Raw genomic sequence first — 144,179 nt, 5'->3', positions numbered from 1 at the left:
AGGTATATTCTTGTACATAGGGGGCAGTATTATAGTAGTTATATTCTTGTACATAGGGGGCAGTGTTATAGTAGTTATATTCTTGTACATAAGGGCGGTATTATAGTAGGTATATTCTTGTACATAAGGGCGGTATTATAGTAGTTATATTCTTGTACATAGGAGGCAGTATTATAGTAGGTATATTTTTGTATACAGGGGGCAGTATTATAGTAGTTATATTCTTGTACATCTTGTATACAGGGGACAGTATTATAGTAGTAATCTTGTACATAGGGGGCAGTATTATAGTATTTATATTCTTGTACATAGGAGCAGTATTATAGTAGTTATATTCTTGTACATCTTGTACACAGGGGGCAGTATTATAGTAGTTATATTCTTGTACATAGGAGCAGTATTATAGTAGTTATATTCTTGTACTTAGGGGCAGTATTATAGTAGGTATATTCTTGTACATAGGAGCAGTATTATAGTAGTTATATTCTTGTACATAGGAGCAGTATTAATGTAGTTATATTCTTGTATATAGGGTAATTTTATAGTAAAAATGTAATCTTTGTGATGGGGCAGGATGTGAATGTATATATGCCTCTAGCACTGAAGCTGCAGTCAGGCCTCCTATACTTTAATGGTGACTTCTTACTGAAGGTTGCCGAAATCTCCTCCTAACCAGGTTTTGATGCCTCTGACTGACCTATTAACCGCTCGCTCCATCATTGACTGAACTTCTTGCACTCATAGGATTGTGATCAGTCTGTATTTTATTATTTTCGGTACATTTGATAGAAGCCGGTAATTCAGTCATGAAGCTTTTGTTCATCTCAAATTCTAATGAGCGAGACCTACATTTATGAGTTAATCTGCTTTTACACACATGAGTGCCCAGGCGATGGTGCAGAAACTGGCACACATGCTACATTGTCCCCCAGGACTGTTTTGCCATTATCACTGATGCTCCGGGAATCATCTTTGTGATATGGATCCTTTTATCAGACCTACAGCAAGCCTTCCATAATGTATCATACAAGCTGAGGTCCCCGAAACTTCATGTTCCTTTATAGGCACAGACTCTATATTTTTATTTGGGAAGTGTTAGTTGTGTAATTGCTCATTACAGTATAAAAGATAATTGCACAATTTACTAATTTCATAATTAAATTGTTAGAACAAAAGAAAATAATGATCCAACAAGAGGAGAGATGATGGCATCCATGATCTACAGACCGTAGCTGACAGAGCAGCTCTAGGTCAGGTTGGCTGCATCATGTGCAGATTGGAAATATTAAGTATCGTGGGGCTTAGTTTTTTTGTTTTTGGAAAAGTTATGTAACAATTGCACTGTACAGTGGGCAGCACGGTGGCTCAGTGGTTAGCAGTGTACAGTGGGCAGCACGGTGGCTAAGTGGCTAGCTCTGCAGCACTGGAGTCCTGGGTTCACATCTAAGCAAGGAAAACATCTGCAAACAGTTTGTATGTTCTCCCCTTGTTTGCGTGGATTTACTCCAGATTCCCCAGTTTCCTCAAGGCTCCAAAGACATACTGATAGGGAATGTAGATTGTGAGCCCCAATGGGGACAGTGATGATAATGTCTGTAAAGCGCTGTGGAATATAATGTTGTTTTAAAAATAAATTACCATATGGGCTTTATATGCAAAATTGATGCCATCTTCTCACCTCATGCATACACTACACACGTTTCAGAAATGCAGAAATGTTCAAATTCATTCAATCTCGAATCACATCACTGATCCCCAAAATTACCTAAAATGTAAATTTGAAAGTGTTTTCCCTGTTACCCTCTCTCTTCTGGTCCTGCATGTGTGTGAGTCCTCACTGCTGTTCTGGCGTTTTAATCCATGAAACCGGCTGCTCTGTATGTACTATGTTAAAGGGAATTCATCAGCAGGTTTTGTTATGTAATCTGACAGCAGCATGATGAAGGGACCTAGATTCTGATTCCAGCGATGTATCACTTAGATTACTGGATGCAGCAGTTGTGATAGAATCACCCACCACACTGATTGTCAGATATCTGTGTACACTGTATATTGACAGCTGGTAATTAGTATTGGGGGTGGAGATGGACCAGGAGGCACGAGACACCTAGTCCTGTAATGATAATCTGCTGATAAAACACTAATTTTATTGAAACAGTGAAACAGTCCAGTAAGTGACACATTGCTGGAGTCAGTGTCTATGCCCCTACATCATGCTGCTCTCTGGTTATATAGTAAGAACGTGATAACCGATTCCCTTTACTTTAAAAGTGTTTTTTCATAATTGTTTTAGAACTTAAAATAGCACATAAAATATTGGTTGTGATAGTTACAGCACTAAGACCCTTAATTCCTTTTCAAAGCAGTGTTTGTTGATGAAATATTTTATAGAATTTTCTTATTAGGGAACACACTGCTTTGTTGCTGTTCATTTGATGGCTGTAACCTCTAAGTTCACCTAATCTAGAGTGAGTATACATAGATCATATACAGATGCAGGACTGTTACTGATAATTACAAATAGGTTGATGACATAATAAAAATATTTTCTTACAGTAGCTCTGCGGTACCTTCACACGAAACGACTTTGTAACGATATCGCTAGCGATCCGTGACGTTGCAGCGAGCGTCCTCGCTAGCGATATCGTTTAGTTTGACACGCAGCAGCGATCAGGATCCTGCTGTGATGTCGCTGGTCGCTGAATAAAGTCCAGAACTTTATTTGGTCGTCCGATCGCCGTGTATCGTTGTGTTTGAAAGCAAAAGCAACGATACCAGCGATGTTTTACACTGGTAACCAGGGTAAACATCGGGTTACTAAGCGCAGGGCCGCGCTTAGTAACCCGATGTTTACCCTGGTTACCAGCGTAAAAGTAAAAAAAACAAACAGTACATGCTCACCTGCACGTCCCCCAGCGTCTGCTTCCTGACACTACTGAGCGCCGGCCCTAAAGTGAAAGTGAAAGCACAGCGGTGACGTCACCGCTGTGCTGTTAGGGCCGGAGCTCAGTCAGTGTCAGGAAGCAGACGCTGGGGGACGCGCAGGTGAGCATGTACTGTTTGTTTTTTTTACTTTTACGCTGGTAACCAGGGTAAACATCGGGTTACTAAGCGCGGCCCTGCGCTTAGCAACCCGATGTTTACCCTGGTTACCCGGGGACCTCGGCATCGTTGGTCGCTGGAGAGCGGTCTGTGTGACAGCTCTCCAGCGATCAAACAGCGACGCTGCAGCGATCGGCATCGTTGTCGCTATCGCTGCAGCGTCGCTTCGTGTGAAGGTACCTTAAGATTGCAAGTGTATGAATTGATTGTGACAATTGTAGTCCAGATTGACACAGAAACCAGACCGAAGTTAGTGGTTTTATACTCTTGGTCCTAAAAGTGCTTCTTTGATGACCTTTAAGAAAATGTAGCAGCAGCCTCTGAATATATCTTTACTGAACTGCAACCCAGCTTTCCCAGCTTCAGCAGCAGTTTGAGGACGGATCGTCACTGAACTTCAACCTAGCTTTCCCAGCTTCAGCAGCATTCTCAGGACAGATCGCCACTGAGCTGCAATGACTGCAACTCATCTTTCCCAGTATCAACAGCAGTTTAAAAATGCATCATCACGAAGATGTAACCCAACATTCATGTTTTCAGCAGCAGCAATCTCAGGACTTACTATCAGTGAGAAGTAGTCCAGATCTCAGTGTCAGCAACAATTAAAGAAGCACTCCTCTTCCCATCATAGTTTTTATCCTCTTGCATCAATTATCCTCTATCTATCTTAATATTGCAGTCACCATACTATACAGCACTGTATACTTACGATTGCTCATTTTCCATACTCCCAACTTTTAAAGAAGGACAAAGGTAGGGGCGCGTGCAGCGTACGGCGGAAAATTTTAGGCCACGCCCTGACCACACCCATTCCACAACTAGTCATACCCATATCCTTGCCCCAACCACACCCATTTAACGCTGCTGATCACATTGTTTCATAAACAATATAAACAGAAAAAATATGGCCACACAGTGCTCCATACTATATAATGGCCACACATGGTGCTCCATACTGTATAATGGCCACACAGTGCTCCATACTGTATAATGGTCACACAGTGCACCATATACTGTGTAATGGCTACACATTATGCTCAATACTGTATAATGGCCACACAGTGCTTCATACTGTATAATGATCACACAGTGCTCCATACTGTATAATGGCCACACATGATACTCAATACTGTATAATGGCCACACAGTGCTGCATGCTGTATAATGGTCACAAAGTACTCCATACTGTATTATGGTCACACAGTGCTCCATACTGTATAATGGTAACAAACAGTGCTGCATACTGTATAATGGTCACAAAGTGCTCCATACTGTATAATGGCCACACAGTGCTCTATACTGTATAATGGCTTCACATGATGCTCCATACTGTATAATGGCCACACAGTGCTCTATACTGTAATAACCACACATGATGCTCAATACTGCATAATGGCCACACAATGTTGCATACTATATAATGGTCACAAAGTACTCAATAATGTATAATTGCCACACACTGCTCCATACTGAATAATAGCCCCACATGATGCTCAATACTGTATAATGGCCACACATCATGCTCAATACTGTATAATGGCCACACATCATGCTCAATACTGTATAATGGCCACACAGTGCTGCATGCTGTATAATGGTCACAAAGTACTCCATACTGTATTATGGTCACACAGTGCTCCATACTGTGTAATGGTAACAAACAGTGCTGCATACTGTATAATGGTCACAAAGTGCTTCATACTGTATAATGGCCCACAGTGCTCCACATACTGTAATGGCCTCACATGATGCTCCATACTGTATAATGGCCACACATGATGCTCAATACTGTATAAAGGCCACACAGTGCTCTATACTGTATAATGGCCTCACACGATGCTCAATACTGTATAATGGCCACACAGTGTTCCACATACTGTGTAATGGCCACACATGATGCTCAATACTGTATAATGGTCACACAGTGCTCCATACTGTATAATGGCCGCTCAGTGCTCCACATACTGTGTAATGGCCACACATGATGCTCCATACTGTATAATGGCCACACATGATGCTCCATACTGTATAAAGGCCACACAGTGCTCTATACTGTATTATGGCCTCACATGATGCTCAATACTGTATAATGGCCACACAGTGCTCTATACTTTATAATAACCACACATGATGCTCAATACTGTATAATGGCCACACAGTGCTGCATACTATATAATGGTCACAAAGTACTCAATAATGTATAATTGCCACACACTTCTCCATACTGAATAATAGCCCCACATGATGCTCAATACTGTATAATGGCCACACAGTGCTCTATACTGTATAATGGCCACACATCATGCTCAATACTGTATAAAGGCCACACAGTGCTGCATACTGTATAATGGTCACAAAGTGCTCCATAATGTATAATGGCCACACAGTGCTCCATACTATATAATTGCCACACATGGTGCTCCATGCTGTATAATGGCCACACATGATGCTCAATACTGCATAATGGCCACACAGTACTTCATACTGTATAATGGTCACAGTGCACCATACTGTATAATGGCCCCACAGTGCTCCACATACTGTGTAATGGCTACACATTATGCTCAATACTGTATAATGGCCACACAGTGCTCCACACTGTATAAAGGTCACAGAGTACTCCATACTGTATAATGGTCACACAGTGCACCATACTGTATAATGGCCTCACAGTGCTCCATATACTGTGTAATGGCTACACAATATTCTTAATACTGTATAATGGCCACACAGTGCACCATACTGTATAAAGGTCACACAGTGCTCCATACTGTATAATGGCCACACACTGCTCCATACTGTATAATGGCCACACAGTGCTCTATAATGTATAATGGCCACATATGATGCTCCATACTGTATAATGGCCACACACTGCTCCATACTGTATAATGGCCACACAGTGCTCTATACTGTATAATGGCCACACATGATGCTCAATACTGTATAATGGCCACACAGTGCTGCATACTGTATAATGGTCACAAAGTGCTCCATAATGTATAATGGCCACACAGTGCTCCATACTATATAATTGCCACACATGGTGCACCATGCTGTATAACGGCCACACATGATGCTCAATACTGCATAATGGCCACACAGTACTTCATACTGTATAATGATCACAGTACTGTACTGTATAATGGTCACAAAGTGCTCCATAATGTATAATGGCCACATAGTGCTCCATACTGTATAATAGTCACACAATGCTCCATACTGTATAATGGCCACACTTGATGCTCAATATTGTATAATGGCCACACAGTGCTCCATACTGTGTAATGGTCACACAGTGCTCCATGCTGTCTAATGGCCACACAGTGCTCCATAATGTACAATGGCTACACATGATGGTCAGTACTGTATAATGGCCACACAGTGCTCCATACTGTATAATGGTCACTCAGTGCTCTATACTGTATAATGGCCACACATGATGCTCCATACTGTATAATGGCCCCACGTGATGCTCAATACCGTATAAATTCCATACAGTGCTCCACATACTGTATAATGGCAACACATGATGCTCAATACTGTTTAATGGCCACAGAATTCTCTATACTGTATAATGGTCACACAGTGCTCCATACTGTAAAATGCCACACAGTGCTCCATAATGTATAATGGCCACATATGATGCTCCATACTGTATAATGGACACACAGTGCTCCATACTGTATAATGGCCACACATGATGCTCAATACTGTACAATGGCCACTGAGTGCTCCATACTGTATAATGGCCGCACAGTGCTCCACATACTGTGTAATGGCCACACATGATGCTCAATACTGTATAATGGTCACACAGTGCTCCATACTGTATAATGGCCGCACAGTGCTCCACATACTGTGTAATCGCCACACATGATGCTCCATACTGTATAATGGCCACACATGATGCTCCATACTGTATAAAGGCCACACAGTGATCTATACTGTATAATGGCCTCACATGATGCTCAATACTGTATAATGGCCACACAGTGCTCTATACTTTATAATAGCCACACATGATGCTCCATACTGTATAATGGCCACACAGTGATCTATACTGTATAATGGCCTCACATGATGCTCAATACTGTATAATGGCCACACAGTGCTCTATACTTTATAATAGCCACACATGATGCTCCATACTGTATAATGGCCACACAGTGCTCTATACTGTATAATAACCACACATGATGCTCAATACTGTATAATGGCCACACAGTGCTGCATACCATATAATGGTCACAAAGTACTCAATAATGTATAATTGCCACACACTTCTCCATACTGAATAATAGCCCCACATGATGCTCAATACTGTATAATGGCCACACAGTGCTCTATACTGTATAATGGCCACACATCATGCTCAATACTGTATAATGGCCACACAGTGCTGCATACTGTATAATGGTCACAAAGTGCTCCATAATGTATAATGGCCACACAGTGCTCCATACTATATAATTGCCACACATGGTGCTCCATGCTGTATAATGGCCACACATGATGATCAATACTGCATAATGGCCACACAGTACTTCATACTGTATAATGGTCACAGTGGACCATACTGTATAATGGCCCCACAGTGCTCCATATACTGTGTAATGGCTACACATTATGCTCAATACTGTATAATGGCCACACAGTGCTCCACACTGTATAAAGGTCACAGAGTACTCCATACTGTATAATGGTCACACAGTGCACCATACTGTATAATGGCCTCAGTGCTCCATATACTGTGTAATGGCTACACATTATTCTCAATACTGTATAATGGCCACACTGCTCCATACTGTATAAAGGTCACACAGTGCTCCATACTGTATAATGGCCACACACTGCTCCATACTGTATAATGGCCCCGCATGATGCTCCATACTGTATAATGGCCACACAGTGCTCTATAATGTATAATGGCCACACATGATGCTCTATACTGTATAATGGCCACACAGTGCTCTATACTGTATAATGGCCACACATGATGCTCAATACTGTATAATGGCCACACAGTGCTGCATACTGTATAATGGTCACAAAGTGCTCCATACTGTATAATGGCCACACAGTGCTCCATACTATATAATTGCCACACATCTTGCTCCATGCTGTATAACGGCCACACATTATGCTCAATACTGCATAATGGCCACACAGTACTTCATACTGTATAATGATCACAGTACTGTACTGTATAATGGTCACAAAGTGCTCCATAATGTATAATGGCCACACAGTGCTCCATACTGTATAATAGTCACACAATGCTCCATACTGTATAATGGCCCCACATGATACTCAATACTGTATAATGGCCACACTTGATGCTCAATATTGTATAATGGCCACACAGTGCTCCATACTGTGTAATGGTCACACAGTGCTCCATGCTGTCTAATGGCCACACAGTGCTCCATAATGTACAATGGCTACACATGATGGTCAGTACTGTATAATGGCCACCCATTGCTCCATACTGTATAATGGTCACTCAGTGCTCTATACTGTATAATGGCCACACATGATGCTCCATACTGTATAATGGCCCTGCGTGATGCTCAATACCGTATAAATTCCATACAGTGCTCCACATACTGTATAATGGCAACACATGATGCTCAATACTGTTTAAAGAATTCTCTATACTGTATAATGGTCACACAGTGCTCCATACTGTAAAATGCCACACAGTGCTCCATAATATATAATGGCCACATATGATGCTCCATACTGTATAATGGACACACAGTGCTCCATACTGTATAATGGCCACACATGATGCTCAATACTGTACAATGGCCACAGAGTGCTCCATACTGTCTAATGGTCACACAGTGCTCCATACTATATAATGGCCCCACATGATACTCCATACTGTATAATGGACACACAGTGCTCCATATTGTATAATAGCCACACATGATGCTCCATACTGTATAATGGACACACAGTGCTCCATACTCTATAATGGTCACACACTGCTCCATACTGTATAATGGCCACACAGTGCAGTGGACTGCTCTGGCTAACAGGCTGCAGTGGACTGCTCTGGCTGACAGCCTGCAGTGGATTGCTCTGGCTTACAGGCTACAGTGGATTGCTTTGTCTAACACCCTTCAGTGGATTGCTCTGGCTAACAGGCTGCAGTGCATTGCTCTGGCTAACAGGCTGCAATGGATTGCTCTGGCTAACAGGCTGCAGTGGATTGCTCTAGCTATCAGGCTGCACTGGATTTTTCTGGCTAACAGGCTGCAGTGGATTGCTCTGGCTGACAGGCTGCAGTGGATTGCTCTGGCTAACAGGCTGCAGTGGACTGCTCTGGCGAACAGGCTGCACTGGATTGATCTAACACGACACAGTAACCATCTCACACACACATTTCAGAATGTACACACACACACCTCAGAATGTCCCCTCTGCCTCTCTGAACCACTGGAGAAGATATGGAGGGGGCGTGGCCTAACCAAGCTGAGTCTGTGTGGGACTGCGGGGCACAGCCTTACAATTGGACACTCCCGTAGTATGAGGGACGGTTGGGAGCTATGCTTTTTCCCTTTCTACCCAGCTAATTCTTCTCATTTCTCTGTACTACGTGGAAACTGGAAATGTATTGTCCCTGATGAAATCATTTCCCTTTTAAACCCATGACCCAGTTGACCTCCTGTTTCTACATGGAGCTTACAGGGATTCAGTTAGTTTTTTATCACATTATGTCATACACCTAATGAAAAAGAGAAAAATTTGTTGGGTAGAAAGGCAAAATGAGTAATTGTAAGTACACAGTGCTACATAATATAGTAACAGCATAATAATTTTGATGATAGGAGGACAAGTGCTTCTTTAACGAATGTATCATCATGGATCCGTAACTTGAGTTTGCCAGTGTCTACAACAGTCTTAAAAGCTTTCTTAGTGCCAAAAACAATCTGAGAAATACAGATGCTTCTCACAAAATGATATAATCAAAAAGTTAATCATTTCAGTTCTTTAATACAAAAAAGTAAAACTCATATAGAGTTATTACAGAGTGATCTATTTCAAGTGTTTATTTCTGTTAATGTTGATGATTATGGCTTACAGCCAATAAAAGCCCAAAAGTAATTATCTCAGTAAATTAGAATAAGTAACAAAAAACACTTGCAAAGGCTTCCTAAGTGTTTAAAAAGGTCCCTTAGTCTGTTTCAGTAGGCTCCACAATCATGGGGAAGACTCCTGACTTGACAGATATCCAGAAGGCAGTCATTGACACACTCCACAAGGAGGGTAAGCCACAAAAGGTCATTGCTAAAGAAGCTGGCTGTTCACAGATTGCTGCATCCAAGCATATCAATGGAACGTTGTGTGGAAGGAAAAAGGTAGAAAAAGGTGCACAAGTAACTGGGATAACCGCAGCCTTGAAAGGATTGTTAAGAAAAGGTCATTCAAAAATATGGGGGAGATTCACAAGGAGTGGACTGCTGCTGGAGTCATTGCTTCAAGAGCCACCACACACACAGGTATCCAGGACATGGGCTACAAGTGTCGCATTCCTTGTGTCAAGCCACTCATGACCAATAGGCAACGCCAGAAGCGTTTTACCTGGGCCAAGGAGAAAAAGAACTGGACTGTTGTCAGTGGTCCAAGGTGTTGTTTTCCGATGAAAGTAAATTTAGCATTTCATGTGGAAATCAAGGTCCCAGAGTCTGGAGGAAGAGTGGAGAGGCCACAATCCAAGCTGCTGGAGGTCTAGTGTGAAGTGTCCACAATCAGTGATGGTTTGGGGGGCCATGTCATCTGCTGGTGTAGGTCCACTGTGCTTTATCAAGACCAAAGCTCGCGCAGCCGTCTACCAGGAAATTTTAGAGCACTTCATGCTTCCCTCTGCCGACAAGCTTTTGGAGATGGAAATTTAATTCTCCAGCAGGACTTGGCTCCTGTCCACACTGCCAAAAGTACCAATACCTGGCTTACAAACAACAGTATCACTGTGCTTGCTTGGCAGCAAACTGGCCTGACCTTAACCCCATAGAGAATCTATGGGGTATTGTCAAAAGGAGGATGAGACACAGCAGACCCAACAATGCAGACGAGCTGAAGGCTGCTATGAAAGCAATCTGGGCTTCCATAACCCCTCAGCAGTGCCACAGGCTGATCGCCTCCATGCCACGCAGCATTGATGCAGTAATTGATGCCAAAGGAGCCCCTACCAAGTATTGAGTGCATTTGCATTTACTGAACATACATTTCAGTAAGCCAACATTTCAGATTTTAAAATACCGTATTTTCCGGCGTATAAGACGACTGGGCGTATAAGACGACCCCCCAACTTTACCAGTTAAAATATAAAATCTTCTTAAAAGTCGGGGGTCTTCTTATACACCCTATGTCGTCTTATAGGGCCGGTGAATATGTGCCTTTTGGGGGGGGGGGAGTGATCCTGATGCCGAGGGGGCGTCTCACAGGAAAGTGAGTATCCCCCATTACCTTATCGTAGCGGTGCAGCGTGGGGGTCTCAGTGCTGGGAGTGGCGGCGGCGGCTGCTGTGCTCTGGTGCGGCGGCTGCTGTGTTCTGGTGCGGCGGCTCCTCTTCTGTGTGGGGCCTCTGTGCTGTGAGGTGGCGGTGGCGGCGGCATATCTTTATCCAGTTGGGGCTCCTCCGGCATCTCCTTAGCCCTGGAGGCCCCGCCGCAACTCCATCGGTGCAATGCAGCGGCCATTTTCCCGGAGGCAGCTCAATAGGTGCGATGCGGTGGCCTCCGGGAAAATGGCCGCTGCTCAGATTCAGATCTCGTCCCGAAATCTCGGGACACGAGATCTGAATCTGAGCAGCGGCCATTTTCCCGGAGGCCACCACATTGCACCGATGGAGTTGCGGCGGGGCCTCCAGGGCTAAGGAGATGCCGGAGGAGCCCCAACTGGATAAAGATACGCCGCTGCCGCCGCCACCTCACAGCACAGAGGCCCCACACAGAAGAGGAGCCGCCGCACCAGAACACAGCAGCCGCCGCCGCTCCCAGCACTGACACCCCCACGCTGCACCGCTAGGATAAGGTAATGGGGATTACTCACTTTCCTGTGAGACGCCCCCTCGGCATCAGGATCACTCCCCCTCCCCACCCACCATATACACCGGCGTACACGACGATTCCCGGCGTATAAGACGACCCCCGACTTTTAAGAAGATTTTCGGGGGTTAAAAAGTCGTCTTATACGCCGGAAAATACGGTATTTGTAAAGCTGGTGTTATAAAGTATTCTAATTTACTGAGATAATGACTTTTGAGTTTCCATTAGCTGTAAGCCATAATCATCAACATTAACAGAAATAAACACTTGAAATCGATCAATCTGTTTGTAATTACTATATAATATATGAGTTTTACTTTTTGCATTGAAGAAGTGATATAAATTAACTTTTTGATGATATTCTAATTTTGTGAGCAGCACCTGTAGCACTAAGCTGTTACCTTGCTATCTTAGTGGAATACCAGTCTTACAAAATGTCAGCATTGAGCTGATGTTACGGACCTCTCTTGACTCCAGGGTAAGGCTCCGCTCACTTCCCCGATGGCCGCTGCCCTTTGCTGTGTTCCACATTTGGTTTCATATGTTGCTTGCCATATCTCACTGACATTAATCCAACACCTTTTGCAATTGACTTAGACACAAGTGTGTCTGTGAGTAGTCAGTAGGTACGGACTGGGGCTGAAATTCAGTCCTGGCATTTGAAATCACACAGGCCCATGTTGTCCCCGTCTCCATGAACTAGGTGGGATATATTACTACTGTAATATTACCCTGGATGGAGGAAAGAAGATTTACTACAAGACCAATATTTCTAATGATACCCGTGGCCTGCTGGGGTAAGTAATGTAGTCAGCGACTTTGTGCTCCATCACAACTCTTAACAGTATGGGTATCTTGAGAATACCGATTCTGTTAATAACGTAGCAGACAAGGCAGCTCATGACCAGACAGGCCCTTCTGGCTTGTGCCAGAATTGCCAGCTGGCCAGTCCAGCCCTGGTAGTCAGTCAGTATTGTGGTCAACTGCTGTTTGGCTTTGAGTTTGCCACCAACCAGTTGTTTCAGCTACAATTATTTGTGTGAACACCTGTCCTTTGTGCAACTTCGTCTACTGCTTCTCAGACCTGCTGTTCCACCCATGATCTTATTACTATTATTATTATTATTTATTTATATAGCACCATTGATTCCATGGTGCTGTACATGAGAAGGGGTTACATACAAATTGCAGATATCACTAAAGCCCCCTGTCACACTAAGCGAGGTCGCTAGCGAGATCGCTGCTGAGTCACAAGATTTGTGATGCAACAGCGACCTCAGTAGCGATCTCGCTATGTTTGACACGTAGCAGCGACCAGGCCCCTGCTGTGAGATCGCTGGTCGTGTCAGAATGGCCTGGACCTTGTTTTGATCGTTGAGGTCCCGCTGGGTAGCACACATCGCTGTGTTTGACACCTTACCAACGACCTCGTTGACTACAACGTCACACAGGACGTCCCTCATCGAGGTCTGAATCGTCATAATAGCTGCCATGTGACAGGGTCACAACGACCAACGACATCGTTGTACAGGTCGCTACAGGTCGCCGCATCGCTGCTGCGTCGTTGGGAAGATCTCACTGTTTGACATCTCACCAGCGACCACATAGCGACGCAGCAACGATCCCTGACAGGTCGTATCGTTGTCGGGATCGCTTTAGCGTCGCTAAGTGTGACGGGGCCTTTACAGTAAGCAAACTAACAATGACAGACTGATACAGAGGGGCGAGGACCCTGGTCTTGCGGGCTTACATTCTACAAGATGGTGGGGAGGAGACAATAGGTTGAGGGTTGCAGGAGCTCCGGTGTTGGTGAGGCGGTAGCTTCGGGAGTGGTGAGGAGGCAGCAGGGTCAGTGCAGGCTGTAGGCTTTCCTGAAGAGGTGGGTTTTCAGGATCAGAATGTGGTTGATAGTCGGACGTGTTGGGGCAAAGTATTCCAGAGGATGGGGGATATTCGGTAGAAATCTTGGAGGCGGTTGGGTGAGGAGCGAATAAGTGTGGAGGAGAGAAGGAGGTCTTGGGAGGACTGGAGATTACGTGAGGAGGGAAGATATCGGGAGATTAGTTCAGAGATATATAGAGGAGACAGGTTATGGATGGCTTTGTAGGTCAGTATTAGTAATTTGAACTGGATACGCTGAGGGAATGGGAGCCATTGAAGAGATTTGCAGGGGGGGGAAGCGGAGGAGTAGCGAGGAGATAGATGAATTAGACGGGCAGCAGAGTTAAGGATGGACTGGAGAGATGCAAGGGTGTTAGCAGGGAGGCCGCAGAAAAGGATGTTGTAGTAGTCAAGGCAGGAGGTGATGAGGGCATGCACAAGAATTTTAGCAGATGGAAGGTTGAGGAAAGGACGGATTCTGGAGATATTTTTGAGCTGGAGGCGACAGGAGGTGGAAAAAGCTTGGATGTGCAGTTTGAAGGACAGGGCAGAGTCAAGGATTACTCCGAGGCAGCGGACTTCCGGTACGGGGGAAAGCGTGATGTCCTTTACTGCGATAGATATGTCAGGTAAGGAAGATCTATGAGATGGAGGAAAGATGATGAGTTCAGATTTGTCCACATTGAGTTTGAGGAAGACAGAGGAGAAGGAGGATATGGCTGATAGACACTCAGGGATTCTGGACAGCAGGGAGGTGACGTCTGGGCCAGAAAGGTAGATCTGAGTGACATCAGCATAAAGGTGGTACTGGAATCCATGAGACTTTATGAGTTCTCTCAGGCCAAGTGTATAGATTGAGAAGAGTAGGGGTCCTAGAACAGAGCATTGGAGGACTTCAACCGAGAGAGGGTGGGATGAGGAGGCAGTGTGGGAGTGGGAGACGCTCAATATGCGGTTGGAAAGGTATGAGGAGATCCAGGATAGGGCGAGGTCTTTGATGCCAAAGGAGGAGAGGATCTGTAACAGGAGACAGTGGTCAACTGTGTCAAAAGCAGAGGACAGGTTGAGGAGGAAGAGTACAGAGTATTGTCCGTTAGCTTTGGCTGTAAGTAGGTCGTTAGTGATTTTGGTTAGGGTGTCTCAGTTGAGTGATGGGGCGGAAACCAGATTGTAGATTGTCAAAGAGCATGTTAGATGAGAGGTGGGAGGAAAGTTCAGCGTGGATGTGCTGCTCCAGGAGTTTGGAAGTGAATGGGAGCAGCGATATTGGGCGATAGCTGGACATAACTGTTGGATCGAGGGTTGGCTTTTTAAGGATAGGCGTGATTGTGGCATGTTTGAAAGCAGAAGGGAAGGTGCCAGAAGTTAGTGATAGGTTGAAGAGGTGGGTTAGGGATGGGATAAGAGTGGGGGTGAGGTTGAGGAGGAGGTGGGATGGGGTCGAGCGCACAGGTGGTGAGGTGCGATTTGGAGACAATTAAGCCCCCCTTCAGTGATGTTGGATAGGGAGGTTATGGGGTTTGGGCATTGGTCTGGTATGCAAAGGGGTTGTGGTTGAACAATGAAGACTTGCCTTGTTTGGTCGATCTTATTTTTAAAGTGTGTGGCAAAGTCCTCAGCAGAGATGAGGGAGGTTGGAGGGGGGCAGTGGGGGCGGAGGAGGGAGTTAAAGGTTTTGAAGAACTGTTTGGGGTTGTAGGATAGGGAAGATATGAGGGTTGTGAACTAGGCCTGTTTAGCAGAGGTCAGAGCAGATTTAAAAGCGAGTGTTGCCTGTTTGAATGCAGTGAAGTAATCTTGCGAATGTGTTTTCTTCCAACGCCGCTCTGCAACCCTGGACACTTGCTGGAGCTTTTTAGTGGTGTTATTGTGCCAGGGTTGTCTATTGATACGTCGCACTCTGCCATGAACTAGAGGGGCAACCGTGTCAATAGCTGATGCGAGAGTGGCATTGTAGAAAGCAGTGGCACTGTCTGTGTCGTGGAGTGAGGATATGGATGCCAGTGGTAGGATAGAGTCAGAGAGTGTGTGGGTGTCTAGGTGTGCAAGGTTTCTGCGGGGGTGCGCATGTTGCTGGACATGGGTGACTGGTGAAGAGGACAGGAATGAGAAGGTGAACAGATGGTGGTCGGATAGAGGGAGAGGGGAGGTGGTGACGTTAGATAGAGAGCAGAGATGGGTGAAGACCAGGTCTAGTGTATGTCCGTCTGTGTGGGTGACTGCAGAGGACCACTGAGTAAGTCCAAAAAGATGAAGTAAGGGACAGAAGTTTGGAGGCTGTTGACTGAAGGGTATCAGTGGGGATGTTGAAGTCACCCATGATGATGGTGGGAATGTCAACAGAAAGTGAAGAAGCCAGGTGGAGAATTGATCAATAAAGGCAGTGGCCCGGCCCGGAGGTCGGTATATGATGGCCACTTGGAGGTTGGCGGGAGAGTAGATGCAGACAGAGTGGACTTCAAAAGAGGGGAGGATAAGGGAGGGTAGAGGTGGGATTGGGTTAAAGGTGCAGTTTGAAGAAAGGAAAGACCCACTCCTCCACCATGTCTGTTGCCGGGGCGAGGGGTGTGGGTAAAGTGGAGGCCGCCGTAACACAGCGCAGCAGGGGAGGTGGTGTCAGAGGGTGTTAGCCATGTTTCTGTGAGACTGAGGAAGGCAACATTGCGACAGAGAAAAAGGTCATGAATCACATGAAGCTTATTGCAGACTGATCGGGCATTCCAGAGTGCTCCAGAGAGAGGGAGCAGAGGGGTGGGTGTCAGGGGTACGGGTTTTATGTTGGAAAGATTGCAGTAGTTCATATTAGATAGGGAGCGGTAGGAGGGGGTAGTAATGGGAGGTATGAGCTGTGGGTCTCCGGGGTTGGGAGATATGTCGCCAGCAGTGAGGAGTAGCAGAGAAAGGGAGAGAAGGTGGGACAAGGAGAGTGGCCGACTTGTTTTATGTTTTATTAGGACAGATTTGAAGTTGAGGAGCAGCTCAGCAGAGGAGGACAGGTGGGGAGGGAAGGGGAGATGATTATTTGGTTAGAGGGTGCTGGGGTTTGTGGATAGCGAAGAAGAGTGAGGATTAGTGGAGCAAACACTGTAAGGGCATATGTTAATGCAGCGCCCCAGGGTCCTGGTCGTTGCAGTAATGCTGTTCTTCCACCAGGGGGAGTGATGTTACGTCTGAAGGCAATAAAGGAGATCACTTTACCAGGTATCACAAACAACACAACACACTTCACACTCCAGTCCACCAGGGGGAGCTATGCTCCTATTTATTAGGGCACTCTTCACAATTAGGTAAAACTGGTGGTCTGGATAGGAAGTTAGGCAGAAGCGAGCTGGGCTTCGCCCAGTAAGCTGCTATCTGAGCTCCTCTCAGGTAGTGGGTCCCTGACAGGGGTGGGATCCTGTCAGAGGCCTAGACAGAAGGCCACGGAGCTGCGCCTGCCCCACGTGCGGCAGCATCCTAAGAAAGAGACATTGGAAGGGAATTGTATTGTAGCGAGTGAGAAACGAAGTCATAGCAAAAGGAGAGGAAACCAGAAGGAGTTCTGCCCTGTTAAAGGCTGCCTCCTTTCTGAGGCGCAGGATCCGGTAGCCGGAACACCGAGAGTCATCGTCTCCAAGCCTGGCTCCAGAGACCGGCATGACAGCTAGTTCCATATTAGTTGCCCGACCTTATACCCAGGAGGCACGGTGGCAACTGTGGGGGCCGGGGCGTGATAGAGTCCCTGTAAAAAGCCTCAGGCCATCAGTCATACGGGTTTGTCCTATCCTTACCATCAGGGGGACAGAGAGAAAGAGACATAACATCCAGAACATCAACAACAGTTGTGAGGACCTTACCGAGAAGCTCAGCAGGGAGGTACTACAACACACAGGCGCTAGAGGAAGGCTACTGATTTCCACCTGGATAAGGGGACTCTGGATTTGCCTTCAGACCGGCCGGACTTTGCCTACCCTGTGGTCTGTACCCTGGACTGTGGATGCTGAAGCCATCAGTAAAAAGGTAAAGAGACTGCAACCTTGTGTCCTCGTTCTTCACTGCGCCTCACACAATCCACCATCTACACTCTGGGAAGCCCAGGGGACATACTTCACCTGTGGGAAGGTACACCACCTAGCTGCCATCACATCATCCCCAGCGGACCCCTAAGCAGCGTCGGTCATCCTGACCGAATACCACAGGAGGCGTCATGAACATATCCCTTTAAAGACCTACCCCCGTTTGCAACGGACGTCCCTAGGGCTACGGACCGGGTCAGCCACCTTGACATCCCCCTTGAGAACTGAAGGGCCCGGCTTCGAGTACCCCACGGTCCTTGGGGGCGCTCCATTAACATCATGAAGGAGTAAGATAGGTCTAATGTAAGCATTACAAACTTTTAGAGTCTGATCACATTAAGCTGAAATCATCTCTGCAAACTGAATTCGCAAAGCCAATTGTGCAGACAGCACCTTTGAGTGGCAGAGCAATTCTTATAGGCACCTTGGTACATAAAGTCAAATGTATGGATAGCACCTTAGAACAGTAGATTTATGTAGATGGGTACTTGAAACTAAACAGCAACTTGGAACAACAGACCTGAGTCAACAGACTCTTATTGTAGTAGGGCAAATAATCTAACAGCAGCTTGGAACAGAAGAACCAAGACATCAGACATCAGGAAGGCATCTTGTTATAGCAGAACCAAATGTGCAAACAGCACTTTGGAACAGCAGAGCTGAGACAGCAGACAGACACCTTATTTTAAAAATATATGGACTAATATGCGGACTATATCTTGGAACAGCAGAGCTGAGATAGCAGATAAGGACCCTATTGTAATAGAGCCGAATTTGCCAACAGCGGGCAGGCACCTTATTATAGCAGAACCAACTGTGCGTGCAGCACCTTGGAACAGCACTGCTGAGATGTTGTAGAGCCAAATGTGCTGACAGCAAGCAGGCACCCTGTTATAGCAGAACTGTGGATACAGCACTTTGGAACAGCAGAGCTGAGATGTAAGACAGGCAACTTGAAGCAGAGCCAAGTGTTCAGACAACACCTTGGAACAGCAGAGCTGAGTTCAATCACATTTATCCTGTCCCGCAGTCAAAGAATACTGATGTGACTGCAGAACCTGGGTCTGTGAATTTAGTAGTGAGTAACCAAGTGTACCCAGAGCGAAAGGTGACACTGAATGGGAAGTACAGTAGTATATTTCTGGTTACATTTAATCAGATATTGCTTGCTGACATAAAAGAACACAATTTACACAGGTGTGCCCTTAAAGGATATACTAATCTAGAAGCCTTCTGGCCAGGAGGTGTAAACGGAGGGGCGGAAGCTCAAATACTATAGGAAAGGTAATTAGACTGCAATTCCTTTCTAATGTGCTATATACTGACTGAGGGGGTTCCCAAACTTTTGCACAGATCAAATTTTAGATTCCATTTTGTATCTATCCCAATCATTTTATTAAAAAAAGAGCATTAGTAGTTCTTTAAAGTTTTCACTTGCTGCTCACATTTGTCACTCAACAGAGCATTTAATTGGAGAAGGGGCGCCTAAGTTTTGCAAATATCAAAAGATTAATTTATTTTATTTAAGTAACTACATAATAACATAGATGTTTGTATTGCTTTGCATGCAGGAACTCAGAGAAACATAATGTAATTTTATACAGTATTAAGTTAAACTTTGCCCTATCATACCATGACATCCAGTATTTTACTATAATACTCTGCGCTGTGCTGCCCTTATTATACTATATTATGTATTATAGAATACTCAGTCATATATTTAACTCCATATTGATGGATGGATGTCTTCTGTATAAGCTGGAGTCTAATATATTATGTAACATTTGTTATATTGTATGTTTTATTTATCATAATATTTATTATAAATGCATGTTCCACATCTGATATAACCGGACTTCTTGCCATGTTGCACAGGACTTTGTGCACAAACTCATCCAGGGGCAGACATATCATTGGTGCAACACTTGGGGCCCATTTCTACCTCCAAAGCAGGTGCAATTTTGCATTTTTAGAAGATCGGGGGCTGCAAAGGACCCAAATATATTGTTCTTGCACAGGGGCCCTCTTCTGTCTGCGTCCACTAGTGTACTCATCATGTCTGCACCATATCAGTCACCTCCAGGGCTCATCCTGTGTCATTTGCCCAGGTCCTTCGCTTCTTCTTATCTAGAGAGCGCTGGGGAAGTGATCAGAGACTGAATCAATTACTATTTTTCATCTTTGACAAAGTAATTAGGACTGCAGCGGCTTGTTAATTCAGTGTGAATAGCCGGGCCGGTGATGGATGCAGATTTATAGGCAGTGGTGCCGGAGCATTGCAGGAGATTATCACAGCTCACAGGCAGATCATGGACACTACTCCCCAGAGACCGCTGTCCTCCCGAAATATTATAGCCCATCAGTGCCCTGAGACTGAGGCCTCTGGGATAATGGATGAGCCTCCGGAGATGCCCAACCCCTGCTGTGCTGCTGATTTCGGGGACAGGCACTTGCTGGCATCTTCAGTCCTTTTCATTGCAGACTGAAAATTGATATAGCAAACAATAATGGTAACACTACAGGGGGTCCTGGTGTTGCTTCCAATATATGAACCCTAAAATGCGGCTGTATGAAATCGGTTTAATGTTATATTTATGCTGCAGCAACGCTGAGAATGTGTATAATATGCCCTTAATGGGAACCTGTCAATGCATTTTTACATACAGAATTAGTGGTACGGCTGTATAGATGCTTGTTTACTAATAAAAATGATCCGATGTGCCAGTCATGAGAAATCTAGAGTAAAAGTCATATGTAAATCAGGCCGGGAGTGCACTGGGGGCGTGTCTATGCACTGTGATTACTTCTTCCAAATGCATTGACACGCCCCCAGTGCACTTCCAGACTAATTTGCATACAGCTTCTACTCTAGATCTCCCAGGACTGACATATCAAATCTCTACTAAAAATGTTATAATTGGGAGACAATTACTTATGCAGCCAAAACATTGCATCCATTATGTAAAAAACATGCAGTAAGGTTCCCTTTAATTATTAAAGGTCCTGGGAAGCAGCAAGCAGTCTACAAATCAAATATACTAGAAAGGGAACAGCAATCAGAAGAATAAATTTAAAACCTTGATCGACTTTTCATATTATATGAGCGTTAACCTGGTAGCTGGATTCCTGAATGGCGTATTTGATTAAAAGCATCACTTGGATAAAAAGTATGTGCCCCCTCTGCATTCCGACTGCAGGAGTTTTTATAACATTTCATTCTAAATCCACAGGTATTAATATGGAGTTGATCACCATTTTGTGTCTATAACTGCTCCCACTCCTCTGGGAAGATTTTGGAGGATGCCTGTAGAAATCTTTGCCTCGTCATCTGGAACATAATTTGTGATTTCTATCTCATCCCAAAGGTGTTCGATAGGGTGATATCTGCACATCAAGATAGAGAAGTGTGATCCGCCACTGCACAGAACACATCTCCTCCAGAGTCCAGTGGTGGCAGCTTTATACCACTCCATCCGACGCTCGGCATTGTGCTTGGTGATGTACGGCTGCATGCAGCTGCTCGGCCACAAAGCTCCTGATGGGGGCGCAGTGTTTGTACTGATACCAGAGGAGGTCTGGACTCTGCAGTTATGGAGTCAGCAGATCGATGGCGACTTTTCTGCCCTCTCCTCCTCAACACTCGGCCCCCAGCTCTGTAACATTACGGGGTCTCCACTTCGTGGCTGAGTTGCTGCGGTTCCTTCCACTTCTCAATAATATCACTCACAAGTGATGGGGGGGAAGATTTAGGAGGAACAAATGTCATGAACGGACCGGTTACCCCGTGCTCCATATTGGTGGTCACTTTCTCAGGGGGCTGCAGAAAGAAAACTACGCAACCTTTGTTATCTGTAAGGATAGAAACACATACTTCTGCATAGGAGCTGTATACCCAAAACGGTAGATGATTTTTAATCGACATTATTTGCAATTTTTTTGTTATTAACTTGGAAAAGAACAATAAAACATGATTTTGTATAAAATCTCTACACACCGTTTACAGTCTTGAGGCATTGACTCTTATTTCAATACATCACGCGTCCAGTTTATTGATGACGGAGCTGAACTCAACTGATGCAAAGTTGTGACCTTTATGCACCGGTCTAGATCCGGATCAGAAAACACTGTATTTAGGCTGAGTTTCCATATATTATTATTATTATTTATTATTATAGCGCCATTTATTCCATGGCGCTTTACATGTATGTATATTTCTATTATATTAGGATCAGTTTAGTAACTTTGTAGCATCCTGGTGAGAAATAAAAGTGGCCATATGAACAGAAACAAGTTCTTGGGGGGTCTTGGTTCCAACTCTGCTGCGGTGGAAAAATAGGGATTTTTGGGATCAGTTCCATTAGAGGGAGAAAAGGGAATAAATGCACATGGTAAATAGAAAGGAGCCTTTAATATTTTAATTTTCAGGCTCATTCTATGCATTGTTGCTGCTGTTTCCCCTATATTGAAACAAACCAGAAACATGGAAATAATAATAAAAAAAAAACAACTAATCAATCCTTTTTCAAGTGTCCTTCCCTGCCCCCCATAATAGGATTATTACAAGCGCAATCACCTAATGATCATCAGTATTATCTCTATTATTGCACTTTAAGTACTGGTGGGGTTTGGAGATAATCTTCAGGACCCTCCTCAGGGGGTAATTCATTTTACACACTGTCAGTTCATTGTCTCCTGTAAACAGTGATGGACTAAATAGTGTAATTATCTCTGCGCAGTCCCTGCATAGCCAGCCTGTCCTCTGATACTGGAGCACAGTGCTGTTAATAAGCTTCTGTAATACCAGGATTTTAGTTAGACACAGACAGTCTCTAATTACATGATGTAAAGTGATTTTACACCTCCTATTCTGTAGTGATTCATTTCCCAATTTATGCTAAAGACTGTCAGAGCTCCATTTTTCCAAACCAGTGCTCTAAAAAAAAAACAACAAAAAACCTGCAAAGACAGAAATGTATCTTCCTTAATCCACCACTAGAGGGTGCTCAGGAGCTTTCTGAATACTGGTGTGTCCATTGAGCTCCATAATAGGTGCAAAGTAGTGGCCAATTCAGGTGGATTCTTCATTTAAAATCCACAGAACTGATGCAGATCCATGTGTTTCCATGGTTACAGAACACAACAAGCAACCCATGTACAGTCTGATCCTGCAGTTATGTGTTACTAGTACTCTTCCATTCATCTGGAAAAAAAAAGCAGAGGAAGTAATAACTGACTGCAGCATTATGGATCTCTAATTTGGGAGTCACATTGGTCTGCACAGGAGCTGCAGACATTTGTATGTTTTCCTTTTCAAATCAAGACTTTTTGCAAAGTTGTTAATTAAATAATTGTATTTATTTATTTATTTTAGAATGCATGAAAGAAATTAAAATAAAGGTTAGAGCAACACATCACACCCAAATATCTAATTAACGCATTGTTACAGGAAAAACTAACAAACTATTTCATTATATATTATACAGGCTCCATATTCTCCATCAATGAGCAGTAAAATGTCATTTATTCTTTAGCAATTATAATAATTTTCAGACATTGATTTACTTGTCCAGTTACTTCTGTTATAACGCTGCTGCGCTATTATAATATTCTTAGCTTTATTGGCATTTTTTATTCATTTATTGTCTGCAATGTCTCCTTTTTTTCCAAGCCTCCCTCCTCTCCCCCATGTCCTTCCTCCCCTCTCTTGTCCCCCCATATTTCACCCCATCACCCCCTACCCCAATTCTCTGCAGTGCAGCCAGTTACACATTCTCGGTTACAACCTAAAGACCAGAAAAAAAATTCCATGTTTTCCTAATTTATCACTGAAACTCCAAGACCCAGAATGGAGGGAGGGGGTGCAGCTGTCCTCTCCGGCGGTTACGCCTGTGACGTCATTAGCGGCTTGTAATAACGCAGCGTTTATAGTTTATCGTCTTATTAATGTCCCGTTGATAGATATAGAATTGAGTCATTGTGCTGGGGCAGCAGGATCGGAAAAGACGCAAAGCTGCGAGTCAGCAAGAAAAAAACATGTATTAAATACCAGATATAACCCCTTCAGAACCAGCAAGGACCAATACAGGACAGGACCGATCCGACATCCGCCTAGATTTATAGAAATGGTTCTGGAAATTTATTTCATACCTCATCATCTCCTTACTCAAGAACAAAACAATAATAATAATAATAATCATATATATATATATATATATATATATATATATATATATATATATATATATACACACACACATATACATATATACACTCACATATATATATATACACAGACACCCGCATATACATATATACACTCACACCCATGTATATATATATATATATATATATATATATACACTCGTATATTACATACATATATATATACAGTATATATACACTCAAACACACACATAATATATATACATACACACACACACACATATATGTATATACACACACTGAAACACACACACACACACATATATATACACACATATATATTTATACTTATATATGTGTGTGTTACTATTTATGCATGTTAAATTATATATTTTTAAAACAAATGTATCAAACAAGTGAAAACATTCATAATTTAAATGTTAGAATCTAGAAGAATTCAGTTATTATAATTACTTAAATACGTTATTTTCCTATTTTAATTATTATGATTTTATCATTTGTATTTCCTATTATTATTTTGTCTTGCTATTTTATGTATTATTGTTTTGTTTTTTTTTTGGAACATAATGATGCTTATTATACAATTCGATTTTTTTTTATTACTGTTGTATTAATGTTACTATGCTACTCTTTTATTGTTATTACAATTGTTAGCCATCAGTATCTATTGCTGTATGCTTAATAGAAGGGGTAAATTAAACAAATCCGACATCACGTTTCTTCTTCTTTAAAAAAAAAAACAACTCCTCTATATTTTCGGTGTATCAATAGTTTGTCATTTAAAGTAATACAAAAAACAATCTAAGAAATCCCTATATATACATACATATATATATATATACATATATCCAGTATATATATACATATGTATATATGTTATATAACACCATTAATTCCATGGTGCTGTACGTGTGTGTGTGTGTGTGTGTGTGTGTGTGTGTGTGTGTGTGTGTGTGTGTGTGTGTGTGTGTGTGTGTGTGTGTGTGTGTGTCCACATGCATACACGCATATATATAAGTGCACTCACACATATATGCATATATGCACATCCATATATATTACATATATATTTATAATGTTATATATATTTAGCTGCACCAGCTGTCACCAGGTCCTGAGCTGTCAGTCCTATGTACATTCTCTGCAGCTGCAGATGTACTATATCCTTATGTCCTATGCAGATACATTATCTCAAAATAGTCCAAGGCTCTAGAATAAAGACACATCAGCCTTAGGTAAAAGTCCTCTAAATTATTAGGTCAAATGTCCTTTCTCCTTTGCTGTAAAATAAGAACTTGCCTTTAACTCTTTGCAGCTCGGTATAACATCCCACCCTGTTATATAAATGCCCTCTTAAAGCCGCCTCATTGCTAAATCCAGATCCAATTGGATAAACACCTGAATCCCAATAAGGGAAGCAGCGGTCTGCCACTGACTGGGCTCATTGCTGCCTCTGTGTTTAATGTACAGGGACGTGGTCGTGCTAAGCCCCCTCTAATGACTTCCTCCCTGTAGTAATCGCCCCCCTGTGACTCACGTTGTAGACGCAATCCCCCCGGATGACTGACAGCTCACAAGGCACTTGGAGGACGCTGTCCCTTTAAAATCTGAATGCAAGTGTAATGATTTATCAAACTCTTATTATCAAGAAAATGTCAGGCGAAGGGCACCTTGTGCTGCACTGACGCAAAGCCACACTTCTCCAGCAAGGTATACAAGCGTCTCCTCTCACAGGAGCTTCCAGTGTTCCTCACTCTGCAGCAAGTGGCGCCAGGACTCGGGCGGAGATGGTGAGTGCTGGACTCTTCACATCTGGGGGGATTTCTGAGGGTACAGTCCTCATCTCTGTACTGTCTGCGGGGTTTTATCGCTGGGGTGAGATGTCCATGTTGTGCGGAACCTGGGGCACTGTGAGGAGTGTTGGGGGTCGTGCTGTCTGTACTGATACATTTGGAGGGTCTCTCCATAGTGCTAAACTCTGGGAGACCTCTAAATAGGGTTTAACTTAGGGGAGCTATTGATAGTGCTGAACCCACTTTGAGATGTCCATAGTGTTAAAGTTAGAGGTCCTCCCAAATTGCTGGACCCTTGTTGAGGTGATATGTCCACAGTGCAGAACCTAGAGGAGATGTCCACATTGGTGAACCTAGAGGAGATGTCCACAGTGGTGAACCTAGAGATGTCCACATTGCTGAACCTAGAGGCGATTTCCACAGAGTTAAACCTAGAGGACATGTCTACAGTACTGAATTCTCCAGTAGAAGTCCATAGGTTCAACTCTCCAGAAACTGACCATAGTGCAGAGCCCAGGGAAGATGTCTACTATTCTGCATCATCCAGTATGTGTGTTCAGCAAAAACCTATAGCAATGCTGTAGTTGTGGTGCTGTCCACAGTGCTGAACCATCTGAACCTCCAGCTTCTATCCCCCGTGCTGTACCCCCAGGTGCAGTCTACAGTGCTGAACCCCCAGGTGCAGTCTACAGTGCAGAACTCCCAGTTGCTGTCTACAGTGCTGAACCCCCAGCTGCTATCCCCAGTGCTGAACCCCCAGGTGCTGTCTACAGTGCTGAACTCCCAGATGCTGTCCCCAGTGCTGAACCCCCAGATGCTATCCCCAGTGCTGAACCCCCAGATGCTGTCTACATTGCTGAACTCCCAGATGCTGTCTCCAGTGATGAACTCCCAGATGCTGTCCCCAGTGCTGAACCCCCAGGTGCTGTCCCCAGTGCTGAACTACCAGATGCTGTCCCCAGTGCTGAACCCCCAGGTGCTGTCCCCAGTGCTGAACTACCAGATGCTGTCCCCAGTGCTGAACCCCCAGTTGCTGTCTACAGTGCTGAACCCCCAGCTGCTGTCTACAGTGCTGAACCCCCATTTACTGTCCACAGTGCTAAAGCCCCAGATGCTGTCCACTGTGGTGAACCCCCAGTTGCTATCGCCAGTGCTGAACCCCCAGGTGCTGCTCAGAGTGCTTAGCTTCAAGGTGCTGTCTACAGTGTTGAGCCCCAAGTACAGTCTACAGTGCTGATCCCCCAGTTACTGTCCCCAGTGCTGAACCCCCAGGTGCTGCTGAATCCATCCTGCAGAGGACCACAGAGCTGATCTGCTCATTATTTCCTAATGGTGGGTAAGCTACCTGAGATTTCTGCAGTCTCAAAACTTATTCTGCATCTCTGCACTTACAGAAAACAGTCCGCAGTCCTGAACCTGCCAGTTTGGGATTTGTCCATTCTGCTCAACCTGCTCGGGCTTTCTACGTTTTTATTTAAGGACAAATATATACATTTCCTTTTCACTTGAGCATAGATCCGAATTCTAGGTAGAACACACAGCTCCAGTCTATCTATCTATCTATCTATCTATCTATCTATCTATCTATCTATCTATCTATCTATTTTTATTATCTATCTATTATCTATCTATATCAATCTATATATCTTTATCTCTATCTATAAATCTATCTATACATCTATCTAATTCTATATCTATTATCTATCTATCTATATCTATCTCTATCTATCTATCTGTTATCTATCTATTATCTTTTTATCTATCTACCTTTCTTAAATGCATTTATTTATCTTAAATGTGTTCACAACAGACACACACACTGGATAAATTCTGAAACAGATAATCAAACATTGATCTTTTGAAGTTTTGTAGGAAACATTTAGATTTGTCCAATTCTTCCTCCTTTCCGCTAGTTTATTCTCTGTATATATATTTCCGGCCACATTCACATTTACCTGTTATTCTCCTCTGTATATATAGTCCCTTTGTTCTGTGTACTCAGTTCTCCTTCTCTGTGTATACAGTCCCCGTTCTCTGTATATAAAGTCCCTCTTCTCTGTATATACAGCCCCTCCTTCCCTGTACATACAGCCCCCCTTCTCTGTATATAAAGTCCCCCTTCTCTGTATATACAGTCCCCTTCTCTGTGTATACAGTCCCCATCTCTGTATATACAGTCCCCATTCTCTGTATATACAGTCCCCATCTCTGTACATACAGTCCCCCTTCTCTGTACATACAGTCCCCCTTCTCTATATATACAGTCACCCTTCTCTGTACATACAGTCCCCCTTCTCTGTACATACAGTCCCCCTTCTCTGTACATACAGCCCCCCTTCTCTATATATACAGTCCCCCTTCTCTGTACATACAGTCCCCCTTCTCTATATATTCAGTCCCCCTTCTCTGTACATACAGTCCCCCTTCTCTATATATACAGTCCCTCTTCTCTGTACATACAGCCCCCCTTCTCTATATATACAGTCCCCCTTCTCTGTACATACAGCCCCCCTTCTCTATATATACAGTCCCCCTTCTCTGTACATACAGTCCCCCTTCTCTGTACATACAGTCCCCCTTCTCTATATATTCAGTCCCCCTTCTCTGTACATACAGTCCCCCTTCTCTGTACATACAGCCCCCCTTCTCTATATATACTGTCCCCCTTCTCTGTACATACAGTCCCCCTTCTCTATATATTCAGTCCCCCTTCTCTGTACATACAGTCCCCCTTCTCTATATATACAGTCCCTCTTCTCTGTACATACAGCCCCCCTTCTCTATATATACAGTCCCTCTTCTCTGTACATACAGCCCCCCTTCTCTATATATACAGTCCCCCTTCTCTGTACATACAGCCCCCCTTCTCTATATATACAGTCCCCCTTCTCTGTACATACAGTCCCCCTTCTCTATATATTCAGTCCCCCTTCTCTCTACATACAGCCCCCCTTCTCTGTATACAGTCCCCCTTCTCTATATATACAGTCTCCCTTCTCTGTACATACAGTCCCCCTTCTCTGTACATACAGTCCCCCTTCTCTATATATTCAGTCCCCCTTCTCTGTACATACAGCCCCCCCTTCTCTATATATACAGTCCCTCTTCTCTATATATACAGTCCCCCTTCTCTGTACATACAGCCCCCCTTCTCTATATATACAGTCCCCCTTCTCTGTACATACAGTCCCCCTTCTCTGTACATACAGACCCCCTTCTCTATATATTCAGTCCCCCTTCTCTGTACATACAGCCCCCCTTCTCTATATATACAGTCCCTCTTCTCTGTATATACAGTCCCTCTTCTCTGTACATACAGTCCCCCTTCTCTATATATACAGTCCCCCTTCTCTGTACATACAGTGCCCCTTCTCTGTACATACAGTCCCCTTCTCTATATATTCAGTCCCCCTTCTCTGTACATACAGCCCCCTTCTCTATATATACAGTCCCCCTTCTCTGTACATACAGCCCCCCTTCTCTATATATACAGTCCCTCTTCTCTGTATATACAGTCCCTCTTCTCTGTACATACAGTCCCCCTTCTCTATATATACAGTCCCCCTTCTCTGTACATACAGTGCCCCTTCTCTGTACATACAGTCCCCTTCTCTATATATTCAGTCCCCCTTCTCTGTACATACAGCCCCCTTCTCTATATATACAGTCCCCCTTCTCTGTACATACAGCCCCCCTTCTCTATATATACAGTCCCCCTTCTCTGTACATACAGCCCCCCTTCTCTATATATACAGTCCCCCTTCTCTGTACATACAGTCCCCCTTCTCTATATATTCAGTCCCCCTTCTCTGTACATACAGTCCCCCTTCTCTATATATACAGTCCCTCTTCTCTGTACATACAGCCCCCCTTCTCTATATATACAGTCCCCCTTCTCTGTACATACAGCCCCCCTTCTCTATATATACAGTCCCCCTTCTCTGTACATACAGTCCCCCTTCTCTGTACATACAGTCCCCCTTCTCTATATATTCAGTCCCCCTTCTCTCTACATACAGCCCCCCTTCTCTGTATACAGTCCCCCTTCTCTATATATACAGTCCCCCTTCTCTGTACATACAGTCCCCCTTCTCTGTACATACAGTCCCCCTTCTCTATATATTCAGTCCCCCTTCTCTCTACATACAGCCCCCCTTCTCTGTATACAGTCCCCCTTCTCTATATATTCAGTCACCCTTCTCTGTATACAGTCCCCCTTCTCTATATATACAGTCCCTCTTCTCTGTATATATCGCCCCAGCTTCTTATTTCTGTCGGAGTCTGGAACATTGTCCCCTCTTTTCTCCCTGATATAAAGGTAAGTATTTGCCTGTAAGGTCGCAGTGTCGGGACTGAGAGGGGTCGTAGGAAGAGACACGGGGGGATTGTGCGGAGTTTTGTCCCCTCCTGACTCTGCGGCTGCTGAGCGCTGAGTGACACAGAGGAAATGGGGCGGAAAATTAAAGAATCTTTGTACAACAATGAAGGGGCAGGAACCTGATCAGGTCGTGATGTGAAACCCAACCAGGGCCCGGGTCTCTGCCAGCACTGTAGATAATCCCATACACCCCTGGGCTAACAAAAATAATTAACCATTGCAAGGCCAAGAGACATGAATGAGGGCGGCTGAGTGCAGCAGATACAATGTTACCTTGCATCGCAGGTCACAACATCCCCCACAAGTGATATAAGAATCCCCTTATATTCCGCAGGACTACGTGAATCCAATGGATGTGAGGCAGAAGACAGTGAACAGCCCAGAGGGGGCTTCTCCAGGACTGATTGGGGGCGCAGGAGTTACCCAGCACAGCCCGGACAATGATGTCCCCCTACAAGCCTCCTCCAAATTGGCCAGGCTATCCCAATCTACTTCCAATGACAGCAAAGGATTTGAGGAATCCAAAGCCAGTGCCCTGGAGAGGTCTAGAACTGGGGGGTCGTGTAAGATCAGCACCCCAAGTCATGGCAACTTTGTCATAAGGAAAGACTCTGCGGATGGATTCCCACTGAAGGCTTCAAACATGACCGACATCAACGGGCAGAGTAACTCTGTGCACTGCAGGATTGTGCCCCTCCAGAGCGCAGAGGGCGACCCCAGCCAGAGCTATGGCAAGACCACCCTGGAGCAGAACAATGCCAGGGGGGGCTGGGTGCCCATGAACCAGAGCACGGTGGTCCTGGGCACAGACGGCAACACCTCAGTCCTATCCGGCAACCTCAGCGGGGTAAGAACCTCTAAGGACCTTATTATGTGTGCAGTGGGGGTGAGATGGGGAAGTGAGCGGCAAAGAGGCACAAGAGCTGGCACTCAGTGATCGAGGTCCCGGCAGAAAGTCCAGTGTTACATTCCTTGCAATAAATCGGGAGCTGCTTGTTCAAGTTTATAGATCTTTGCATTAAAAAAAATGCCGTAATGAGCAGAAGGGTTTTTGCTTTGAAAATTGTGGAAGCGAATTGTGCAGGAAAGAAGTCATAAAAGTCTATTCTGTATACGTCTGATCCCGGTATAGGCATGTACCGCATGCTGATGTAACCGATGTGTGTGCACTGATATAGCAGAAACCGATTTTAATTTTAAATACTTTCTGCAAAGCGAGAACTGACATTAATAAAAGAAATAGATTCATCTGCAGACCCCGAAAATATACAATGTCACTTATAATACCAAGAGCAATGCAATAAACACACATCCAACTCTGCTACATTTATAGATACTTTGTGTTATTTCATCCATCCATAGCAATGAGAAAACAAATTAAAAGAGTTAATTAATGTTTCTGTAACATCTATCTAATTATTTTCTATTATCTATCTATCTTCTATCTATCTCTTATCTATCTATTATCTATCCATTATCTATTTATCTATCTATTTATTATCTATCCATTATCTATTTATTTTCTATTATCTATTCTATCAATCATCTATTATCTATCCATCTATGTATTATCTGTCTATCTATTATCTATCTATTTTCTATCTATCTATCTATCTATCTATCTATCTATCTATCTATCTATCTATCTATTATCTATCTATTTATTTTCTATTATCTATTCTATCAATCATCTATCTATTATCTATCTATCTATTATCTATCTATTATCTATTTATTTTCTATCTAAATAACTTTTAAATAATTTATTTATTTTCTATTTATTTTATTTCTTTCTATATTTACAAAATTTATCTTCTAATTACTTATTAATTTCACTTATTTTCTATTTAATTATCTATCAATCAATCAATCAATCTATCTATTCTCTATCTATCTATCATTATATAACAAACATTTTGGGTTATATATATATATATATATATATATATATATATATATATATATATATATATATAATATGTATATTTTTAAAATACGTTTATCCCCAATGTAAGAGAAAACATTTTATGAAAAGTTAGGACAGTTGTCAGTGTATAAATCAGTCCTTTTGTTCTGGTTTTGTGAGATGTGTGACCTGATTCTCTTTTCTTAGGAAGATGATGGGGATGAGAATAAAGCAAGAGGGAACTGGTCTAGTAAACTGGATTTTATCCTTTCTATGGTGGGCTATGCTGTGGGCCTGGGCAATGTCTGGAGATTTCCCTACTTGGCATTTAAAAATGGCGGAGGTACAGTACTGATTGCTGTCACGTTGGAGATGATGGAGAATGCAGAGAATGTTCTGTACATGAAAAAATAATACATAAGAGCAAACAAATGGTGGTAATATTATATAAACCTGAACCCCAGAATTAAGGACTGTCCAGAAATATCTGGAGAACCTGGTGCTATTTGCAGCACTTTACTATATATAATATATGAGGCATGTGAGAGTAGGAGAGGCAGGGTGACAGGGGTGACAGTAGAAGAGTCAGGGTGACAGGGGTGACAGTAGGAGAGGCAGGGTGACAGGGGTGACAGTAGGAGAGGCAGGGTGACGGGTGACAGTAGGAGAGGCTGGGTGAAAGGGGTGACAGTAGAAGGCGCAGGGTGACAGGGGTGACAGTAGGAGAGGCAGGGTGACAGGGGTGACAGTAGGAGAGGCTGGGTGACAGGGGTGACAGTAGAAGGGGCAGGGTGACGGGGGTGACAGTAGGAGATGCAGGGTGACAGGGGTGACAGTAGAAGGGGCAGGGTGACGGGGGTGACAGTAGGAGAGGCAGGGTGACAGGGGTGACAGTAGAAGGGGCAGGGTGACGGGGGTGACAGTAGGAGAGGCAGGGTGACAGGGGTGACAGTAGGAGAGGCTGGGTGACAGGGGTGACAGTAGAAGGGGCAGGGTGACGGGGGTGACAGTAGGAGATGCAGGGTGACAGGGGTGACAGTAGAAGGGGCAGGGTGACGGGGGTGACAGTAGGAGAGGCAGGGTGACAGGGGTGACAGTAGGAGAGGCTGGGTGACGGGTGACAGTAGGAGAGGCTGGGTGACAGTAGAAGGGGCAGGGTGACGGGGGTGACAGTAGAAGAGGCAGGGTGACAGTAGGAGAGGCAGGGTGACAGGGGTGACAGTAGAAGGGGCAGGGTGACGGGGGTGACAGTAGGAGATGCAGGGTGACAGGGGTGACAGTAGAAGGGGCAGGGTGACGGGGGTGACAGTAGAAGAGGCAGGGTGACAGTAGGAGAGGCAGGGTGACAGGGGTGACAGTAGGAGATGCAGGGTAACAGGGGTGACAGTAAGAGAGGCAGGGTGACAGTAGAAGGAGCAGGGTGACAGGGGTGACAGTAGGAGAGGCAGGGGTGACGGGTGACAGTAGGAGAATCAGGGTGACAGTAGAAGAGGCAGGGTGACAGGGGTGACAGTAGAAGGAGCAGGGTGACAGGGGTGACAGTAGGAGAGGCAGGGGTGACAGTAGGAGAGGCAGGGTGACAGTAGGAGAGGCAGGGGTGACAGTAGGAGAGGCAGGGGTGACGGGTGACAGTAGGAGAATCAGGGTGACAGTAGAAGAGGCAGGGTGACAGGGGTGACAGTGGTGCACACCTTTTCCCCAATGACAACACCTGGAGCTCTGCACACCATTACAGTACTGCAGTGCAGAGAACAGAGCGGATCTGCAGATTGTCAGGGAAAAGGTTAATGCTTCAAAGAGGGAAATGTCGCTTCAGGGCAGAACATAACACAATGAAACAAATACCCTGCTGTGTATAATATGCTGGTATTACAGTACACAGTAATAGCAACTACAGAACACTGCAGTGTACAACGTGCTATTACAGAGGTATAACAGCACAGCAGCGACCACCATCCTATAATCACTGCAGTGTACAATATACTGCTATTACATCACACGACCTACAGTATACAATATACAGTTTTTACATCACCGGATATACAATAGGCTGCTATGACATCACATATCACTGCAGTATATATCACAGCTCACATCTCAGCAGTGTATACTATAGTATTGCTATATCACAAGTATCATTATTACACCTCATATCAGTGTAAAATATTCTATTATTATATCGCTCATCACTGCTTTGTATAATTTACTGTATAAACAACCTGCAGTGCACAATATACTGTTATTACATCACTCATTACTGCAGTGTATGATATATTATTGTTACATCAGTTCAGTGTATAATATGCTAATATTACATCACACAACCTGCAATATACAGTATACTAATATTACATCACTGCAGTATATAACATACTAATATGACATCATACATCACTGCAGTATATAATATACTAATATGATATCACTGCAGTATATAAGATACTAATATTACATCACCACAGTGTATGATATACTGATATGACATCATACAACACTGCAGTGTGCAATGTACAGCACTACTATTTATCCACAAATGTTACACAGTACCCCATTATAACAACCAACTCCTGCAATATATAATATACTATGATAACTGCATCAGATGGTTATCACTCTGTAGGGCACAATATTGTATTTTCATAGTCCCCGGACTCTGCAGTATATGATATACTAGTATTACACCACACACCGCAGTCTGCAATATGTGATAAGCTTTCATCCCAATTAAACAGCTCAGCAATTAATATTCTAATTTCACATCTCACAAGCCTGAAAATCCATTATCCTATTTCACAGTCAAACAACCTTACAGGATGCAAGTTTTGTGCTATAACATCACACTAGTCACTGTACAATGTCACATAATTGCATCACACAAGAAATTAAACAAAGAAAGATTAATAGATAATATATCGACAGATATGAGATAGATGACAGGCAGACATATATATTCTGAGATGTGTCATGCTGGGAAGTTATATTTCAGTTTCTGCACTCTTAAAGGGTTGTCCCATAAACAAAGTACATTTTATTCAATACATCTTGGAATAATAATTTCCACAATTGGATGTGTTTAAATAAAATGTTCCTGTGCTGAGATAATCTTATAACTGTGTGCCCCTGCTGTGTACTGTGTAATGGCTGTGTCTGACCATACAGGGACATGGTCTGATCATACCACAGCTGCTGGGCATGGGAGGAAGCTAAAGAGTATACATACAGGATTGCAAGGGATCACAAATAATTCTTTCTGTGAGGAAAAACAGTTCACTGCCTGTTTTAAGCAATGTTTTGCCTCAAACAAATAATCATTTGTGATCCCGTGCTCTCCAATATTTAGCTTAAAATGTACTTTGTGGGAAAACCATTGAAGAGTGCAGAAACTGGAATATAACTTCCAAACATAAAACACTAAAAAAAGGCAGTGAAATGTTTTGCCTCACATAAAGAATCAGCTGTGATCCCATGCAGTCCTGTATGTCTACTCTTTTGCTTCCTCCCCTGCCCAGGAGCTGTGGTATGATCAGACCATGTCCCTGTACGGTCAGACACCGCCATTACACAGGACACAGCAGGGGCACAGTTATAAGATTATCTCAGCACAGGAAAAAAAAATTAAAACACATCCAATTGTGGAAAATATTATTCCAAGATGTATTTATTAAAATGTTGATTAGAATTAACTTTGTTAGTAAGAAGCCTTAAAGAGGTTTTCCCATTATCTCATTGCTCTGTCTTCTCTCAGGTGCTTTCCTTATTCCCTACTTGACCATGTTGGCTCTGGCCGGGATCCCTATTTTCCTTTTGGAGGTGTCACTTGGACAATTTGCCAGTCAGGGCCCCATATCTGTGTGGAAAGCCATTCCTGCATTACAAGGTAAGTGACGCTATAGCTTCTCCCACGCACTACGCCATTTCTCCTCTCTGTGATACATTGTATTTGGAGAGATCCAGAGTTTCTTTGTGTTATCTCCTCTTGGTTGTTCTACCATCTTGGCTATGTGAAGATCAGATTTACTTGCTACGAGTTGTAGAATAATGTTCTCAATGACCCATGTTCTACAGAGAAATCAGGGAACACCATAGTAATAATCCAAATGAGGAACCCTCCTAATGTATGTTGACACCATGACATCCCTACAACCACAAAAAAACTAAAAAACGTTCTAGATTCTCCTCTTCTGTTCCTTTTTCATCTTAAGAGAAGAAGCCAAATGTAGTCCACATGGCCTACGGAGCAGAGGACAACTCTACATCCACCTGGAGCTCCTTCCTTCACTGTTCTCCATAGTGGCTCCCTATGCTCTCCATGATATATATGTCCTTGGTATGGTGGGTGTATATGACGTTCTAGATCCCATACTTTGTCACTTCTGTTTGCTAGAAAGGTTATACTAATATTCTGTTCTAGATTGAACATATCATCTCATTGGTATTTGACCTTGGTGGCCATGGTGTTGCACTCTGATGCTTTCAGCCAACATGTCCTCTCCAGTTCTGGGACCGAGGCTTGAAGTGAAGGCTGGATTGTGATGCGGGAAAAGCTTGTATCTGAATATTTTTTGTTGTCCATTTGTTATAATTGATGATCAGCTAAATATAATTGATGGCAGCTAAAGTTTATAGCGTCTATCTACCCCTGACAAACTATGTAAAATGTTCTAGGTGCTTCAAAGCATGGTGGATGTGTTGTGATCTAGATTACCCTGAGGATACATGACATGCCTCCTTAATTTGGAACTTTGTGTATTATTATAGCTTTGTTGGTACTTTGCTTTTTTTATACTTGGAGTACTTGGCCTAGAAACATTGAGGAGCATTTTGTTAGCTGATACAAGAGACTACAGAAAAGCCTTGGCACATACGGTCTGATCAGTCGGAGGTTTCCCTAAACCGTTTGTATAGAAAAAAAAACTATATCTCTTCAAGAATCATCATTTGGGAATCGAGTGTGAATTTACATATTTTGGATCACATGTTCTCGGTCTCATCAGTAATGGGATTATACTTCTTAACTACTTGTTCTCCTTATTAGTATTACTCGTACGACGACCAGCAGTTCTAGATGACAAGCCGTCTCCATTACCTTCATGTGACAACTGTCTCTTCTCATTCCTGATCACCTGGGATTTTCACTCGACTTAATCTTGTGCCCTTTGATCTGTGTTTTATGTTCTAGGTTATTCATGTTTCATCCTTTCTCTTCTTTATCATGTTATTTGTATCTGCTCTCCATATTACATTGAATGTTATATTATCTGAATACATGTTTTGAACTTGTGACTTTTAGGCTCCATATCTCACCATCCACTTCTGCTTCCAACATGAAACTGCCATCGTTTTATAGAGAATCATCTTGGCTATCTCATATATCTATTTGACTTGCAGCTATTTAGCATATGATCAGATTCTTGTCATGTCACTGCATTGTTACTACTTTGCTCATGGTGGTGGAAAAATATTTTTCTTCCTGAATGCTACAAAATACAACCTGTTCTCACATTCTCTAATAGCTCAGTGTATTAGGTTGATTAGGTTGATTATTGATTGTCATTGGTTCAAATCGAGGAGCAGCCATGAAGACTATTTTCCAGGAGAACAAAAACCGCATCATCCAGCTCATAGATAGCGGTCTTGGCCAAGACAATAGGTAAACTGCATCATATAAGTGGCATGACAGTTGGAGAACACGAAATGAAGTCCGTCCATATATTCAAGAAGCCGTATGGTGTACATCCAGGCAAAATATCGGAGTCAACAAGTCGGCTTATCCCAAGGTCTATCAGTGGTGACGTTACAAACACGACAGAGAAGATGGATTGTGTGCTTCATAATAGTGAGATCACACAGACGTGGATGCAAGCACCGTGCAATGCACATTACACAAGTCTGGAATGGTGGCCCAAAAGAAGGTGAAGAAGCCTCAACTTCAATATTATCATAACAAGCGTCTGCTCAAGATTGCAAAAAAGTCTGAAAAAAATGGAAATGGGCGACTTGGAGCGATGACACGAAGGTCAATAGACTAGGCTCTGATAGGAGCAAATAGGTCAGGAAGAAACAAAGGAAAAAGAGGCTAACGGATCGAGAAATTGAAGGAAACATCAAGTTCAGTGAAGGGAGCCAAAGGCTCTGGATACTTGATCAGGATTGATGGTGGTCTCAATGCTGAGATATGTGTGAGTATCCTACAAGATGAGTTGCTTCGTACATTCGAGTACTATGGGTATGAAAAGGACGATATAGTGTTCCAGCAGGACAATGACCCAAAGCATACTGAGAGATTGGTGAAGAAACGGGTCAATGACAATGAAGGAGAGGTCCTGGATTGGCCCCAACAGTCCCCAGACCTCAACCCAATCCAACACTTGTGGGCAGAGTTAAAGAAAAACCTGTATACATACCCAAGTGAGGCGACCAGTATGCACCAACATGGGGAACGTGTAGAAGAGACCTGGGATCAGATCTTGGTGGAGACATGCTTGAATCTGATTAAGAGCATGACCAGAAGGATTAAGCAGTGATGAAAGCCAAAGGTGGATTTACAAAATGCTAACAACATAATTAAAATTTTGGATCAAAACAGTAACAATTAGTGACATGACAAGAATCCGCATACCTAATCATATGCTAAATAGTTGCAAGTCTCATTTATGTATGAGATAGCCAAGATGATTGTCTATAAAATGATGGTGGTCTCATGTTGGAAGCAGAAGTGGATAATGAGATATGGAGCCTGAAAGACAGAAGTTCAAAACATCATTTTCTTTTTGCTCATCAGCGTCTGAGGGTTCTAGATCACAGGCTGCTCACTCGATGTCTCTTTAGTGCCGCCTATATTATAGCTTTTCTCTCCCACTGGCTTGAGTGGAGTGGATTGTGGTTCTATTCAAAGTAGCTTTACCTAATGCTAATATCACCATGTGCTATGCCAACGGTTGGCTTGAGTAGCATTTATTGTATTTCCATGCAAAGTACCTGTGCCTAATGTTAATATCGCCATGTGCTATTCCAAAGAACAGCTTGAGTGGTGTGGATTGTGCTTCCATGCAAAGTAGCTCTACTTAATGCAAATATCACCTTGTGCTATTCCAAAGGTTGATTTGAGTGGCAAAAATAAGTTGTCTGCATATGCATATGTTGCAGATAAATCTGGACAGTAGAAGGTGTGCTGTCGGTGTATGTGGGGCAAACTAACGTTTATTGGGTGAGGAATATTTGTAGTGTATTTGTGTTATCTGGGGTTTATACTTTAAGTCGCTGTCTAGGATCTTTATTCTTGTAGTACTTGCATTTAGGAGGGTTGTCCACTACAAAGACAACCCCTTCTTGATCAAAATGTTTGTCCCCCATAAAATAATAAAGCCTATATTCCCTTCCCATGCTCACGCCATTCCCAAGATATCGGAACTTGCTCTTCCTGGGGCTCTTGGGCGGTTGTTGGGACAAGTGACGCCGGCGCCCAATCAGCGCTGATGTCACCGACCCCGCCTTTGGACAACTTTGGACAAATTGAGCATGAAGCGGAAGTCTGGGATCAGCTGATCTCTGACTTCCTGTTCATGATTTATTCGACAGGAGGTGGAGACAGTGACCCCAGCAGTGATTGGGCACCGGCGTCACGTGTCACAACAACGCCCCGGGGAGAGCAAGTGCCGACACTGCGGGAATGCCACCGGCACGGGAGGTGTGTATAAGGTTTATTATTTTATGGAGGACAAGAGAGGGGTATCACAAGAAATGGTCAAAGTAGGGGACACCTTCTTTAAGATCCTTTAAATGTGAGTAGTTGTAACAATGCTGTAAGCTACTGTACGGAAGTGTTGTTTGGGCACCATTCTGTTTGATACATATATAGGGTGTTTTTTGGACAGTACACGGTGTCCCTAAAGTCTGGACACATAGGAATTCTCTTTAATTAGAATGTGGATTTATTCCATCGAGTTCACGTGAATTTTGCATCAATCTTTGCATCACGAATGATGGAAATCATATTGCAGAAGTTATGTAATATTCCGATTGAATAAAATGTTGATATATTTAATTTCTTGATAATACGTATTTGTGGCTATGTATCCAGACTTTAGGGACCCCCTGTATAATAAAGTGCCAAAGGAGAGTCCTAGCAGGGGGTCTGTTGTATAACCCACCATCCAACACGGCATGTTATATAACCCAAGCCCAACTCAGCTTTCTCCAACCACATATCTTTGTTATATCCTATACTAGTAACATAAATGTTATTAATCAGAATGCCCCTAGTTTCTTTTTTGGCCTATTGGTTTTGGTTATTTTGTTTGTTTGTTGTTGATCATTGATACAATGCTGGACTTACAGTTCCTTCAATGGTAGGATGCGGTATAGGTCTTCAGGTGATGCTGGAGAAGCTGAGGGTCTGTAGATGTTGTCCTGGGATGGTGTCATTTTGGGGATGAAATCTTGGGAAGATTAAAGGGATTCTGTCAGCACAAAACGTCGGTTTACACTAATCACTGGGCTGAATACTTTGTTACACCGTCCCATCTACTTGTTTTCCATCTATCGCCACCGTCTTCTCTGTTGACAGCTCTGACCTTACAGAAAACAAATAAGGGTGGAGAAAGATGAAGAACATCTATCTTGGCTTGATCAGTCATTTTGGACAGATTGTCGCCCTTTAATTACAGCTATTCATGTGGTCTAGTTGACTTCTAGAACCTTAGAACTGGTTCCCTAGCTTTTTCGCTGAAGACATTTTTCAAGTCTACCACTTTTTTTTTATCTCATTCCTTTAGTGATAGAAGCATTGTGGTGACTGCCTCACTGGGTTAGATCATCATCATCCTCTTGCAAACTGTTTTTTTTCTCCATAGTTTATTGTTTTGGGACTTCTCATAGATTGATGATTGGGTGAGAAAGGGCTCACTTTGCTTTATCTGTAATATTCCCTATGTGATACCTAAATCTCTGGGAGTACCTCTATAATTATATGACATATTTTTACATTTTTACACCCAGTTTTCCATTTTTGTACTTTCTAGTCTCTTATTGTTCTGACATTTATGTGCGAGATATAAATGTGCTGTTCTCCTCTTGTTTTCTCACATGCTAGATTATTGAAGTTTTTGCTCAGTTGTATCTGCCTGGTGCTAAGATCAGCCATATCTTTTAGCTTTTATTTCAAAGTGAAAAATCTATTTTTCTTATACTTTAAAAAAAAATAATTTATATATTTACTATCTGTCTGACATATATCACTGATTATAATGTTCTCCCAGATGCGTGTTCTAGGTTTTCCCCTCTTGTTTCATATAGGATCTAGATTAGCACTCATATATCTAGTTATGTAGGCTTCCTCTGCTTTATCATATGTTCTAGATTTCAAGGGATTGTTTTCTTGATTTTGACACGATTTCCTTATCATTCTTATTCTGACTAATGTAAGATCTAGATTTCTTACTTTTAGTCTGGTTTGGAGAATGAAATAGATCATTTCTGATCTAAGGTTATGCTCACACATTGCATTTTTTCAGTGTGTTTTTTTTTTTTTATTCTAATTTTCAGCTGCATTTCACAGTACCAGCAAAGTCTATGAGATTTCAGAAATCTCATGCACCCAGCTTGTTTTTTTTTTTCTGACTGTTTTGTCAAACAGCTGTGTTTTTGCAAAATGCAACATGTCATTTGTTTCAGGGCTTTTGCAGCGTCTTTCGCCCATTGAAAGAAATGGGTGGTAAAAAAACACTGCAAAAAATGCAGGTATCAGGTTTTGCTGTATTTTTTGAGCCAAACCTGATGAAGTTGAATCTGATTTTTTTTTATGCACTAAACTTTATCAACATGCAAAAGATGCAAATGTACCCTGACAAAAATGCGATAAGAAAGCACCAAAAAAGCTGTAAGAAACATTGTAAAAAACAAGCAAAACCTGCTTTTTTTGGAAGAAGCTGAATTGCTGCTTAAAATTTAAATTAAAAAACGCTGCAAAAAAGCAATGTGTGAACATAACCTTAGTGTTGGTGATTGTTCTTCTGGATGCTCCAGTGCACCATCATTCTGATATGGATGTTCTAGATTCACAGTGTCGTTTCTAGATATGCAGATCATCTATGTATGATTTCACTTCTTTCTCTAATCTATGATCTGGATTTCACATAGTCTTGCAAATATAGATCCAAAATTCTTAGTGTGAAAACTCATCCGCCGAGATCCAGATTCTCAATGTATGGTCGAAATTCTTGGTTTTGTTTATGAAAAAGGATGTCTGAATCATATGTTGTTTCCTTAATCATCTCTGAAGTTTTTTTTTTTTTTTTTTTAAATATTTGTTATTTATAAAACAGTGTATCACCTGCAATAAATAACATTGCAAACTCACCCAAACCAGGAAAAAAGGACTAAGGTTATACCAAACCTGAAATGTGAGATTTCCAGAAAGGGAGAATTTGATAACACTAGTTAAGAGAAGTAGATGGGTCACAACCTCACTAGCAGACAAACTTAATAAATTGTCACAAAATTCTCCAAACAGAGCAAAAGAGACAAGAGATGACCACATGTAGCATCTTCTCCAACCAGAAAGGGCAAACTTTGGATGTAACCACAACATTAACATATTCGGAGTCACATTTAGGACATTTCAAAACTTTGTAATTCTAATCTAAGCTTCTTCCAATAAATATCATCCAGAACTCATTCTCAATAGGCTGTAGATTAAAAATTAAGTCTAAAAAAATAAGATTATTTGAGATATTTACATACTAATTGGCAGCTATATATATATATATATATATATATATATATATATATATATATATATATATATATATATATATATATATATATATATATACACATATACACAGTATACTTATGTTATAAGCTTTTCTCAGTATTTTTGTTCCTGCATGATTTCTGCGAATTAAAGTTGCTTTTATACAGAACCAACAAAAGTTATGAGATTTCAGAAAATCTCATGCACACACTTTTTTTTTGTTGTTGTTTAATTCCTACCTAAATTTAAGAACCGCAGCATTTTTAAAAATCTGCAGCAGGTCAATTCTCTCAGCATTTTTGCATTCTTTTTTCACCAATAAAAGTAATAAGAAAGAGAAAAAACACTGCAAAACACGCAATGGCATTTTTTAAGCAGTTTCGGTGAATAAAACTAAGTTTCTTAAACATATAGTGTAAACAAAGAAAAAAATGTAATATTTTTCTAAAAAAAAAGCAGCAAAAATGCCAACGAAAATGCAGCAAAAGCGCTGAAAAACAGGTGTTTTGAATGTAGTTTTTATTGCTAGGGGAGAAAGTTTTGGCAGCAGAAACAAAAATGAAATACACAAAAAATTGAACATAGTCTAAGGGTCTGCGACCAAACTCATAATGTTAAAGAAGGATTTTTTTGTTAATAAAACTTCATCATTGTATAAATGAAATTTTCTGTTTCATTCCATCCCTGTCCATTGAATGAAAACCTGATTTACATCAGAATTAAACAATATTCTCTAACTTTATAGATGATTATCTGCAGACTAAATACATTAGCACCAGATTTGTTTTCCTGTTGTATTTTAGTGCAGATTAAATGTATCATCCTAAAGATGTCTTGCAAAGAGTTGTATAGACTGGATGCAAATGCAACAAACTCTCTGCTATGATAACTATTAGGTCAGGACTAAGAGCAGATGAAGTTGTTGAAAATGATGATTAATTGAAGGACAATAAATAAGATAAATTCACCATAAATACAATCTGGTGCACATCCCCGCATAGCACTCATTATGTGGTTTGCACAGTTTTTGCATCATCCAGCATGATCCTTTGTGATACATTTGGACCATCAGAAGGTCTAGTCTACATTTACTCTGCATATTACTTGGTCTTGTCTCTGCATATTACTCAGGATTAGTAAATCTGTCTTAATGTATATTAGAAAGTTGCAAAATATATCGAATTAACAAGATAAATGAGCTGAATTGCATCAAAATTTACCTCCAAGAATGTGATAAATTAGATATAATAATCTGGATGTTTAGTACATGATTAATATTTGTAGCATTTTCTTTACTTTATAATTAAAAAGTCTCATGCACATTGCGGAGCCAGGTGAGCAGAGCTTTTCTGGCAGTTCCCATCCATTCTCTGAGCTGTGCGTTCTGCAAATAGAGTTAAACCTTGTAAAGAGGATATTATTGGACTTGTTGTTCCTCATCAGTTTGTTAGTTTTCTTTTCAGAGAACAATGGTCAACAGAAGCAATGTTTGTAGGCTCGAATTTCTTGTTAGTATAGTATGACTTTTATGGGGTTACACACTATCCCCCCCTGTACATCAGGACTTTTAGCTCTCTAGTTGGCTCTTTAGCTCCATCTAGTGGTGGCTGCCAGAAAACAGAATTACATCATTAAATTCAATATCAATGCAGAAAATTTTGGGAACTTTGAGAAAAAGAGCTTCAGCCTTTATAAAAATTTATATAAAATTTGTCCCATCAAATATTGATGAAAACCGAAGAACAACCCTTCACCTGAGGCCAAAATATGTTAAAAAGTATGTATTTATTGAAATGCATATAGCCATTAAAAACAGGGCAAATACCACAAGTACAGGAGAAAAAAAATGGTTGGACACCCATCAAATATTGAGCGGAACTAGGATTCGGATCAAGTGGTTCTAGCATCTACCGTTTCATTACATGCAAATAAAGCCATGGGAAGCATTAAAAGAGGCAAAGATGCTGATGACGAGAACATAGTTTTGTCTCTATACAAGTTGATATTGCAGACACTGTGCACAATTTTGGTCTTAGGTCTATAAGAAAGACACAGCTGAGCTAGAGCGGGTGCAGAGAATAGCGACCGAGGTTATTAAGGGAATGGGTGGTCTGCAGGAGACGGGTTATCAAACTTGGAGTTGTTCAGTTTGGAAAAAAAAATGAGGTTTGGGGTCAATGTACAAATATATGAATGAACAGTAGAGAGGTCTGTAGAATGAGATTTTTAGACCTAGTTCTGCAGGGTAAGTGGGCATCTTCTACATCTACAGAAAAGAAAGTTTCATCATGATGATCACAGGCAGTGATTCATCACTGTGCAAAAAGTGAGACTATGGATTCTTTACTGTACGAGCAGTGAGACTATGGATTCTTTACTGTTTGAGCAGTGAGATTATGGGTTCTTCACTGTGTGAGCAGTGAGACTATGGATTCTTTACTGTGCGAGCAGTGAAACTATGGATTCTTTACTGTGTGAGCAGTGAGACTATGGGTTCTTTACTGTGTGAGCAGTGAGACTATGGGTTCTTTACTGTGTCAGCAGTGAGACTATGGGTTCTTTACTGTGTGAGCGGTGAGACTATGGGTTCTTTACTGTGTGAGCAGTGAGACTATGGGTTCTTCTCTGTGTGAGCAGTGAGACTGGATTCATTACTGTATGAGCAGTGAGACTATGGGTTCTTCTCTGTGTGAGCAGTGAGACTGGATTCTTTACTGTACGAGCAGTGAGACTATGGGTTCTTCACTGTGTGAGCAGTGAGACTTGATTCTTTACTGTACGAGCAGTGAGACTATGGGCACTTTACTGTACGAGCAGCGAGACTATGGGTTCTTCACTGTGTGAGCGGCGAGACTATGGATTCTTTACTGTGTGAGCAGTGAGACTATTGGTTCTTTACTGTGAGAGCAGTGAGACTATGGGTTCTTTACTGTGTGAGCAGTGAGACTATGGGTTCTTTACTGTAAGAGCAGTGAGACTCTGGGTTCTGTACTGTGTGATCAGTGAGACTATGGATTCTTTACTGTGTGAGCAGTGAAACTATGGATTCTTTACTGTGTGAGCAGTGAGACTATGGGTTCTTTACTGTGTGAGCAGTAAGACTATGGATTCTTTACTGTGTGGGCAGTGAGACTATGGGTTCTTTACTGTAAGAGCAGTGAGACTATGGGTTCTTTACTGTGTGAACAGTGAGACTATGGATTCTTTACTGTACGAGCAGTGAGACTATGGATTCTTTACTGTGTGAGCAGTGATGCTATGGGTTCTTTACTGTGTGAGCAGTGATACTATGGGTTCTGTACTGTGTGAGCAGTGAGACTATGGGTTCTGTACTGTGTGAGCAGTGAGACTATGAATTCTTCGCTGTGTGAGCTGTGAGACTGGATTCTTTACTGTATGAGCAGTGAGACTATGGGTTCTTCACTGTGTGAGCAGTGAGACTGGATTCTTTACTGTACGAGCATTGAGACTATGGGCACTTTACTGTACGAGCAGCGAGACTATGGGTTCTTCACTGTGTGAGCGGCGAGACTATGGATTCTTTACTGTGTGAGCAGTGAGACTATGGGTTCTTTACTGTAAGAGCAGTGAGACTATGGGTTCTTTACTGTGTGAACAGTGAGACTATGGATTCTTTACTGTACGAGCAGTGAGACTATGGATTCTTTACTGTGTGAGCAGTGATGCTATGGGTTCTTTACTGTGTGAGCAGTGATACTATGGGTTCTGTACTGTGTGAGAAGTGAGACTATGGGTTCTGTACTGTGTGAGCAGTGAGACTATGAATTCTTCGCTGTGTGAGCTGTGAGTCTGGATTCTTTACTGTACGAGCAGTGAGACTATGGATTCTTCACTGTGTGAGCAGTGAGACTGGATTCTTTACTGTACGAGCATTGAGACTATGGGCACTTTACTGTACGAGCAGCGAGACTATGGGTTCTTCACTGTGTGAGCGGCGAGACTATGGATTCTTTACTGTGTGAGCAGTGAGACTATGGGTTCTTTACTGTGTGAGCAGTGAGACTATGGGTTATTTACTGTACGAGCAGTAAGACTATGGATTCTTTACTGTGTGAACAGTGAGACTATGGGTTATTTACTGTACGAGCAGTGAGACTATGGGTTCTGTACTGTGTGAGCAGTGAGACTATGGATTTTTTACTGTGTGAGCAGTGAGACTATGGATTCTTTACTGTGTGAGCAGTGAGACTATGGATTCTTTACTGTGTGAGCAGTGAGACTATGGGTTCTTTACTGTGTGAGCAGTGAGACTATGGATTCTTTACTGTGTGAGCAGTGAGACTATGGATTCTTTACTGTTTGAGCAGTGAGACTATGGATTCTTTTTTATGTGAGTCATGAGACTATGAATTCTTTATAGTATGAACAGTCAGACTATGGATTCTTTATTGTACAAGCCGTGAGACTATGCATAGCCCTGCCACATGATGTTATAATGGTTGATTCACTAAAAAAGTTATAGGAGGGCCTTGGTGTTTTTTAAAAAAAATATGTTACAGGTCATGAGTCCTACATTTTGGAGATTTAACTTTGATGAAAGCTTGGATTATAGTTACATCCGATTACACAGAGCCCCCATAACTTGAGGCCTAATAAAAACTCCATGTTTCCTGCAAACCTAGTAGGTAAAATATAAAAGCAATGGGTCAGATATTCAAAGACTGGCGAGCGGCAGTAAAAGTTTAAAAAGTTGCAAATGATTTCGTATTTATGGCGTGCGCCATAATTTGTGATTATTTTACGCCATTTGCTGGTATAAGGGCAATAATAAATGTCTCTCACTCTGGATTATTACGCCTTTAAATTGCTGTCCGGCTGCAGTTTTATGCCTGTCTTTGCTGTCAGCAATGTTCATCATATCATGAAACGTTCATTTAGTTAATATTCTACTGGTTATAGGATTCTATTACCGGTTAACGATGCTACAAATTGCCCCTTCCTCCTGCAAAATGTGCGATTAACCAAATAATTAAAACACTAAAATATGTTTTATTTGTTTTCATTCTTTGCACATTTTAATGAGAAATGTTTAGCGAATTTCAGAAGTTGTATAACGGCCGCGTCTCCCCTCTCCCCAGGGTGCGGGATCGCAATGCTGATTATTTCTGTGCTGATAGCCATATACTACAACATCATCATGTGCTATACCCTCTTCTATCTCTTCGCCTCATTCGTGTCTGTGCTACCCTGGGCGTCATGTGAAAATCCATGGAACACGCCGGACTGTAAAGATAAAAACAGACTGTTACTGGGTAAGTTGTCACCAAGAATCCGCCTGATATAGAACATGTGAGAGTATAATAAAATCCTTCCATTAATGGGGATAGGGAAAGCTCACTGAACACATGTGACACACAATCCTTCCAGGGACAATATGTTCTCCAGCAGGTGAAACACAATCTTTCAAGGATAATATGTTTCCCAGTATGTGACTCACAATTCAAAAAGGGACAATATGTTGCCCAACATGTGAAACACAATCCTTCCAGGGACAATATGCTGCCCAGCATGTGAAACACAATCCTTCTATGGACAATATGTTGTCCAGTATGTGAAACACAATCTTTCCAGGGACAATATGTTGTTGCCTAACACATAAAACAAAATCCTTCCAGTGACAATACATTGCACAACATGTGAAACACAATCCTTCCAGGGACAATATGTTGCCGCCCAAAACATGAAACCAAATCCTTCCAAGGACAATATGTTGTCCAGCATGTGAAGCACAATCCTTCCAGAGATAATATGTTGCTCAGTATGTGAAACATAATCTATTCTGACACATGGAGGTATTGGGAGAGCCAGGGATCAGTCGAAATAAGAGACATGTGATATTCTTTTCATTAGCGAGTGATAAGAGGAGCGATAACCACCTGCTCACAGTAAGCAGCAGATAAACACTATATTAGTCAGTTACTAATCTCACTACATTTTCACACATTTTTTTAAATATCAGAAATTACAGGATCTGTATAAATCTACATACAATGAGCTCCCCCCAGTGGTGGCTTCTGGAAAACAAGATTTTAAAATTTATCTCTGTATCACAAAAAGCTCCAGGCATTATAGAGTTATATTATTAAATTTATAAGAATGTTTTCTTTTTACTATAAAAAAAAAATCTATTTGATGGTGGTTGAGGCGGCCGTGCTTAGGTACCTAGTACATTTGAGCCCTGGTGTCTCACAGAGCACTAAAGGTACCGTTACACTAAACGACTTACCAATGATCACGACCAGCGATACGACCTGGCCGTGATCGTTGGCAAGTCATTGTGTGGTCGCTGGGGAGCTGTCACACAGACCGCTCTCTCCAGCGACCAACGATCAGGGGAACGACTTCGGCATCGTTGAAACTGTCTTCAACGATGCCGAAGTCCCCCTGCAGCACCCGGGTAACCAGGGTAAACATCGGGTTACTAAGCGCAGGGCCGTGCTTAGTAACCCGATATTTACCCTGGTTACCATTGTAAAAGTAAAAAAAAAAAAACAAAAACAGTGCATACTCACATTCTGATGTCTGTCACGTCCCCCGGCGTCCACAGGGTTACGCGCTGCTGCTCAGAGCTTCCTGCACTGAATGTGTCAGCGCCGGCAGTAAAGCAGAGCACAGCGGTGACGTCACCGCTGTGCTCTGCTTTACGGCCGGCGCTGACACAGTCAGTGCAGGAAGCTCTCGGCAGCAGCGCGTAACCCTGTGGACGCCGGGGGACGTGACAGACATCAGAATGTGAGTATGCACTGTTTTTGTTTTTTTTTTTTTACTTTTACAATGGTAACCAGGGTAAATATCGGGTTACTAAGCACGGCCCTGCGCTTAGTAACCCGATATTTACCCTGGTTACAAGTGAACACATCGCTGGATTGGCGTCACACACACCGATCCAGCGATGACAGCGGGTGATCAGCGATGAAATAAAGTTCTGGACTTCTAGCTCCGACCAGCGATCTCACAGCGGGATCCAGATCGCTGCTGCGTGTCAAACACAACGAGATCGCTATCCAGGACGCTGCAACGTCATGGATCATTGTCGTTCTCGCTTGAAAGTCGCTTAGTGTGAAGGTATCTTAAGACTTCTTTACTACATAGGAACACACTAGTGTCAGAACTTGCACATGTTAGTTCGGGGCCTTATCTTGAATTGGGGTCAAAGAAGTTGAATAAACCCCTTTATGTGCAGGTTATTGTAACATGCTAGAACAAGGCGTTTATATTGATCAATACAAGTAAACTTGTTTTATCTAATTTCTGGTCTGGACACTGAGACTTTGCACACAGAATGGGATCATCCTGGAGCTGCCACAGAATGGAGATATAGTAGCACTCATGCGCCCTCCTGTGGCCAGTCCATGCAATAAACACGCCAAGTGGTGATTGGTTTATAAGCAGTGTGTTCCACCTGACATGGATGGATATTTGGGGGTGATTGTGCAAAGCCTAACATTTTCCCATATTCAATGATTCTGATATCTTTACTTAGCAAATTTGTTGACATACATCACACAGTGTGGGTCATATAGTTATATGCAATGTGGTACAACTTATGTTGGCGAATGTCAAATATTTAGAAATAAAAAGTCAATATTGTAAAATATAAACAAATAATTAAATGTTTGCTCCTCATGAGGCCTCATGTTATCAGAGAAAGCAAAGCTGCAGTGTAAAGCATGGGAAGACAGAATAGCAGTTGTAGCCTCTGCTGGTGCCCACCAAGGACTGTCCTCACCCCGTGTCTTCCCATTTATCATGTCTCCTCAGATTCCTGTCTCATTGGGGACCAACCAAAAATTCAAATCAAGAACAGCACGTTCTGTATGACCGCCTATCCAAACTTGACAATGGTGAACTATACCAGCAACGCCAACAAGACCTTTGTCAGCGGAAGTGAGGAATACTTCAAGTAAGACTTGGTTTTTGCCTCTCACTGGTTTGATGTGCTTATACTTTACAAGGCAGGGGGTAATAGTGAGCAGACATACAAATCTGTATCTTTATAACACATCTGCACAAGCTTAGTTTTGCTGTTGTAACTTATTTTAATTATGGAAACCATCGGCAAGCAGGTTCATTGCAATCCCTTTTTTTGCATCTAAAACAAAGATTCAGTTCAGAATGTATTCTCTTGCAGATAAAATACAAATTGGTAAGTTTTTTCTATATAAAAAGTTATCCTCTCGGAATAGAACTAATGCTATAGTCCTTATCACACAGAGGTGCCTATAGTGTTTCCTGCCGTTACATTTCCAAAATAATCGTTTTAATCACTCCCCTCCACCTAGGAGGAAACATCTATGCACTGAAAGTACTAAATAGATACAGTATCATAAAGGCATAGCCATCAACAACAGCTTGCTGATGGTTTCCATGCACAACCACAAACATTATTTTTAAGCAACAGACTGAAAACATATTGCAGAGTAGTTGGAGTTTATATTTACTGACTATTGTATGTTTTACCCCACATACTTACGGGTGTCAGAGGAAATAACTAACACATAGCTGCAGGATAAGAATACACTAAACATTTATGTTACTTAGAACCACAAAAGCACATGGTTCCGCATTAGAGCTGCATACGCAAAACGGTAGGAGACTTTCTAATTTGGGTTATTTGCAAACTTGCTTCATTTTTTAAATTTTTTTTTTTGCAAAAGTATACATCTCACATGTAAAGCACCATGGAATAAATGGCGCTATAATAATATATAATATCCTTTAAAGCGGTATTCCCTTCTTCCATGTTCAGCAGCACGCAGCTCCTCTGCTTCTCCGCTTGTTTGTTTGGACAGATGAATTGTCCCGATTTAGTCGTCCTGCCAGATTCAGTGTCGCACTTGTAAGCTTTATAGCTCCTTGATTTCGGAAAACGGCCACCCCTGATAGACTGCAGAGGTGGCCGGTAACCTAGGTAATGAGCAGTAAACTATAGAACTAAAGATCCTAGGGATTTTTAATAAGAGGCAAATTGTAAAGTTGTTAGTTTTTACAACCCATTTACCAAGATGAGAATAATCCCTGTACATGTAACAAGCGGGGGGGCGCAGAGCTGGTTATGTGCTGCTGTCAATCATCTGTGGACCCTGCACAGTGGAATAAACACTCCCCTGTATATAATTTGTAATAGTCCCCTTATCTCAGGTACAATATGCTGAAGATTTCCGCTGGCATCGAGTATCCTGGTGAAATCCGATGGCCGCTCGTCTTTTCTCTTTTCCTGGCCTGGGTCATCGTCTATGCATCACTTGCCAAAGGGATCAAGACATCAGGAAAGGTAGGAGCAGATACAGGTGACTCCAGAGAACAACAGCGGGAGTGCGATCTGTGATAAAATCATGTTACTAATATTGTTACTGCCTGTTATAACTCCCCCACAACTGACAAGTTCAGGGGTGACTGCTGGTAGCCCCCCATAAGCCTCCTCCTTTCATGTCATTCTTACAGACGGACCCCCGAAACATTTGGATCCCCACTCTCTGGATTTTTTTAATCCTTTATTTTGGGCTACAACCTTCACCCCCTTGACATTGCATGCTTCTGGGAGGGACGGACTGATAGGGAGGTATGCTCACTGGGGTCCAAGAAGCTGAGATATTGGGAACCAAACAATTTATAGACTCTGAAATGTTCAGTTTTTGACTCTTTGTCTTTGCAGAACTGCTAACGTGTTTCCCCCAAAATAAGACCTACCGTACCTTGAAAAATGAGCCGTAGAATGATTTTATAGAATTTTTGGAGTATGCTTGAAATATCAGCACTAATCCAAAATAAGCCATACTTACAGTCAGGACTGGAGTTTTTGGGGAGGGGAAAACTGGTCAGTTGCCCAGGTCCCCACATATGTATACACATATGACCATGATGTCACCAAAAGTCCTTTAATTATAGGAGTCTAGAGGAACTAGCAATGGCATTACATAAAAGCCCCCCTTCCCAGACCCCCTGACTGGACAATATCTCAGGACCACCACTCTCTTAAGGGCCCCAGCATTTCTATTCTGAGGTTAGTATTGCTTAAGGACCTTTGGTGAAATCACGGTCAAGTCACCATGATGTCACCAACCGTCCATTAACTGCCGGAGTCTAGAGAAACTGAAGAGGAGACAGGCTGACATCCACTGTAGGTGCAGTGTGTGTATACATGTGTATGTGCAGTGTGTGTGTTTGTATATACATGTTTGTGTGCAGTGTCTGTATATACATGTGTTTGTGTAGTGTGTGTATATACATATTTATGTATGTGCACTGCAGTGTGTGTATACATGTGTATATATGTGCATTGTGTATACATGTGTTTGTGCAGTGTGTATATACATGTGTATATATGTGTAGTGTGTGTATATACATGTGTATGTATGTGCAGCTTGTATATCCATGTGTAGTTGCAGTGTGTATATACATGTGTGTGTTTGTGCAGTGTGTGTGTAAATACATGCCTATGTGCAGTGTGTGTGTATATACATGCCTATGTGCAGTGTGTATGTATGTGCAATGTGTGTATATGCATGTGTAGTTGCAGTGTGTATATACATGTGTGCACATGTGTATATATGTGCAGTGTGTATGTGATGACATGATTATATTTTAATAAAACTTGATTTTTTTTTTGTTCATCAATAAATCAGGATTGTTGTTCATGAAAAAAAAAAAAGACATTCACTGAAAATAAACCCTTACCCAAAAAATAATATAAGACCTTGTGTTATTTTTGGAGAAACACAGAAATTTGTGAATGAAAATGAATCTTCAAACGCCACAGAGTCCCCTCTATTTACAGGTGCACAGGCAGCTATGCAGTGTGAGGACATTGCAAATAGAACCGCAGATCTCAGCTTCCTGGACTCTGCGAGTTTGACATGGAAGGAATGGGAGAAGGTTTTCAGCTTTGTACAGCAATGTTGTCCTCACACAAATCACTCTGTGCGCTACTTCTTTTAAGGGCTCCTTCTCACTTGCGAGAAATACGTCCGAGTCTCACAGGTTAAAACCCAGCTCTGGTGCCGACACTCCAGAGCGGAGCGGGCGGCTCCGTGTATTGCTGTGCAGCTACGCGTATTGCTGTGCGGCTCCGTGTATTGCTGTGCGGCTCCATGTATTGCTGTGCGGCTCCGTGTATTGCTGTGCAGCTCCATGTGTTGCTGTGCGGCTCCGTGTATTGCTGTGCGGCTCCGTGTATTGCTGTGCGGCTCCGTGTGTTGCTGTGCGGCTCCATGTGTTGCTGTGTGGCTCCATGTGTTGCTGTGCGGCTCCGTGTGTTGCTATGCGGCTCCGTGTATTGCTGTGCGGCTCCGTGTATTGCTGTGCGGCTCCGTGTGTTGCTGTGCGGCTCCGTGTATTGCTGTGCGGCTCCATGTATTGCTGTGCGGCTCCGTGTATTGCTGTGCGGCTCCGTGTATTGCTGTGCGGCTCCGTGTGTTGCTGTGCGGCTCCGTGTGTTGCTGTGCGGCTCCGTGTGTTGCTGTGCGGCTCCGTGTGTTGCTGTGCGGCTCCGTGTATTGCTGTGCGGCTCCGTGTATTGCTGTGCGGCTCCATGTGTTGCTGTGCGGCTCCATGTGTTGCTGTGTGGCTCCATGTGTTGCTGTGCGGCTCCGTGTGTTGCTGTGCGGCTCCGTGTATTGCTGTGCGGCTCCGTGTATTGCTGTGCGGCTCCGTGTATTGCTGTGCGGCTCCGTGTATTGCTGTGCGGCTGCACGCTCCGCTCTGGAGCGCCGGTACCAGAGCTGGGTTTTAACCTGCGAGACTCGGACGTATTTCTCGCAAGTGAGAAGGAACCCTAAATGTGGGAAAGGAATGTTTTTTGCCGCTCAGTTTCCAATATTCTGATACTTATACTTAAAATAAACATCTATTAAATATGAACTATGAAGTCACTGAATTAATATTCACCTTTTTATTTTTGTATAGTTATATCTGCTTCTGAGAATGCTGGGTGACAACTATTACACTCATGCATTAATACAGAGACAAAGAATACATTTCTGGCCAATGCCCACTCACCACTAGGGGAAACAGCCTCCTTGCTCATTGTATACATAGAGCTCCCCCTAGTGGTGACTGCAGGCTGTTGGAATTTTGTTATCTTAACTATTAATTTCAGTATAAAGGGGTTGTCTGGTCTTAAGCTACAAGTCTGCAGTCACTCCATGTGACCAGACTTGTGAATCCCCACATGGCACGCACTGCACGCTGTGAGGTTTCTCTGGTGAGGGCATCAGGAGTGGGCGGTTATGTGACTGCACGTATGCGTTTTGCATACTGTAGGTCACATTCCGACTAGACTGTGTCCTTACTTTCTCAATACACTTACAATGAGTGAAGCTGCACACATCTAGGCGGCATGTGACCACATGTAGGCAAATCACATACTTGTGAACACGTGCTCGCTGCTCACGTATCACAAAGTACCGCCACAAGTCATCCTCTTATGTCCCTCTTTGCAAAATATTAAAATAACTGCCATGGCAGATACCACTGGGTTTGCAACCCAGCTGTCCTAGGCTCCTGAATAGTGCTGGCTACACAGGTTTTTTGCATTCAGGATTCTAGGAAAGCTTGGTCTCCACCATGAGACAGGCAAAGTATTAGGGTATGTTTCCACGTTCAGGAAACGCTGCGTTTTTGACGCTGCGTTTTTCTGCTGCGTCAAAAACGCAGCGTCCAGATGTTACAGCATAGTGGATGGGATTTTATGAAATCCAGACTCCACTATGCGTTTAAAAACGCATGCGTTGTGCATTTTTTCAAAACGCAGCATGTTGCTACTATGAGCAAAACACGCAGGTACACCGCAGGTGACCTGCCAGTGACCTCAGGTGCAGTTTTGGTCAGGATTTTACTTGCATAAAATCCTGACCAAAGACTGATGCAATCCTGAACGTGGAGACATACCCTTATGAGATCTGTCGAGTGCGTGGGGCACAACAAAGAGATTTAATCTCTTGCAGACCGACAAATGTCTTAAAACAACCCGCAATCTATCTGTTTAACTGTTTAGTGATAGAACTCACAAGTGTGGGGACCCTTAACGTGGGTTGCGAGCTTCCTTTTTTTAAAGGAGCAACAATGTATATAACAAAAATATAAACTGATACTAAATAAATAAATAACTACAAAAAGTCAAAGGAGGACAAACTACACCTGTGACCAGGAGCAGGCATAACATTTGCAGAGGGGCCCAAGAGGTAAGGGGGCCACTAACACCTCCAAATCAGGTGGAACTGTGCATTGTGATTGGACTGCAGAGGACCCATATACAGTTATATGAAAAAGTTTGGGCACCCCTATTAATATTAAGCTTAATGTTTTATAAAAATTGTTTTTTTTTGCAACAGCTATTTCAGTTTCATATATCTAATAACTGTTGGACACAGTAATGATTCTGCCTTGAAATGAGGTTTATTGTACTAACAGAAAATGTGCAATCTGCATTCAAACAAAATTTGACAGGTGCATAAGTATGGGCACCCTTATCATTTTCTTGTTTTAAATACTCCTACCTACTTTTTACTGACTTACTAAAGCACTTTTTTTGGTTTTGTAACCTCATTGAGCTTTGAACTTCATAGCCAGGTGTATGCAATCCTGAGAAAAGCTACTTAAAGTGGCCACTTGCAAGTTGTTCTCCTGTTTGAATCTCCTCTGAAGAGTGGCATCATGGGCTCCTCAAAACAACTGTCAAATGATCTGAAAACAAAGATTATTCAACATAGTTGTTCAGGGGAAGGATACAAAAAGCTGTCTCAGAGATTTAACCTGTCAATTTCCACTGTGAGGAACATAGTAAGGAAATGGAAGGACACAGGTACAGATCTTGTTAAGGCCAGAAGTGGCAGGCCAAGAAAAACATCAGAAAGGCAGAGAAGAAGAATGGTGAGATCAGTCAAGGACAATCCTCAGACCACCTCCAGAGAGCTGCAGCATCAACTTGCTGCAGATGGTGTCACTGTGCATCGGTCAACTATACAACGCACTTTGCACAAGGAGAAGCTGTATGGAAGAGTGATGCGAAAGAAGCCGTTTCTGCCAGTATGCCACAAGCAGAGTCGGCTGAGGTATGCAAAAGCACATTTGGAGAAGCCAATTTCTTTTTGGAAGAAGGTCCTGTGGACTGATGAAACCAAGATTGAGTTGTTTGGTCATACAAAAAGGCGTTATGCATGGCGTCCAAAAAACACAGCATTCCAAGAAAAACACTTGCTACCCACAGTAAAATTTGGTAGAGGTTCCATCATGCTTTGGGGCTGTGTGGCCAATGCCGGCACCGGGAATCTTGTTAAAGTTGAGGGACGCATGGATTCCTCTCAGTATCAGCAGATTCTTGACAATAATGTTCATGAATTAGTGACAAAGTTGAAGTTACGCAGGGGATGGATCTTTCAGCAAGACAATGATCCAAAACACCGCTCCTAATCTACTCAGGCATTCATGCAGAGGAACAATTACACTGTTCTGGAATGGCCATCCCAGTCCCCAGACCTGAATATCATTGAACATCTGTGGGATCATTTGAAGAGGGCTGTCCATGCTCGGCGACCATCAAACTTAACTGAACTGGAATTGTTTTGTAAAGAGGAATGGTCAAAAATACCTTCATCCAGGATCCAGGAACTCATTAAAAGCTACAGGAAGCGACTAGAGGCTGTTATTTTTGCAAAAGGAGGATCTACTAAATATTAATGTCACTTTTCTGGTGAGGTGCCCATACTTATGCACCTGTCAAATTTTGTTTGAATGCAGATTGCACATTTTCTGTTAGTACAATAAACCTCATTTCAAGGCAGAAACATTACTGTGTCCAACAGTTATTAGATATATGAAACTGAAATAGCTGTTGCAAAAAAAACAATTTTTATAAAACATTAAGCTTAAGATTAATAGGGGTGCCCAAACTTTTTCATATAACTGTATTGTTCATGTACGGGGGCCTCTTCTATCTGTGTCCGTTATTTCTTATAACCATGACCCCGACATCCCAAAGCTTTACAAAAATGATTGTAAGGCGAAGGAAGAAGGACACAACTTAAATATGGATTTCAGTGCACTTAGGTAACATTGAAAAAATGAAATAAAAATTAACTTCTAAATATAAAATATGAATATAAAATGGTAATAAAGAGATCCCTTGTATCATGATAAAAAAACATAGAAGTTATTTTAATGGCTGAATAAAACAAATACTGCATATAAAAAACAAATGTTAATATGTAGCATTTTTTAAATGTTTTTCTATTATTTTTATTTTTGACCTTTCAGTGTAAAAACAGCACTGTTGTCTAATGACTTGTATATGTGCAGTATATGGGTATGTGAAGAGTTAAGGACGCACAGCTGCAGGATGGGATTCTCTGGTATAACCTGGGATAAGGCCACATGTCTGTGTTGGGACATGTTCACATGACTGTATTTTTCGGTCAGAGGGCTGTCTGTGAAAAAAAATGACCTCCTATAGACAGGACTTTAGACTGATGCACTTCAACAGGGCTGTTCAGATGACCGAATGTGTGAAAACAAATTTCCCCGCGCACTTTCCTCTTCCATACGGCGGATGCGATTCGTCTATGCAAAAAAATCCGATCCCATATGGATCATCCGTATTTCGGCCATTTTTATGGATACATTGCAGTTATTAACAAAGGAAAATGTATTTGCTCTTGTATCAGAAGATCGGACATACAGATTGCATATGGATAATGATACAGATGGAAAAAATGTCATCCGTTTTTCTTATACGCTCGTGTTACTGTCCAGGGGTAATAGTGACGTGTTTTCAGTGTCTTCCTCTGCACAGATTAACTTTGCACATTTTTCAGGTTTTTCCTGGCTGCTTTGGATTGAAGCCTAATTAGTTACTGGATTGTTGTCTGCAGAGCATGGTTAGTCTAAAAGGAAGGTGGTCCTCGTCTCCCCCGAACCCCAGCCAATGCCCCCCCACACGCAGCACCCACTAGGCGAGGAGAGGGCTGTGAACACAGATAGGACAGACACTTTATTTTATCTACACACTAGTTGTATGAAAACTCATATTACATTTGCAACTATTTGAGTTTCTTATGCTCCAGTCACATCCAAAGCTGCATTTACAACTCTGCTGGTGCGGGTTTTCAGCTTTCCATTTACTGGGAAATTGAAGAAAAAGGGTGGAATTAAAGGGGTTATTCTCATGATCGGTCTTCGGCTGTGCACCGCTCCTTTGTCTCCCTGCTTTCTGCTTCCCAGAGAGGGGACTGACCGCTGAAGTTCTGTACCGCAGACAGTAAATGTGCGCTCTCTCATGCTGCAAGCACAGGCGGCTTTGCCCCTGAAGCACCGGACAGCTTCAAATCAGAGTTTCCAAGCTCAATAGCAAAGAGCTTGTAAGCGCTGCACTTCTTGCTTAGGAGATCACTGCTGAGATTGCAGAGGTGGTCGTAACCTAGACAACCAGCAGTAAATAATGCAATTAAAAATCGATCCATTCTTGACAATGGAGAGTATGTAAATTGTAAAGTTGCTATTTTTTTTACAAGCACATTTGCAATTTTTTTTCCCATTTAGGATGCTGAGGTTTACCCCTTTAAATGTCAAAGTTTATTGGAAAGTTGCAGACAGCTTCATTTTACAATGATTGATCTTCATATAGTGCATTTGTAATATGGTATATAAACATTGCATCACCTTAGTATATAGACACAATATTAATGTTATATTCAATAGATAGATAAATAACATGTTACATTATTAGACAAAACATTAACTGATCCAAGGGGGGTGAGAGACACAATGACAAAGTCTGAGCCAAGCACAACACAGGGCGCTGATACACAGAGCAGCCAGTAGATGGCAGCACTCATGACCCCCGGGCCCCTCACCCTTCCATCTATGTTTCCAAACTAGGTGTCAAGAAAGTTCTTCTTCATGTGCCTCTTCTTGTCCTGTGCTGTAACAATGTGCCTCCTGTGTTACTCTGCTTTGTGCATATACTTTCTGTGAATTTCTGTGATTGGCGTAATGTCCCTTTTATTCCAGGTGCTCACCCAGATTCTAAAAAGTTTGTATCCCTCCCATTGTATCCAATGCTCTGGCAGCCACTCCTCAGCAGACCAGCTAATTACAATGTATCTCAGGTGACAGTTTCCATTCATTGTATAAATCCCACCAGTCATAATGCACAAGCGATAATTTAGGTGTAGTATCAGGCATCGGCCACTAGGCGGAGTGGAGAGCAAGCAGAGCACAGTGATACGATTGGAGGGGTCGTGCCAAGATCTTTGTCTCTCTAGGTTTTGTGTCTTTTCTCCAGGATCTGTCCAGTCTGTTCTCTGTGATGGTGGCCCAGTGCTGTTGTATCACTTCTCTCGCTTCTGTAGGGCTCGTTATAGTATATTAATTTGGTTTTGCTTTATTATTCAGGTTGTGTATTTTACAGCCACTTTTCCTTACGTGGTACTCATCATCCTGCTCATTCGAGGAGTAACTTTGCCGGGGGCAGGAGAAGGCATCTGGTACTTTATCACTCCGAAGTGGGAGAAACTTGGAGATGCTATGGTGAGTATGGAAATGATAGAATCCTCGCTGCCTGCAGCTACCACTAGAGGGAGCTAAACACACACCTCAATGTCTACTTGTGTCTGCAGTGAGCTCCTCCTAGTGGTGGCTGCAGGTATTGACTATGACAATGTCTCCTTTTTTGGTGGGAGGGTGGGATTCTGTTGGTGTCTAAGGGGAGCCGCTCATGTCATGCAGCAAAGTCCAGAGAGTCCTGAGTATTCCCAAATATTGGAATGGAAGTATAACATTAGCCATCACTTTATTGCTGAGGAGGGTGATAATACAGCAAAGGCTCTCTCTTCCCTGCGGGACGATCTTTGGGGTCATGGAATCAATTTATATCAGTCACATTGAAATCTAGAATAAAACTGCAGCACAGCGACACGTAAATGTATCACATTACTGTATCCGGGGACTGATGCTCGCTCCTGAACGGCTCCACAAACGCTCGTGTCATCGAGTTTTAAATTGGCTCATTGATCGCTCCACGTTCTGTCGTCACCCGCTTCTCCCGCCATGTCAGCGGCAAACAGCAGAGCCCCTGATGGGACGGCAGAGCAGCGATCCATAGAAGTGTGGACGTCCGCATTGCACACAGGGAACAGGCTGCTGATGGTGCAGCTCCGGTATCAGCGCGGCGTTGCCATAAGTAAGTGCACCCCTCAGCTGCCCGATCATATGGATAAACTAAGTAACTGTGTGAATACAGAGCTGGTGTTACACTTTGTGCCGATATTTCGGCACTGGTCCCAATACGCAATATTAAGTCTGGAACAGGGTACATTGAGAGAGGTGACAGCTGTCACGATCCAGGCAAAGATAGAGAAAATAAATCCGAAAGCTATGAAAGGCACAATCCTTACTATATACCAGGCAATCGGATCCCAGCAGTATCAGTCTGCCCTGTACCTGTATAAAGGGGTCACCATATTATTGGTGAAACCACATAGAGGCCCAAGAGACAATGGACCAGAACCACTTCCAGAGCAGCCCCTGAAAAAGACACATAATGGAGGCATAATGATGAACTTTTGGACTGTGAAGACCTCATATACTGTTCTCTTGGATGGGCCTGAAATCCTACGGGATCACCTGGTTGTGGCCTGTTTATGGTGAAATAATGTTCTTTCCACTTCCAGATTAACTCCCCAACACTGCTCACTGGGACCTTCAGTAGTTTAGAAATTATTCTGTAATGAATGTCATCAGGATGTTTTGCAACAATAAGGTTGCAAAGGTCTTGAGACAGTTCAATGGTTTTACCCATTATGAGCTGTTTCTTGTGCAGCACCTTGGTAATGAGACACCTAATTAAAGTCCATCAGTAGAACCAGCTGATATTATTAGTCACTAAGTGGCAGGATTGCTTTCTAGTTACTGAGAGATTTTAGCTGGTGGCATGACTTTCCAAGGCTTCTTGCACCTCTCTTTCTTCATGTGTTCAATACTTTTCCCATGTGTCATTTCTCATTATTACACATAATTTAATTTATGGATATCTATGGTGATTTCTTTGCCTGTGTGGATTGGATGGTGGTTACTGACATCTGGTGAGAATTTCATGTCAATAGCACCTTTAGAAGCAGATTTACTTAGAACATTGGTGACATGTTCAGTACTTATTTCATGCGCTGTATGTATCTATCTTTCTATGTAATTCATATCTATCATATATTTTATTTCTCTTTTTTATGAAGGTCTGGAAAGATGCAGCGACACAGATCTTCTTCTCCCTGTCTGCGGCCTGGGGAGGGCTGATCACTCTGTCATCTTACAATAAATTCCACAATAACTTGTATCGGTAGGTGCGACAGGGATGGTTCACCTACTATTATTCCCCTTTTATACTCATGATGACTGATTTTTCTTGCTTGGGTAGAAAAGTTTCTTAAACATTAAGAAAATGAGATGAAATATCAACCTCCAGATTAAAGAAACAGTGACACCTAGTGGTCAAATGAGATTATTAAGTTTTACTGATGCTTCCCATCATTCTGTCCTCATCCATATCTAGTGTCTTGTGGGGTATAAGAATGAACTTACTAATCTTATGGACTTTCTTCTCTCTTGCAGGGATACTCTGATAGTCACTTTCACCAATAGCGCAACAAGTATTTTTGCCGGATTCGTCATCTTTTCTGTCATTGGCTTCATGGCAAACGAGCTAAAAGTAAACATTGACAAAGTTGCTGATCAAGGTAAGAGAATGTACAAAGATATAATACTAATATGGATTTGCTACATAGTATAAATATAAGACAAAAGAAGCCACACCCATTGTCTTTGTGACCCCACCCATGAGCATCCTGGTCCTGCCCACAAGGTGCATCACATTGCTCCACCTACAGAACTGCAGTGACGTTTCCTAATTTTACCCACAGGTCCTGGCATTGCTTTTGTAGTGTATCCTGAGGCCCTGACCAGACTGCCTCTGTCCCCATTTTGGGCAATAATATTTTTCCTTATGCTTCTAACTCTGGGACTGGACACAATGGTAAGAGCAAATGAAGAGCAACAATAATAATATTTAATTAGTTTAATCTGAAAAAAATATGCAGTGTGGATGAGTAACACATGGAATACAACTATAAGGTGCAAGAAATATACATTTTTGTACTGTGTTAGCCATTAGATAGAAAAAACTATATGGCAGCAAGTCATGGAGCGCCACCTGGTTGATAGAATGTGAGGCATCAACTGGAGGCTCCATTTTTTGTTATCTATGCCCCTGTTCTAATATGGAGAATAGTGAAGTCATTGAGGCACGAGGCACCAATGCCTCAGGGAGGTCACTATGACGTAGAGGTTTATGTGCCGCTTTCTCCTTATTTTGTATTTCAGTTTGCAACAATTGAAACGATTGTAACTTCGGTGGCAGATGAGTTTCCCAAGTATCTGCGGACACACAAGCCCCTCTTCACCTTGGTGTGCTGCGTGGGCTTCTTCATCATGGGGTTTCCGATGATCACACAGGTCAGTGGATCTGTCAATGAGAATGATCTGAAAACAGGCGACTTTGCACCTTACCCCTTATTAACAATCCGCTCTGGTCTCAAGAATGGATGGATTTTTAATTCCATAGCTTACTGCTTCGTGCCTAGGTTACCGACCACTTCTGCAGTCTCACATCAGAAATGGCCGGTTTCCTAGGCATCGAGTGTGAGCTTTCAAGCTGTTTGCTATGCACTGAAGCTGTCCACATCGCTCACTCATCCCATCCTGCACAAAGCCCAGTTCACACCAGCAGTGCGACCATGTTACCAGTCCAAACTGACTTTAGCAGCCCATACCCCCCATCTTAATAATTAAGTCTTTCTTCTCACTATTTCTGTTTTCTAGGGCGGTATTTACATGTTGCAGCTCGTCGACAACTATGCAGCGTCATATTCCCTTGTAATTATTGCAATCTTCGAACTGGTGGGAATTTCCTATGTGTACGGTAAGAAGCATCTGATCTCACAGGATCACATACATCTACAGCAAACACGTTTCCTTCATTTTTGTGGGTTCTGATTATTGACCTGTACATAGCAGGCAGTATTATAATAGTTATATTCTTGTACATGGGAGCAGTATTATAGTAGCTATATTCTTGTACATAGCAGGCAGTATTATAATAGTTATATTCTTGTACATAGGAGCAGTATTATAGTAGTTATATTCTTGTATATAGGGGCAGTATTATAGTAGTTATATACTTGTACATAGGGGGCAGTATTATAGTAGTCATATTCTTGTACATAGGAACAGTATTATAGTAGTTATATTCTTGTACATAGGAGCAGTATTATAGTAGTTATATTCTTGTACATAGGAGCAGTATTATAGTAGTTATATTCTTGTACATAGGGGGCAGTATTATAGTAGTTATATTCTTGTACATAGGAACAGTATTATAGTTGTAATATTCTTGTACATAGGAGCAGCATTATAGTAGTTATATTCTTGTACATAGGGGCGGTATTATAGTAGTTATATTCTTGTACATGGGGCAGTATTATAGTAGTTATATTCTTGTATATAGGAACAGTATTATAGTAGTTATATTCTTGTACATAGGAGCAGTATTATAGTAGTTATATTCTTGTAAATATGAGCATTATTATAGCAGAAAAAAAAAAAGCAACACAGATCAGCTCACCTCCTCTCAGTCCCACAGCGCAGATCATGCAGTGCTGCAAGTAGTATGAAGCAGAAGTCCAGCGTGGGTGATATCCATAAAAAATAACTAGTTATATTCTTGTACATAGGAGGCAGTATTATAGTAGAAGAAAAATATATTTGTCAGCTCACCCTTCCTGGAGAGGATTGATTGTGCAAGGGAAATTCATAAATTCAGAAGACAATTCAAATCCAGCATCTAAAAACTCCTATAAAATTCCATGCTTATTTCATTTTTAGTTATATTTTTCTATATAGGTGGCAATATTATAGTAGTCAGGGCTTCTTCCAGGAATTTCAGGCCTCCATACTGGCAACATTTTTGGGCTCCCTTCAGACTCCTTTCAGGCTCCACCCCAGTCCCTCCTCCACCCCTCAAACCTTCCACCCTACTGTCCACTGTTGGAAAAAATCCGACCATTGGAAACCACACCAATTCGAAGAATGGGAAACTTTTATTCCTGACAGGATACTTTTGGTCATGATTAAGAGCTAGTGTACAGAAAACAAATACCGCCACACCATGACCAGACCACATATTATCACCACATAATAACCGAATAATACCACATATTGTTAGAGCTAGCGGAACGCACCAAATAATTAGGATAGAGTAAGGTGCGTTCGCAGCCCGGGGTCCACCGTGCAGAGATGGAACCTGCTGCTAAGTAATGACGGACTATATGGCGGTACAATGTGGATACACACACGGGTTAACCTCACCCTGTGTGAAGGAAGCGAACCCTTTTGCGTCACAGGGCCGCGGTACCGCACCAAGAGCGCAAGCAAGGAGTCTCAGAACTGAATCTGAAGACACATGATTTGAGTTCATATAGACCTCTTGCGCTCGACACCGCAACTGAGGTGTCAGAGTGAAGGAAATAATATTAATAAAGATGCACGAGAGTGCATGCGGTGCCGCACTGGCGGACGCCACTAACCACCCAGGCTTGGGTCAGGAAAGCGCTGTGAAAGCGCACGGCGCCGCACTGGCGGTCACAGCAATAGACGCTGTTTTGTGTGTTACGTGCTGATGGCTAAGTCAGGCGCTAGAACGCAAACATCCTCCTTATGCGAGCAGTCATACCATAGGGATGGGATATTTAAGGACGACTTGCACTCATCAACACACACTCATATACAAACGTAGACTAGCGCATGGTCGTGCGGTCATGCGAACCTTTTATAGCTGCAGCATGTACAGGACCTTCCCAGAAGGACCAATGGGAAGCTTCCACAGAAGTTGAGCACCTACAGGACCTTCCTGGAGAACCAATGGAATCTGCTGCAGTATCTGAGCATGTGACCCTCGATCTCCAAAGGGAGATCTTGCCCTGAGAGCATGCTCAGAAGGGGAAAAGCAGAACTTAGTCCCAAAAGCGTCTGCTCGCCGCTGCCCAGCAGTGGCTTCAATGGCAGCAGCTGGAAAAGCAGCAGTAACCCTATGCACAGAGTGAGACTGAGCAAGACGCTGGGACCGACGCCTCCGCTGAGCAGACTCCACTGCGGCTGGAGAAGAATGGGAGACTGCAGCGGAGATGGTTCGAGATTCCCCCTGTGCAGAGGCGGGAACTTGACACCTAACATTACCCCCCCCTCCTTGTACCTCGCTACGCTCAAAGGCAGCAATAAGCTGTGGAGCTCGAATGTGTTCAGCAGGCTCCCAGGACCTGTCCTCTGGGCCATAACCCTTCCAGTCCACCAAATATAATTTTTTGCCACGTACCACCTTGCACCCCAAAATAGCGTTCACCTCGTAATCGTCCGTAGACGAACCCGATGTCTCGGCAGATGACTCGGAAAACCGGGACATGTATACGGGCTTCAAGAGGGACACATGAAAGGTGTCGGTGATACCCAGGCGTGGAGGAAGGGCCAGACGGTAGACCACAGGGTTAACCTGTTCGAGGACCTTGAAGGGACCCAAGTAGCGAGGTGCAAACTTAGTGGACTCAACACGCAGCCTGATGTTACGGGCGGAGAGCCACACTAAGTCGCCAGGAGCAAAGGTCGGAGCGGGGCGCCGATGAGCATCGGTGGAGGACCTCATTCTCTCCTTGGAGGCCGAATGGCACCCTGAGTGCAGTCCCAAATGTCCTGTGCCTCCACAGCCCAGTCTGCCACTCTGGAGTCGGCGGAAGACACAGGCATGGGCACAGGGACACGCAGATGCTGGCCGTAATTTAGGAGGAATGGAGTCTGACCGGTGGAGTCGGCTACGGCGTTGTTAAGCGCAAACTCTGCCCACGGTAGCAAGGATGCCCAGTCATCCTGCCTGGCAGAAACAAAATGTCGTAAATATGTGACCAGCGTCTGGTTGGCCCTCTCTACCAACCCATTCGTCTCGGGATGATATGCCGAAGAGATATTCAACTCTATACTGAGTAAACGACAAAGCTCTCTCCAGAATCGAGATGCAAACTGGGGACCCCGGTCACTGACAATTTTGTCCGGCATACTGTGTAGGCGAAAGACATGTTTGATGAACAACGCAGCCAGAGCCCGTGCAGAAGGTAGCCGTGGAAGTAGCACCAAGTGCACCATTTTGGAAAAATGGTCGGTGATCACCCAGATAATGGTGCAGCTACGAGACTTGGGTAAGCCCACCATAAAGTCCATCCCTACCATCTCCCAGGGCCTGTCCGCCACCGGCAGGGGGTAAAGCAACCCTGCTGACCGTTGCCGAGGAGACTTGTTCTTGGCGCAGGAGACACACGCCCGAACATAGTCTGCGACGTCACGAGTCATATGCGGCCACCAGTACGTCCTCGCCAAGAGCTCAGATGTCCTCTTGGTCCCAAAATGTCCACCCACCCTGGACGAGTGAGCCCAAGAGAGAACCTCCGGTCGCAAATTAGATGGAACGAAAGTCTTGCCTGGGGGCACAGACTCTAGCGAAACCGGAGCCACAGTTCTCAGGCTCTCTGAAGGGACAATAAGCCGAGGCTCCTCCTCCTCCTCCTCCTCTGATGACACTACAGAGCGAGAGAGAGCATCGGCACAAACGTTCTTCTCCCCGGAAAGAAAATGGAGGGTGAAATGGAACCGGGAGAAGAACAGGGACCATCTAGCCTGACGAGAATTTAGCCGCTGGGCTGTCTGTAAATACACCAAGTTCTTGTGGTCTGTGAACACCTGGAAGGGAAAGTGAGCTCCCTCCAGAAGATGTCTCCACTCTGAGAAAGTCAACTTCATAGCTAGCAACTCCCTGTCCCCGCTGGAATAATTCCTCTCCGCTGGTGAAAAGGTCTTAGAGAGGAAGAAGAAGCAAGGATGCTTCCGACCTTGAGCATCCTTTTGGAAGAGGACTGCTCCAGCACCAACGGATGAAGCATCCACCTCCATAATAAATGGCCTATCTACATCGGGGCGATGTAGGATGGGAGCGCTAGCGAAGTGTGACTTAATCGAGAGAAAGGCCTTGGAGACCTCCTCCGACCACAACTTGGGATTTGCCCCCTTCTTAGTGAGGGCAACCAAGGGAGCTACCAAAGTTGAGAATTGGGGAATGAACTGGCGATAGTAATTAATGAACCCCATAAAGCGCTGCACCGCTTTGAGAGAATGGGGTTCCTGCCAGTCCATCACAGCCTGTAGCTTGGCAGGATCCATAGCCAATCCCTGGGCAGAGATGATATAGCCAAGGAAAGGCAAGGATTCCTGCTCAAACACACACTTCTCCAACTTGGCATAGAGGGAGTTAGCCCGTAGGAGGTCAAAGACCTTGCAAACATCTCTCCGGTGGGAGTCTATATCTGGAGAGTAGATGAGAATATCATCCAGATAAACTACGACTGAGGTGGAAAGCATATCCCAGAAGATGTCGTTTACAAACGGCTGGGGCATTACAGAGCCCGAAGGGCATCACCAGATATTCATAGTGCCCATCCCTGGTGTTAAAAGCCGTTTTCCATTCGTCCCCCGCACGGATGCGAATCAGGTTGTAAGCACCCCGCAGATCTAAATTTTGTAAATACCCTTGCTCCCCATAGCCTATCAAAAAGCTCAGATATCAGGGGTAGTGGGTACTTATTTTTAACGGTGATGGCATTAAGACCCCTGTAGTCTATGCATGGACGCAGTTCTTCACTCTTCTTCTGTACGAAGAAGAACCCAGCCCCTGCAGGTGACACTGACTTCCTAATGAATCCTCTTGCCAGATTTTCTCGGATATACTGTGACATTTCCTCCGTCTCCGGGAGAGACAAAAGATAGACTCGACCCCGGGGAGGCTCAGCACCAGGCAAGAGGTCAATAGGGCAGTCATAGGGGCGGTGAGGCGGAAGGGTCTCCGCAGCCCTTTTGGAGAACACGTCCGCATAGGGCCAATATTGCTTGGGAAGAGAGGATAAATCTGCGGGTACCTCAGTAGTAGCAACCTGTACGCTCTCCCTCTGACATCTACCCCCACAAGATTCACCCCATCCTAAAATTCTGCCTGTGGACCACTTGATATGAGGAGAGTGATACCGTAGCCAAGGCATCCCTAACAGGATCTCATCAATTCCCTCAGGAATGACGAGCAGAGATATAATCTCCTGATGAGATGGCAACAAAGACAGTGAAAGGGATGGTTTGGTGTGTTATCTGTGAGGGCAGTGTTGACCCATTCACCACTCGTACAGTTACTGGTTGAGCTAGCATTACCAGCAGTATTGCGTGACGCTGGGCGAAGGCAGAAGACATAAAATTGCCCTCCGCTCCAGAATCCACGCAGAGCTCTACCGAGTGAATGAATGAGCCTATTGTAATTGTCCCCTTAAAGGACAATTTGGAGGCAAACGTCGCCGTGTCTAGTGTACCTCCACCTACTACCACTAGATGCTGATGTTTCCTCGACCGCTGGGGACATCTGGTGGCAAGATGTCCTGACTGCTGGCAAACATGACAAACCTGGAGTGCACGAGCGGAGATGGTTCGAGATTCCCCCTGTGCAGAGGCAGGAACTCGACACCTAACACATATAGGGGACAAATACCGCCACACCGTGACCACACCACATATTACCACCACATACAAGGAACAAATACCGCAACACCATGACCAGACCACATATTACCACCACATAGGTAGTGCATAATAACACATACAAGGAACAAATACTTCCACACCGAGACCAGACCACTTATCACCACATAGTGACCGAATAATACCTCATACAGGGGATAAGTACTGTAGGCCGCAAACTGCTGGACACGGAGCTGAGCAGTAGCGATAATACATGAAGATGCCGGAAGGTGAATATCAGGGGACTTGTGGAGTGGTGGCAGGATAACTTTAATGGGGTCAACTATACTTTCTTCAACTATGTTCTTAAGTCCAGGTTGCAAAGATGTTCTCGTTGGCCAACTTTTTTGGCTCCAGTGATGAGTCCTATCCTGGTTGTCCCATTTACACAAAAAAAGCATGTTTTTTTTGTGTATTCTTCTTGCTGCTCGTGAGACATGGAGCCACAGTGACTCTGTCGAACAGCTGCAAGACATGGAGCCACAGGGGCTCTGTCGAACAGTCACAAGACATGGAGCCGCGGGGACTCTGTCTAACAGCCGTCAGACATGCAGCTGCAGGGACCTTGTCGAACAGCCTCAAGACATGCAGCCGCAGGGACTTGAACATATTTTTTGAGCATGCCGAAGTCACTAGGTTAGCACCCGAGCATGCTCAGGTAACACCTTATCCGAGCATGCTCGCTCATCACTACTATTGAGCCATTTGTTTAGCACTTTGCTCCTATTTTTTGCACCGTTCATGTTATTATCGGTAGGGTCTTGAGTTGCTCTGTTAATCTCTACATTATTATTCCGTGTACAGAGAAGCATTTAGGAGGGGGCGCTCATCTTGGGGCCATGTCTTGGATTTGTTGTAGACACGCAATCCTTTTTATGGCCGGATACCAGGATGATGATGCTGGCGCCCATCTGGGAGTCTCTTCATAAATAGCTGGAAACAGTTTGCATCTTGAATTGCTGCTATTTTAATTTTACGATCTTCACTTGTGTTAAAGACGGCGCCATTTTCAGTTTACTGCTCCCAGGAGGAACATTAAAGCCATCATAACACATATGTGTTACCGAGCGAGTGAAGGATCAGACGCCAGGAGACTCTGCAAAAAGCTGATTTACACAAATTAAACCTGAATTACATGAAGACATTATCAAGAAGACGAGTTTTTAGTTGATTGTAAAAAGTTTTACTTGTAGAATTAGTGACGTACGGAGGTAGCTGGTGTCGCCCTTCTGTGCTGCCCCCTAGTGGTGATTTATGGAAAGAGTCGAGTCCTTGTGCGTTAATGATCAGGACAGACAGAGCGGCGGTGACACGGACATGACACAATCGATTGGGTCAAAAGAAGCGCGCAGATTTTGCACAAACAAACTAGCGAAATTGAATAGTGTCAATTTTAATCAAGTGGAACACCAGTGATGAGCAAGATGCAAAAATTGCACTTTCTATGCTAAAACTGCATTCAGTCAAACACATGTTTTTGTTACTTTGTCATCACTGCCTTTACTACTACGTTGTCTGGCGCTGCCTAAAGGCTGTGGGTTTTTTTTGCAGGCGTCTACACCAAAATCCCGAGCGTGCTCAGATAACACCTTGTCACGCTCATTCATTACTACTCACAGTTCAAAGCACCGTGGGCATTGGTTTTCATGAAATGGTATCCACTTTGCTTGAACTGATAAAATCATAGTATTTCTGCACAAAAGCGCACCACAAAAAAAAACAAAAAACTGTTTATGCCATGTTGGGTCCAGAATTTCCTCTGGAAGCGCCACTATAGCTGCATAAATTATAAGGATGATGCATCAGACCAGACCATAACTGATAAAACATCCCAAGTCCTGGAGAACCCCTTTAAGCCTCTGTGTAAATGCTGTCTGACCACCATTTCAGCTCCCATACAGGTTGCCACTCTGCTTTCCTACAGTCCAGAATGACAAATTTTCCTAACAGTGCACAGCTGTACAACCATCCGATGTATATGGGGGGCTTCTGACTCTCCCCTGACAGATGATGTTGGGGAATAGAAGGATCCTGCAGCTGAAATTTAACCCCCTGATCCTTTTGTCTTCGGGGGAGATTTGCTGATACCAGTGGAGTCTGACTGCGGCTCTTTCCTCTCTGCCCATTGGAAACACAAACACTCATCCTAGCAATAATCACATATATGAGAAAGTTGGGAGAAATAGCTGTCGGCCTAACAACTATTTCATGTAAGACATCATGGAGATTTGGGGGGGGGGGGAATTGACAGAATTGGGGGCTTTAAAATCATAGGGACACATCGCAATCCATCCACATGCACTCACAATCACTAGGTGAAATACAGTTAAGTCCATATATATTTGGACAGAGACAACATTTTTCTAATTTTGGTTATAGACATTACCACAATGAATTTTAAACAAAACAGTTCAGATGCAGTTGAAGTTCAGACTTTCAGCTTTCATTTGAGGGTATCCACATTAAAATTGGATGAAGGGTTTAGGAGTTTCAGCTCCTTAACATGTGCCACCCTGTTTTTAAAGGGACCAAAAGTAATTGGACAGATTAAATAATTTTAAATAAAATGTTCATTTTTAATACTTGGTTGAAAACCCTTTGTTGGCAATGACTGCTTGAAGTCTTAAACTCATGGACATCACCAGACGCTGTGTTTCCTCCTTTTTGATGCTCTGCCAGGCCTTCACTGCGGTGGTTTTCAGTTGCTGTTTGTTTGTGGGCCTTTCTGTCTGAAGTTTAGTCTTTAACAAGTGAAATGCTGCTCTATTGGCTTGAGATCAGGTGACTGACTTGGCCATTCAGGAATATTCCACTTCTTTGCTTTAATAAACTCCTGGGTTGCTTTGGCTTTATGTTTTGGGTCATTATCCATCTGTAATATGAAACGACGACCAATCAGTTTGGCTGCATTTGGCTGGATCTGAGCACACAGTATGGCTCTGAATACCTCAGAATTCATTCGGCTGCTTCTGTCCTGTGTCACATCATCAATAAACACTAGTGACCCAGTGCCACTGGCAGCCATGCATGCCCAAGCCATCACACTGCCTCCGCCGTGTTTTACAGATGATGTGGTATGCTTTGGATCATGATCTGTACCACGCCTTCGCCATACTTTTCTCTTTCCATCATTCTGGTAGAGGTTGATCTTGGTTTCATCTGTCCAAAGAATGTTCTTCCAGAACTGTGCTGGCTTTTTTAGATGTTTTTTAGTAAAGTCCAATCTAGCCGTTTTATTCTTGATGCTTATGAGTGGCTTGCACCATGCAGTGAACCCTCTGTATTTACTTTCATGCAGTCTTCTCTTTATGGTAGATTTGGATATTGATACGCCGACCTCCGGGAGAGTGTTGGTCACTTGGTTGGCTGTTGTGAAGGGGTTTCTCTTCACCATGGAGATTATTCTGCGATCATCCACCACTGTTGTCTTCCGTGGACGCCCAGGTCTTTTTGCATTGATGAGTTCACCAGTGCTTTCTTTCTCAGGATGTACTAAACTGTAGATCTTGCCACTCCTAATATTGTAGCAATTTCTCGGATGGTTTTTTTCTGTTTTCGCAGCTTAAGGATGGCTTGTTTCACTTGCATGGAGAGCTCCTTTGACTTCATGTTTACTTCACAGCAAAACCTTCCAAATGCAAGCACCACACCTCAAATCATCTCCAGGCCTTTTATCTGCTTAATTGGGAATGACATAATGAGGGGATTGTCCACACCTGTCCATGAAATAGCCTTGTAGTCAATTGTCCAATTACTTTTGGTCCCTTTAAAAACAGGGTGGCACAGGTTAAGGAGCTGAAACTCCTAAACCCTTCATCCAATTTTAATGTGGATACCTGCAAATGAAAGCTGAAATTCTGAACTTCAACTGCATCTGAATTGTTTTGTTTAAAATTCATTGTGGTAATTGTCTATAACCAAAATTAGAAAAATGTTGTCTCTGTCCAAATATATATGGACTTAACTGTATGGATATTCATGGGGATTTGTACAATTAACCTGTGACAAAGCTGAACAGTGCGAAACACACGACAAGAAGCGTTAAAATCAAGAAAATCTGATAATCCAGAGCAGACCTGGAAATTTCCAGAAAAGAAAACCAAAAGACTGAGCTGAGATTATTAATTAGGAAAATCCCATGATAACGACCTCCGGACCATTATAGTAGTAGATTTTGGTCACCGACACCCAACACATAAATACCGACTCATGTAATCCCATGACTGTACATTAATCCAGAATATCTGGACATCATTCCTATTAATTCTAGTCCTAATCAATGTTACTGTATATCATTACTGCCATATCATTGAGACTGAGAAATGTTATAATGTACAGTGAGACAATGGGGACATATTATTATGGCAGATTTGCATTCTCTATAATGACCACTAGATGGCGCTGTTACATTCTCCCAGTTTTCCTGATGGTAATGAATCCAGTGTGCACAAAGTGACTTTTCCCGTCAATCTCCCATCCCTTCACATGAAGACTTTCTGCTCCCACTTCGGTCTGAATAATATTAATACTAATAACATAACCCTGTGGCTGGGGCAGGCGCTCCCACAGGGGCTCGTACTGCTGCAGACTTTGCTACATACATTGGATATTTTGGGTCTAACATGAACCTTTGCCTTTTGCTTGTGCCCGCAGGTCTGCAGAGATTCTGTGAAGACATAGAGATGATGATTGGATTCCAGCCCAATCGCTTCTGGAAGATTTGCTGGGCCTTCGTCACGCCAACTATTCTAACTGTAAGGAGAGTTAATAGAACTTTTTACATTGGGGTGTAATATAGTGCTTAGGTGCCGGACATAGGGACCACAACTTCGGGGAGGAGGGTGAGAATAGTCCGTGAGTGCAGGACATAGGGATCACAACTTCGGGGAGGAGGGAGAGTAAGGTCCGTGAGTGCAGGACATAGGGACCACAACTTCGGGGAGGAGGGAGAGAATAGTCCGTGAGTGCAGGACATAGGGACCACAACTTCGGGGAGGAGGGTGAGAATAGTCCGTGAGTGCAGGACATAGGGACCACAACTCCGGGGAGGAGGGAGAGAATAGTCCGTGAGTGCAGGACATAGGGATCACAACTTCGGGGAGGAGGGAGAGTAAGGTCCGTGAGTGCAGGACATAGGGACCACAACTTCGGGGAGGAGGGAGAGAATAGTCCGTGAGTGCAGGACATAGGGACCACAACTTCGGGGAGGAGGGTGAGAATAGTCCGTGAGTGCAGGACATAGGGATCACAACTTCGGGGAGGAGGGAGAGTAAGGTCCGTGAGTGCAGGACATAGGGACCACAACTTCGGGGAGGAGGGAGAGAATAGTCCGTGAGTGCAGGACATAGGGACCACAACTTCGGGGAGGAGGGAGAGAATAGTCCGTGAGTGCAGGACAAAGGGACCACAACTCCGGGAAGGAGGGTGAGAATAGTCCGTGAGTGCAGAACATAGGGACCACAACTCCGGGGAGGAGGGAGAGAATAGTCCGTGAGTGCAGGACATAGGGATCACAACTTCGGGGAGGAGGGAGAGTAAGGTCCGTGAGTGCAGGATATAGGGACCACAACTTCGGGGAGGAGGGAGAGAATAGTCCGTGAGTGCAGGACAAAGGGACCACAACTCCGGGAAGGAGGGAGAGAATAGTCCGTGAGTGCAGGACATAGGGACCACAACTCGGGGAGGAGGGAGAGAATAGTCCGTGAGTGCAGGACATACAGACAGCAACTACGGGGATTAGGGAGAGAATACTCTGCAAGTGCTGGACAAAGGGACCACAACTCCGGGAAGGAGGGTGAGAATAGACCGTGAGTACAGGACATGGGGACCACAAGGAAGGAAAGGTATGGCTAATTAGGGTGCTCGGATCAAAACAGACACTTGTTATAGGTTGAAAAGAAACTTCTTCACATGGTCATTCTACTCACAAAGCTTTTTGGCGATGAATCCGCCTTCATCAGGTGACCGCGACTTCGGGGAGGAGAGAGAGAATAGTCCGTGAGTGCCGGACATAGGGACTGTAGCTACGGTAGGATAGAGAGAATAGTCCATGAGAGGTGGACATAGGGACTGTGACTCATCATACACATACAGCACATATATACACACATGCACATCATACACATGCATCACACATACACATAGATCACACAGACATAATACGCATACAGCACACATACACATAACAGCATACAACATGCATACACATACAGCACAAATGTATACATATACACATACAGCACTTATATATGTATTAGTGATGAGCGAGTGTACTCGTTGCTCGGGAGGTCTCCGAGTATTTGTTAGTGTTCGGAAATTTAGTTTTCATCGCCGCAGCTGAAAGATTTACAGCTACTAGTCAGCCTGAGTACATGTGGGGGTTGCCTGGTTGCTAGGGAATCCCCACATGTATTCAGCCTGTCTAGTAGCTGTAAATCATTCAGTTGCGGCGATGAAAACTAAATCTCCGAACACGAACAAATACTCGGAGGACACCCGAGTGTGCTCTGGAAAACCCGAGCAATGAGTATACTCGCTCATCACATATACATACATATATATACATACACACATTTACACATCATAAACATACACATATACAGCACACATACACATACAGCACATATATATATATACATAAACACATCATACACATGCAGCACACATACACATCATACATATACAAAACACATACATATCATACACATCAACACATATATATACCCAACACTGCCTCACATATCCCCCTCCCCTGTTCATACCTGTGGGGTTGAACACTTGCCACCCCATATGGGCGCAAGATAGGGCATCCGCATAACCCTGCAACATCCCCGCCCAAAACAACATTATCAGCCTCTCCTGCCAATACCTTTAGGGGAAACTTATCATGATTACACTCTGTCCCTAATTTGGTGACCCCTATGGCAGGTATCTCAACATCTTCCAGTTCTATGCCCGGCACAACCTGCTGCAAGATCATCTCCCACATTCTCTGCTGCTTCCATTGCAACTGCAGCGCCTCCTGCTGCCCCTGGAACTGAGCACCTCCTGCTGCTGAATGATGACCACCTATTTCAAAAGCTCCTCCATATTTCCAGCAGACTTGCCCAACGCTATGCAGCACGCTTTGGGGCATGCCTCAGTTCACACTGGCCCGCATTCTCAGTCATATGTAGTGCACCGCTACGCAGTGAAGAGGCAGTGACCCACAGAATTCAAACACAAAGGTCTCTTTAATGTGTTATCCTCACAGCATTAAAGCTCAAATTCATACAAGTGCATCTCATTAGTGTTCAGTTCACACTAGTTCATAGCACTACATAGTACACGACTTTAAATCACATTCCCTAAACACGCTGAATTTCCCTGTGTCCAGTTTCCGTAGGCGACCGCACACCGTTTCAAAGTCTCTTACACACCGCTTTTACTCACAACTTTACTCCATTGGTTTGTGGCCACTAAACATGCTGGACCTCCTCTGACCAGTTCCCATGGGTGACTGCAGCTCTGTGTTAGCTGTGGATGCCGGGCGTCTCAGCTTCCATGGCTGTTTGGATCCGCTCTGTCCTGTGTCACCGCACACCGACAAAGCTCTGCAGAGCCTCTTGCTCTCCTCCAAACACCAGCTGGACACTGACTCTGACCCTGACACAGGCTCGACCTGACACCCCCCTACCCTATACTACAGGGCTTGCAACATAGAAACCTGTGGCCTTTAGCCACATGGAAAACCTGGGCCGGGAATGAAACGGACTGCAGCACCAACATACTGCAGTCAGTGTCAAAACACAATATCCCAGAGCAGGTTTTCCCTACATCTGCCTTGGACACTAACATGTCCAAGACCAACACCTACTTTTATTATTTCTATTGTGCATTGTAGCCCCACCGCTATGCCCGTGACTGCCATGCACTCCTATGGCCTTCATACGCCTCCATGCACAACCTGGGGAGAACAAACAGCGACCCCTACTTGTGACACCGGTCACTGCCTCACAATATACACATGTATCACACATACACATCATTCACATACAGCACATATATACACATATACATCATATACATATAGCACACATGCACATCATACACACATACATATTATACACATACATCACACATACACATTATACAGATACAGCACACATACACATCCTACACATTTAGCACATATATACACATACATCACACACATCATACACATTTATATACACATACACATCATACACATACATTATATACATACTAGATGGTGGCCCAATTTTGCCCAGTCATGTAGTATTTTGCCCAGTAACGTAGTATAATGCTCCATGCAGTTATGGCCCTATAGATGCCCCATATAATGCTCCATGCAGTTCTTTATGGCCCCATAGACGCTCCATACAGCATTGTGCCACATGTAATGCTGCTGCTGCAATTAAAAAAAAAAATCACATACTCACCTCTCGCCGCTGCTCCTCAGCATCCCGTCTCTCCGCACTGACTGTTCAGGCAGAGGGCGGCGCGCAAACTAATACGTCATCGCGCCCTCTGACCTGCACAGTCACTGCCGAGGACGGGAAGACGGAGCGGCGCCCGGCGGATGGAACGCAGACAGGTGAATATGAAATACTCACCTGCTCATGACGCTGTCCCTGCCTGTCCCATGGTACTGCAGCTTCTTCGCGCCTGCGCGAGAAGGACCTGCCATGACGTCACGGTCACATGACCGTGACGTCATGGCAGGTCCTTCTTGCGCAGGGCCTGTGATGACGTCGCGGTCACATGACCGTGACGTCATGGCAGGTCCTTCTCACGCAGGCGCGCAGGGCCTGTGATGACGTCGCGGTCACATGACCGTGACGTCATGGCAGGTCCTTCGCGCAAACCATCCTTGCCACCGAAGCTGTTGTGAACTCTGTTTTTGGGCTCCCTCTTGTGGTCACAAGTGGTACTGTGTGAGCGCTGTCTTTGGGCTCCCTCTGGTGGCTCTTTGTGTCATTCTGCAGGTCTGAGGCAGGATCAGCTGTCTCGTTATCTGTTAGCTGGTTTTCTATTTAGCTCACCTGGACTTTCAGTGTTTGCCTGCTGTCGATGTATTCAGTGCTATTTTGATCTCTCCTGAATTCCTTCACTATCAGTCTCTTCAAGAGAAGCTAAGTTTTCTGTTTGGTTATTTTTTGCTCATCAGTGTTCAATATGTTTCTTGGTTATTTACTTGTCCTTGTCCAGCTTGCTAATATGTGATTTCCTTGCTTGCTGGTAGCTCTGGGGGGCTGAGTTTCTCCCCTCACACCGTTAGTTGGTGTGGGGGTTCTTGAATTCTCAGCGTGGATATTTTGTATAGGGTTTTTTACTGACCGCACAGTTCCCTGCCTGTCTTCTGCTATCTAGTATTAGTGGGCCTCATTTGCTGAATCTGTTTTAATTTCTACGTTTTGTATTTTCCCCTTACCTCACCGTTAATATTTGTTGGGGGCTTCCTATATCTTTGGGGTCATTTCTCTGAGGCAAGTGAGGTCTTACTTTCTCTATAGGGGTAGCAAGTTTCTCAGGCTGCGTCGAGACATCCAGGAATTTAGGCACGTTCACCGGCTACCTTCAGTGTGTTTGGTTAGGATTAGGTTTTGCGGTCAGTCCAGTTACCACCTCCCTAGAGCTCGTTCTATGTTCAGTTACTTAGCTAGTTCATTCTGTGATCCTCAGCCACTAAGGATCATAACACGAAGCCTGCCGGCGGAAGGTGAGTATATAATGATTTTTTTTTATTATTATTATTATTTTTAACATTAGATTTTTTTACTATTGACGCTGCATAGGGAGCATCAATAGTAAAAACTTGGTCACACAGGGTTAATAACGGCAGTAACGGAGTGAGTTACCTACGGCATAACGCGGTCTGTTACCGCTGGCATTAACCCTGTGTGAGCGGGGAGTATGGAGCGGGCACTGACTGCAAGGGAGTAGGGAGGGACTAATCGGACTGTGGCCGTCGCTGATTGGTCGCGGCCGCCATGACAGGCAGCTGGCGAGACCAATCAGCGACTTGGATTCTATAACAGACAGAGGCCGCGACCAATGAATATCCGTGACAGAAAGAAAGATGGAAGTGACCCTTAGACAATTATATAGTAGATAGCACATACTGTATATCTATATATATATAATTGTCTAAGGGGTACTTCCGTCTTTCTGACGGCAACTTCCATCACGGATATTCATTCGCTGATTGGTCTTGCCAGCTGCCTGTCATGGCTCCCGCGACCAATCAGCGACGGGCACAGTCCGATTAGTCCCTCCCTACTCCCTTGCAGTCAGTTCCCGGCGCCCGCTCCATACTCCCCTCCAGTTACCGCTCACACAGGGTTAATGCCAGCGGTAACGGACCGCGTTATGCCGCAGGTAACTCACTCCGTTACCGCCGCTATTAACCCTGTGTGACCAAGTTTTTACTATTGATGCTGCCTATGCAGCCTCAATAGTAAAAACATCTAATGTTAAAAATAATTTAAAAAAAATAACAAATCATTATATACTCACATTCCGCCACCGGTGACCGGTCCATGCAAGCGGCAGGTTCCGGTGCTAAGGTTGGTGTGTGACAAGGACCTGCCATGACGTCAAAGGTCATGTGACCGCGACGTCATCACACCCTCGGACCGGAAGCTGCCGCCTGAACCGAACACAGGCGACAGAACTACAAGGGGCCCCTTTGGAAGGGGAGTATATGTTTATTTTTTAACCTGTGACATACGTAGCTGGGCAATATACTACGTGGCTCTGTGCTGTATACTACGTCCCTGGGCAATATACTACATCACTGGGCAATATACTACGTAACTGGGCAATATACTACGTGGCTGGGCAGTATACTACGTGGCTCTGTGCTGTATACTACGTCACTGGGCAATATACTACGTCACTGGGCAATATACTACGTCACTGGGCAATATACTACGTGGCTGGGCAATATACTATGTAACTGGGTTACATACTACGTCGCTGTGCAATATACTACGTGGCTCTGTGCTGTATACTACGTAACTGGCCAATATACTACGTGGCTCTGTGCTGTACACTACGTAACTGGGCAATATACTACGTAACTGGGCAATATACTACGTGGCTGTGCAATATACTACGTAACTGGGCAATATACTACGTGGCTGTGCAATAAACTACGTCACTGGGCAGTATACTACGTGGCTGGGCAATATACTACGTGGCTGGGCAATATACTACGTGGCTGGGCAATATACTACGTCGCTGGGCAATATACTACGTGGCTGGGCAATATACTACGTGGCTGGGCAATATACTACGTGGCTGGGCAATATACTACGTCACTGGGCAATATACTACGTGGACATGCATATTCTAGAATACCCGTTGCGTTAGAATCGGGCCACCATCTAGTCTTTTATATATATAATTGTCTAAGGGGTACTTCCGTCTTTCTGTCGGCAACTTCCGTCACGGATATTCATTCACTGATTGGTCTCGCCAGCTGCCTGTCATGGCTGCCGCAACCAATCAGCGACGGCCACAGTCCGATTAGTCCCTCCCTACTCCCCTGCAGTCACTGCCCGGCGCCCGCTCCATACTCCCCGCAGTCACGGCTCACACAGGGTTAATGCCAGCGGTAACGGACCGCTTTATGCCACGGGTAACTCACTCCGTTACCGCCGCTATTAACCCTGTGTGACCAAGTTTTTACTATTGAGGCTGCCTATGCAGCCTCAATAGTAAAAACATCTAATGTTAAAAATAATTTTAAAAAATTAACAAATCATTATATACTCACCTTCCGCCGCCTTTCCGACGCTCCGGTGACCGCTTCATGCAAGCGGCAGGTTCCGCTGCTAAGGTTGGTGTACGACAAGGACGTGCCATGACGTCATGGTCATGTCATGTGACCGCGACGTCATCGCAGGCCCTGCACACCTGCGCGAGAAGGACCTGCCGTGACGTCACGGTCATGTGACCGCGACATCATCACACCCTCGGACCGGAAGCTGCCGCCTGAACCGAACACAGGCGACAGAACTACAAGGGGCCCCTCGGAAGGTGAGTATATGTTTATTTTTTATTTTTTAACCTGTGACATACGTGGCTGGGCAATATATTACGTGGCTGGGCAATATACTACGTGGCTCTGTGCTGTATACTACGTCTCTGTGCAATATACTACGTGGCTCTGTGCTGTATACTACGTCACTGGGCAATATACTACGTCACTGGGCAATATACTACGCGGCTGTATACTACGTCGCGGTGCAATATACTACGTGGCTCTGTGCTGTATACTACGTAACTGGGCAATATACTACGTCACTGGGCAATATACTGCGTCACTAGGCAATATACTATGTAACTAGGCAATATACTACGTGGCTGTGCAATATACTACGTAACTGGGCAATATACTACGTGGACATGCATATTCTAGAATACCCGATGCGTTAGAATCGGGCCACCATCTAGTATATATATATATATATATATATATATATATATATATATATACATACACATCATACACATACACATTATACAGATACAGCACACACATCATACACATTTAGCACATATATATATACACATCATACACATACAGCACACATGCACATTATACAGATACAGCACACATACACATCATATACATATAGCACATATATATATATATATACACATGCACATCATACACATACATCACACATGCACATCATACAAATATAGCACATACACATCATACATATACCGCACACATACACATTATACAGATACAGCACACATATACATATATCACACATACAACACACCTTTAGTGCACACGCAGCACCCACCTGTACGGCATCTCTACAGCACACATACAGCACATATACACTCACTGGCCACTTTATTAGGTCCACCTGTCCAACTTCTTGTTAACACTTAATTTCTAATCAGCCAATCACATGGCGGCAACTCAGTGCATTTAGGCATGTAGACATGGTCAAGACAATCTCCTGCAGTTCAAACCGAGCATCAGTATGGGGAAGAAAGGTGATTTGAGTGCCTTTGAACGTGGCATGGTTGTTGGTGCCAGAAGGGCTGGTCTGAGTATTTCAGAAACTGCTGATCTACTGGGATTTTCACGCACAACAATCTCTAGGGTTTACAGAGAATGGTCCGAAAAAGAAAAAAAATCCAGTGAGCGGCAGTTCTGTGGGCGGAAATGCCTTGTTGATGCCAGAGGTCAGAGGAGAATGGGCAGACTGGTTCGAGCTGATAGAAAGGCAACAGTGACTCAAATCGCCACCCGTTACAACCAAGGTAGGCCTAAGAGCATCTCTGAACGCACAGTGCGTCGAACTTTGAGGCAGATGGGCTACAGCAGCAGAAGACCACACCGGGTACCACTCCTTTCAGCTAAGAACAGGAAACTGAGGCTACAATTTGTACAAGCTCATCGAAATTGGACAGTAGAAGATTGGAAAAATGTTGCTTGGTCTGATGAGTCTCGATTTCTGCTGCGACATTCGGATGGTAGGGTCAGAATTTGGCGTAAACAACATGAAAGCATGGATCCATCCTGCCTTGTATGGAGCATCTTTGGGATGTGCAGCCGACAAATCTGCGGCAACTGTGTGATGCCATCATGTCAATATGGACCAAAATCTCTGAGGAATGCTTCCAGCACCTTGTTGAATCTATGCCACGAAGAATTGAGGCAGTTCTGAAGGCAAAAGGGGGTCCAACCCGTTACTAGCATGGTGTACCTAATAAAGTGGCCGGTGAGTGTACATATTATACACATGCAGCACACATACACATAATACAGATACAGTGCACATACACATCATATAGCACACATACACATACAACACACTTTTTGTGCGCATGCAGTACCCACATGTACGGCATCTCTACAGCCCACACAGACACAGATATTGTATCTGGAGGAAAATAAAATTGCAACAACTATTGACTGACAAGTCCTACATTGTATACAGCACAATAAGTACTGTCCCTGCACAACAGACGAGGATACAGCACTAATATGTTATTTGCTCTCCAGCCAAAATCCATAAAAATAAAAAGTCCAGATTCTAAATACCAAAGACTGAAGCAGCTGCACCGAAGAACCTCTAGATATTGATTTTCACACAATAGCAAGATGCTAATGATTGTACAGTGCAGACCTATAGGGTGACTTATGCCGTGCAATGTCTGACAGAGGCGGGAGGAGGTGGTTCAGTAAGGAATGAACCTGTCCTGCGACTTCTTAAATCCTACATATGGGGTCTGCTGTTTAACAGCTGCAAGTACAATATGTACAATATGTCATTGCTGCTCTGATCACAAGATGGCGCCAAAATGCTTTGTTGCTCCTTTTACGTCCATGAATGTGGATTTACAGGCGGGAGACCCCTTGTTATGTCATACTAGATGTTGGCCCTATTCTAACGCATCGGGTATTCTAGAATATGCATGTCCACGTAGTATATTGCACAGCCCATGTAGTATATTGCCCAGCCACGTAGTATATTACCAGTCACATAGTATATTGCCCTGCCACGTAGTATATTGCCCAGCCACGTAGTATATTGCCCAGCCACGTAGTATATTGCCCAGCCACGTAGTATATTGCCCTGCGACGTAGTATATTGCCCTGCCACGTAGTATATTGCCCAGTGACGTAGTATATTGCCCAGCCACGTAGTATATTGCCCAGCCATGTAGTATATTGCCCTGCCACGTAGTATATTGCCCTGCCACGTAGTATATTGCCCAGTCACGTAGTATATTGCCCAGCCACGTAGTATATTGCCCAGTGACGTAGTATATTGCCCAGCCACGTAGTATATTGCCCAGTTACATAGTATATTGCACAGAGCCACGTAGTATATTGCACAGCGACGTAGTATACAGCACAGAGCCACGTATTATATTGCCCAGTTACGTAGTATATAGCACAGAGCAACGTAGTATATTGCACAGCGACGTAGTATACAGCACAGAGCCACGTAGTATATTGCCTAGCCACGTAGTATATTGCCCAGCTACGTAGTATATTGCCCAGCCATGTATGTCACAGGTTAAAAAATAAACATATACTCACCTTCCGAGGGCCCCTTGTAGTCCTACCGCCTGTGTGCGGTGCACGTGGCAGCTTCCGGTCCCAGGGTTGGTATGAGCGCAGGACCTGTGATGACGTCGCGGTCACATGACCGTGACGTCATGGCAGGTCCTTCTCGCGCAGGCGCGCAGGACCTGTGGTGAGGTCGCGTTCACATGACCGTGACGTCATGGCAGGTCCTTCTCGCATAGCATCCTTAGCACCGGAACCTGCAGGCGCGAGCACATCGTCAGACTACGGAAGGTGAGAATAGCAGGTTTTTTGTTTTTTTTAAATTATTTTTAACATTAGATCTTTTTACTATTGATGCTGCATAGGCAGCATCAATAGTAAAAACTTGGTCACACAGGGTTAATAGCGGCGGTAACAGAGTGCGTAACCCGCGGCATAACACGGTCCGTTACCGCTGGCATTAACCCTGTGTGAGCGGTGACTGACTGACTGGAGGGGAGTATGCGGGCGCCGGGCACTGACTGCAGGGGAGTAGGGAGGGACTAATCGGACTGTGCCCGTCGCTGATTGTCACGGCAGCCATGACAGGCAGCTGGCGAGACCAATCAGCGACGCGGGATTTCCGTGACGGAAGTTGCCGACAGAAAAACGGAAGTACCCCTTAGACAATTATACAGGTCCTTCTCAAAAAATTAGAATATAGTGTTAAATTTCATTATTTACCATAATGTAATGATTACAATTAAACTTTCATATATTATAGATTCATTATCCACCAACTGAAATTTGTCAGGTCTTTTATTGTTTTAATACTGATGATTTTGGCCTACAACTCCTGATAACCCAAAAAACCTGTCTCAATAAATTAGCATATTTCAACCGTCCAATCAAATAAAAGTGTTTTTTAATAACAAACAAAAAAACCATCAAATAATAATGTTCAGTTATGCACTCAATACTTGGTCGGGAATCCTTTGGCAGAAATGACTGCTTCAATGCGGCGTGGCATGGAGGCAATCAGCCTGTGACACTGCTGAGATGTTATGGAGGCCCAGGATGCTTCAATAGCGGCCTTAAGCTCATCCAGAGTGTTGGGTCTTGCGTCTCTCAACTTTCTCTTCACAATATCCCACAGATTCTCTATGGGGTTCAGGTCAGGAGAGTTGGCAGGCCAATTGAGCACAGTAATACCATGGTCAGTAAACCATTTACCAGTGGTTTTGGCACTGTGAGCAGGTGCCAGGTCGTGCTGAAAAATGAAATCTTCATCTCCATAAAGCATTTCAGCCGATGGAAGCATGAAGTGCTCCAAAATCTCCTGATAGCTAGCTGCATTGACCCTGCCCTTGATGAAACACAGTGGACCAACACCAGCAGCTGACATGGCACCCCACACCACTGACTGTGGGTACTTGACACTGGACTTCAGGCATTTTGGCATTTCCTTCTCCCCAGTCTTCCTCCAGACTCTGGCACCTTGATTTCCGAATGACATGCAAAATTTGCTTTCATCAGAAAAAAGTACTTGGGACCACTTAGCAACAGTCCAGTGCTGGTTCTCTGTAGCCCAGGTCAGGCGCTTCTGCCGCTGTTTATGGTTCAAAAGTGGCTTTACCTGGGGAATGCGGCACCTGTAGCCCATTTCCTGCACACGCCTGTGCACGGTGGCTCTGGATGTTTCCACACCAGACTCAGTCCACTGCTTCCTCAGGTTCCCCAAGGTCTGGAATCGGTCCTTCTCCACAATCTTCCTCAGGGTCCGGTCACCTCTTCTCGTTGTACAGCGTTTTCTGCCACATTGTTTCCTTCCAACAGACTTACCATTGAGGTGCCTTGATACAGAACTCTGGGAACAGCCTATTTGTTGAGAAATTTCTTTCTGGGTCTTACCCTCTTGCTTGAGGGTGTCAATGATGGCCTTCTTGACATCTGTCAGGTCGCTAGTCTTACCCATGATGGGGGTTTTGAGTAATGAACCAGGCAGGGAGTTTTTAAAAGCCTCAGGTATCTTTTGCATGTGTTTAGAGTTAATTAGTTGATTCAGAAGATTAGGGTAATAGGTCGTTTAGAGAACCTTTTCTTGATATGCTAATTTATTGAGACAGGTTTTTTGGGTTATCAGGAGTTGTAGGCCAAAATCATCAGTATTAAAACAATAAAAGACCTGACAAATTTCAGTTGGTGGATAATGAATCTATAATATATGAAAGTTTAATTGTAATCATTACATTATGGTAAATAATGAAATTTAACACTATATGCTAATTTTTTGAGAAGGACCTGTATATATAGATGCTGGATTTTTATTGCTGGTGAATAGCATAATGGTCCAAATTTAAGAGCAAATACAATCTTATTGTACCCCCTCCATCACCAGTAATTTCACCAACCACATAGACTTATGCACGTTATCTACACGTTATCTGAGGATTTATGTTCTAAAACATGTTAAGAGTTCAAATAGACATTATGCATTAAAGTAGAGCTATATATAGAAAGATTTTTACATATGTTAGCGGTTTCCAATCTTCATTCATTCTCAGACCCCTTGATATGTAGCTTGTAGCCTGATCCAAGTTTTGGGCTTCTCTTCTGGGAGTGTCTCTCCCAGCAATAAAGGCTGGATGTGAAGTCTGTCTGTGTATCCAGGATGCTGCTGATAACATTGGCTCATATATCAGGCACTTATTTCCTTTTCTTCTGCTTTCCTCCTTATCTATAGCCTGTTTTCTCTGCCCTCCATGAGACTTTTAATGCTTTCTTCCCTGGTCACAGTTTTGAGATCTATGTTCCACCTCCTGCATGCGGCTATTTTCTTTAACACTGATGGAAGCTAGGGGGAGTAGATCGAGGCATCATAACCTGGAGCGCTGATGGATTTGTAATATTTTTTCTGATCACGTAGCTAGATAAAGGAGTTATAGACACTATGCAGCATCAAAATGGTAGAAAAAAATGTAACGAAGACTATTTATAAAGTTGCTTAACTTTGTATGTAGAAAGCAAATGAACAATAAAAAAAATCTGTGTGATGATGTATAAACTAGTAATAACCAGCATCTTTCATTTTACTGCAAATTAAATTTAACTAGAAGAAAATTGTGTTTCTGGTGCCACTGAGAGCTCATCTGCAGATTTTTGCCAGTGTAGCATCACCAGTATGAGTCCCTATAGAGCAGAGGTATCAAACTGCATTCCTCGATGGCCTCAAACCATGAGTGTTTTCAAGATTTCCTTAGCATTCCACAAGGTGCTTGAATCATTCTGTGCAGGTGATTAAATTATCACCTGTGCAATACAAGGAAATCCTAAAAGCATGACCTGTTTGCGGCCCTCGAGGAATGCAGTTTGACACCTCTGCTATAGAGGATGCAAGGAGAAGCAGCACCTTCCAAGTCCTACTTTTAAAGATGTTTTATGTGGGTGTAGTTCCTACTTTCAGACACTGGGTGTCAGCAAAGAGCAATCAAAAATACATAGTATCCATCAGTAGGTCACCATGCAGACTGTATACTGTATCTATCTCTCTGCATTTACAATGTCTGCTCCTCGATTGCTTCAATAATTAAGGATTTCAACTCCAGTCCTGATCAAAACCAATAAAGATATATAGAAAGATGAAAGACAAAAGGGATCAAAGCGATGTGCTGAGCGGACGATATATACCGTACATAGCTATATAACACACAACAAATAGCATTACAATACTGCTATACATTGCTTACAATTAATTCTGTACCTATACATTTATATGCCAGAAATGAATTTAATCTCTATTTAATATCCTCACCTGAAGCTTGAATCTATTAAATAGATTGCAAATATCTGATGTTACAAGTCTGCTGCGTACCTATGACAACACTTCCTGGCCCTGTACTCTGGTAGCTCAGTGTTATCATAGACCAACAGACCTTATAGATGAAAGTTGGGCTTGATGGTTACAATAAGAATATGCATTGTAACCAATGAAATGCTGGCATGCAGGGTCAGTAAGTGTTGTTATATAGACACAATGGAGCTCCTCACTGCAACTGGTTATATGATAGAGCAATGTCTCACAGTGGCACAGAGTATTTCAGGAGAGAAGTGCGGTGACCTGGTGGAAAGTCATAGAGTGAGAGAAAACTAGTATAAGTAGCATAGTCTCCCAGCGGCGCAGAGTATTTAAGGATGGTTGAATAATATAGTGGCAGGAGCAGTCGATTATGAAGAACACAGAGTATTTAAGGAATGTAGTCTACTCATCTTGTGGGAGCTCACAGATGCTAGCAGTGCAGAGTATTTCAGGAGATGAGTGTACTTATTTTGTAGGAGGTCATAGATACAGTGCAGGGACTCCCAGCAGCGCAGAGTATTTATGGAGATGAGTGTACTGGTTTTGTGGGAAGTCACAGACACAGTGCAGGGACAGCAAGCAGAGCAGAGTATTTCAGGAGATGTGTCATAATGGTGTTATAGCTCATATGATAATGGCTGCATGTTAAAGGGGCAGCGTCGTACTGTGATGGTTATAAGTAATAGAGGAGGGGGCTCCTAGCACACAGAGTATTTCAGAAGATGCATGTGCTGGCTTTATTGATTGGACAGAACAGTGCCCCTAGTGGCCATGAGAAGAGGTGACTCTTTGTGGTGTGGGCTACCTGTGCAGCAGCATTAGACACCAGGATAAATCTGCAGCCGATTCCGCGTTATTCGCCCCTCGCTGGTCTGCGTTACAATGTGTCGCCATCTGATGTGTTTCCCTCTTTCTCTTTCAGTTCATTCTGTGCTTCAGCTTCTACCAGTGGGAGCCCATGACTTATGGCAGCTATCACTACCCCACGTGGTCCATGGTCCTCGCGTGGCTGATGCTGGCCTGCTCCGTCATCTGGATTCCGATCATGTTTGTCATCAAAATGCATCTGGCGCCGGGCAGCTTTATTGAGGTAGCGGCTCCATCATTAGCCGCGCTCGGGTTTTGCATACTAAATAACGATTATTTCTTCTGCCCATTGCAAGACAAACATAAAATGAGCTCGTGGCTTCCAATAGGCAGAGAACAGCTGGATTATAAAAAGATTACAGCGCACTTTGTCATGGCCGCGCACCTCGCCAAGCGCACCGTCCCCAGCCCAATACATCGCGTTTACCGCTTTTCACTTGGGAGGTCGAGGAGTCAAAATGGCAATTTAGCGGAGATTAAAAATAACGACATTAGAAGCTCAATTTATTTTAATAGTGAATAAACCGATAATTGTTCTGTCTATGACGCCTCCTCCCCTGATTAATCCGCAGCAGACATTGAGGACGTTCCTCTTTCGCGAGCACCTCGGCGGAGAACGATCATTTGCAGATAATTAGAATCTCAGGTTTCTTATTTAGCTGGGTTTGTATACATCGGGGGATTATCAGAAACACTGATTCAATTACTTTGAAGCCCCCACTGCCCAGGCTACTGGATTCCGTAATTAAGGAAAAAGTGGATGGGAAGCTTTGGATAAGAATCGGAAATCAGATCTAATAGATTTCACTGAGGTTCCTCTGGGATGGACGCGTTCTGCTGGTGGCCCAGTGATGTATCATTGACTTATTACTGATTCTATAAGGTGGTTATCTTCTTAAGAGCTGAGTTTAAACTACTACCCCTATTGCTGTACTAATACCCCCACAGAGACAGATAACACCAATGCTATGGAGCTCAAGAGGCACGGGAAGCTAAAACTGGCATAAGAACCAATATGGAGGTAGCATGGGTGAATGGCCAAAGTCAACTATGGAGGTGATATAGAAATTTAGTGGCCAATTAATGTCCAACCCCAAGAAATGGGGCCCTATTTTCATTTTGGGGTCCTCTTATTAGGACTTTCTTGTATTAAGCTGTTTTATGAAATGAGGCTCTTTGCTCTTCCATTGTTCATTGATCTCATTGGATTGAAACCAACTGATACCCAGTGAGACCTGAAAATGTCCAATGAAACCAAAGGGCTTCCAAGAAAACTAATAGATGCTAACTAAAAGCAACAATGTCCAACAAAGTCAATGGATTCATTCTGGTATCAACCTAAAAGGTGGACGTTTGGTGGTGGCGGGAGCAAATGGGTGCTATGGTGGAAGTGGAGGATAATTGAGGCCATTGGTGGCCATTGGTGGCCATTGAGTGAAATATTTCCATTGAGTCTTGGATTGGCTTTGAATGTAACGATGAGCTGCAAATTTTTGCGATCGAGTTATTACAAAAGCAAAATACCCTAGAATAGTCACGCAATGGATGGAGATGACTCAACAATGGTCTTCTTCCAGCCCTTTCTTAACCCTATGGGAGATTAAAAGTATACAGTGAAATCTTTCCACCTTTTTGGGAACAGCTCCCCTAATCTAGACAAGGCTTTCTGGTGTGAATTTCCAGTTCTTCTAGATCTCCTTCTCTCAGAAGACCACCCCCCAGAAGACCATTTTCTTGACCTTGGAGAAGTTTGTATGATAAGTTACCTAAATTTACCAACATTTTACACTTTACTAACCCTTTTGTTCTCACCTTGCAGAGGCTGAAGCTGATCTGCTCTCCGCAGCCAGATTGGGGTCCGTTCTTGTCAAAACACCGTGGAGAACGTTACAAGAACATGATTGACCCACTGGGCACCTCTTCACTTGGCCTGAAGCTTCCTCCTAAGGATATGGAGCTAGGAACACAATGCTAGTACATATGGTGTCTGTACCTTTGTCGTACAGGCTCCCCACATTCCTCATAACATCCGTCGTCTTCTTCTCCCGTAGCCGACAGGGCAGGTGGCCTCTTAGATAAACAGTAGGATCCCTTGTTGCATGCTGTAGCCAACACCTAAACTGTCCGCCTTGCACATTTGTTGCTTCTCTATAGTGTCCACAGCCTTTTGTTTGACTGCCAAATATCAGCAGTGCCTCTGACGATGATTGTCCAGCTGCAGTAAGTAATATTATTTTATAGTAGTTGTTCCTGCCATGATATAAGAGTATTGTATAGAGTGTGAGCCATTTCATTGTAATGCGAAGAACATCCATTGTTTAGTCCATCGTCAATGGGTAACACACAAAGCGCACCTTTCTTACTAGCCCAGAGTGGTTCTGGTCTGGTTTCAGATCTTCAGATGTGTGGAGATACAGGGCAAGTCATATGTTATGGTAGGAAACTGGACTGGGTTAGAGTTCTTGGAGATAGACCACTATTCATAATGGTGGCTTCAACAGGTCAACTTTCTCGTCGGGTCAATCGAGGACGCCATTAGGATTGTTAACGATTAGTGGATGAATGATGTTTTCATGCTCATCTGAGTGGCTTCCTCAAGTCAAAATTAGGAAAGTTCTTCAAGAAGATAATGTCTTGTAGATCTGCCATTAGGGGCCATTGGATGAATGGTGATAGAGTCTAAGAAATTATCTAAGGAAGTCAATTAGTGGAACAAGGAAACATCTTTTAAAATCTAAACAAGTCCAGTTGATGTTGGTTTTACTTCTACTTGTGACTTGAAAATACGATAAAAAAAAAACATTATAGACAGGTCCAAAAACTTCTCAGCACAAAAGTTAAAGTGACTTTCTCCAAAGTTCCTATATGCAAGAACTTAGACCCGGTCTACAGTGCGGCCAAGGCAAGGGGCTTAATAGTCTTAGCATGGACCAAACATTTATTGAATTGTCCTTGCTGGGGCGATTTAGCTCAATATTGGCTCCTCCACCACCTCTTTGGGTCACTCTTCTGACCAATAATAATAAAGCAATGACTTTGCCTATAATTGCGTCTTCCATCTCTAAACTTTGCATATCAGTTTGTTTATTTGCCATGGGCTACTGAACTAATTATTGGTGAGTGGAATGACACTTTAATGCCTAAATAACTAAAAGAATCAAATGTCTATTAAAAGAAATTTTGGAAATCTCAACATCTTTTTATGTTGAAACTTACATTACTCTTTCCTTCTTGCTGTATATACATGCAACTATTAGTATTTGGATTTCTTCCTGTCGTTCCTCTTTGCAGGGTCTTTCCTGTTTACTATGCAAAGTAAAATTGCCAATTCGCCTCTAGCAAGCCATCAAATAATGGTCACCGTTGATGGATGTTCAGTTTTTTGCACATAATATGGGTTAATAATGAATCTAATTCAACCCCAATGTTATAGCTGGAGGAAATTAATATAAATGTATCACAACGATAGACCCAGATTGACTTAATTGGACTTTATAATGATTCATCCTTTAAGGATGGTTGTCTTGTAAAGACAGCCTATTATATATTTTTAGGAGGGCATGTTGAGGTAATAGATGGGATCCCTTTATTGGCACCCCACTATATTAAATAGTACTGTCACATCCGTCTAAGGCTACGTTCACATTTGCGTTGTTGGGCGCAGCGTCGCCGACGGATACTGATGCATGCGTCATGTCATGCGCCCCTATCTTTAACATGGGGGGCGCATGGGCATGCGCCGGTATGCGTTGTCTAGCGTTGTCTGACGCATGCGTCACTTGGGCGCAACAGTCCGGGCGTAGCCGACGCTACATTATGCAGTTTTTCTGCGGCCAAAATTCATGTAAACGTTGAACGCATGCGTCAAAAAACGCTGCGTTGTGTATGCGTTTTGCGTTGCTTCGGCGACGCTGCGCCCAACAATGCAAATGTGAACGTTACCTAAAAGGGCTCTTTGTTTATTCAACTTGTTGGATGCCCATTAGATTCATTAGATGTCCAATGAAACTAATTGACACCCACTGAAACCAGTAGGTGTCCAGTATACCAACAGACATTCGGTAAGACCAATGGATGCCCACTGAATCCAATGGATGGCCAATAAAACCAACTGAGACTCATTAATCCAATATATGTCTATTGAAACCAATGGATGTCCAATGAAATCTATAGACATCCAATAAAATTAATACACAGCCATGATGCCCATTGAAACCATGTGATATCTGAAGACATCAGTGGATGCTCATTGAAACCAGTAGATGTCCCATAAGCCAAATATTTGCCTAATAAAACCAATGTGGGTCCATTAAAACCAGTGGCACTTATCGAACCCAATGGACATCCAACAAAACCAATGGTTGTCAAATGATACTTGCAGATGCCCATTGAAATAAAAATGCATCCAATAAATCCAATGGATGTGTATTGCAACTAATGGATGCCTAGTAAAACCAATGTGCACCCATTAAAACCAGTGGATGCTCAGTGATTACCCAATAAAATGTCAAAAAAAATCTTAATTTTGCCTGCAGCAGCACAGATGGTTTGCAATGGACAACCATTTTTCTTGATTTGCCAAGTGCTAATCCTATGTCTTCCATGACACGGTTCTGAATATTCCGAGCCGGCACATTCACGCATTCTTCACTTTACTCTTTTCATCCATTTCTCGCCCCCCTATTCCTAGAAGCCATTATATAGTTTGTGCCTAATTTTCTATAGTCGCTCCGATATGTGCACCTAGTAGTAGATCCCGTTCTTTGATGTGGTGTTTAGTATTGACCTCCCCGACCCCGATCCCTTTCTGTCGTCTTTCTATAATATATTCTGCGTGTTATTCCGTGAAGAAAACAAATAGCAGTCAGCTCTGTCTATATATTATATATATAGTTATATTAATGTTTATGGACATCTTTCTCCTGTACCAAGCCATATGTGTGTGTAAATAACGTCTTGACCTATACAGGTGACGGTTGGATCGAGGTTCAAGTGGCTCTACCGGGAATTGCTTGATTTCTAGCAGCAGATAATAGTGAGAGGGCGGTTGGGCGACCAAAGTCAATGGAATTCAATCTTATGAAATGACCAAAAATAGTGTTTGACCAGCAAAATGTCTGTAGACTTCATAGTTACAAATCCAAGCAAGGAACAAATATTCGTGAAGGAAAAGAGGGTGCCCTTTTGGGGATCATCTATACCAGGCTTGATTTGGTCACAGTATCCTATTCTTATGTAATGTCCCCCCAAGTCAATGATACAAGTTGACTGACCACAAACTTTCTGATCTTCTTTGGCCGGCGTCACACTTGGCGTAAGACAATACGCCACGTATTATACGTCCGTACTATGGCCGTAATACGGAGAAATGTTCCCAAAATATTGATCCGTAGTCAGGGTGTGTCAGCGTATTTTGCGCATGGCATCCTCCGTATGTAATCCGTATGGCATCCGTACTGCGAGATTTTCGCGCAGGCTTGCAAAACCGACATCTAATGGATTTATGTGCTCAAATGTTCGGGAAAACATATATACAGTATATATATATATATATATATGTCATTGAGACACATATATATATATTCTGTATTTAGATTTCATTCAGCGCGATATCTGTGAACAGCCGGTAATTCAATTGCCGGCTTTTCATTTCTCCTGCACAAACCCGACAGGATATGAGACATGGTTTACATACAGTAAACCATCTCATATCCCCATTTTTTTTGCATATTCCACACTACTAATGTTAGTAGTGTGTATGTGCAAAATTTCAGCGCTGTAGCTGCTAAAATAAAGGGTTAAATGGCGGAAAAATTTGGTGTGGGCTCCCGCGCAATTTTCTCCGCCAGAATGGTAAAGCCAGTGACTGAGGGCAGATATTAATAGCCAGGAGAGGGTCCATGGTTATTGGCCCCCCCCGTGGCTACAAACATCTGCCCCCAGCCACCCCAGAAAAGGCACATCTGGAAGATGCGCCTATTCTGGCACTTGGCCACTCTCTTCCCACTCCCTGTAGCGGTGGGATATGGGGTAATGAAAGGTTAATGCCACCTTGCTATTGTAAGGTGACATTAAGCCAGATTAATAATGGAGAGGCGTCAATTATGTCACCTATCCATTATTAATCCAATTGTTTGAAAGGGTTAAAAAACACACACACACATGATTTAAAAGTATTTTAATGAAATAAACACAGCGGTTGTTTTAATAATTTATTGCTCTCTCAATCCATCAGCAACACCCTCGCTTGGAAAAATAATAAACGCACAAGATACATACCCTCAGCTGAACCGTCACGTCCCACGAGGTAATCCATCTGAAGGGGTTAAAATATTTTACAGGCAGGAGCCCTGCAAATGCAGCTGTGCTCCGTGCCTGTAATCCCCGGCGAATGAATGAAATGTAGGTCAGTGACCTACATTTCCTTCAGTCGCGGTGATGCGCCCCCTGGTAGATGTCCTCATATGACCTGGAGCGTGGGAAAAAGTTCCCAGGCTGCAGTTCATGAGAACATCCAGCAGGGGCGCATCACCGCGACTCAATGTAAGTATAGATCACTCTGCTTTCCTTTCAGCACCCGGGGATTACAGGCACGAGCGAGTGGTTTATCGCAGCTCGTGCCTGTAATATTAGTTAACCCCTTCAGATGGATTACCTCGTTGGACGTGATAGGACATCAGAAGGTATGTATCTTGTGCGTTTATTATTTTTCCAAGCGAGGGTGTTGCTGATGGATTGAGAGAGCAATAAATTATTACAACAACCGCTGTGTTTATTTCATTAAAATACTTTTAGATCATGTGTGTGTGTGTTTTTTAACCCTTTCATACAATTGGATTAATAATGGATAGGTGTCCTAATTGACGCCTCTCCATTATTAATCTGGCTTAATGTCACCTTACAATAGCAAGGTGACATTAACCCTTCATTACCCCATATCCCACTGCTACAGGGAGTGGGAAGAGAGTGGCCAAGTGCCAGAATAGGCGCATCTTACAGATGTGCCTTTTCTGGGGTGGCTGGGGGCAGATGTTTTTAGCCACGGGGGGGCCAATAACCATGGACCCTCTCCTGGCTATTAATATCTGCCGTCAGTCACTGGCTTTACCGCTCTGGCGGAGAAAATTGCACGGGAGCCCACGCCAATTTTTTCCGCCATTTAACCCTTTATTTTAGCAGCTACAGCGCTGAAATTTTGCACATACACACTACTAACATTAGTAGTGTGGAATATGCAAAAAAAGGGGGATATGAGATGGTTTACTGTATGTAAACCATGTCTCATATCCTGTCGGGTTTGGGAAGGAGAAATGAAAAGCCGGCAATTGAAATACCGACTTTTCACTAACACCGCTGCGTATTTCTCGCAAGTCACACTGCTGGTCTGTGTGGAATCTGTATTTTTCTCGCCCCCATAGACTTTCATTGGCGATTTTTTTGCGCAATACGCTGACAAACGCAGCATGCTGCGATTTTGTACGGCCGTAGAAAGCCGTATATTACGGATCCGTAATATACGGCTGATAGGAGCAGCCCCATTGAGAATAATTGTGTCGTATGTTATGCGAGTTTTACGGACGTAGTTTCTGCGCTCTTACGTCCGTAAAACTTGCCAGTGTGACTCCAGCCTTACTTGTAAAATGGTCACTTTTTTTGTGATGTCATAATGATGTAAATGATGAAAAAAAACCTTGAAAGTAAACCTAGACTTAATTGAGATTATATATTTATTTATTATACATACATAAAACCTGACCCCATCTTATTGATGCAACAGTACAGTGCAATTTGGCCCTTACAAAAACAAAAAACATTAAATTATATCTGCAATGTAGTGCAGGTGCATTAGAAAATGTACCGATTGTCGTCTTACCCAGTTTTCAGCACGGCTCCGCTCCACTTCTGGCCCCTCTGAGAGCTGCTCGTCTTTGCTTAAGATTCCATATTCTTACGTTGTAATAATGACTTCCGCTCCCCACATAAACCCCAATGTGATCTGGAGAGTCTGATTTCAAGTCATGTGGTGCAGAAGAGGAGTGGAGCGCCGCTGAAAGCGGGAGAAGACGGCACACATTGTGGCTGTTTGAAGTCTAAGTGCATGATTCCAGTAACTTTGTGAATTAATGCTCAGCCCCCCCATAAATGTATAAATATGAAGTGCGCCCCTCACCCAAGATACAGATTTTTCTTATTGATCCAAATTGACTGATATATTAACTTATCAATTGCCTCCTTCCCATAGACAAATATACAAAGTGTATACTCTGACCCCAGATTTATTGGTTGTATTATATGTAGAAGCCAGACCTTCAAATTACCCCAAATTAGGGATCTATGGGAAGTGACCCCTAATCATAAATGCATGAGAAATGACCCCCTAACCTATTCATATATAACTAGACCCCTAACCATTTATATATACAAAGTGACCCCGGCTCGTTATTATATATCTAGATCCTTAATCACTATCATATGAGGAGTGACCCCAACTCATTAATATATAAGTACACCCCTAATCACTGATATACGAGAGGCGAGTCACAATTGCCTAATATATAATTAGACCTCTAATAATCGATAAATGGGAAGTGACCCCATATCATTAATATAGCGTAAATGACCCCAAGATATTAATTTATAACTAGACCCCAAATCTTTGATTTATACCTAAATCCCTAATCACTAATATATGGGAAGTGGCCCCCAAACTCACTGATATATAATGTGACCCTAATAATTCAAATATAACCAGACCCCTAATGACTGATAATGGCACCATAGTATTGGGGAGAGGGGGCACTTGGTACTTGGGGCCCCTCTTGTCTTCTCCCAGGTTGATGTCATGTAGCAGAGTGGGGTCTTGGCCCCGACCCCTCCTGATGTAGCGATAGGGGCATCAGTGATCAGTGGTAGGAGATGCATGTGATTACATAGTGAACATTGTCGCGGCTTCCATGCTTCCACTTTTGCCTCTTCCGTGCTGGAGGTTGCAGGTACGTTGCACTTTCTTCACCCGCACCGGGTGACAGGACTGTTCCTGAAAAAAAAAAAACACTAGATGTCACCTGTCCATAATTAATAAGCTTCCGATACTGATGGAAAACACATCCTCCTCCGACTCCTCAGAACATCACATGTGAGGATGAAAGGACACGTTCCCCGTCTGGGAGCATTCACCACTGTATATGGGTTACACTCCATGGAGAACTTGGCCTCATTATATGTCTTGTTTGTTGTAATGTTCATTAAATTTTCATTCACTTATACTGAAGGCACAAGAAAGGTAGATTATGTCACTCACTGATCTACGACAATCCAGATATAGCAGAGCTGTACTGGTCACTTAACTCTATGGCGGAGCTCTGTTCATGTAACAATGTTTTATATATGGTTTTACACGGGACTGCAGGTGGACTTACTATATCAAGCTCTCAACACTGCCAAGTAACTTGGTAAATACATTGAATTACTGATTCTTAATTATACCCCAGAGCTGCACTCACTATTCTGCTGGTGCACTGTGTACATGCATTACATTACTGATCCTGAGTTACATCCTGTATTATACTCCAGAGCTGTACTCACTATTCTGCTGGTGCAGTCACTGTGTACATACATTACATTACTGATCCTGAGTTACATCCTGAATTATACTCCAGAGCTGCACTCACTATTCTGCTGGTGCAGTCACTGTGTACATACATTACATTACTGATCCTGAATTACATCCTGTATAATACCCCAGAGCTGCACTCACTATTCTGCTGGTGCAGTCACTGTGTACATACATTACATTACTGATCCTGAGTTACATCCTGTATTATAGTCAAGAGCTGCACTCACTATTCTGCTGGTGCAGTCACTGTGTACATACATTACATTACTGATCCTGAGTTACATCCTGTATTATACTCCAGAGCTGCACTCACTATTCTGCTGGTGCAGTCACTGTGTATATACATTACATTACTGATCCTGAGTTACATCCTGTATTATATTGCAGAGCTGCACTCACTATTCTGCTGGTGCAGTCACTGTGTACATACATTACATTACTGATCCTGAGTTACATCCTGAATTATACTCCAGAGCTGCACTCACTATTCTGCTGGTGCAGTCACTGTGTACATACATTACATTACTGATCCTGAGTTACATCCTGTATAATACCCCAGAGCTGCACTCACTATTCTGCTGGTGCAGTCACTGTGTACATACATTAAATTACTGATCCTGAGTTACATCCTGTATTATAGTCAAGAGCTGCACTCACTATTCTGCTGGTGCAGTCACTGTGTACATACATTACATTACTGATCCTGAGTTACATCCTGTATTATACTCCAGAGCTGCACTCACTATTCTGCTGGTGCAGTCACTGTGTATATACATTACATTACTGATCCTGAGTTACATCCTGTATTATACTGCAGAGGTGCACTCACTATTCTGCTGGTGCAGTCACTGTGTGCATACATTACATTACTAATCTTGAGTTACATCCTGTATTATTCTCCAGAGCTGCACTCACTATTCTGCTGGTGCAGTCACTGTGTACATACATTACATAACTGTTCCTGAGTTACATCCTGTATTATACCCCAGAGCTGCACTCACTATTCTGCTGGTGCAGTCACTACGTACATACATTACATTACTGATCCTGTACTGGTCCTGAGTTACATCCTGTATTATACCCCAGAGCTGCACTCACTATTCTGCTGGTGCAGTCACTGTGTACATACATTACATTACTGATCCTGTACTGATCCTGAGTTACACCCTGTATTATACATCAGAGCTGCACTCGCTATTCTGCTGGTGCAGTCACTGTGTACATACATTACATTACTGATCCTGAGTTACATCCTGTATTATACCCCAGAGCTGCACTCACTATTCTGCTGGTGCAGTCACTGTGTACATTACATTACATTACTGATCCTGAGTTACATCCTGTATTATACTGCAGAGCTGCACTCACTATTCTGCTAGTGCAGTCACTGTGTACATACATTACATTACTGATCCTGTTCTGATCCTGAGTTATATCCTGTTTAATACTTCAGAGCTGCAATTACAATTTTGCAAGCTTCAGAGCTTAAATCTACCAGCATTCCCAGCTTGTTCAGTGTCTGCACTGATCCAGTGTAAGTGTAACGCGTCATCTTTATACCATACCGTTATGATAATGTGATGTGCTAATAACTATCTGCTCCTGGATTACAGTACCTTAGCTCAGGTATCTCACAAGCTTGCTGTTTCCAATACCAACCTGCAAAGCTGTTCAGCCATCTCCGGAGTATAACACAGACTGGAACTCAGAATCAATGCAAATATACAACAAGGCAAACAAGATAATGTAAAAAAAAAAAATACATGCAGTCCCATGTAACCTTTAGATAACATATTGTAGAATGACAGAGCTGCGCCAAATGAGAAACCAAAGTCTGCTCCACCTGCATGTGTAAAGAAGAGCAGCAGAAAACGTGGCCACCAGTGATACAATGTAACGAGTCTGTGTCAGTAAGTCTTCCCTTAGTTCCGTACCGGTGTGGAATTCTATTTTCCTTGGAATATTAAGGTATAAAGTCTATAGAGCAAATATCAGATGTTAGGATACTTATTATTATACTCAGATGGAGATATATACACATGTAAATTGGACGTATCTATATATATATAGTTTATTTTCATACCTGCATGAGATTCGAGTCTGTGTGAACTGTGTCTAATCTGTCACTTATAACCTAATCTGTTCCATCGTTTAGCTGTAGGCAAAGTGTGGCCATCCGGATCATCTGGGGTGTCAGGGCGGCACATGGACTTACCTGCCTGGCTACGATCCCTAGAGGGTTTTTTTTATTAGAGACGGTCTGGCTTTTGCGTACCCTAGTGATCAGTTTATTACTGGGAAATTTTGCATATGGGCCCCATTGAAAAAAAACAGAGGCTCCGGAGCTGGGCTTTGATGCCCTTACATCCTAAAGGAGCATTTGGAAAATGTCCTAGTGACATTCTATAGTTCTGACTTTAGGGGAATTGTGAAGCAGCAGATTTTTCCCAATGCTAATGAGATGTGGATTCCACAGAAAATGCAAATGTAGAAATCTGCATCTTTGGATTTAGTCACTGATTCAATGCAGATTTCATCTCCGCTACATTGTTTGCAGTGAAATCTGTAACAGAAATAAATTGTCATGCTGTGGATTGAAAAAATAAAATCTACAGCAGCTAAATTTACTTACGGAAAAAGACAATAGCGTGCGGATGAGAGTTGTAGGAATTTATCCACCTGTGCTGCTGCGAGAATCTGCAGGAAAAAAAAGAAAAAAAATCAGGTTTCTCTGTTCAGTTTGGATTTACCCAAATAAAGTGATATATTCAGAAGGTTTTTCTCTCTCTTTGGAGGAAAGGATGACACCTGAGGAAGAGGTCAATCTCCCAAAATTAATTTCAGACAGACTTGCTGGAATCTGCCAGCAGATTAGATTTAGCCGAAATGAGAAGTGCACTGATTTCAATTTATTGTGCTCTGAGGTTTCTCCGGAGCCAATGCTCAATAATCAGAGGGCTGGAAAGGGGTTAAAAATAGTAAAATGTTATACTCACTTGTCTCGGGCTCAATCCCTCACCAGGTGAGGTGTTATCCTAGCACAGGTGAGGGGCGAACCTAGCACAGGCGAGGGACAATCCCAGGACAGATGAGGGGGGAACCAAGGACGGACGAGGGGTGATCCCAGGACAGGCAAGGGGTGATCCCAGGACAATCGAGGGGCGATCCCATGACAGGCGAGGAGCGATCCCAGAACAGGCGAGCGGCGATCCCAGAACAGACAAGGGGCGATCCCAGGACAGGCGAGGGGCGATCCCAGGACAGGCGAGGAACGATCCCAGAACAGGCGAGCGGCGATCCCAGAACAGACAAGGGGCGATCCCAGGACAGGCGAGGGGCGATCCCAGGACAGGCGAGGGGCGATCCCAGAACAGGCGAGCGGCGATCCCAGAACAGACAAGGGGCGATCCCAGGACAGGCGAGGGGCGATCCCAGGACAGGCGAGGGGCGATCCCAGGACAAGCGAGGGGAGATCCCAGAACAGGCGAGCGGCGATCCCAGAACAGACGAGGGGCGATCCCAGGACAGGCGAGGGGCGATCCCAGGACAAGCGAGTGGCGATCCCAGAACAGGCGAGGGGCGATCCCAGAACAGGCGAGGGGCGATCCCAGAACAGGCGAGGGGCGATCCCAGGACAGGCGAGGGGCGATCCCAGGACAGGCAAGGGGCGATCCTAGGACAGGCGAGGGACGATCCCAGGACAGGCGAGGGGTGATCCCAGAATAGGAGAGGGATGATCCCAGGACAAGCGAGTGGCGATCCCAGGACAAGCGAGTGGTGATCTGAGGACAGGCAAGGGGTGATCGGAGGAAAGGTGACTGGCAATCTGAGGACAGGCGAAGGCGATCCGAAGACTGGAGAGGTTCGCTCCTAGGACAGGTGAGGGGCGATCCTAGGACAGATGAGTATAATAATTTTTTTTTTTACTTATTCCCAAACCTATAAAGAATCCAGGAACATGGTTGATGTGAATTGAATCCCCCCAAAATTCATATTTTTTCTAAATCTGAAATTTTGAACATTTTTGATTCCTTACACATCCTTTAGCTCTTCTGTAGCTTTTACCTTTAAAATAGCAACATTTCCTAATCCAGATCGCACAGTGTAACTATCCGGTCATGGGAACGTATCTCCAGGTAAGGTATCGTGTGGATTAGGACATCTGCTGAACCAGTGAGCACAACTGCAGCTGACTGTTGAGTGACCCTACTGAATGCGCCCCTGCTTTTAAGCCCCTAATTGACTCTTTTAGTGAGTGTAATTGTGTCCTCTGTGTCATACACTTATACAAATTACCTTGTCCTCATGTTAAATTGACTTCAATTCCAGCCAGAATCACGACTATGTTAATGGCCATGCTGGAGCAGTTCAGAGGCAATGCTTACTCAAAAGAGTCAGATATCATTTTAATTATCTTTATTTGCTTTCAGAAGAACTTTCTGTAAAAAGAACATATTAGTAAATGTGTTGCTATTTTATACTGCTGAGTTTCTGCTATTTCCAGGAAGAGGGAGGGTAAATCTGCTGACCCCGCCTCTTCCAGATCCTGCACATGCTCAGTACATCACAAGTGACTGCACTCGCAACACTGCAAATTCAATCTAATTGCATTTAATTAATTAGAAGAGGCATTTCAATGCAATTTTATTCCGCTCAGCAATAAGTGGAGTTACAATTTAATATTTCACATTGGGAGGTTTATATATTGTCCATTTTTTTATTCCACATGAATATTTTTTGTCCTTCTCTACTTTTTTTCAAAGGTTTCTCTGCATAATAATTTGCCTAAGAGACGGTGGGAATATCTCCATAATTATGTTCTGGCCGCTGCTGCGATGGATCACCCTGCGCTATGAATGACTTGTTTTAGCCAGAGGTAAATGCAAAGCTGCTATTAGGAAAAATACATTCCCTGCTCTGAGCGGTTACATTATGTGAAAAGCTGCAAATCTGAATTTTTTTTAGCGATTTGTCGGTTAATTACAATGTCATCTCTTTCCTGCGTTTTGTGGGTTTTAAGTCTTTTAAGGATAAAGACACATTTTATCAAGTTGATACAAAATAATAATAATAATAATAATAATAAATATACATCTTCAAGAACCTCAATGGGAAAACAAGTGTCCTTTACATGGACAAGATAGATTAGTCAACTTAAAGGGGTTGTCCAGTTTAATAGATGGGGGGTATTCTCTTTAGGATCCTTATCACTTGGCATTTACAAAGAGTATCTCCCACTCCGTCCAGTTCTGCATTAAACAGGCAACTCATTGATGTGAATAGACATTGTGTAATGCCCAATTTCCCCAGTAGGGGCATTGCAGGGAAATTGAATACTTCTTGCCATTTGCACCATAGATTACAGATACTGTCATTGATGATAAGTAGACCCTTTTATAAAAAAGGTCTTAAGCAGAAAACCCTTTAAATGCACTGAGCATGGGTAACTTGTTCTCATAGGGAGGGCAGATTGTATATTCAACCAATAATTTATTGAATATATTTATGCACAGGAAGGGGCGATCTAAAGCATCATCATGTATCTGAAGGTTTCAATATCTGATTGTTTCTACTAGATGGCAGTAGAAAAGAAGCAGGTCTGCACCTTAAACAGAGCTGACCTGCAGTGCAGCGGTGAGGCTACCACAGGTGGCAGCAGAATAGTCAAACAAGCTGGGTCAAATCCTAGACTGTAGCGCAGTAACAAAGGAATAGGCAAACTTGTGGTGAGAGACAAGCCAGGGGTTCTGTAACGGTCAAGAGCGGATAAGCCAAAAGACAAAAGGATAGAAACAGGTCAGGATACAAGTCAATACCAGGGAATCTGCACACTAAAGGGAAACACTGAGTCAAGACAGGATCAAGGGAAAACAGAGACACGGGTTCAGACAGCAAACGCAGCAGGACCAATCAGAGTCAGCTACAGCAGCACTAGGCAAAAACTACAACTGACATAGCCTGCAGGAAGCAGCGGTGATAGCCAACCTGAACCCAGACAGAGGCTGAGAAAGGTTAACTCTTGACATGGCCAGACCAGGAAAAAAGGAAAACAGGACTCAAATCTCGGTCTGGATCATGACACTTTCTATGCTAAGAAATACTAAAGCTGCTGTCACTGGGTGGGTTCCAGCTCCTACATCGGTCAGTTGTCAATCTTTGGTGCTGCAAATTTTGGGATAAAAGCATGACTTTAATTATAGAGTAATTTTCTAGAAAAAAAAAATATCTAGATGCAGCTTCCAAATAATATAAGCTTACTGCCTCCCCCTCCAAAGAAAGGTTAAATATTTGTCTCTTTTAATTTTGCCGCCTTAGGTATGGGCCAGATTCTACTCACCTAGCGATATACTAATTGGAGAACTTGATTATTGCTCATTACAGTATAGGTTAATGAGTCAGGGGGTCCAAAGACCCACATTAGAAGTCAGCAGAGCTATAAATGAGGGGTGGAAGTTGATGCTTTTATGAGCCCTCCCATCCACAAAGTAAACATGGTCCTGCCCCTGAGGAATTAGCAAGGGGTTATTAGGCACGATTGTTCTATTTGCCCACCAGGTGCTTTTTGGGCACTATACTGGTATATGATATCTACTTGAATGCTACTAAGCAAACCTTGATCCAGTGACAGGTTTACTTTAAGAAGATTATACTATAATCAGGTTAAAAAAAAAATCCAATTTTCAGATTAATACCGGCCTCTTAGTATGGTAGACTTTCCAGCTGTGGATGTATGCCAATTAAATGCAAGGTAATAGTGGTCTGATCTCTGCACTGCTGTCCCCCTATTACTGAGCGCAGCTCCTGGGAAGCAATCTCTTCAATGACTTAATGCAATCTCATCAACAGCGGCGGAATATTAGCCTAAGCAAACACTCATGACTGAGCAGAGCCTTTCATGCAGGAGAAATGAAATACAAGCAAATCTACCCATGGAATACTGAACTGAAATCAATTAGACCTCTCTGCGGGGAATGATATTTTTGTCAAGATGAATTATTCTTGGCTCTGCTCATAGAACTGAATAGGATCAGAGGCTCCGGCTGAAGAAATCTCCCACCTCCTGCTAATTACTGTCATTCCCTTCCCCTGTTTAGAAGGCTTTACCTCTGTGCCAAAACCTGTCTGACTGAAACCATTTTTTGAGCTAATTACACTTCGCTGGTTACGTTTTCTTGGTTTTTCGAGGATTGTGTTAAACTCTTTCACTGTCTGAAAATTCCTTCCAGTTTAGTCGAGGTTCAAACTGGTGTTCAGTTATAGGAAAAGGAAAAAAAGTTACGCCTGCAAAAAACGCATCCGTCCTATGATGGATGCAAACCGCACCATGTGGACCCAATCACTATAATAGGGTCCATTTTATTTTTTTTAATGGAGACTGACTTTTTTTTTCTACCTTTAAATTATATTAACTATTGAAAATATATTACTACTGAATAACAGTTCATTAAAGGGAATCTGTCAGTAAGATCAACCCTTCTATGCCGTCTATATGGGCATGTAGGTCATAGGAAGCGGAATAAAATGATACCTTGATATCTGTGATCCGATGTCTTATTCCTGAGAAATCCACATTTTTCTTAATATGTAAATGAGCTGTTAAGATCTATGGGCCGGATAAAGATCTTCCCAAGAATCTGCCTCCGGAGCTTACTGTAAATGTAAAGAGGCATCACCAGTGTTAGACACGTAATGACTGACAGTCCATTCTACTAATCTACATCTCTCAAAATAAACTCTGGAGGCAGATTCTCAGGGGGAACTATGCTCCGGCCATAGATCTTAACAGCTCATTTACATATTAAGAAAAATGTGGATTTCTCTGGAATAAGACATCGGATTGCAGATATTAAGGTATCATTTTATTCAACTTTCAATGACCTACATGCTCATATAGACAACTTGGGAGGGCTGATCTTACTGACAGATGCCCTTTAATGCCCTAAAATGTCAAGTCCTCCATCTGGAATACTCCAATTTTTTTTTGCAAATCATTTGGATAGAAACATGGATTCAGGTATGGTAATGGTCCCTAGGAATTCAAGGGGATTTGCAATATTAGGAAAACCTCTTTTAAGACGGATACCAGGCAACATCAACTGATCGCCACAGGTCTGGCTTCAGAAACCACAGTTAGTTGCCATCAGATGGGGTTGTGGCTGGCCATATATACCCTCTGAAGCCCCTGTACCTACAAGGGCACAGGCAGATGGCCATATAAATTGGATATATACAGCGGTCATGCTCGGGTTGGGAGAGCCGCCGGCCAGTCCGTACAATGTGTTTTGATCTTGCTCCGTTTTATACGGCCGTCTGACTGCTCTCTAAATGTCACCCATTTAAATGAATGGCTACCTATGTGATATGTGGACATGATGAAGCTGTTTTTGTTTTTCGGGATGACATTCAGATGGCGATATTTCTTTTATGATATTAGCTCAGTCTGAGATCATTCGGGTCAGAAAGGAAAGGTGAGAACGGGTATGAAAAGCTATCATCATTTTTAGACATAGAAGATAAAACCGAGCCCAGCGTTCTCCGCTGCTGAACTGCCTCGTAATATATTTATTGTTTGCTTGGACGACAAACTTTGCTTCATCTTGAAAGTCATCACAAGGTTCAGGTGAAGCAGAAAACTTATAGCTTCTCTAATGACATCCCTGCAATTTTCTCCTAATTCGACATAGATTCCAAAAATTCTTTAAAAATTTAATGACTATCAAAATTCCATATAGTTTATCAAGAATGTTGATTAAAAAAGTTTTGAGTCTGGCAACACCTAAATTCCTGAAAAGTTTATAATGTTTATTTCTTCCCGACTTACACTCAAAAATTAGCTATCAAAATTCCAATTTGTTTACCGAAAACGACTCAAAATCGGTTGTTAATTCTTTAAAATTCCCAAAACTTCCCCCTTGATTTAGGTTAAAAAAATATTCCAAAATCTAACTCCCAACTCCCATAAGTTTATCAAGTAACCAACTTCTCCAACTTCTTTCAAAGTCTTTTACCCTATAAGACCCCAAAAAGTTTTCCAATCTTGTTCCCTCTTTGTCCCGTAACTTTTTATTCTCAAACAGCTGAAATGTCTTATATAGCCATTTGCCAAATTGTTTAGAAAAAATCTTTTCGTAAAGATAAATTATTCCATCATCCGCATTCTGCACAAGCAAGAATTGTCAATTTGCTTTGCTTGCCCTCAGACCAAGGATTGATGCGTTGGCTCATATGGGACATTTAACCTACACAATTATCATCAACGGTCTTGTACCAATAACCGGTCAGTATAAACAGGCCGCCATTCACTCAATAAATGATCAAATCCCTCATTCGTCAGGTGAAACATTTAAGTTTGGGTAAAGAAAAAAAATCACTGTTCTTGGCAGAACGTCCTGTTTTCACAAAAGCCATTTGCTGCCGAGAACATTTTTTTTCTATGCTCACAGAACAGTCGTATTAGCGATCGTTCTGTGCCCATGAAAAGTGACGTTTGCCTGTTTAAATAGGCTAGTAAACAACCACTGATCTGTTTCTATATAGCCACCTGGTTGCCGTTTTCATAGCTGCCATCAGCCAGTGCAACACACACTTACTGGTGTTGTCTTTTGAAGAACCACAGACCAGGTTGCAAAGACCGTTTGATAGCAGACATCGTAGGTTTCTTCAAAGAGATCTCAGTTGTTCCCTACTACATGTTTTGGTCGATTTCCACAGTAATTGAATTTTTTTTGGCCTTTTTAAGGATTTGGCGACCACACATGGTGGCCAGAAATATGTTACATCAACTCAACATTTCCTAAGGTTTGAATAAAGCACAAGTCATTGAGAATTTATGCTAGAGAGCTCCTTCATTACAGAGACAGAAGTTTCAATAGTCCGAAACCCCCCCCGTAAGCAATAAGACAGTGGATATTTTGGAGAGATACTATAGCGGTGAAGACCTGCCACTGAACCTCATTCTCTGTAGTCTTTTTATTTGACTGCGATTCACTCTGTGAATAGGAATCACGCTTCGAGATCTTTGCTCGGATTCTCTGTATTGTCGCTATTGAAACCCATTTGTCTTGTCATCATCTGTCCCTATGCACAATTACTAGACAAGAGCTAATTATTTCTCTTCTCTAGTTAACACTGACAAAACATGTTTTCTAGATTGCATCGTACGACGATTTCACGTAGGAGGGTATCTCATTGTAGACTGTGTCGCATTTGTCACAATCCTGTTGGGACGCTTCGTGTTGTATCGCAGTTACAGTTGATGTGCACAAAGAACGGCGTCCATCCATAACAATTTCAGCTTCGCTTTCCGATGCCGCCGCCACCACCGTCGCTGCTTCTATGTTGGTGATACGATTGACTCACCGCTAAACCCAAGTCTTCCATTAGGAAATGACTTTGTCTAGTCATATTTTCTTTGTGGTCAGGTAGCTACTTACTAAATAGGCAGGATATAAAAAAAACATACAAGAAAGGAAGGGTAGAGAGACATGAGCCCGCCATATTTGATAGTTGGCTGTAGGCTGAATATTGGTTTAATCTCGGCCATCTCTCCCATATACTGGAGCGCTCACTTAGCCAAGAGTTGCCATGTTCTGTATAAGAGAGTCGCTGTCAGACTCCTCTAATGGTGGCTTATCTTCAGGAGAACAAAATAGTCGGCCATCCAAAATAAAAAAAATCTGTCTGAAGCCCCATACACATTAGACTGTTGGCCAAACCCATTGATATCAGCAGGTTCAGTTGACATTTGTCTAAAGTCCAAAATGTTAAAAACGATACATACAGGTGGATGAACTCCCTCCGGTGGGTGCCCTTGTGCATGAGGGACTAGATGGCTTTGAGAAAGATCGTTTGATCGAAACGCGTTGCCATCTAGTCCCTCATGCACAAGGGCACCCACCGGAGAGAGTTCATCCACCTGTATGTATCGTTTTTAACATTTTGGATATCATTAAACTATTTTAACGCTAAGGAGCTGGAACTCAACCCTTTTTTTTTCTCATGATGATTATTTCGTTCTCCTGCAACGGAGTTCCGTGCACCTGCGGTGGTTACTGGTGAGCTGGCTACTAACCTTTTTTCTGTTATATTTGTCTAAAGTGCATTGGGGGCTTAATTTAAGGTTGGAAGACATATGGGTAGATTTTGAGATGATGACTGAAGTAGAAAATGACATAAAGATGGGGAAATGGAAGAAACTGTCACAAAGACCAAGTCAGTAGAATGCGGTGGATGGAAGCATAGACATGGCAAAGGAGTAGTTAAGGCTTTAGGAGTGATATATGGGAAAGTCTGAAGACCAAAGATTAAATTTGGAAGGGAAAAGCAAAAAAACAAAACATTATAATTGATGAAGGCAGAGGGACAACTGATAGCATAGATTCATCGATTCTTCAAACTCATGGATTGGCCAACCATTGAGTGTTCAACAAACTGGATCCCATGGAGCTTGTTCAGTTGAGGTAATTGATTCGACAACTAAATATGGCATATATACTCATATGATGGATAGATTTGACCTAATTCATTGTGACAGCTAGAGGAGCATATCCATGGAGGTATGAGATATTCGATGATGTTAAGAAGAGTCCTAGTAAGGAATCATGGATCATCAGGAGTCTCCATAGAGAATTAAGTCCACTTGACGAACCCGAGACCCAAGTGCCAAATTCTATGTCCGTTGATGATGATAATGATGATAACACCCATGATACCAAGCGCTTATATCAGTTGAAGAACCTCATAGTTGATGTTCATGGACTGTTTGACCTTCGTCTTGAATTGTTGATTGGGATCACAAGATTGATCCCAAGAATGGCTTCTATTTATGGACAAATACAATATCAATATGTATTTTTTATGAACAATTTAAGATTTCAAGAGCCAAAAAGTGAAGAGAAATAGGTAGAGTGTAAGAAATCTAAGACTTAGATGATGGAGAATTGGAAAAATTGGGTGGAATAGCAAGGAGTTGGGTGATGAAGTGAAAGAAGGGTGGAGAGCAGGTCCGAGAGACAACTTCAGTCTTACTTGTAGATGTTTAGGAGACAGCCTGACTGATTTATCTTTATTTTAGCCGTTAATATAACACATCGTCAGGTAAGCCATTTGCCTTATAGGTGTCTTATCCATACATCCATTCATAGTCCGAGTGTCGTCTGTGTCTCATTAACTCCCTTGTGTCAAGTTGTGTCTTCTGTGTCTTTTCTGGCACTTTTATTGTGGACCTATTACTGAATAGGTTTAATCCTAATTACTTGCGTAATGTCGTATAAAGGAACAGACATTCTTTACGGGTACTGCTACCTATGGATATAGATATGTACCCAATATCAGGTCCTTATTTTTCTTTCATTAGCTGTAGATGAAGAATATAGATACAAATGTTTTAAATAAAAGATGCATCATATCTAATACTATAGAAATATCTATATACAGAACATATATAATGTACATTAGTGGTATAAGAGATCATTATCCTTGAGGCCCTACCTCAGATTTTCTATTTATGTGTACAAATGCAATTTACTGTATTATATATATATTGCTTATTATATGATGATGTTATAAATTAGAGTTTATTCTAAATTGTCTGAATTCCAAAACATGAAATAAATGTCAGTGTTAAAAAGGATCTGAGTGGTGCAGTGATTTCAACACATTCATTTTCAGACCCTCTGATACCCAGTTTTAGACTTTTTCTCATGTGGTTGTACCTCTCCCAGTAATAGATGTTGAATGTGGGGTTTATGTGCAGGTTGCAGCTTCCTTCACTAGCTCTCATGTATCGGCACAGCTTCATTCCTGTATTACTTTCCCCTTCTAAAGGTATAGTGGTGCATATTTTACATCTGTAACCTAATTCAGTACAGTCTGTGTGATATGCCCTGCTTGGAGAATTGGGCACTTTCTCCCCTCTCCACACTCTGATCTGCATTGCACAACCACCTCCACCTCCCTGCTGCTATCACCAACAGGAAGGAAAAAAAGAGAAAACAAACCCCACAGCCAGGGGCAGCATTCCGCCAGATCTATGCAAGAAGCAGCAGCACAGCCAGCTATGTATAAAAGTTACACAGACTCTACAACAACGGGGAATTTTCAACAGAGACTATTATTAAAGTTGCCACATTTTCCATTGAGTAAGCAATTCATCAGGTTAAAGGGGTTATCCAAGATTTTTATCATTCTTGGCTATGGGGTTAAGAAATAATAGGCAAGTAGTTTATACCTACCAAGGACGATCTCTGCCAGCTCAGCCAGCGATTCCCCTGTCTCATTTCACCTCTCGTCAACAGAACATCTCTTCTTATTCCACTCTGCCGTGTTGATGGTGCATCACTGCTGATGTCATGCTGATTGACAGCTGCCTTGCTGCGGGGAGCCAGATGTCACTCAGAATGAAATGGACAATGACACCAAAGCTGTTGACATTGATGTGACTGAATGTAAAGCGAAGCAAACAATGCATGTTACAGTGTATCAGATCTCCTTCATATGAAAAGCCCCATAACTGACATGATCAGGACAGCGTTTGGATGGGAGCAAGAATGTTTTTATTCACTGACGGCAAGCACAGATCTTAAACATAACGAAGAACTGAAATACAAAAAGTTGCTGATCTTTGCGTTATGTGAAAGTTCTAATGTGGAGATCTCTTTAAGATCGGCGGGTCTAGAGAGTTTTCTTTATTACGGTACAAATCTGACCACGAGTCCCATTTTTTTTGCTGTGGTTTCTAATATTGGAAGTTGCGATGGCGTTTCATGAAGCCTCTGAAGACTAATTATGTGCACAGTGCAGAAATAGATGTCGTCTACCATTACTCCAGCGCTCATCATAAAACAGGTCCGCAGAGAGAAATATTTGGAGGGGGTAAAACAAACAATAGAGGCTCTATTAAAAATATCAACCTTCGTGTATTTTGCATAACATGAACATTTAGTATCCGGAATTATAATCATCTTTACTTTGTAATGTATAAAGAATTTAATCGCTTATTAAGTTAATATAGAAAATAGTCAAATTAAAGTTTGGCTGAAATAAAGATTCCATTAAAGGTGCTTACACCCAGCGGATTTACTGTAACTGTCTAATTTACACAGTGCAAATTTACCCAAGACAGTCTACGAAAATTCTGAGTGAAAAGTTTGGTGATTCTTTAGTCAATCTAGTCTAAGGGTACCGTCACACATTGAAATTTTCATCGCTGCGACGGCACGATCCGTGACGTCGCAGCGATCGTATGAATATCGCTCCAGCGTCGTAGACTGCGGTCACACGTTGCAATCACGGCGCTGGAGCGATGCCGAAGTCCCCGGGTAACCAGGGTAAACATCGGGTAACTAAGCGCAGGGCCGCGCTTAGTAACCCGATGTTTACCCTGGTTACCAGCGTAAACGTAAAAAAACAAACAGTACATACTCACCCGTCGGTGTCCTTCAGGTCCCTTGCAGTCTGCTTCCTGCTCTGAGTGCAGCCGTACAGTGAGAGCAGATCGCAGCACCGCTGTGATCTGCTCTCACTTTCCGGCCGGCACTCAGAGCAGGAAGCAGACGGCAAGGGACCTGAAGGACACCGACGGGTGAGCATGTACGGTTTGTTTTTTTACGTTTACGCTTGTAACCAGGGTAAACATCGGGTTACTAAGCGCGGCCCTGCGCTTAGTTACCCGATGTTTACCCTGGTTACAAGCGAAGACATCGCTGGATCGGTGTCACACACAACGATCCAGCGATGTCAGCGGGTGATCAAGCGACGAAAGAAAGTTCCATACGATCTGCTACGACGTACGATTCTCAGCAGGATCCCTGATCGCTGCTGCGTGTCAGACACTGCGATATCGTAACGATATCGCTAGAACGTCACGAATCGTAACGTCGTAGCGATGGAAATTTCAATGTGTGACGGTACCCTAAGTCCACATCACTCATTAGTTGGATTCTTTAGTTATGTAAAATTTTGGTTCAATTTTGGCACGTTGGGTAGCAATTCTGTATCACATCCCTTCCAATGGGCAACACCTCTTGAGTTCTTCGAAAAACCTATCCAAAATACATTTGGTGCCGGCATGTAAGGCAGATTTTTGGCTCAAATTAAATAAGAATTCTGCTGTATTTTATTTAGTAAGTTTGTTTTTTATTGTTTTTTTCTTTTTTTTACAAAATGTGAGTTTTTTTCTCTTTTTCCTATTTTTTTTATTAAAGTGTGAAAAAATGTAGTACATATGGTGTAGGTTTTTTTTGGATAGTTTTTATGCAATTTGGGGGAATTATTTTGGGTCCCTGGTATTTTGTTTTCAGATGCCACATGATCTACTTTTTACATGTGTTTTTCCCTTAAGCTTCTTTATAGGAAGTAAAAAAAGAAAAAAGCATATGAAAAAAATTCATGTGTGTTTAAAAAAAAACTCACAAAGAACTGCATAAAATCATGGTGTAAAAGGGTTGATATAATTTAACAGTTAGATTGTTGCATTACATGTAAAATAAAAAAGCCAAAAAGGGCAACAAGAAATATCACAAGAAAAATCTTCTGTTTTGTGCTCATGGCTCCTATACAGATCTATGCGTCTCCATGGTTACAGACTACAAACAAGCCCTGTGTAGTCAGAGCCTGCTCCCTTTGGATACATGAAACCTTAGGATTTTTTTTTTGTTTAAATCAAGACAATTTCCAAAGCTTCTGTAAAGTCAATGATTTTCATCCTGTTGTTCTCCATCCGTTGCAAAACTACAACTCCCTGCATTAATGGAAGTTTTGCAACATTTTGTAATCACAGATTAGATACTAGAGGGTAGGTTTTAAAGGTGTTTTCCCAAAATTACAATTTATCCTAAATCCAGCAATCCCCAGGACAATGATCGCAGGAAAGGGGGGAGGTCGAGCATGTGCAACCCCCCCCCCGTTCAAGACTCGGCCGGCTTTGCAATGCCCCCCTCTCTGGATCGGTGGGGGTCCCCACTAACTTGCCAATCAGATAACTTGCAGTTTTGGTGAATGTAGCAGATACGAGTTTGTCATCACTGCACAGAACAAGCCGGTAAATGACGAGCACAACGCCGTGCCATCCGCAGAAGCCCAGTATATAGTATAATGTAGTTTATAGCCTTACTAATATTATACGGACATGCTCAGAGCCCCGCACAGAATTATACAGTGCATTTCTTAGGTACAGTTATATGAAAAAGTTTGGGCACCCCTATTAATCTTAAGCTTAATGTTTTATAAAAATAGTTGGTTTTTTTTGCAACAGCTATTTCAGTTTAATATATCTAATAACTGTTGGACACAGTAATGTTTCTGCCTTGAAATGAGGTTTATTGTACTAACAGAAAATGTGCAATCTGCATACATACATATAACTGTATTTATCTCGATTTATTACCCCCTGGGACCCGTCCTTTCTGTTGTATTGGATGATTAGGAGACGGGATTGTCTGAGAACGATCTATACCTGAAGATCTGCACCTGGACGCGCTCGCACAGTCACAGATGCGGGTGAATAGTCCTGACCTTTAAAAGCTCAATAAGACAATTACATTAAGCCAAGCATTAGAGATCTACCGCCGGCATAAAATCTTACACATTACACCTGGAGCGGAGGAGACATGGAATAAAGACATTAATGGGTGAAAATTCAGATTCCTAAAAATTACACGTGAACTGTCAAAGGGTGTGTGAAGGGTGAATCTGAGGTTAATTGGCAATATTGGAGCTACATGATTATACTGCGATTACATTACATTACTAGGACTAGATTATAATATTGTGGCTAGAATATGTTACGCACCTGTCCCGGATCCATGCCTTGCTTCCCTTACCCTGGTCCAGTAATCTTTCTTGTGCTCCACGTAGGGCTTCGCCCGGTGTGCTCCCATGTGTTGAACTTCCAAGGCCTACATAAGGCCTCCCAAGAAAAAGACCTGCGTCTTGGAATTAAGACTTGACTGCAGTATTGTAGAGGCCTCCCTCCGAGTGTCCACTTAATACCACCCAACCTTTTCACATCACCACCCCACTCCCCACAGATCCCAACCCAATAAACACTCATTTCACCTTTTTTTTACAACAATAAATTACTTTTAGTAAGGAGGTTCTCAGGGCTCCAAAACCTGGTGGAACCAATAAATAATAATGAACCATCCAGCATTATCATCAGTCGCAACCGCAAGCTCAGGGGGAACCTTCGTTGCAGGAAAACCTCTTCCATAACACCGACTCCCAGGATCCACATCCTGAAGAGTTCTAAAATCAGCTAGGAAATTAACCAAAATCCAAACACAAAGGGAGGTTACCATCCACCCCATGTAGAACCCCCACCACACTTTTTCCACCAACTCCAAGAACCCCCTCACCACCTCTCACCAAACTGACCCAAATTAAAGGGTGGGACCTTTACGCTCAGTGCTTCATGCCAATTGATAACCCCCACCCCTCTCGGATAATTTATAGGCCTGCTCTATTGTCAATAACCTTCATTTTACCAACCCCCTTAAACTTTTGAACCCACAGAGCACGGCTTCTATTTTATTAATTTAACCCATGTTTGCCCTATAAAGTCATGGGTCACTGTGCCCATAGATCTGCTGTGGGCTTTGTTTATCCTTTCTAGTATGACTTTCAGTTTGTCTGTGCACAGTACCCTTCAGTGTTCTCCAGGACTTCACCTGTCTGCAGCTTCCACTAACCCTTCTACATGTCCACCTGCAACTTCCAGGACGTCTCCTGTCTGCTTGTGGCTTCCAGGATTTTATTAAGACTTCAGTATTGCTAAGAATCTGGCTTGATCCAAACACCTCGTTATACTTAGCGACTGATTGTGGTCTCTTGGATCTCTCCTGCCTCCCAGCGGTTTCCAGCATCCCACCTGCACTCTGGGACATCTCCCTCCTTCCTGTAGTTTCCTGCATCCCGCCTGTCTGTGGTCTCCTGGACATGTCTTGCTTGCCTGTGGTTTTCTGTCAATCAGCCGTCCATGTTCTGCATGCTCCACCTAGCTTCTGCACCAACGCCCGTGGCCCATGTGCCCACCTGAATCTTGGGCTTGGAGTTTCCACCTCACCTATTGAGTCCGCATTATGTAGCGTATAATATTGGGACTACATTATAAAACTGGGGTTAGATTATAATCCCAGAATTATATCACAATACCCGAGTAACATTACAATACCGGGGCTAGATTATAATAATGGGGCTATATTACAATATTAGAGCTACGTTAAAATATTGGTGCTAAATTTTAATACTAGGTCTAAATTATAGTCCAGGAGTTATATCAAAATACTGGAGAGACATTACAATAATGGGGGCTCCATTGCATCACTAGGGCTAGATAATACTGCCTTACAATACTGGGGTGACCTTACAGTATTGCAGCTATAACCCATTACTGGGGCAGCATTACAATTTGCGGCTATGTCACGTTACTGGGGTGCCTGTATTTCCTTTGTAGACGATGGCCCTTTATTATAGTGAGCACCTGCTTTTTAAATGATGGTGTCTACAGGAGACCGGAAATTCCTTACAAATAAGAACAATATAATCCGGATTTATTTCACATTGATGGCGTTGGTCACAGAACGAGTTGATATTAGGCATCTCTGTAGAATATGTCACTGTTCTCTACTCACATTCTTAAAAGTCACAAGGAAGGTCCTTCCAGGAGGACATTAGTGCTTCATCCAACATCTTAGGAGGAGCTGTCCATCTGAGTGCCGCAGTCAAGTGCCGCTCTCCCCATTGATTTATCCAGCCTGGACGTGGTAATGGGACGAAGGTTTTGCAGGAAAGTAAAGAAGAAAGATTTGGCTGATGAATGGTCCATTTTCCCTCTGGGATCCCAGCTGACTACATTTGCACATGATTTGTGATAACAGCGCTAGGTGTTTAGGAGACGATGCTCACAATTTATTGGCGGCTGGAGAGCGAATTCCTTTGTTCTAAAACAAGCGGCACAGACACATCTGACATCACATGTGGGGCCATCTCATTACTAAGAGGGATCAATGCGCTGAACACCTGGGCCTGTGTGATCGGGGCTTTATACAGTGGCGAGATCTGCACTACAATGAGAATACAGAATCCGCCAAACAGAAGAGATAAAGCAACAACACGGAGACCATATGGAGCAAACACTTCCCAAACCGCTCAGGAATACTAGAACTCCTGCAACTAATATGGTAGATTTATTCAGATTTTGTGTCCTCGGGAAGTCGCTAAAATCTGGTCACAGGTATAGATGTCGACCAGCATCAGACAGGACAGTTAAAGGGGTTATCCAGTCTTCTGCTAAAAGTCTGCAGTCAGCCCACGCTGTCAGGAGTCTCCAGTAATGCCAGTGAGAGCAGGGGGTCACTTGCCAACTAGACGTGCTCAGCTTCTCTCAATTCACTTGTACTGTGGGAGAATGAGCACGTTTCGTAGGAATGTGGCAGGAAATTGGCAAATTGCATAGTTGGGGATCACATGACTGCCCGCTCTTGCCGGCAATACCAGAGAATCCTGACAGTGTGTACGGAATCAGAACACTACCATTGCATAGAGTGACTGCAGACTTTTAACTGAAGACGGGACAATCCATTTAAGCCAACGCCACACACTGGACAATTAGCAGGACCCACTGAAATCAATCGGATTAACCCCTATCTAAAAAAAAAAAATCTAAACTTGTATGTCGTAATTTGTCCTACGTATAGAAAAAAAATATTAGAAACTACCAATTTTGACCAACCATTGCTTTAAAGGGCCACTGTCACCCCCCTCCAGCCGTTATAAACTAAAAGAGCCACCTTGTGCAGCAGTAATGCTGCATTCTAACAAGGTGGCTCTTTTAGTTTTTGGTTCAAGTATTCCCAAAATAAAGCGTTTTGAAACTTATCCAAAATACCTGTCTCTAGCCAGGGAGGCGGGTCCTCACTCCCCAGCTTGAACCGCTACTCTGCCGTCACTCCAATCTTCAGGGGCTTTCGGCGCCGCCCCCTCCGCGCTTTTTTCTCTTCATAATGCATAACACACTGCGGGGCTGGGATTCACAAGGTGGGTAGCCGCAATGCCCGCACAGGCGCAGTCTGCAAGCCTGGCTGGGATGTCACACGGCCAGAGCTGAAACACAGCGTAGGCGCCGGTTTTGAAGAGAAAAAAGCGCGGAGGGGGTGGCGCTGAAAGCCCCTGAAGATTGGAGTGACGGCAGAGTAGCGGCTTTGTGAACCTTTTCTGCATCTTTTTAGCTTGAAAGTGTCAAAACTTCTGAAGGTGAAAGATTAAATAACTCTAGGAGGCATCGGAGAACATTTGCGACAAACTGCAACTTTCTTGAAAATAAAGTCGCAAATGATAAATCAGGCGGAAATATCTGGAAACTCTAATCATCATGACAAGCAAAAAACCAAAAGCAAAACAAACAAAAAAAAACTTTAAAAAAGACACCAAAGGAAAAACGAGTAAGAAGCAAACAAAATAAGTGAAAAAAAAAAACAAAAACAAAAAACAAACACTAAAGGGCAGGACTAAGAGCTGGACAGATTGAAACGTGTTGACTTGGCGTCGCTATGCCTTTTTAAACCACTTTTCTCTATTTTTTTTTAATTGATTCCATAAATGTGATGCGTTAAATATATTTTTTCTTTGCGGCTCCTGGATAATTTCTCCTCCTTCCAGGACCAAAAACAAGTAGAAATGCACTAATGAAGCAGATTTTTGGTTCTCGGTTCCTGAAAAGCTGATACCTGGGGACTGTGCAGCGGGACCCCAATGGGGGAACCCTACTAACAAAAATTGGAGAAGCCCCATCATAGACTGACGTTCCCCCACCACCATGACCTATAGACCAAAACATTTACAAAATTGCCCCCTGGATGAAGACGTGCGGATCTCTGGGCTGTGAATCCCCATCTTTCACTGATCCCATGTAACGCTTTTATATACGCTCATGATACAGATCGCTCTCCCCAAATGAAAGGAGAATATGGTCCATTTACTGATAATTTGATACTTTCTGTTGCCTAGAAACCAAAACTTCAGAAGCATTTATAAATTAGTAATAATTCCAAGGAAGGATACAGTGTGTCTCTGGGAGATGGCAAGTTAAAAGCATCTCAGATCCTCGGGGACACGGACACCGTCCACAATCCCCAGAATTTTTATTTTTTATTTTTTTTTATGAAAGGTAGAACTGAATTAATATCCACTCAGTGTCACTTGAAAATGGTGCCGCATCACAATAAAACGCAGTCACCGGCCGAATTCTGTCACTTCAATGGAGGACGTTCTGTTAAACTGATTCTGAGATTATCCTCCGAGCTGCTCGGAGACGCATGGAAAGTATATACGGACTCATCCGGGCTGACATTAAAAGCTACTGATGTATATTTGAAGACTTTTCCCATTGAGACTGCAAAACTTCCATACTGTAAAACAATGTTACAATGACTGCCCAGTAAAAATGTCACTGCCCGGATTTTACTGCCTATTGTTTTATAGAGCCTGACACTATCTCATCAGCTGCAAGGTCCAGGGCTCAGCGCAGACACAGACACTTACACATTTAATAACTCAGCTCATTTATTAGCACTGAAGAAATGTGGCTTCTTAGTAGATATTAGTCATAATGTGCATAGGGGGAAGTATTATAGTAGTTATGTTCTTGTACATAGGGACAGTATTATATTAGTTATATTCTTGTACATAGTAGCAGTATTATAGTAGTTATATTCTTGTACATAGGGGTAGTATTATAGTAGTTATATTCTTGTACATAGGGGTAGTATTATAGTAGTTATATTCTTGTACATAAGAGCAGTATTATAGTAGTTATATTCTTGTACATAGGAGTAGTATTATAGTAGTTATATTCTTGTACATAGGGGCAGTATTATAGTAGTTATATTCTTGTACATAGGAGCAGTATTACAGTAGTTATATTCTTGTACATAGGAGCAGTATTATAGTAGTTATATTCTTGTACATATGAGCAGTATTATAGTAGTTATATTCTTGTACATAAGAGCAGTATTATAGTAGTTATATTCTTGTACATAAGAGCAGTATTATAGTAGTTATATTCTTGTACAAAGGAGCAGTATTATAGTAGTTATATTCTTGTACATAGGGGCAGTATTATAGTAGTTATAGTCTTGTACAAAGGGGCAGTATTATATTAGTTATATTCTTGTACATAGGGGCAGTATTATAGTAGTTATATTCGTGAACATAGGGGCAGTATTATAGTGGTTATATTCTTGTACATAGTAGCAGTATTATAGTAGTTATATTCTTGTACATAAGAGCAGTATTATAGTAGTTATATTCTTGTACATAGGAGCAGTATTATAGTAGTTATATTCTTGTACATAGGAGCAGTATTATAGTAGTTATATTCTTGTACATAGAGGGCAGTATTATAGTAGTTATATTCTTGTACATAGGGGCAGTATTATGATGGTTATATTCTTGTACATAGGAGCAGTATTATGATGGTTATATTCTTGTACATAGGGACAGTATTATAGTAGTTATATTCTTGTACATAGGAGCAGTATTATAGTAGTTATATTCTTGTACATAGGAGCAGTATTATAGTAGTTATATTCTTGTACATATGGGAAGTAATATAGTAGTTATATTCTTGTACATAGGGGCAGTATTATAGTACTTATATTCCTGTACATAGGAGCAGTACTATAGTAGTTATATTCTTGTACATAGGAGCAGTATTATAGCAGTTATATTCTTGTACATAGGGGGCAGTATTATAGTGGTTATATTTTTGTACATAGAAGCAGTATTACAGTAGTTATATTCTTGTACATAGGGGCAGTATTATAGTAGCTATATTTTTGTACATAGGGAGCAGTATTAATATCGTATTATGTTCTTATATCAGTTTGAGTCTTAAGCTCTCTCCTTGTGGATCAAGACTAAAAAGTCTTTACATCAATATTTGACACTTGTGCCTTATTTGTTGACATGGAGACATTTTAATGCTTTTTCAATGAATTATTTCTAACCCCTTAGTGACGGAGCCAAATTTTTTAAATCTGACCAGTGTCACTTTATGTGGTAATAACTCTGGAACGCTTCAACAAATCCCAGTGATTTTGAGGTTGTTTTTTAAGTGATACATTATACTTTATGATAATAACGGTAAATTTAGGTCAATATTTTTTGTGTTTATTTATAAAAAAAATATTAGAAATTTTAGAAAAATGTTAAAAAATTAGCAGTGTTTAAACTTTGAATGATTATCGCTTTAATCCAGATAGTCATACCATAGCAAAACATTAATAAATAACATTTCATTTCATGTCTGCTTTATATCAGCACCATTTGTAAAATGTTCTTTTATTTTGTTAGCATTTTAGGAGGTTTAAAAATGTAGCAGTCATTTTTCATTCTTTCAAGGAAATTTACCCAATTTATTTCTTTAAGGGACTTATCCATGTTTGAAGTGCCTTTAGGGGTCCCATATATTGGGAAACCCCCCAAAATTATACCATTTTAAAAACAGCACCCCCTGACATGTGGCATGACAGAAATTAAAATGTGTATTTTTACCACCTAAATGCCTCTAATTTCTGAACAGGTTACAACAGCCAGCAGACTCTAAGGTCGCTATTTGGTCATAAATTGCCATGGCAAACATCAGGACCACACAATCATGATCTGAGGGCACCAACTGGGATAAAGAGAAAGCCCCCACACTCTCTTAACCATTTATATGATGTAGTCACTATTGACAGCAGCATCTAAGGGGTTAAACAGATATGGACGGTGCAAACACTGATCGGGGCTGATGCAGTTGTACAGCTATAGTGTACAGCCGACAGCTGCTGGACTGTCACCTGTATGAGGAGGCTATTCTCTTATATCTCAGGTCAGCTAAAAGACGTATTGGCTGTGATTAAGGGGCTAATCTGTGTTTGTCTTGGTAATTTGGGCTTCTGGTTTCTTCTGTGTATATTTTACTTCTGATCTCAGTCTCCGTCATTCATCGACTATATGTTACAGAAATAGAATTACCATTTAATAAAACCTTCTGCTTCCATTTACCTCTCACTGATATTTTGCATTTGTCGAAACATTTTTCTATTTTACAAACTTCCAAAATGATTATTTCAGGTTACAGTGGGTGACAACGCCATTTCTCCACACCATGATTGTGACAGGAGATATCATTGTTACACGGTGACATTGTTGCATTCCCGGATGGATTGACAGTAATGTGTTGTGACAGGATCATGATGGCTAATTCATAGGATGAGCAAAAGAAAAAAATACAATGGAGGCAATTTCACACTTATATATGTAGCTAAAAACAACGCTGGTCCTATAGTGGCACCATGATGTTCTGGAATAAATGATGATCCTGCATATAGAAATGCTGTAAAATCGGCATCTTGTTGCACATTTGTCTTCTTATTTACCGTCCTGACGATTGTGATTCCTAAACTCTTCCCGTTGGTCGTTGCCGATAAGTCAGATCAAGTTTAATGCTTTTTATGTAGGACACAAAGTACATTTATGTTAATTTCCTCCCCTGATACTCTGCTATTAGTTTTGGGGCAGAGGGTTTGCAGTGTAATAATACCGCACATTAATATATATATTTTCTCAGTTATTTATTCTGCAGTTGTAATGCCCTGAGGTTTTTCTTCCATAATCTAGCAGTAACGAGTTCTCTGCAATCAGCTGGGACATGTGAGGACAAGGTTGTAGAGTTGAGCGACTTTTACTTTTTTCGGATCGAGTCGGGTTTTTGGGTGAAATCGGCCGATTATTGTGAAAAGTCAGGGGCCGACTGAAACACGAAACCCAATGCAAGTCAATGGGGAATCAAAGTCGGCAGTGAGTGGAGGACAGGAAAACACCTACAGTGCCCATTTTAATGCCAAAAACATCAATTCTTATTACTTAAGCTTGTCAATCTTAATTTACTTTATAATAATAGTTAGGCATTGAAAACTGGGGGTGATTTGGCTAAAGTTGTGGGGAGGTAGGGCTGGCTCAAGATTTTCGTGGGCCCAGGAAACACGGAATACGTCACGGCGGTGGAGCAGGGAGAGGTAAGTATTTCAACTTTGCAAGTGCTGTAATCCTGAGAAAGCAGTGGGGGCCCAATCGTTGGCACTGGCACAGGGCCCCTCATAGTATGGCAGTGTGTTTGACGGCGGGTGTCGCCTCCCACCGGCAGAGACACTTTTGCGTACTATGAGGGGCCCTGTGCCAGTGACGTCACCAACGAGTATGCCCCCCACCTGATGAAGGAACCTGCACTTTCATCTGCACCTTCCTCTTTGTCCCCGTGTAAGGTGGTATAGTATGCGGGAAGGGGAACCTGACTTTCAGCAGGGTCAGATTCTGGCTGTGAAGAGTGCAAGGGGAATGTAGTGGTCTGGGTCAATGTACCAGCAGACTGATCTAGCAGTGGCTGGGCAATGGGCAGGATGAGGAGGAAACACAGATATAGGCCCAAATAATAAAGTGGGCTAAATGCAGTTCAAATGTGGTAACAGGACTAAACAGGCAGCATTGCTTTGTTCAGTGGAGGACAACTGTAATGAGTGGCAGACACAGTTAGTAGGCCCAAATAATAAAGTGGGCTAAATGCAGTTCAAATGTGGTAACAGGACTAAACAGGCAGCATTGCTTTGTTCAGTGGAGGACAACTGTAATGAGTGGCAGACACAGGTAGTAGGCCCAAATAATTAAGTGGGCTAAATGCAGTTCAAATGTGGTAACAGGACTAAACAGGCGGCATTGCTTTGTTCAGTGGAGGACAACTGTAATGAGTGGCAGACACAGTTAGTAGACCTAAATAATAAAGTAGGCTAAACGCAGTTCAAAATTGGTAACAGGACTAAACAGGCGGCATTGCTTTGTTCAGTGGAGGACAACTGTAATGAGCGGCAGACACAGTTAGTAGGCCCAAATAATAAAGTGGGCTAAATGCAGTTCAAATGTGGTAACAGGACTAAACAGGCGGCTTTGCTTTGTTCAGTGGAGGACAACTGTAATGAGTGGCAGACACAGTTAGTAGGCCCAAATAATAAAGTGGGCTAAATGTCTGCCAAAAAATTATTCATAAATAAACAGGTGGCATAGCTAGGTACAGGGGTGGGCTCCTCTGCTGAGTAGCAGACAGTGGTAGTAGGCGCAAAGTATTAACTGGTCTAAATGGAGGCTAGGGTCCCTGTATATTTTAACCATCATCTATCATTTCAACAAATTTGTATTGGCAGTGCCATTGAACGATTTAATAGCCCAGACTACACAGTGGTGGAGCAGGGAGAGGTAAGTATTGCAAGTGGTAGAGCACTATTCGAGCTGGGGGAGAACACTCTCTCGTGGGCGGCGGTACTGGCGCAGGGCCCCTCATATTACAACGGTGTGTCTGACGTTGGTTGTGCACCACCACCGTCAGAGACACTTCATTGTACTATGAGGGACCCTGTGCCAGTGCTGTCGCCCAAGAGTGGGCACACCCACCTGTCCAGGCAAACGGCACTCGCACGGGTGCTTGCGCCAGGTGGTGACCACGGCCCTGTGGAGGAGTCAGCCCATTTAGGGAGGTATAAAAATGGCCTATGGTGGACATTCAGCAGCTGCAAATGGAGGAATTGGAGAAGTACGTAGAAGGAGGCCAAAAGCAAGACATTTTTCAGGCAAGCTACGTGTCAGCAGGGGAAGGTGGGGCCAAATAATTTGAAATCCATGATTGGTTCATTTTAATGAAGGTTAGATCATCAACATTTCGGGTAGCCAGACGTGTCCTTTTTTCGGTCAGTATTGAACCAGCAGCACTGAAGACTCTTTCTGATAGCACACTAGCAGCAGGGCAAACAAGCTTCTGTAAAGCATATTCTGCCAATTCAGGCCAGGTGTCTATTTTAGATGCCCAGTAATCAAAGGGGAATGACCTGTGAGGGAGAACATCGATAAGGGAGGAAAAGTAGTTCGTAACCATACTGGAGAAATGCTGTCTCCTGTCACTTTGAATCGATGCAGCAGTACCTGTCATGTCAGCGGTCATTGCGAAATCACTCCACAACCTGGTCATAAAACCCCTCTGTCTAACGCCACTTCGGATTTGTGCACCTCTAACACCTCTGCCATGTTGCCCCCTAGGGCTCATGTGAGAACCATCACCGCCGCTGTGTGCTGGGAATGCCTGAACCAAACGGTCTACAAGAGTTACTTGTTTGGTAGCCAATATTTGCTCAAGGTTCTCATGTGGCATGATATTTTGTAATTTTCCTTTATATCGTGGATCCAGGAGGCAGGCCAACCAGTAATCGTCATCATTTTGATAATGCGGGGGTCCCTTTTTAGGATACGCAAGGCATACTCAGCCATGTGGGCCAATGTTCCAGGTGTCAATTCACTGCTTGTGCTGGGTTGAGGAGCACTTTCTTGCAAATCAACATCACTTGTGTCCCACAAAAACCCTGTACCTGACCTTGCAACGCCACCAGTTTCTATTGCCCCCTGAGAAGCATCCTCCTCACATAAATATTCATCCCCATCATCCTCCTCCTCCTCCTCTTCGTCTGCCACCTCGTCCAGGACAGTTCCCTGAGCAGACAATGGCTGACTGTCATCAAGGCTTCCCTCCTCCTTGGCTGCAGAAGCCTGTTCCTTAATGTGCATCAAACTTTGCATCAGCAGACGCATTAGTGGGATGCTCATGCTTATGATGGCGTCATCTGCCCTTACCAGCCGTGTGCATTCCTCAAAACACTGAAGGACTTGACAGAGGTCTTGTAGCTTCGACCACTGCACACCAGACAACTCCATGTCTGCCATCCAAGTGCCTGCCCGTGTATGTGTATCCTCCCACAAATAAATTACAGCACGCCTCTGTTCTCACAGCCTCTGAACCATGTGCAGTGTGGAGTTCCGCCTTGTTGCAACGTCGATTATTAGGCGGTGCTGGGGAAGATTCAGCGATCGATGATGGTTCAGCATACGGCTGGAGTGTACAGGCGACCGGCGGATGTGCGAGCAAAGTCTTCGCACCTTCAGGAGCAGGGCTGGTAACCCCGGATAATTTTTCAGGAAGCACTGCACCACCAGGTTCAAGGTGTGAGCCAGGCAAGGTATGTGTTTCATTTCTGAAAGGGCTATGTCAGCCATAAAATTCCTTCCGTTATCACTGACTACCTTGCCTGCCTCAAGATGTACACTGCCCAGCCATGACTGAGTTTCTTGCTGCAAGTACTCGGCCAGTACGGTGTGTCTGTTGTCGCCCAAACACTTAATTTGTAATACAGCCTGCTGACGCTTACCACTAGCTCTTCGATAATGGGACACCTCGTGTGCAACACTGGCAGCTGCGGATGGAGTGGTCGTGCGACTGTGCTCTGTGGACGAGCTTTCGCTTCTGGAGGAGGAGGAGGAGGGGTGGCGAACGCCTACAGCCAACTGTTTTCTAGACCGTGGGCTAGGCCGAACTGTCCCACTATGGCTGTCCCCTGTGGACCCTGCATCCACCACATTAACCCAGTGCACCGTGATGGACACGTAACGTCCCAGGCCATGCCTACTGGTCCATGCATCTGTTGTGAGGTGCACCTTTCCACTGACTGATTGCCTCAGTGCATGGACAATGCGGTCTTTGACATGCTGGTGGAGGGCTGGGATGGCTTTTCTTGCAAAGAAGTGCCGACTGGGTAGGTCATAGCGTGGTACTGCGTAGGCCATCAGGTCTTTGAAAGCTTCGCTTTCAACCAACCAGTAGGGCATCATCTCTAATGAGATTAGTTGTAATAATTATAGGGGATAACTCAGGAGACTCTTTGCGTGGAACAAGACAACTACAGGACACAGTTTTATAAGTGGTAAAGTCTATATTATCACACGGTGATTCAAACAGGTGCAGAGAGAAACTCAAGTCCACAACACTTGGAGTAAATATTAAACGCAGCTTAGCAGTCTATAGGTAACTTCAGAGGAAAATGCAATCACGCAGAAAGTCTATGAAGCACAATTATTCTTGAGGATACTTGACACGAATAAGTCCTTGTTTTAGTCCAAACACAGATAGATATGCTTATAAGGCAGTTCAAATAATATCTTAGCTCAACCAGGGAGGCCTGGGTAATAGTCTCAGGTTTTTGCAGAGCAGCAACAGGTTACATGTCCAGCAAATGCAGATGGAAGTAAACACGAGCAGCAGATGAAGGAGGATTACTGGAATCTGGTATATGCAGCAGGAACTCAGAGCAGAGTAGCAGGATCACCACACAGGTTCACAGGAGCAGGCATATAGCCAGGGAGTCATCAGAGTCAGGAGCTGGATGCAAGGCAGAATACTGTAGCACAGACTAAAGGCTGGGGTGGAGTTTTATAGCAGGAAGACACAGTGCACATGAGACCAAAGACGCCATCTTGGAAAAGGGCAGTAATGCACAAAAAGGTAATAAAAAATGTTCAGAGTCCTGACATTAGTATAGCAATGTGTTGTGAATTCCGCTCTTGGGCTCCCTCCGGTGGTTGTAAGTAGCACTTTTGTGAGTTCTGCTCTTGTGCTCCCTCTGGTGGTTTTGAGTGGTATGGCTGCTTCTTGGATTTAGCATCAGCAGCTGCTTCCACTGATCGTCTTTCTGGCTCGGCTATTTTAGTCTGGCCTTATCCCTCAATCAATGCCAGTTGTTAATTGTTCCTGCTTGGAGTCACGGCTCTTTTGGATTTCCCTGACACTCTGACCTGTTCAGAAAAGATAAGTCCTTGCTTGTCCTTTTGCAGTCCTCTTGTTCTGGACTTTATTGTTCAGCACATTCTACGTTTTGCTCATTTGTCCAGCTTATCAGTATGGATCTATTCAGCTAAGCTGGAAGCTCTGGGCAGCAGATTTTGCCCTCCACACCTTTAGTCAGGTGTGGAGATTTTTGCATTTCTCTGCGGTGGACTTTTTCTAGTATTTATTACTGACCGCACAGTGTTTTTTCCTGTACTGTCTATCTAGCTAGAAGTGGCCTCCTTTGCTAAATCCTGTTTCATTCTACGTGTGTCATTTCCTTCTCCACTCACAGTCATTATTTGTGGGGGGCTATCTGTCCTTTGGGGATTTTCTCTGAGGCAAGATAGCTTTCCTGTTTCTACCTTTAGGGGTAGCTAGTTCTCCGGCTGTGACGAGGTGTCCAGGGAGTGACAGGAACATCCCATGGCTACTGCTAGTGTTGTGTTAAGATCAGGAACTGCGGTCAGTATAGTTACCACCTGCTCAGAGCTAGTCTCATGTCGCTCCTAAATTACCAGTCCATAACAGCAATGTGGGCGTTCAAACCCTGTGTACGCGGATGAGTACTTTCTTTTCCTAACGAGAGTCTCTTGTAGGGTGAGCTGGACTGGAGAGCTGCATATGGTGGAACTAGCGGTGGTGGTGGTGGTGGATATGGCAGATTGAGAGAGGGTTGGTGATGGTATTCTTGATGTTGGCCTACATACAGTGTTTTCTACCAAAAACCTTGTGATTCCCTGACTGCTTTGGCCTTACGACGATACCTCCACATTTGCTGCTGGTGGTGTCCTAACCGGTGGGCTTACAGTGAGGGAAACAATGTAGCATTGCTGACTACCTTCATTCTGAGCAGGTGCACCAACGGTACGGAACGTTTGGTAGTTAGTCCAGGCTTGCAAGTGTATGCTGGTTAAATGTCTAAGCATGCACGTTGTATTTAAATTTTGAAGATTCTTCCTTCTGCTAAAGGTCTTTGAGCATTTTTTACAGATAACTTTTGACTGATCATTCGGATCTTGGTTAAAAAATTGCCACACTACACTCTTCCTACTATGAAATACCTTTTCAGGCTTAGCACGCTGTGCTACTTTCACTGGATGGCCACGCTGTCCTAAAACTGTTTTTGTTTTTGACAAACGTTTTGGCCTCATACGGGCCTGCCAGATGACAGCTGTTGCGATGTAGATGGCTGCTGCGGATCATCCTCCTCCGCTTCTGAGCTACTGGTAGCGGCACCCTCTTCCCCCAATGGCTGCCAACTGGGTCATCTATCACCTCCTCTTCAATGTCATGTGCACCTTCCTCTGTGTCACCGTGTAAGGTGCTATAGAGTTCGGGACGGGGCAACAGTCTCATCAGGGTCAGATTCAGGCTCAGTACACTGCGAGAGCAAAGTAGTGATCTGAGTCAATGGAACAGCATAATAATCTAGCTGTGGCTGTGCATCAGTGCACTCCATGTCCGATTCATCTTGTAATGGGCAGTTAACAATTTCCCTTTCTAGCCCAGGCACGGTATGTGTAAAGAGCTCCATGGAGTAACCTGTAGTGTCGCCTGACGCATCCTTCACTTTTGGTTTGGGTGAAGGACACAAGGAAACATCTTGTTCCTGACCGGGAGAATCCACTGACGACTCGTTGCTTTTATATTTGGAACTTTCTGAAGAGGAGGCGAAAGAGCTAGAGGCTGAGTCAGCAAGGAAAGCCAAAACTTTTTCCTGCTGCTCCGGCTTTAAAAGCTGTTTTCCTACTCCCAGATTAAGGAGCCTTCGAGGCCTTGTGTAGCCAGGCGATGGCGCTGGCTCAACCTCAGCCTTAGGTGCTATTGTGCTTTTGCCACTACCACCAGATGCACCACCACCATCAGTACCAGCTGGCAAAGACCGCCCACGGGCTCTTCCAGCAGACTTCCTAATTTTTTGGAAAATCTAACCAAAATAACAACCGTTATATGGTACTGTAAAACAAGGTAGAAGGTGTATATAAACTTGTTGAGAATTTAAATCTCCCTTTTTTGGGGGGAGACTGAACCAAAACTCAGGCCCTGTGCATAAAACAACACAATGTAAGTGGCAGAAAGTGGCTGGCTGATATACAACAAACTAACAGGACTGTAGTATATCCACTTTGTGAGAATTTGAATCTCCCTTTTTTGGGGGGAGACTGAACCAAAACTCAGGCCCTGTGCATAAAACAACACAATGTAAGTGGCAGAAAGTGGCTGGCTGATATACAACAAACTAACAGGACTGAAGTATATCCGCTTTGTGAGGATTTGAATCTCACTTTTTTTTTTTTTGGAGACTGAACCAAAACTCAGGCCCAGTGTATAAAACAACACAATATAAGTGGCAGAAAGTGGCTGGAAGATATATGAAAAAATACAAGGACTGTAGTACAATTTCAGTCTCCCTACAATGATCTCAGGACAAGTATGGCAGCAATAAAAAGGACTGCTGCACACAAAAGTGCACTGTGGACAAATAAACAAGATAACTGCTGAAAGGAGCAACAGGATTTTTGCTTTTAAAAAAGCAGTTGGTTTGCACACCAGCGTGCAAACAGCAATGCAGCTATCAGGGAGCCTTATAAGGCAGCCTAATAAGCTACAGAGCTGATGCACAAAAATATAGCCTCCACTGTCCCTGCAAAAAAAAGGTGGTGTTGGACAGTGGAAATCGCTACAGCACAAGCGGTTTGGGGTTAATCTTCCCTCCCTAACTATATCTCTTCTTCTGATGCAGCTGCAGCAACCTCTCCCTATGCTAAGATCGGCAGAAGTAAGATGGCGGTCGGCGTGCACGCCCCTTTATACCCCCCTGTGACGCCGCAGAAAGCAAGCCAATCACTGTCATGCCCTTCTCTAAGATGGTGGGGACCGAGACCTATGTCATCACGCTTCCCACACTCTGCCTCCTCCTTCATTGGCTGAAAAATGGCGGTGAAAGCGTCATATGAAATGCGACTTTGGCGCGGAGATCGCCTACCTCATGGCCGATCCCACACTAGGATCGGGTCGGGTTTCTTGAAACCCGACTTTGCCGAAAGTCGGCGATTTTTGAATTTGTCCGATCCGTTTCTCTCAACCCTACAAGATTGTTTTAATGGGAAACAAAAAAAAAAAAAGTTGATGTTTCCAGCTGTACAAGAAAGCTGTAGATTAACTAAAAGTACCAGCATTTACTTGTGCTTGGACTTGTAGTTCTACTATATCAAAAACCAATGAATTATTCTCTTTTTTCAAGTTAGTAAAAGTTCCATCTATTGGTTTCTGTGTCTAGGAAAAGCCAAGTGGCAATTTCGGATCCGTGTTTGCCAGACCCCTGATGGTTGTGAGAAAAGTGGGGAGAAAATATTAAAGATCAAATTGTGCCCCCCACAGAAGTGCTTGTTTTCCCTCTACTCTTTCTCTCTTTCTTCACCCCCTTGTACGGTAACAGTGCAGATCTGCTGTATTGGGGAGTGCTGCACAGACTATAACCACCTAATGGGAAGGTGGTTGAAACAAACCAGATTTGGCCCCATATCCCTTTGTAGGCCTAAATGGGGCAGTCCTATGTAAAACAAGTCCGGTACGGCAACTTTTCAATTCTGCGGATTTTTCACTTTTGGCACATCCACTGCATTTTACAGTGCCGAGTGCGTGAGATTTTAAGAAATCTCATGCACTTTCTGCAAATAATATCCACTGCATACATTGACTAGAGCTGCAAATTTTGGATAAGCAGCATTTCAATTAATGGCAGAATGCCAAGGTTAACCCCCCCCCCTTGCTTCTTCGCAATGATATCCGCGTGGGCTTCTCCTCTGTGGGTGGTCCCCAGTGTTTAATCTATGTGGGAATGTAGCCTAAAAGGGGAAAGTCAAGAATCACTTTTGGAAGAATTAAAAAATTGTCCCCATTTAGATAGAATCAGAAAGTGAAATATGGTGCCGAAACCCTGGCTAAGATCTCCTTGGTGGCATAGAGAAGCTGCAAAGCAAATTAATATTCCAGCATTGCCTGAATATTTACTTATATGTGAAAAAACTGTGCTACAATGAAACATTACTGACATCAGTATTCTCGTGCTCATCACAAGGCACTCAGACTTTTTGATCTCCTAGAGTTGTCATAAGGCCAAGCTTTTCCCCGAAGCTCAATAGTGTCCAACCTCTGTGTTTCCACAGGGCATTAGCAAAAGGCTGGGACTACAAAAATATTTGTCTGCAACTATTTTAGAGCTGTGATTTGGCTGTAAAAAAATAAACAAAACAAACAGAAAACCACAAGAGTCGTATTCACCTGCAACCCACAATGAACTCAATGGTGACAAATTCACATGCAACTTGGGATCTGCATCCAGAAATTCAACAGGTCTGGGGGTTTTTACATCAGGGTTCACAATGTGACTCTACGGACAATCATTAGATGCGATGTTGACGTATGTGTAGCCCCGGTCACGTGCTGCCAGCAGAATGCACCATTCTACAGCTACATACGTCGATGACTTATGTTATAACAACACTGACTTGTGTTATATGTATATGCTATATACATTTCTAAATTAAATTATATTTACCGGTGAAGCCGCGCCGCGCTCTCATCTGTTTTACATTGACCGCTGCTCTGTTACATCCGGGTCAAGCAGTAGATCACAAGATCACATTACCATTTGTCAGGCTAGGGATTTGACAACTCTAATTTCAGCACAGCCAAGAAATTACGGCTAAATACGGCAGGAATTAATGTGTTGTCTTGGAGACAGCTTTTCTCCTGATAAGGTTTAATTTGCTCTTCTCTTATTTATGACCCTGACCTCATCCAGGGCTGAAAGGTTATAAAATGACTTCAGTATATGCAAAACATACAAATCAGAGGTAGATCTGTGTGACTGATGAGGCAGTTTTTCCTTCAGAGGAGGCAGCTTACACTGTAATTATGGATGAGCCAGGAGTCAGAAAATCATCATAGAGCAAAGCTTCAACAGCGCAATGGAGGAGCAGATTAAAGAAGTTGTCCAATACTTGGGCAACTCCTTCTCATACCCTTTGTTTGACCCCCACAAAATAATAACGCTTATACTCGCCTCCCGTGCTGGCGCCGTTCCCATGGTGTTGGAACTCCATCCCTTGGGACTCCCGTGTTGTTATGACACGTGACTCTGGCGTCTCTGTCCTCGCCTCCTGTCGAAATTGAGCATGAAGAGGAAGTCCAAGATCAGCAGTAGCCCTGACTTCCTCTTCATGTTTGATTTGTCCAAAGGCGGGGACTGTGACATCATTGCTGATTGGGCACCAGCGTCAACACAACCGTGCAAGAGCCCTGAGACCGTGAGTGCCGATACCACTGGAATGGTACCACCGCAGGAAGTGAGTATAGGCCTTATTATTTTATCAGTGCCAAACATTTTTATCAAGAAGGGGTTGTCTAAAACATTTAGCTTTGCTCTCCCAACAGTCATTGGGGGGTAGATACAGCTGAGCTGACAGCGCTGAGATAACAGCTCAAGCGGTTTGTAATGAGACAAAGCTCTGCTCTGCCATACATACCTCTTCCCCTACACTGACTGCCATGAGATGAAAGGTGTTAGTAATCTCTGCTCTGCTACCAGCACTTTGTAATCACACTCAGCTGTGCAGAGAGATCAGACTGTCTGTCATTACATGTCTCCCACTGAGAAACCTGTTCTAACCTATTGTGGGGGCGTGCTCTTTTTTTCTCCTAGTATGTTGCCGCCTGCTTATGATTGGACAACGTCATGTAGGTGAAGAATAACACGCCCCCAGAGAAAAATCTACAGTAATACTCCATTGGTTATAGTGGAAATTAGCATATAAACTTTACAAGCTTGTATCTCCGCAATTGAGAAGAGAAATTAAAAAAGATGCAAATATTTTATTCATCTCTGCAGCCGCTGTTTCACAATGTTGCCAGAAGACAGGTCCTTTGTAAATTTTACCTCTTGCAGAGTTTAATGTGAACATACTTTTTGGGATGCAAAGAACAAAAGAGGAAATGTTGGAGAAAAGCAGCAGTGTATTTTCCTACAATTACGAAAATGATAACAAAAATTGCAATATGATAGCTCTGTAATTTGCTGTGAAAGCAGTGGCAGAAATCTGAGGCTGAACTCTAGGCTGTGTTCATAAGTTGCGTTTTTGATGCGTTTTTTTTTCCTGCAGGCAAAACCTGTTCTCTTGGCAGTAAAGAAGCAACGTTAGGAAAGCAGGTTTTGCTGCGTGTTTGCCTTGTTTTTAGCAGCGTTTTTGTCAGGGTACATTCGTCACTTGTGCATGCTGATAAAGTTTAGTGCATGAAAAAAAATTTTGATTCAACTTCATCAGGTTTTGGCACCAAAACCCCAGCAAAACTTGACACCTGCGATTTTTGCAGTGTTTTAGCACTACCCATTGCTTTCAATGGGTGAAAAGTACTGAAAAACCGCTGAAAGAAATGACAGTCTTCCATTCAGTGCAGAGAATTCTGGCAGAATTTCTGTGGTGAAATGAACGGTAATTCGACATTCCTATTGAAAATCATAAGGGCGGTTTGAAAACACCCATAAGGGGTTTATTCCCGAGTCACATTTTGCTATAATTTCAGCATATGAAGTGTTAAGGTTTACACAAAGCAGATCTGAAGGAAAGTATATGACAGCCACAGTTATCGGAATGACCTGTGATACACGGCATCAAGCCGTACACCTGTCAGAGAAGATATTCAGGACAGGATTCTAGCCTCGGAATCTAAAACATGAATGTATCTAGTCATTGAAAGCAAGCAGGGATCTTGAAAATAAGGCAGAAACAAAGCACAACATCTGGTAGAAAGTTGCAGAATGTTTCATTGCATGAATCTGGATCTCTCTTGTATTTACAGTTGATTTCAAACTTGTCCTGCAGTTACATAGAATGAGCAAAAGAGGGCGCTCTTGCAATGTCAGGAAGAGTATAGCGGAAGACCAGCTGAGCGTTCTAAATAATAATACATTGATCATATATATAGGGTATGTGGTATGTGTGCTGCAGTAATTCTGACTTGGCTGTTTGATAACCTCCAATAGGCCAGAAAATCTAACAATCTGGCCACTAAAGATCATTAGCTCAATCCCTTACATGCATTGTCGAAGAGTAGAAAGTCATGTTAAGGCCCTGTTAAGATTATATATATATATATATATATATATATATATATATATATATATATATATATATATATATATATATATATATATATATATATATATACATACACACACACACACACATGTATATAACAAATTTTCATCCAGAAGAAAAAAAAAAAATCACAAATTTCCATGTCATCCGAATTCCATAAATATTTTAAAGAAAACGTATTAGGCCATGTTCACACAGTGCGTTTTTTACCGCGGAACCGCAGCGGTTTTGCCGCTGCGGTTCCGCAGCTTTTTTCCATGCAGGGTACAGTACAATGTACCCTATGGAAAACGGGAACCACTGTGCACACGATCCTGAATTTCCAAAAAAAAGCCGCGCTGAATAGCTGCGGGAAAAAAGAAGGAGCATGTCACTTCTTTGTGCAGAACAGCAGCGGTTCTGCACCCATAGACCTCCATTGTGAGGTCAAACCCGCAGTAAAACCCGCAGATCAAAAATATATCTGCGGGTTTTATTGCGGTTTGTGGTGCAGAACCGCTGCAGCAGGAAGTGCGGGGAAGCGGGCGGAAGTGCGTGGGCGGAAGTGCTTGGGCGGAGAGACATGGAGGCGTACCGTCGCATGGGGATCGTGTCGGCCGTTTGATTGATTTGGTATGTGTGTGTGTGTGTGTGTGTGTGTGTGTGTGTGTGTGTGTGTGTGTGTCTCCCCATGCGACGCTAGTGCCACCATTGTGCTAAGTCGCCGTATGGGACTACTACTCCCATCCGGTATTAGGATGGGAGAGTTGTCCCTGTGTCCGGCGACTTAGCACAATTGTAAAGTTACACAAAACACCTACACACAATACACATACATGACACACAGTACATACAACACATAACATAGAGTATATACTCACCAACAGCACACTTGTAGGCGAAGCCCTCGATCCCCTAGATAAAATCCCAAAATAAAAAATCAAATTCATACTCCCTGTCCGCAGAATCCATAAAACGAGTGTCCCACGCCAATCGGCTGCTCTCCGGCGATACACTGCCAGGAGCGAAGCTCCTAGCAGTGTATCGCGTACTGTTCCGGAGTTCAATGGCTCCGGCGTCTCGGTTAACGGCAGTACAGCTGCGTTGAACTTTCCCACGCAGCACTGCCGTTAAGCGAGAGTGCCGGGGTCAATGACCGCCGGTAAACTCGCTCGCGCATGCGCAGTGACACACCGACAGGAACTATGGCTCCTGTCAGTGTGTTATACGTTATATATATGTGTGATACATGGCACGTGATACGTGGCATTTAAATACGTGATACGTGGCACTGAAATACGTGATACGTGGCACTTAAATACGTGGCACTGAAATACGTGATACGTGGCATTTAAATACGTGATACGTGGCACTGAAATACGTGGCACTGAAATACGTGATACGTGGCATTTAAATACGTGATACGTGGCACTTAAATACGTGGCACTGAAATACGTGATACGTGGCACTTAAATACGTGATACGTGGCACTTAAATACGTGGCACTGAAATACGTGATACGTGGCACTGAAATATGTGATACGTGGCACTTAAATACGTGATACGTGGCACTGAAATACGTGGCACTGAAATACGTGGCACTGAAATACGTGGCACTGAAATACGTGGCACTGAAATACGTGGCACTGAAATACGTGGCACTTAGGCTATGTTTACATTTGCGTTGTGCGCCGCAGCGTCGGAGCCGCAACACAACGCAAACAAAAACGCAGCAAAACGCATGCACAACGCTGCGTTTTGCGCCGCATGCGTCCTTTTTTTGATTGATTTTGGACGCAGCAAAAATGCAACTTGCTGTGTCCTCTGCGCCCGGAGGCGTGCGCTGCAGTGACGCATGCGGCGCAAAACACAAGTGCGACGCATGTCCATGCGCCCCCATGTTAAATATAGGGGCGCATGACGCATGCGGCGACGCTGCGGCGCCCGACGCTGCGGCGCAGACCGCAAATGTGAACGTAGACTTAAATAGCTGGATAGAGCTGGATCCGCGGGCTGTGATCTGGCCTACGCTCAGCACTCTGCGGAGCGCTGTCATTCAAAACACGTCCAACTCATTTTGGTGTTTAGTCCCAAAATGGAGGATGGAAGAAGAAAAGGGTTGGACAAGGAAATGACATCATTTCTTTTTTTTTTCCCCCCACTGCAGTTAAAGCTTTATTTGTGTCAAACACAGACAATCTGCAGAGAAAACTGCATAAAAAACCGCATAAAAAACCGCATCAAAAAACGCATCAAAAAACGCACCAAAAACGCACCTGCGTTTTCTGCCAAGAGCTGCGGTTTTAGTCCTAAAAAAAAGGATTGAAATCAGGAACGTGTGAACATACCCTTAGACCAAATACAGTATCCTCTGTTAATATTTTTTTGTAAAGGTAAGTCTCATCCAAGCTGCTGAAGAGAATAGTGCAGGCTGTGTTTTTTTTTTTTCATACAGAAATTTGGTCCATATGATAAAACACTCACCTGAACAGTCCTATTGGGTAACATTGACAGTGTGCTTTCCCTGTGCTGTTTGTATGCTAGCCAGCTTTAAGACTGACAGAACATTTACATAGAATGAAACCAGTCTGAAAGAGCCTTTATAGTGGCAATTACCTAAAGCCCACCTGTCCAACCAGACACTGAACCATGTAGAAATCACTTGGACTCCCTACATATATCAGCTGACCCCAGGGATACATTTGAGAAGAAATTGCTATTTAAAGGCAACCTGTCACTTGCCATAAATGTAATTTTTTTTTTAACCTGTTGTAAATGCTGCTGTTCCTGAATCCGGTGTGGTTTTTCTTTTGTTCCTGCACCTCTGGGTTTTTGAGATATGGCCCCTTTATCTCTGTATGTAAATCTTGTGTTTTTATCCTAGTGGGCGTGGTCCTCAAGAAGAATCCCACAGAGAAGAACTAAGGACCACACCAACTTAGCAATACTGGGAACAAACAGCTATATCTCAGGAACAGAGAGGCGCAGGAACAAAAGAAAAACAGCGCTGGATTCAGGAGAACAGCAACATTTATACATGATAAATAAAATATATATTTATAGCACAAGTTTCCTTTAAATTGTAAACTATTGAAACTTTTCACCACTAAGAGGCATGCAATTTTAAGCTGTATGTAAGTAGTAGTTTTGCAGTGATCGTGCAGCCTCAGGCTGAAAAGTACTGGATTACGGCAAACAATGTTCCATTGTGACAGCCCCTGTAGCGCCTATAGGACCCATGGAGAATTGTACCCCTTGTTCATCTTGCCCTATTCTCCTATTCCTTGCCAGAGTTCTCACTCTTTACAGTTACCAAAATGGCATCGGAAAACATTATTATTAAATAGGTGGAATATGATGGCGATGGTGAGAAGGTGAGGTGGAACCATCAAGCAGATAGTGGATCCCCTTGTTTAGTTGCTCCCCCCATCTGGAGGACCCCTGTTTTAGAATATGTCATGAATTTAATGGCTTTCTACCAGCCGCCTGACCACGGAGAAACTTCCGATGATTTTATACCATCAGCAATGACTTTATAATGAAACCCTTTGCATTTTCTGGAGGGGTAGAGCCGCCACTTAGTGCAGGAGCACTGCGGCCCCCTGACAGCCATTAGATATGTTCATCAGTCGGTCTCGCCCGCGAGGAGCTTTGTACCAGGGTGATAAGCTCCATCATATAAAAACTCATTCACTGGCAGCCGATCACATCTTTATGGATTGCAAACTTACCTTTTATAGGCAAAAGACTTTATCTGACAGAAGAGATTTATACTGCAGGCGCCCTGGGGACACTTCATACGTGAATATTACTGCTATACAGTCAATCCGAGGACCCGGATATCTGCAAATATACATCGCTCCCTGCACCATGGGGGGCACTCTGCAGGTTACATTTAAGTCCTGGCGTCTAATACTCAGCTTTCCTACAGTCCTGAAAAGCAAACGTATAGTATCAATGGGAAGAGACCCATCAGAGGGGATGGAAAATCTGTGTGACCTTCATGTCGGTGGATGGTATTTGTCAGCCGGCTTTTCAGGAAACTCATAAATGACTTCAAGGAATTATGGCAGCAGAAAATTACATATTGCTTATACACTCACCGGCCACTTTATTAGGTACACCTGTCCAACTTCTTGTTAACACTTAATTTCTAATCAGCCAATCACATGGCGGCAACTCAGTGCATTTAGGCATGTAGACATGGTCAAGACAATCTCCTGCAGTTCAAACCGAGCATCAGTATGGGGAAGAAAGGTGATTTGAGTGCCTTTGAACGTGGCATGGTTGTTGGTGCCAGAAGGGCTGGTCTGAGTATTTCAGAAACTGCTGATCTACTGGGATTTTCACGCACAACCATCTCTAGGGTTTACAGAGAATAGTCCGAAAAAGAAAAAAAATCCAGTGAGCGGCAGTTCTGTGGGCGGAAATGCCTTGTTGATGCCAGAGGTCAGAGGAGAATGGGCAGACTGGTTCGAGCTGATAGAAAGGCAACAGTGACTCAAATCGCCACCCGTTACAACCAAGGTAGGCCTAAGAGCATCTCTGAACGCACAGTGCGTCGAACTTTGAGGCAGATGGGCTACAGCAGCAGAAGACCACACCGGGTACCACTCCTTTCAGCTAAGAACAGGAAACTGAGGCTACAATTTGTACAAGCTCATCGAAATTGGACAGTAGAAGATTGGAAAAACGTTGCTGGTCTGATGAGTCTCGATTTCTGCTGCGACATTCGGATGGTAGGGTCAGAATTTGGCGTAAACAACATGAAAGCATGGATCCATCCTGCCTTGTATGGAGCATCTTTGGGATGTGCAGCCGACAAATCTGCGGCAACTGTGTGATGCCATCATGTCAATATGGACCAAAATCTCTGAGGAATGCTTCCAGCACCTTGTTGAATCTATGCCACGAAGAATTGAGGCAGTTCTGAAGGCAAAAGGGGGTCCAACCCGTTACTAGCATGGTGTACCTAATAAAGTGGCCGGTGAGTGTATTTGTTTTATTTGTAATATTTGTTTTAAAAAAATCCATATACGGTAACTACATTATAAAAACAATAAAAAATCAGAAACATTACAATTTTCACCCCTGATGCTAGGCCTAATACTAGATTCATACTTCCTATTATTTTCATGGGGAACATGGTCAAAAAGATCAATGGACTGATGCTGACCCGATTGACTTGTATAGAAGTATTTATTGCTGATGCTCCAATCTGTGTAAAGGTCATTGAACACGAGGGGACGAGGTGAGCTGTGACATCAGATATTGTGAATGGTGGAACCTGTGTTATCTACTGTATATAGAGGTGTTATCAGTCATTGTACAGGAGGAGGAGGTAAGCTGTGACATCGCCTATTGTGAATGGTGGATCCTGTGTTATCTACTGTATATAGAGGTGTTATCAGTCATTGTACAGGAGGAGGAGGTGAGCTGTGACATCACCTATTGTGAATGGAGGATCCTGTGTTATCTACTGTATATAGAGGTGTTATCAGTCATTGTACAGGAGGAGGAGGTGAGCTGTGTCATCACCTATTGTGAATGGTGGATCCTGTGTTATCTACTGTATATAGAGGTGTTATCAGTCATTGTACAGAAGGAAGAGGTGAGCTGTGTCATCACCTATTGTGAATGGTGGATCCTGTGTTATCTACTGTATATGGAGGTGTTATCAGTCATTGTACAGGAGGAGGAGGTGAGCTGTGACATCAGATATTGTGAATGGTGGATCCTGTGTTATCTACTGTATATAGATGTGTTATCAGTCATTGTACAGGAGGAGGAGGTGAGCTGTGACATCACCTATTGTGAATGGTGGATACTGTGTTATCTACTGTATATAGAGGTGTTATTAGTCATTGTACAGGAGGAGGAGGTGAGCTGTGACATCAGATACTGTGAATGGTGGATCCTGTGGTATCTACTGTATATAGAGGTGTTATCAGCCATTGTACAGTAGGGGGAGGAGGTGAGCTGTGACATCACCTATTATTGGTGGGCCCTTGTCACCTCAGTCCAAAACTGCATACAGATGATTGTAATCCTGCGTATGATGATAGTGAGACTGCTGAAAACGCTTCTGTACAGAATAGGAAGTGAGAGCCTAGTAGAAGTATTAGTGGCAAGTGTGAAAATACCAAGATTTCTGGATATATATTTAATAAGAATACTGATATCGTAAATTGAGAAAAAGTAAATCTGGTTTAAACAATAAGTTGGTTTCTGATGACAGATTCCACGTCTGCTCTACTTAAAGCAGATCTGTTACCAGATTTCACATATACCGTAAACTGCATGCATTAATTTAAAACAAAACCTCTTAAACATGATGAGGTTCGTGTACTTACTTTGAAAATTAATGTTAACATGGCTGCATCAAAAACTGACATGTCTCTGGACACATAGTTCACAAAAAACCCACAGACGTGAACACTCCCATAGACTGTGAAAAACATGGCCAGAACATGTACAGTAATGTCCAAAAGTGTTAGCAGATAATGAAGTATTTCTCCCAAAAAATGATTGCAATTCCACATGTTTTGTTATACACATGTTTATTTCCTTTGTGTGTATTGGAGCAACTAAAAAAAAACACGTCTGCATAAAGCCTTATACAGCTATTCTGATATAGAGTTTCCAAGTAAGTACACTGGCTTCATCAGGTCTAAGAGCTCGATTTTACATATGTGACTATAGAAGCTGTAAATGTCCGGCTCCAACATAAATTACAAGCGACATCACCCTCCAGTCTTCCTAACCCTGCCCAATGATCACCACAGAGCCCTGACATTTACCAGTAAACGCTACCAGTAAATGCCTGACAGCTTTTCAGATTTTGCAGCTTTGTTACTTTGCCTCCGTACAATGTATGTACCAGTGCGATGCATAATGCAGGCCGCCCCCAGAGACCTGTTTTCATTAACCTGAATCTGCGATAATTGCCTCTTGGTTGTTATGGGCTCCTGCTCATACTGGAACAATTGTCCTGTTACTGTATATGGGGGATTTCTATCATACACTTTTATGTTGCTTTGTTCTGCAGGAGGCGGCATGTGAGGGGTCGGACACCCAAGGAGGTGACTGCTGACTTTGCAGGATGTTGCTGCAGTGATGATAAGTCACCATTGTATTGGGAAGTCCTGGATGAGGACATGAAGGACCTCGAATGGAGAAATACCCAATGTATCATGGTCTCATGCTTCTCATCTGCACTATGGTCCTTCCCAATATAAGCAGCCTCTGACCCAGTACAAGACCCTCTGGGATGACCCCAAATTGACTTCTCCTCGAATCTGCCGATATTCTAAATACACTATAATTACATGTCGCCGCATAGTGATGCCGCAGGGGCTTTATCATCATCCTCCAACACACAAGAGGTTAAGACTTAGAATTTATTTGATGACCTGGACACAAGAATCAGATTTATTATTACTACATTTTCCAGCTGTGCATTCACTATGTGGACAAAAGTGTTTGGACTTAATCATCAAAATTAGGTTTTTCAGTCTGGCTGGTGTCATACAAAGCACCGGTCAGAGGTGTCTTCCTAAATGTTGCAATGGATTTCTGCTATATCATTAATAATTAATTGCTAATGGCTGCATTGTTTGGTGAGAAACAGGAGCTTCATTGCATAAGTTTCCAGTGCCAAAGATTTCATGTAGCTGTACATCACTAAGCACAATGGAGAGTAGTGGTGTAAAGCCACCACCACTGGACTCTGGAGGAAACGTGTTCTGTGCAGTGACGGATCACACTTCTCTATCTGTGTCTGATGGAGGAGGCTGGGTTTGGTGAATCCAGGAGGACGTTACCCCCTGACTGCATTGTGCCCCCTGTACAGATGGTGGAGGAAGAGGATGCTATGGGTTGTTATCAGGGGGCGGCCTCGGCCTCTTAGTTCCAGTGAAGGGAAATCTTAATAATTCAGCACAAAACAATTTGGAGAATTGCAGCTTCAGCTTTGTGGGAACAGTTAGGGGAAGCCCTTTTATGTTCCCCATGACTGTGCCCTGTGGAACAAGGTCCATACAGACATGAGATGTGGGGGAATGAACATGAGCGGCGGCACAGAGCCCGGACTCCAGCCCCATCCATAAACT

The 144,179-nt window shown here is 43.1% G+C and overlaps 1 protein-coding gene and 2 long non-coding RNA genes across 3 annotated transcripts; 1 reads left to right on the top strand and 2 right to left on the bottom strand.

Annotated features, from left to right (window-relative positions):
- The first annotated feature begins 25,741 nt into the window (after nt 1-25,741).
- SLC6A5 (solute carrier family 6 member 5) lies at nt 25,742-91,576 on the top strand. Its single transcript, XM_077287199.1, has 16 exons — nt 25,742-26,070; nt 30,786-31,298; nt 32,565-32,700; nt 36,103-36,234; nt 48,210-48,383; nt 50,893-51,034; nt 52,273-52,405; nt 60,520-60,654; nt 62,355-62,458; nt 62,731-62,855; nt 63,039-63,151; nt 63,499-63,630; nt 63,997-64,096; nt 74,479-74,579; nt 89,635-89,802; nt 91,399-91,576. The coding sequence occupies exons 1-16, from the start codon at nt 26,068-26,070 to the stop codon at nt 91,552-91,554; spliced, it is 2,367 nt and encodes a 788-aa protein (XP_077143314.1). The 5' UTR covers nt 25,742-26,067; the 3' UTR covers nt 91,555-91,576.
- On the bottom strand, nt 74,443-77,485 carry LOC143806545 (uncharacterized). The gene is made up of 3 exons (XR_013221503.1): nt 77,257-77,485; nt 75,753-75,848; nt 74,443-74,577 (listed from the first exon to the last, which is right to left on the bottom strand). It is a non-coding gene; the product is annotated as an uncharacterized LOC143806545 (long non-coding RNA).
- Nucleotides 91,577-94,748: 3,172 nt separating the features above from the next.
- LOC143806543 (uncharacterized) lies at nt 94,749-111,820 on the bottom strand. The gene is made up of 3 exons (XR_013221501.1): nt 100,514-111,820; nt 97,208-99,726; nt 94,749-94,870 (listed from the first exon to the last, which is right to left on the bottom strand). It is a non-coding gene; the product is annotated as an uncharacterized LOC143806543 (long non-coding RNA).
- Nucleotides 111,821-144,179: the final 32,359 nt, after the last annotated feature.

The sequence above is a fragment of the Ranitomeya variabilis genome, chromosome 2, assembly GCF_051348905.1.
Source record: "Ranitomeya variabilis isolate aRanVar5 chromosome 2, aRanVar5.hap1, whole genome shotgun sequence".
NCBI lineage: Eukaryota > Metazoa > Chordata > Amphibia > Anura > Dendrobatidae > Ranitomeya > Ranitomeya variabilis.
The sequence above is the reverse complement of the archived record's forward strand: the minus strand, read 5'-3'. Positions and strand labels throughout refer to the sequence as shown.

Coding starts and splice junctions, on each gene's coding strand:
- SLC6A5 (XM_077287199.1), top strand. Junction 31,299..32,564: donor TATCCGGCAACCTCAGCGGG/GTAAGAACCTCT, acceptor CTCTTTTCTTAG/GAAGATGATGGGGATGAGAA. Junction 63,631..63,996: donor GGTTTCCGATGATCACACAG/GTCAGTGGATCT, acceptor TCTGTTTTCTAG/GGCGGTATTTACATGTTGCA.